The sequence below is a fragment of the Gorilla gorilla genome, chromosome 4, assembly GCF_029281585.2.
Source record: "Gorilla gorilla gorilla isolate KB3781 chromosome 4, NHGRI_mGorGor1-v2.1_pri, whole genome shotgun sequence".
NCBI classification, from domain to species: Eukaryota; Metazoa; Chordata; class Mammalia; order Primates; family Hominidae; genus Gorilla; species Gorilla gorilla.
This window is the reverse complement of record NC_073228.2, coordinates 48,905,832-49,030,447: the sequence shown is the minus strand read 5'-3', so window position 1 is coordinate 49,030,447 and position 124,616 is coordinate 48,905,832. Positions and strand designations below refer to the sequence as shown.

Here is a 124,616-nt window from a genome sequence, read left to right as displayed (position 1 = left end):
CAGCAAGCTTCCTTTTTTGCCCGGGAAAAACTGAGGTGCAGGTAGTATAAGCCATTTATCACGGAACGCACAGGAGCAGAGCTCGAGTCCAAGCATCGTGGCTCCACCCGTCATGCTTGATGCATCTTTAGGCTCCGCTCTAGGTATGTGTATCCTTTACGGGATCAGCCACCGGCAGTTGCCTTGCGACCACGATGACAAATCTCTGCCGGCTCTTTTGGGTCTCATCCCTGTATCTATACGTTGCATCCCAACATAAAGATCGGAATGTTCCTTTCGCTGACCCAGTCTCTCACCCTTTCCAAACTCCAGAAATCTTGTCTGTCCTCGGAAGAACTCCCCCTGCTTCTTTCTCTAAAGGCTGTCTTCAGGCCGGGCACAGTGGGAGGATCGCTTGAGCCCAGAAGGCCGCAGTGAGGTGAGATCGCGCCATTGCCCTGCAGCCCCGGCGGCAGAGCCGGAGCCCCGTCTCGAAACAAACAAACAAAAACCAACCAACCAACCAACACAGACAAAGAAAGAAAGAGCCCAGGCAACCTAGTGAAAACCTGTTCGGGCTGGGGCGTATCTGTACCCCAGCTGTTCCAGAGGCTGAGGCCAGGAGGATGGGTGGACGCTGGGAGGTGGATGCTGCAGTGAGCAGTGATTGCACCACTGCACTCCAGCCTGGGTGACAGAGCCAGACCCCGTCCCAAATAAATAAACATAAAAATAAAGGAACCAGTTTGTAGAAAGCGGGAGAGGGTCCCATTGAACTTGAAGCCTTCGAGCAACAGCTGTGGCTGGACAGGTTGGACCAGCAGGCTGGAGCAGTCGCCATCTTGGCAGGGATCATTGACCCTGATCTATCGTCGGGAGGAGGGAGAGCTGATCTTACGCAGGGAGGGCAGGTGGACTATGTGTGGACTCTGGTGATCTGTTTGGGTGCCAGGTGTTACTCCCAGGGCCACCCGTAACTGTGAATGTGCAGGAACCCTGACTTGAGAAGGGCCTGGCCACGGGGGGCTTAGGCCCCTGGGGAATGAGAGTTTGGTTCCCGGTACCCAGGGAAACCACCAGCATCGGCAGAGGTGATAGCTGAGGAGGAGCGGGGATTTGGACGAGAGACACAGGATGAGTACCGGGGGCAGCCCCGTGATCAACAACTGCTGCAAGAGGGGCTGTTTGTTCGACTCACTAGTCTTCTGCGGCTCTATGCGGTACTAAAGAGCAGAAGACAGAAGATACAAAAACCACAAAAATTAGCCGGGCGTGGTGCTGCGCGTCAATAATCCCAGCTACTCGGGAGGCTGAGACAGGAGAATCGCTTGAACCCGGGAGGCGGAAGTTTCAGCGAGCCGAGATCACGCCATTGCAGTCCAACCTGAGCGTCCGAGCGAGACTCTATCTCAGAAAATAAAGACAGGATGAAAGAGCCCGGCGCGGTGGCTTACGCCTGTAATCGCAGCGCTTTGGGAGGCCGAGGCGGGCGGATCGCCTGAGGTCAGGAGCTCCAGACCAGCCTGGCCGACATGGCGAAACCCCCTAAAAATACAAAAATTAGCCGGGCGTGGTGGCCTACGCCTGTAATCCCAGCTACCCAGGAGGCCGAGGCAGGAGAATCGCTGGAACCCGGGAGGTAGAGGCTGCAGTGAGCCGACATCGCGCCACTGCACTCCAGCCTGGGCGACAGAGCAAGAGTTTGTCTCTCAAAAAAAAAAAAAAAGAAAAAAGAAAAAAAGCCTGGGTGAGCGGTGGCTCAAGCCTGTAATCGCAAGCAACACTTTGGGAGGCGGCAGCTGGGCAGATCACCGGAGGTCGGGAGTTGGAGACCAGCCTGACCAACATGGAGAAACCCCGTCTGTACTAAAAATACAAACTTAGCCGGGCGTGGTGGCACATGCCCGTAGTCCCAGCTGCTCGGGAGGCTGAGGCAGGGGAATCGCTTGAACCCGGGAGGCGGAGGTTGCAGAGAGCCTAGATCGCGCCATTGGACTCCAGGCTGGGTAACAAGAGCGGAACCTCCGTCTGAAAAAAAAAAAAAAAAGAAAAAAATTGGGAGAATTTTACTCCCACTGCCATCAAAATCTCATGTGTATAGCACAGCTCCATTAGAACTGACCACATTTCCAGGGCTCCCTAGATACCTGTGGCTAGCGGCTGCCATACTACACCGTGCTGGGCTGTAGAATGGGGATGACAAGACAGGGCGGCGGAGATTGGGTTGGCGTGAAGTGAGGGAAACACTCGGCCGCAGGACAAAAATAAAACAGCAAGGGGGCACCGAAAGACTCAGTAGTCCACATGAATATCTTGATTACCTTGTAGCTGAGATAATGTAGGGTCCACCCCTACCGGGTCTGTGGGTTTTCTCTTCGTGTGTGTGCGCGGAGACGAGAGATCGTAGAGATAAAGACAGAAGACAAAGAGATAGGAAGAAAGACAGCTGGGCCCGGGGGACCACTGCCACCAAAGCGTGGAGGCAGACAGGTAGTGGCCCCGAATGCCTGGAGGCGCTGCTATTTATTGTAGTCAAGGCAAGGGGGCAGGGTAAGGAGTGCCAGTCATCTCCAATGATCGATAGGTCACGCGAGTCACGTGTCCACTGGACAGGGGGCCTTTCCCTTTGTGGTAGCCGAGGTGGAGAGGGAGGACAGCAAACGTCAGCGTTTCTTCCATGCACTTATCAGAAAGATCGAAGACTGTGGTACTTCTACTAATTCTGCTACTGCTGTCTTCTAAGGACTTAAAAGGAGGAGCCAGGTGTACAGGCGGAACATGAAAGTGAACAAGGAGCGTGACCACTGAAGCACAGCATCACAGGGAGACGTTGAAGCCTCCGGATGACTGCGGGCCGGCCTGGCTAATGTCAGACCTCCCACAAGAGGTGGTGGAGCAGAGCGTTCTCTGTCTCCCCTGGAGAGAGGGAGATTCCCTTTCTCGGTCTGCTAAGTAACGGGTGCCTTCCCAGGCACTGGGGCCACCGCTAGACCAAGGCCTGCTAAGTAACCAGGGCCTTCCCAGGCACTGGCATTACCGCTAGGCCAAGGAGCCCTCCAGCGGCCCTTCTCTGGGCGTGAATGAGGGCTCACGCTCTTGTCTTCTGGTCACCTCTCACTGTGGCCCTTCAGCTCCTAACTCTGTGTGGCCTGGTTTCCCCCAAGGTAATCATAACAGAACAGAGATTATTATGGTAATAGAACAAAGAGTAATGCTACAAACTAATGATTAATAATAGTCAGATATAATCCTATCCGTTTCCTATCTCTAGTAAAACTTTTCTTATTCTAATTATTTTCTTTACTATACTGGAACAGCTTGTGCCTTCAGGCTCTTGCCTGGGCACCTGGGTGGCTTGCGGCCCACAAGATAAGATATATTGCGTTGAACTATAATTTATGTTGATTGCTGAATGATTTAGGGCGGGGGGGGGGTGGGCGCCCCCTGAAATTCTGCCCTGGAGCGGTGGCCTCACCCTAACCCTGGCCGTGGCTAATAATAAGGCCCACCTCTTAGGGCCGTGGAGTGAAATAAGTTTTCCAGGTAATGCGCAGTAAAGCCCTCAGCCCTCCGCTGACGTTGCGTTAGGAAGGAGGAAGGGAGAGGTAAATGCTGAGCCCGCAGGCGGCAGTCTGTGCCTCGGAGAGAAACTTTATCCCAACCTTGCTGGGGGCCTTGACGCCCACCTTGCCCCAAGAGCACCCCGGCAGTCACCCCTGCCCTCTGGGGTCCTGCCACCCCGAGCCCGACCTTCCCCCTTTTCCCCCGCGCCGGGCCAACAGCCTCCTAACTGCGTCGTGCTCATCACGGTCTGTCGTGCTCATCACCTTTGCGTCGTTTCTTCGCTCCACAAACGTTTACTGAGCGCCTTCCACACGCCAGGCGCCAGACTCGCGCGGGGAAACAGGGATAAGCACTGAGGAGGGGTCCCAGCCCTCAGCGATGGGATCTCAGAGCGGGAGATAAAGGGTTGCCCAGAAGGGTGGTGAGTGGAATAGCTGATATAAACAACGGGGGCGCGATGAAATACACAGGAGGGCTGCTAGTCACATACGGGGCGGGTGCCGAGGGCCCTTGACTAAGGGAGGCTTCCTGGACGGGTGACACCCAAGCGGAGTCCTGACGACCTGCGTCAGAGGTAGCCAGGCGAGGAGGAGGGGAAAGGAATCCACGTCCCGAGCAGAGAGGCAGCTTTCCCTACACAGCACAGGACACGGTCCGCGCACAGAAGCCGCAGGAGACGCAGGCACAGGGGCTGGGGAGAATCCTTGCTGGGCCCTCGCCGCCTCCCTCTGCCGGGTGTCTGGTGCCAGCCTCCTGCCTGGCAGAGGAACTCCAGCCCCTGCTCCCGGAAGCCCCTCCAGGCCTTCGGCTTCCCTGACTGGGCATGGGCCCCTCGTCCCCTCGGGTACGGGGCCGGTCTCCCCGCCCGCGGGCGGCGAAGTAAAGGCCCAGCGCAGCCCGCGCTCCTGCCCTGGGGCCTCGTCTTTCTCCAGGAAAACGTGGACCGCTCTCCGCCGACAGGTCTCTTCCACAGACCCCCGTCGCCTTCGCCCCCAGTCCCTTCCGGTTCTGTCTTTCCGCTGGCTCCGTACGAACAAGGAAGTCGCCCCCAGCGGAGCCCCGGCTCCCCCAGGCAGAGGCGGCCCCGGGGGCGGAGTCAACGGCGGAGGCCACGCCCTCTGTGAAAGGGCGGGGCATGCAAATTCGAAATGAAAGCCCGGGAACGCCGGAAGAAGCACGGGTGTAAGATTTCCCTTTTCAAAGGCGGAGAATGAGAAATCAGCCCGAGAGTGTAAGGGCGTCAATAGCGCTGTGGACGAGACAGAGGGAATGGGGCAAGGAGCGAGGCTGGGGCTCTCACCGCGACTTGAATGTGGATGAGAGTGGGACGGTGACGGCGGGCGCGAAGGCGACCGCATCGCTTCTCGGCCTTTTGGCTAAGATCAAGTGTAGTATCTGTTCTTATCAGTTTAATATCTGATACGTCCTCTATCCGAGGACAATATATTAAATGGATTTTTGGAGCAGGGAGATGGAATAGGAGCTTGCTCCGTCCACTCCACGCATCGACCTGGTATTGCAGTACCTCCAGGAACGGTGCACCCCCTCCGGGGATACAACGCGTCTCCTAAAAGTAGAGGGAGGTAAGAGACGGTAGCACCTGCGGGGCGGCTTGCACGCCGAGTGCCTGTGACGCGCCGGCTCGACTTAACTGTTTCCCTGAAGTACCGCGAGGTTCCTGATCTGCGGGCGGTAGACGGTAGGCTTATGCGGCACGCTTCCGTTTCCACCGTGACTACTGCGCTTCGGGAAGGCCACGACCTACTCCTTTGGGGAGGTCCTTAGGATCTCGGCTTGGCAGTCGAGTGGGTGGCGACCTTTAAAAGGAATGGGATCCACCCGGAATTGAACTTCCTTCTCCTCTCTCTATCTCTCTATCTGTCTGTCTCTGTCTGTCTGTCTATCTCTCTCTCTCTCTCTCTCTCTGTCTCTCTGTCTCTCTCTCTCCCGCCCCGCCTCTCCCCGGCTCTTTTGGTTTCCCCCACCCCCTCCCAAGTTCTGGGGTACATGTGCAGGACGTGCAGGTTTGGAACATAGGTACACGTGTGCCACGGTGCTTTGCTGCACCTAGCCACCAGTCGTCTAGGTTTGAAGCCCCGCGTGCGTTGGCTATTTGGCCTAATGCTCTCTCTCCCCTTGCCCCCCACGCCCCGTCAGGGCCCGGCGTGTGCTGTTCCCCTCCCTGTGTCCCATGTGTTCTCACTGTTCAACTCCCACTTAGGAGCGAGAACATGCGGTGTTTGGTTTTCGCTTTCTGTGTGAGTTTGCTGAGAATGAGGCCTTCCAGCTTCATCCACGTTCCCGCAGAGGACATGAACTCATCCTTTTTTATGGCTGCCTAGTAATTCCATGGTGTATACGTGCCACACTTTCTTTATCCAGCCTATCATTCATGGGCATTCGAGTTGGTTCCAAGTCTTTGCTATTGTAAATAGTGCTGCAGTAAACATACGTGTCCACGTGTCTTCCTAGTAGGCACTTCTTCCTCTTCAGCCCGCTGAGTAGCTGGCACTTCAAGGCAGGTGCCAACGCACCGGCAGCAAGCTTCCTTTTTTGCCCGGGAAAAACTGAGGTGCAGGTAGTATAAGCCATTTATCACGGAACGCACAGGAGCAGAGCTCGAGTCCAAGCATCGTGGCTCCACCCGTCATGCTTGATGCATCTTTAGGCTCCGCTCTAGGTATGTGTATCCTTTACGGGATCAGCCACCGGCAGTTGCCTTGCGACCACGATGACAAATCTCTGCCGGCTCTTTTGGGTCTCATCCCTGTATCTATACGTTGCATCCCAACATAAAGATCGGAATGTTCCTTTCGCTGACCCAGTCTCTCACCCTTTCCAAACTCCAGAAATCTTGTCTGTCCTCGGAAGAACTCCCCCTGCTTCTTTCTCTAAAGGCTGTCTTCAGGCCGGGCACAGTGGGAGGATCGCTTGAGCCCAGAAGGCCGCAGTGAGGTGAGATCGCGCCATTGCCCTGCAGCCCCGGCGGCAGAGCCGGAGCCCCGTCTCGAAACAAACAAACAAAAACCAACCAACCAACCAACACAGACAAAGAAAGAAAGAGCCCAGGCAACCTAGTGAAAACCTGTTCGGGCTGGGGCGTATCTGTACCCCAGCTGTTCCAGAGGCTGAGGCCAGGAGGATGGGTGGACGCTGGGAGGTGGATGCTGCAGTGAGCAGTGATTGCACCACTGCACTCCAGCCTGGGTGACAGAGCCAGACCCCGTCCCAAATAAATAAACATAAAAATAAAGGAACCAGTTTGTAGAAAGCGGGAGAGGGTCCCATTGAACTTGAAGCCTTCGAGCAACAGCTGTGGCTGGACAGGTTGGACCAGCAGGCTGGAGCAGTCGCCATCTTGGCAGGGATCATTGACCCTGATCTATCGTCGGGAGGAGGGAGAGCTGATCTTACGCAGGGAGGGCAGGTGGACTATGTGTGGACTCTGGTGATCTGTTTGGGTGCCAGGTGTTACTCCCAGGGCCACCCGTAACTGTGAATGTGCAGGAACCCTGACTTGAGAAGGGCCTGGCCACGGGGGGCTTAGGCCCCTGGGGAATGAGAGTTTGGTTCCCGGTACCCAGGGAAACCACCAGCATCGGCAGAGGTGATAGCTGAGGAGGAGCGGGGATTTGGACGAGAGACACAGGATGAGTACCGGGGGCAGCCCCGTGATCAACAACTGCTGCAAGAGGGGCTGTTTGTTCGACTCACTAGTCTTCTGCGGCTCTATGCGGTACTAAAGAGCAGAAGACAGAAGATACAAAAACCACAAAAATTAGCCGGGCGTGGTGCTGCGCGTCAATAATCCCAGCTACTCGGGAGGCTGAGACAGGAGAATCGCTTGAACCCGGGAGGCGGAAGTTTCAGCGAGCCGAGATCACGCCATTGCAGTCCAACCTGAGCGTCCGAGCGAGACTCTATCTCAGAAAATAAAGACAGGATGAAAGAGCCCGGCGCGGTGGCTTACGCCTGTAATCGCAGCGCTTTGGGAGGCCGAGGCGGGCGGATCGCCTGAGGTCAGGAGCTCCAGACCAGCCTGGCCGACATGGCGAAACCCCCTAAAAATACAAAAATTAGCCGGGCGTGGTGGCCTACGCCTGTAATCCCAGCTACCCAGGAGGCCGAGGCAGGAGAATCGCTGGAACCCGGGAGGTAGAGGCTGCAGTGAGCCGACATCGCGCCACTGCACTCCAGCCTGGGCGACAGAGCAAGAGTTTGTCTCTCAAAAAAAAAAAAAAAGAAAAAAGAAAAAAAGCCTGGGTGAGCGGTGGCTCAAGCCTGTAATCGCAAGCAACACTTTGGGAGGCGGCAGCTGGGCAGATCACCGGAGGTCGGGAGTTGGAGACCAGCCTGACCAACATGGAGAAACCCCGTCTGTACTAAAAATACAAACTTAGCCGGGCGTGGTGGCACATGCCCGTAGTCCCAGCTGCTCGGGAGGCTGAGGCAGGGGAATCGCTTGAACCCGGGAGGCGGAGGTTGCAGAGAGCCTAGATCGCGCCATTGGACTCCAGGCTGGGTAACAAGAGCGGAACCTCCGTCTGAAAAAAAAAAAAAAAGAAAAAAATTGGGAGAATTTTACTCCCACTGCCATCAAAATCTCATGTGTATAGCACAGCTCCATTAGAACTGACCACATTTCCAGGGCTCCCTAGATACCTGTGGCTAGCGGCTGCCATACTACACCGTGCTGGGCTGTAGAATGGGGATGACAAGACAGGGCGGCGGAGATTGGGTTGGCGTGAAGTGAGGGAAACACTCGGCCGCAGGACAAAAATAAAACAGCAAGGGGGCACCGAAAGACTCAGTAGTCCACATGAATATCTTGATTACCTTGTAGCTGAGATAATGTAGGGTCCACCCCTACCGGGTCTGTGGGTTTTCTCTTCGTGTGTGTGCGCGGAGACGAGAGATCGTAGAGATAAAGACAGAAGACAAAGAGATAGGAAGAAAGACAGCTGGGCCCGGGGGACCACTGCCACCAAAGCGTGGAGGCAGACAGGTAGTGGCCCCGAATGCCTGGAGGCGCTGCTATTTATTGTAGTCAAGGCAAGGGGGCAGGGTAAGGAGTGCCAGTCATCTCCAATGATCGATAGGTCACGCGAGTCACGTGTCCACTGGACAGGGGGCCTTTCCCTTTGTGGTAGCCGAGGTGGAGAGGGAGGACAGCAAACGTCAGCGTTTCTTCCATGCACTTATCAGAAAGATCGAAGACTGTGGTACTTCTACTAATTCTGCTACTGCTGTCTTCTAAGGACTTAAAAGGAGGAGCCAGGTGTACAGGCGGAACATGAAAGTGAACAAGGAGCGTGACCACTGAAGCACAGCATCACAGGGAGACGTTGAAGCCTCCGGATGACTGCGGGCCGGCCTGGCTAATGTCAGACCTCCCACAAGAGGTGGTGGAGCAGAGCGTTCTCTGTCTCCCCTGGAGAGAGGGAGATTCCCTTTCTCGGTCTGCTAAGTAACGGGTGCCTTCCCAGGCACTGGGGCCACCGCTAGACCAAGGCCTGCTAAGTAACCAGGGCCTTCCCAGGCACTGGCATTACCGCTAGGCCAAGGAGCCCTCCAGCGGCCCTTCTCTGGGCGTGAATGAGGGCTCACGCTCTTGTCTTCTGGTCACCTCTCACTGTGGCCCTTCAGCTCCTAACTCTGTGTGGCCTGGTTTCCCCCAAGGTAATCATAACAGAACAGAGATTATTATGGTAATAGAACAAAGAGTAATGCTACAAACTAATGATTAATAATAGTCAGATATAATCCTATCCGTTTCCTATCTCTAGTAAAACTTTTCTTATTCTAATTATTTTCTTTACTATACTGGAACAGCTTGTGCCTTCAGGCTCTTGCCTGGGCACCTGGGTGGCTTGCGGCCCACAAGATAAGATATATTGCGTTGAACTATAATTTATGTTGATTGCTGAATGATTTAGGGCGGGGGGGGGGGTGGGCGCCCCCTGAAATTCTGCCCTGGAGCGGTGGCCTCACCCTAACCCTGGCCGTGGCTAATAATAAGGCCCACCTCTTAGGGCCGTGGAGTGAAATAAGTTTTCCAGGTAATGCGCAGTAAAGCCCTCAGCCCTCCGCTGACGTTGCGTTAGGAAGGAGGAAGGGAGAGGTAAATGCTGAGCCCGCAGGCGGCAGTCTGTGCCTCGGAGAGAAACTTTATCCCAACCTTGCTGGGGGCCTTGACGCCCACCTTGCCCCAAGAGCACCCCGGCAGTCACCCCTGCCCTCTGGGGTCCTGCCACCCCGAGCCCGACCTTCCCCCTTTTCCCCCGCGCCGGGCCAACAGCCTCCTAACTGCGTCGTGCTCATCACGGTCTGTCGTGCTCATCACCTTTGCGTCGTTTCTTCGCTCCACAAACGTTTACTGAGCGCCTTCCACACGCCAGGCGCCAGACTCGCGCGGGGAAACAGGGATAAGCACTGAGGAGGGGTCCCAGCCCTCAGCGATGGGATCTCAGAGCGGGAGATAAAGGGTTGCCCAGAAGGGTGGTGAGTGGAATAGCTGATATAAACAACGGGGGCGCGATGAAATACACAGGAGGGCTGCTAGTCACATACGGGGCGGGTGCCGAGGGCCCTTGACTAAGGGAGGCTTCCTGGACGGGTGACACCCAAGCGGAGTCCTGACGACCTGCGTCAGAGGTAGCCAGGCGAGGAGGAGGGGAAAGGAATCCACGTCCCGAGCAGAGAGGCAGCTTTCCCTACACAGCACAGGACACGGTCCGCGCACAGAAGCCGCAGGAGACGCAGGCACAGGGGCTGGGGAGAATCCTTGCTGGGCCCTCGCCGCCTCCCTCTGCCGGGTGTCTGGTGCCAGCCTCCTGCCTGGCAGAGGAACTCCAGCCCCTGCTCCCGGAAGCCCCTCCAGGCCTTCGGCTTCCCTGACTGGGCATGGGCCCCTCGTCCCCTCGGGTACGGGGCCGGTCTCCCCGCCCGCGGGCGGCGAAGTAAAGGCCCAGCGCAGCCCGCGCTCCTGCCCTGGGGCCTCGTCTTTCTCCAGGAAAACGTGGACCGCTCTCCGCCGACAGGTCTCTTCCACAGACCCCCGTCGCCTTCGCCCCCAGTCCCTTCCGGTTCTGTCTTTCCGCTGGCTCCGTACGAACAAGGAAGTCGCCCCCAGCGGAGCCCCGGCTCCCCCAGGCAGAGGCGGCCCCGGGGGCGGAGTCAACGGCGGAGGCCACGCCCTCTGTGAAAGGGCGGGGCATGCAAATTCGAAATGAAAGCCCGGGAACGCCGGAAGAAGCACGGGTGTAAGATTTCCCTTTTCAAAGGCGGAGAATGAGAAATCAGCCCGAGAGTGTAAGGGCGTCAATAGCGCTGTGGACGAGACAGAGGGAATGGGGCAAGGAGCGAGGCTGGGGCTCTCACCGCGACTTGAATGTGGATGAGAGTGGGACGGTGACGGCGGGCGCGAAGGCGACCGCATCGCTTCTCGGCCTTTTGGCTAAGATCAAGTGTAGTATCTGTTCTTATCAGTTTAATATCTGATACGTCCTCTATCCGAGGACAATATATTAAATGGATTTTTGGAGCAGGGAGATGGAATAGGAGCTTGCTCCGTCCACTCCACGCATCGACCTGGTATTGCAGTACCTCCAGGAACGGTGCACCCCCTCCGGGGATACAACGCGTCTCCTAAAAGTAGAGGGAGGTAAGAGACGGTAGCACCTGCGGGGCGGCTTGCACGCCGAGTGCCTGTGACGCGCCGGCTCGACTTAACTGTTTCCCTGAAGTACCGCGAGGTTCCTGATCTGCGGGCGGTAGACGGTAGGCTTATGCGGCACGCTTCCGTTTCCACCGTGACTACTGCGCTTCGGGAAGGCCACGACCTACTCCTTTGGGGAGGTCCTTAGGATCTCGGCTTGGCAGTCGAGTGGGTGGCGACCTTTAAAAGGAATGGGATCCACCCGGAATTGAACTTCCTTCTCCTCTCTCTATCTCTCTATCTGTCTGTCTGTCTGTCTGTCTCTGTCTGTCTGTCTGTCTATCTCTCTCTCTCTCTCTCTCTCTCTGTCTCTCTGTCTCTCTGTCTCTCTGTCTCTCTCTCTCTCTCTCTCCCGCCCCCTCCCAAGTTCTGGGGTACATGTGCAGGACGTGCAGGTTTGGAACATAGGTACACGTGTGCCACGGTGCTTTGCTGCACCTAGCCACCAGTCGTCTAGGTTTGAAGCCCCGCGTGCGTTGGCTATTTGGCCTAATGCTCTCTCTCCCCTTGCCCCCCACGCCCCGTCAGGGCCCGGCGTGTGATGTTCCCCTCCCTGTGTCCCATGTGTTCTCACTGTTCAACTCCCACTTAGGAGCGAGAACATGCGGTGTTTGGTTTTCGCTTTCTGTGTGAGTTTGCTGAGAATGAGGCCTTCCAGCTTCATCCACGTTCCCGCAGAGGACATGAACTCATCCTTTTTTATGGCTGCCTAGTAATTCCATGGTGTATACGTGCCACACTTTCTTTATCCAGCCTATCATTCATGGGCATTCGAGTTGGTTCCAAGTCTTTGCTATTGTAAATAGTGCTGCAGTAAACATACGTGTCCACGTGTCTTCCTAGTAGGCACTTCTTCCTCTTCAGCCCGCTGAGTAGCTGGCACTTCAAGGCAGGTGCCAACGCACCGGCAGCAAGCTTCCTTTTTTGCCCGGGAAAAACTGAGGTGCAGGTAGTATAAGCCATTTATCACGGAACGCACAGGAGCAGAGCTCGAGTCCAAGCATCGTGGCTCCACCCGTCATGCTTGATGCATCTTTAGGCTCCGCTCTAGGTATGTGTATCCTTTACGGGATCAGCCACCGGCAGTTGCCTTGCGACCACGATGACAAATCTCTGCCGGCTCTTTTGGGTCTCATCCCTGTATCTATACGTTGCATCCCAACATAAAGATCGGAATGTTCCTTTCGCTGACCCAGTCTCTCACCCTTTCCAAACTCCAGAAATCTTGTCTGTCCTCGGAAGAACTCCCCCTGCTTCTTTCTCTAAAGGCTGTCTTCAGGCCGGGCACAGTGGGAGGATCGCTTGAGCCCAGAAGGCCGCAGTGAGGTGAGATCGCGCCATTGCCCTGCAGCCCCGGCGGCAGAGCCGGAGCCCCGTCTCGAAACAAACAAACAAAAACCAACCAACCAACCAACACAGACAAAGAAAGAAAGAGCCCAGGCAACCTAGTGAAAACCTGTTCGGGCTGGGGCGTATCTGTACCCCAGCTGTTCCAGAGGCTGAGGCCAGGAGGATGGGTGGACGCTGGGAGGTGGATGCTGCAGTGAGCAGTGATTGCACCACTGCACTCCAGCCTGGGTGACAGAGCCAGACCCCGTCCCAAATAAATAAACATAAAAATAAAGGAACCAGTTTGTAGAAAGCGGGAGAGGGTCCCATTGAACTTGAAGCCTTCGAGCAACAGCTGTGGCTGGACAGGTTGGACCAGCAGGCTGGAGCAGTCGCCATCTTGGCAGGGATCATTGACCCTGATCTATCGTCGGGAGGAGGGAGAGCTGATCTTACGCAGGGAGGGCAGGTGGACTATGTGTGGACTCTGGTGATCTGTTTGGGTGCCAGGTGTTACTCCCAGGGCCACCCGTAACTGTGAATGTGCAGGAACCCTGACTTGAGAAGGGCCTGGCCACGGGGGGCTTAGGCCCCTGGGGAATGAGAGTTTGGTTCCCGGTACCCAGGGAAACCACCAGCATCGGCAGAGGTGATAGCTGAGGAGGAGCGGGGATTTGGACGAGAGACACAGGATGAGTACCGGGGGCAGCCCCGTGATCAACAACTGCTGCAAGAGGGGCTGTTTGTTCGACTCACTAGTCTTCTGCGGCTCTATGCGGTACTAAAGAGCAGAAGACAGAAGATACAAAAACCACAAAAATTAGCCGGGCGTGGTGCTGCGCGTCAATAATCCCAGCTACTCGGGAGGCTGAGACAGGAGAATCGCTTGAACCCGGGAGGCGGAAGTTTCAGCGAGCCGAGATCACGCCATTGCAGTCCAACCTGAGCGTCCGAGCGAGACTCTATCTCAGAAAATAAAGACAGGATGAAAGAGCCCGGCGCGGTGGCTTACGCCTGTAATCGCAGCGCTTTGGGAGGCCGAGGCGGGCGGATCGCCTGAGGTCAGGAGCTCCAGACCAGCCTGGCCGACATGGCGAAACCCCCTAAAAATACAAAAATTAGCCGGGCGTGGTGGCCTACGCCTGTAATCCCAGCTACCCAGGAGGCCGAGGCAGGAGAATCGCTGGAACCCGGGAGGTAGAGGCTGCAGTGAGCCGACATCGCGCCACTGCACTCCAGCCTGGGCGACAGAGCAAGAGTTTGTCTCTCAAAAAAAAAAAAAAAAAAAAGAAAAAAAGCCTGGGTGAGCGGTGGCTCAAGCCTGTAATCGCAAGCAACACTTTGGGAGGCGGCAGCTGGGCAGATCACCGGAGGTCGGGAGTTGGAGACCAGCCTGACCAACATGGAGAAACCCCGTCTGTACTAAAAATACAAACTTAGCCGGGCGTGGTGGCACATGCCCGTAGTCCCAGCTGCTCGGGAGGCTGAGGCAGGGGAATCGCTTGAACCCGGGAGGCGGAGGTTGCAGAGAGCCTAGATCGCGCCATTGGACTCCAGGCTGGGTAACAAGAGCGGAACCTCCGTCTGAAAAAAAAAAAAAAAAGAAAAAAATTGGGAGAATTTTACTCCCACTGCCATCAAAATCTCATGTGTATAGCACAGCTCCATTAGAACTGACCACATTTCCAGGGCTCCCTAGATACCTGTGGCTAGCGGCTGCCATACTACACCGTGCTGGGCTGTAGAATGGGGATGACAAGACAGGGCGGCGGAGATTGGGTTGGCGTGAAGTGAGGGAAACACTCGGCCGCAGGACAAAAATAAAACAGCAAGGGGGCACCGAAAGACTCAGTAGTCCACATGAATATCTTGATTACCTTGTAGCTGAGATAATGTAGGGTCCACCCCTACCGGGTCTGTGGGTTTTCTCTTCGTGTGTGTGCGCGGAGACGAGAGATCGTAGAGATAAAGACAGAAGACAAAGAGATAGGAAGAAAGACAGCTGGGCCCGGGGGACCACTGCCACCAAAGCGTGGAGGCAGACAGGTAGTGGCCCCGAATGCCTGGAGGCGCTGCTATTTATTGTAGTCAAGGCAAGGGGGCAGGGTAAGGAGTGCCAGTCATCTCCAATGATCGATAGGTCACGCGAGTCACGTGTCCACTGGACAGGGGGCCTTTCCCTTTGTGGTAGCCGAGGTGGAGAGGGAGGACAGCAAACGTCAGCGTTTCTTCCATGCACTTATCAGAAAGATCGAAGACTGTGGTACTTCTACTAATTCTGCTACTGCTGTCTTCTAAGGACTTAAAAGGGGGAGCCAGGGGTACAGGCGGAACATGAAAGTGAACAAGGAGCATGACCACTGAAGCACAGCATCACAGGGAGACGTTGAAGCCTCCGGATGACTGCGGGCCGGCCTGGCTAATGTCAGACCTCCCACAAGAGGTGGTGGAGCAGAGCGTTCTCTGTCTCCCCTGGAGAGAGGGAGATTCCCTTTCTCGGTCTGCTAAGTAACGGGTGCCTTCCCAGGCACTGGGGCCACCGCTAGACCAAGGCCTGCTAAGTAACCAGGGCCTTCCCAGGCACTGGCATTACCGCTAGGCCAAGGAGCCCTCCAGCGGCCCTTCTCTGGGCGTGAATGAGGGCTCACGCTCTTGTCTTCTGGTCACCTCTCACTGTGGCCCTTCAGCTCCTAACTCTGTGTGGCCTGGTTTCCCCCAAGGTAATCATAATAGAACAGAGATTATTATGGTAATAGAACAAAGAGTAATGCTACAAACTAATGATTAATAATAGTCAGATATAATCCTATCCGTTTCCTATCTCTAGTAAAACTTTTCTTATTCTAATTATTTTCTTTACTATACTGGAACAGCTTGTGCCTTCAGGCTCTTGCCTGGGCACCTGGGTGGCTTGCGGCCCACAAGATAAGATATATTGCGTTGAACTATAATTTATGTTGATTGCTGAATGATTTAGGGCGGGGGGGGGTGGGCGCCCCCTGAAATTCTGCCCTGGAGCGGTGGCCTCACCCTAACCCTGGCCGTGGCTAATAATAAGGCCCACCTCTTAGGGCCGTGGAGTGAAATAAGTTTTCCAGGTAATGCGCAGTAAAGCCCTCAGCCCTCCGCTGACGTTGCGTTAGGAAGGAGGAAGGGAGAGGTAAATGCTGAGCCCGCAGGCGGCAGTCTGTGCCTCGGAGAGAAACTTTATCCCAACCTTGCTGGGGGCCTTGACGCCCACCTTGCCCCAAGAGCACCCCGGCAGTCACCCCTGCCCTCTGGGGTCCTGCCACCCCGAGCCCGACCTTCCCCCTTTTCCCCCGCGCCGGGCCAACAGCCTCCTAACTGCGTCGTGCTCATCACGGTCTGTCGTGCTCATCACCTTTGCGTCGTTTCTTCGCTCCACAAACGTTTACTGAGCGCCTTCCACACGCCAGGCGCCAGACTCGCGCGGGGAAACAGGGATAAGCACTGAGGAGGGGTCCCAGCCCTCAGCGATGGGATCTCAGAGCGGGAGATAAAGGGTTGCCCAGAAGGGTGGTGAGTGGAATAGCTGATATAAACAACGGGGGCGCGATGAAATACACAGGAGGGCTGCTAGTCACATACGGGGCGGGTGCCGAGGGCCCTTGACTAAGGGAGGCTTCCTGGACGGGTGACACCCAAGCGGAGTCCTGACGACCTGCGTCAGAGGTAGCCAGGCGAGGAGGAGGGGAAAGGAATCCACGTCCCGAGCAGAGAGGCAGCTTTCCCTACACAGCACAGGACACGGTCCGCGCACAGAAGCCGCAGGAGACGCAGGCACAGGGGCTGGGGAGAATCCTTGCTGGGCCCTCGCCGCCTCCCTCTGCCGGGTGTCTGGTGCCAGCCTCCTGCCTGGCAGAGGAACTCCAGCCCCTGCTCCCGGAAGCCCCTCCAGGCCTTCGGCTTCCCTGACTGGGCATGGGCCCCTCGTCCCCTCGGGTACGGGGCCGGTCTCCCCGCCCGCGGGCGGCGAAGTAAAGGCCCAGCGCAGCCCGCGCTCCTGCCCTGGGGCCTCGTCTTTCTCCAGGAAAACGTGGACCGCTCTCCGCCGACAGGTCTCTTCCACAGACCCCCGTCGCCTTCGCCCCCAGTCCCTTCCGGTTCTGTCTTTCCGCTGGCTCCGTACGAACAAGGAAGTCGCCCCCAGCGGAGCCCCGGCTCCCCCAGGCAGAGGCGGCCCCGGGGGCGGAGTCAACGGCGGAGGCCACGCCCTCTGTGAAAGGGCGGGGCATGCAAATTCGAAATGAAAGCCCGGGAACGCCGGAAGAAGCACGGGTGTAAGATTTCCCTTTTCAAAGGCGGAGAATGAGAAATCAGCCCGAGAGTGTAAGGGCGTCAATAGCGCTGTGGACGAGACAGAGGGAATGGGGCAAGGAGCGAGGCTGGGGCTCTCACCGCGACTTGAATGTGGATGAGAGTGGGACGGTGACGGCGGGCGCGAAGGCGACCGCATCGCTTCTCGGCCTTTTGGCTAAGATCAAGTGTAGTATCTGTTCTTATCAGTTTAATATCTGATACGTCCTCTATCCGAGGACAATATATTAAATGGATTTTTGGAGCAGGGAGATGGAATAGGAGCTTGCTCCGTCCACTCCACGCATCGACCTGGTATTGCAGTACCTCCAGGAACGGTGCACCCCCTCCGGGGATACAACGCGTCTCCTAAAAGTAGAGGGAGGTAAGAGACGGTAGCACCTGCGGGGCGGCTTGCACGCCGAGTGCCTGTGACGCGCCGGCTCGACTTAACTGTTTCCCTGAAGTACCGCGAGGTTCCTGATCTGCGGGCGGTAGACGGTAGGCTTATGCGGCACGCTTCCGTTTCCACCGTGACTACTGCGCTTCGGGAAGGCCACGACCTACTCCTTTGGGGAGGTCCTTAGGATCTCGGCTTGGCAGTCGAGTGGGTGGCGACCTTTAAAAGGAATGGGATCCACCCGGAATTGAACTTCCTTCTCCTCTCTCTATCTCTCTATCTGTCTGTCTGTCTGTCTGTCTCTGTCTGTCTGTCTGTCTGTCTATCTCTCTCTCTCTCTCTCTCTCTCTCTGTCTCTCTGTCTCTCTGTCTCTCTCTCTCTCTCTCTCCCGCCCCCTCCCAAGTTCTGGGGTACATGTGCAGGACGTGCAGGTTTGGAACATAGGTACACGTGTGCCACGGTGCTTTGCTGCACCTAGCCACCAGTCGTCTAGGTTTGAAGCCCCGCGTGCGTTGGCTATTTGGCCTAATGCTCTCTCTCCCCTTGCCCCCCACGCCCCGTCAGGGCCCGGCGTGTGATGTTCCCCTCCCTGTGTCCCATGTGTTCTCACTGTTCAACTCCCACTTAGGAGCGAGAACATGCGGTGTTTGGTTTTCGCTTTCTGTGTGAGTTTGCTGAGAATGAGGCCTTCCAGCTTCATCCACGTTCCCGCAGAGGACATGAACTCATCCTTTTTTATGGCTGCCTAGTAATTCCATGGTGTATACGTGCCACACTTTCTTTATCCAGCCTATCATTCATGGGCATTCGAGTTGGTTCCAAGTCTTTGCTATTGTAAATAGTGCTGCAGTAAACATACGTGTCCACGTGTCTTCCTAGTAGGCACTTCTTCCTCTTCAGCCCGCTGAGTAGCTGGCACTTCAAGGCAGGTGCCAACGCACCGGCAGCAAGCTTCCTTTTTTGCCCGGGAAAAACTGAGGTGCAGGTAGTATAAGCCATTTATCACGGAACGCACAGGAGCAGAGCTCGAGTCCAAGCATCGTGGCTCCACCCGTCATGCTTGATGCATCTTTAGGCTCCGCTCTAGGTATGTGTATCCTTTACGGGATCAGCCACCGGCAGTTGCCTTGCGACCACGATGACAAATCTCTGCCGGCTCTTTTGGGTCTCATCCCTGTATCTATACGTTGCATCCCAACATAAAGATCGGAATGTTCCTTTCGCTGACCCAGTCTCTCACCCTTTCCAAACTCCAGAAATCTTGTCTGTCCTCGGAAGAACTCCCCCTGCTTCTTTCTCTAAAGGCTGTCTTCAGGCCGGGCACAGTGGGAGGATCGCTTGAGCCCAGAAGGCCGCAGTGAGGTGAGATCGCGCCATTGCCCTGCAGCCCCGGCGGCAGAGCCGGAGCCCCGTCTCGAAACAAACAAACAAAAACCAACCAACCAACCAACACAGACAAAGAAAGAAAGAGCCCAGGCAACCTAGTGAAAACCTGTTCGGGCTGGGGCGTATCTGTACCCCAGCTGTTCCAGAGGCTGAGGCCAGGAGGATGGGTGGACGCTGGGAGGTGGATGCTGCAGTGAGCAGTGATTGCACCACTGCACTCCAGCCTGGGTGACAGAGCCAGACCCCGTCCCAAATAAATAAACATAAAAATAAAGGAACCAGTTTGTAGAAAGCGGGAGAGGGTCCCATTGAACTTGAAGCCTTCGAGCAACAGCTGTGGCTGGACAGGTTGGACCAGCAGGCTGGAGCAGTCGCCATCTTGGCAGGGATCATTGACCCTGATCTATCGTCGGGAGGAGGGAGAGCTGATCTTACGCAGGGAGGGCAGGTGGACTATGTGTGGACTCTGGTGATCTGTTTGGGTGCCAGGTGTTACTCCCAGGGCCACCCGTAACTGTGAATGTGCAGGAACCCTGACTTGAGAAGGGCCTGGCCACGGGGGGCTTAGGCCCCTGGGGAATGAGAGTTTGGTTCCCGGTACCCAGGGAAACCACCAGCATCGGCAGAGGTGATAGCTGAGGAGGAGCGGGGATTTGGACGAGAGACACAGGATGAGTACCGGGGGCAGCCCCGTGATCAACAACTGCTGCAAGAGGGGCTGTTTGTTCGACTCACTAGTCTTCTGCGGCTCTATGCGGTACTAAAGAGCAGAAGACAGAAGATACAAAAACCACAAAAATTAGCCGGGCGTGGTGCTGCGCGTCAATAATCCCAGCTACTCGGGAGGCTGAGACAGGAGAATCGCTTGAACCCGGGAGGCGGAAGTTTCAGCGAGCCGAGATCACGCCATTGCAGTCCAACCTGAGCGTCCGAGCGAGACTCTATCTCAGAAAATAAAGACAGGATGAAAGAGCCCGGCGCGGTGGCTTACGCCTGTAATCGCAGCGCTTTGGGAGGCCGAGGCGGGCGGATCGCCTGAGGTCAGGAGCTCCAGACCAGCCTGGCCGACATGACGAAACCCCCTAAAAATACAAAAATTAGCCGGGCGTGGTGGCCTACGCCTGTAATCCCAGCTACCCAGGAGGCCGAGGCAGGAGAATCGCTGGAACCCGGGAGGTAGAGGCTGCAGTGAGCCGACATCGCGCCACTGCACTCCAGCCTGGGCGACAGAGCAAGAGTTTGTCTCTCAAAAAAAAAAAAAAAGAAAAAAGAAAAAAAGCCTGGGTGAGCGGTGGCTCAAGCCTGTAATCGCAAGCAACACTTTGGGAGGCGGCAGCTGGGCAGATCACCGGAGGTCGGGAGTTGGAGACCAGCCTGACCAACATGGAGAAACCCCGTCTGTACTAAAAATACAAACTTAGCCGGGCGTGGTGGCACATGCCCGTAGTCCCAGCTGCTCGGGAGGCTGAGGCAGGGGAATCGCTTGAACCCGGGAGGCGGAGGTTGCAGAGAGCCTAGATCGCGCCATTGGACTCCAGGCTGGGTAACAAGAGCGGAACCTCCGTCTGAAAAAAAAAAAAAAAAGAAAAAAATTGGGAGAATTTTACTCCCACTGCCATCAAAATCTCATGTGTATAGCACAGCTCCATTAGAACTGACCACATTTCCAGGGCTCCCTAGATACCTGTGGCTAGCGGCTGCCATACTACACCGTGCTGGGCTGTAGAATGGGGATGACAAGACAGGGCGGCGGAGATTGGGTTGGCGTGAAGTGAGGGAAACACTCGGCCGCAGGACAAAAATAAAACAGCAAGGGGGCACCGAAAGACTCAGTAGTCCACATGAATATCTTGATTACCTTGTAGCTGAGATAATGTAGGGTCCACCCCTACCGGGTCTGTGGGTTTTCTCTTCGTGTGTGTGCGCGGAGACGAGAGATCGTAGAGATAAAGACAGAAGACAAAGAGATAGGAAGAAAGACAGCTGGGCCCGGGGGACCACTGCCACCAAAGCGTGGAGGCAGACAGGTAGTGGCCCCGAATGCCTGGAGGCGCTGCTATTTATTGTAGTCAAGGCAAGGGGGCAGGGTAAGGAGTGCCAGTCATCTCCAATGATCGATAGGTCACGCGAGTCACGTGTCCACTGGACAGGGGGCCTTTCCCTTTGTGGTAGCCGAGGTGGAGAGGGAGGACAGCAAACGTCAGCGTTTCTTCCATGCACTTATCAGAAAGATCGAAGACTGTGGTACTTCTACTAATTCTGCTACTGCTGTCTTCTAAGGACTTAAAAGGGGGAGCCAGGGGTACAGGCGGAACATGAAAGTGAACAAGGAGCGTGACCACTGAAGCACAGCATCACAGGGAGACGTTGAAGCCTCCGGATGACTGCGGGCCGGCCTGGCTAATGTCAGACCTCCCACAAGAGGTGGTGGAGCAGAGCGTTCTCTGTCTCCCCTGGAGAGAGGGAGATTCCCTTTCTCGGTCTGCTAAGTAACGGGTGCCTTCCCAGGCACTGGGGCCACCGCTAGACCAAGGCCTGCTAAGTAACCAGGGCCTTCCCAGGCACTGGCATTACCGCTAGGCCAAGGAGCCCTCCAGCGGCCCTTCTCTGGGCGTGAATGAGGGCTCACGCTCTTGTCTTCTGGTCACCTCTCACTGTGGCCCTTCAGCTCCTAACTCTGTGTGGCCTGGTTTCCCCCAAGGTAATCATAATAGAACAGAGATTATTATGGTAATAGAACAAAGAGTAATGCTACAAACTAATGATTAATAATAGTCAGATATAATCCTATCCGTTTCCTATCTCTAGTAAAACTTTTCTTATTCTAATTATTTTCTTTACTATACTGGAACAGCTTGTGCCTTCAGGCTCTTGCCTGGGCACCTGGGTGGCTTGCGGCCCACAAGATAAGATATATTGCGTTGAACTATAATTTATGTTGATTGCTGAATGATTTAGGGCGGGGGGGGGGGTGGGCGCCCCCTGAAATTCTGCCCTGGAGCGGTGGCCTCACCCTAACCCTGGCCGTGGCTAATAATAAGGCCCACCTCTTAGGGCCGTGGAGTGAAATAAGTTTTCCAGGTAATGCGCAGTAAAGCCCTCAGCCCTCCGCTGACGTTGCGTTAGGAAGGAGGAAGGGAGAGGTAAATGCTGAGCCCGCAGGCGGCAGTCTGTGCCTCGGAGAGAAACTTTATCCCAACCTTGCTGGGGGCCTTGACGCCCACCTTGCCCCAAGAGCACCCCGGCAGTCACCCCTGCCCTCTGGGGTCCTGCCACCCCGAGCCCGACCTTCCCCCTTTTCCCCCGCGCCGGGCCAACAGCCTCCTAACTGCGTCGTGCTCATCACGGTCTGTCGTGCTCATCACCTTTGCGTCGTTTCTTCGCTCCACAAACGTTTACTGAGCGCCTTCCACACGCCAGGCGCCAGACTCGCGCGGGGAAACAGGGATAAGCACTGAGGAGGGGTCCCAGCCCTCAGCGATGGGATCTCAGAGCGGGAGATAAAGGGTTGCCCAGAAGGGTGGTGAGTGGAATAGCTGATATAAACAACGGGGGCGCGATGAAATACACAGGAGGGCTGCTAGTCACATACGGGGCGGGTGCCGAGGGCCCTTGACTAAGGGAGGCTTCCTGGACGGGTGACACCCAAGCGGAGTCCTGACGACCTGCGTCAGAGGTAGCCAGGCGAGGAGGAGGGGAAAGGAATCCACGTCCCGAGCAGAGAGGCAGCTTTCCCTACACAGCACAGGACACGGTCCGCGCACAGAAGCCGCAGGAGACGCAGGCACAGGGGCTGGGGAGAATCCTTGCTGGGCCCTCGCCGCCTCCCTCTGCCGGGTGTCTGGTGCCAGCCTCCTGCCTGGCAGAGGAACTCCAGCCCCTGCTCCCGGAAGCCCCTCCAGGCCTTCGGCTTCCCTGACTGGGCATGGGCCCCTCGTCCCCTCGGGTACGGGGCCGGTCTCCCCGCCCGCGGGCGGCGAAGTAAAGGCCCAGCGCAGCCCGCGCTCCTGCCCTGGGGCCTCGTCTTTCTCCAGGAAAACGTGGACCGCTCTCCGCCGACAGGTCTCTTCCACAGACCCCCGTCGCCTTCGCCCCCAGTCCCTTCCGGTTCTGTCTTTCCGCTGGCTCCGTACGAATAAGGAAGTCGCCCCCAGCGGAGCCCCGGCTCCCCCAGGCAGAGGCGGCCCCGGGGGCGGAGTCAACGGCGGAGGCCACGCCCTCTGTGAAAGGGCGGGGCATGCAAATTCGAAATGAAAGCCCGGGAACGCCGGAAGAAGCACGGGTGTAAGATTTCCCTTTTCAAAGGCGGAGAATGAGAAATCAGCCCGAGAGTGTAAGGGCGTCAATAGCGCTGTGGACGAGACAGAGGGAATGGGGCAAGGAGCGAGGCTGGGGCTCTCACCGCGACTTGAATGTGGATGAGAGTGGGACGGTGACGGCGGGCGCGAAGGCGACCGCATCGCTTCTCGGCCTTTTGGCTAAGATCAAGTGTAGTATCTGTTCTTATCAGTTTAATATCTGATACGTCCTCTATCCGAGGACAATATATTAAATGGATTTTTGGAGCAGGGAGATGGAATAGGAGCTTGCTCCGTCCACTCCACGCATCGACCTGGTATTGCAGTACCTCCAGGAACGGTGCACCCCCTCCGGGGATACAACGCGTCTCCTAAAAGTAGAGGGAGGTAAGAGACGGTAGCACCTGCGGGGCGGCTTGCACGCCGAGTGCCTGTGACGCGCCGGCTCGACTTAACTGTTTCCCTGAAGTACCGCGAGGTTCCTGATCTGCGGGCGGTAGACGGTAGGCTTATGCGGCACGCTTCCGTTTCCACCGTGACTACTGCGCTTCGGGAAGGCCACGACCTACTCCTTTGGGGAGGTCCTTAGGATCTCGGCTTGGCAGTCGAGTGGGTGGCGACCTTTAAAAGGAATGGGATCCACCCGGAATTGAACTTCCTTCTCCTCTCTCTATCTCTCTATCTGTCTGTCTGTCTGTCTCTGTCTGTCTGTCTGTCTGTCTATCTCTCTCTCTCTCTCTCTCTCTCTGTCTCTCTGTCTCTCTGTCTCTCTCTCTCTCTCTCTCCCGCCCCCTCCCAAGTTCTGGGGTACATGTGCAGGACGTGCAGGTTTGGAACATAGGTACACGTGTGCCACGGTGCTTTGCTGCACCTAGCCACCAGTCGTCTAGGTTTGAAGCCCCGCGTGCGTTGGCTATTTGGCCTAATGCTCTCTCTCCCCTTGCCCCCCACGCCCCGTCAGGGCCCGGCGTGTGATGTTCCCCTCCCTGTGTCCCATGTGTTCTCACTGTTCAACTCCCACTTAGGAGCGAGAACATGCGGTGTTTGGTTTTCGCTTTCTGTGTGAGTTTGCTGAGAATGAGGCCTTCCAGCTTCATCCACGTTCCCGCAGAGGACATGAACTCATCCTTTTTTATGGCTGCCTAGTAATTCCATGGTGTATACGTGCCACACTTTCTTTATCCAGCCTATCATTCATGGGCATTCGAGTTGGTTCCAAGTCTTTGCTATTGTAAATAGTGCTGCAGTAAACATACGTGTCCACGTGTCTTCCTAGTAGGCACTTCTTCCTCTTCAGCCCGCTGAGTAGCTGGCACTTCAAGGCAGGTGCCAACGCACCGGCAGCAAGCTTCCTTTTTTGCCCGGGAAAAACTGAGGTGCAGGTAGTATAAGCCATTTATCACGGAACGCACAGGAGCAGAGCTCGAGTCCAAGCATCGTGGCTCCACCCGTCATGCTTGATGCATCTTTAGGCTCCGCTCTAGGTATGTGTATCCTTTACGGGATCAGCCACCGGCAGTTGCCTTGCGACCACGATGACAAATCTCTGCCGGCTCTTTTGGGTCTCATCCCTGTATCTATACGTTGCATCCCAACATAAAGATCGGAATGTTCCTTTCGCTGACCCAGTCTCTCACCCTTTCCAAACTCCAGAAATCTTGTCTGTCCTCGGAAGAACTCCCCCTGCTTCTTTCTCTAAAGGCTGTCTTCAGGCCGGGCACAGTGGGAGGATCGCTTGAGCCCAGAAGGCCGCAGTGAGGTGAGATCGCGCCATTGCCCTGCAGCCCCGGCGGCAGAGCCGGAGCCCCGTCTCGAAACAAACAAACAAAAACCAACCAACCAACCAACACAGACAAAGAAAGAAAGAGCCCAGGCAACCTAGTGAAAACCTGTTCGGGCTGGGGCGTATCTGTACCCCAGCTGTTCCAGAGGCTGAGGCCAGGAGGATGGGTGGACGCTGGGAGGTGGATGCTGCAGTGAGCAGTGATTGCACCACTGCACTCCAGCCTGGGTGACAGAGCCAGACCCCGTCCCAAATAAATAAACATAAAAATAAAGGAACCAGTTTGTAGAAAGCGGGAGAGGGTCCCATTGAACTTGAAGCCTTCGAGCAACAGCTGTGGCTGGACAGGTTGGACCAGCAGGCTGGAGCAGTCGCCATCTTGGCAGGGATCATTGACCCTGATCTATCGTCGGGAGGAGGGAGAGCTGATCTTACGCAGGGAGGGCAGGTGGACTATGTGTGGACTCTGGTGATCTGTTTGGGTGCCAGGTGTTACTCCCAGGGCCACCCGTAACTGTGAATGTGCAGGAACCCTGACTTGAGAAGGGCCTGGCCACGGGGGGCTTAGGCCCCTGGGGAATGAGAGTTTGGTTCCCGGTACCCAGGGAAACCACCAGCATCGGCAGAGGTGATAGCTGAGGAGGAGCGGGGATTTGGACGAGAGACACAGGATGAGTACCGGGGGCAGCCCCGTGATCAACAACTGCTGCAAGAGGGGCTGTTTGTTCGACTCACTAGTCTTCTGCGGCTCTATGCGGTACTAAAGAGCAGAAGACAGAAGATACAAAAACCACAAAAATTAGCCGGGCGTGGTGCTGCGCGTCAATAATCCCAGCTACTCGGGAGGCTGAGACAGGAGAATCGCTTGAACCCGGGAGGCGGAAGTTTCAGCGAGCCGAGATCACGCCATTGCAGTCCAACCTGAGCGTCCGAGCGAGACTCTATCTCAGAAAATAAAGACAGGATGAAAGAGCCCGGCGCGGTGGCTTACGCCTGTAATCGCAGCGCTTTGGGAGGCCGAGGCGGGCGGATCGCCTGAGGTCAGGAGCTCCAGACCAGCCTGGCCGACATGGCGAAACCCCCTAAAAATACAAAAATTAGCCGGGCGTGGTGGCCTACGCCTGTAATCCCAGCTACCCAGGAGGCCGAGGCAGGAGAATCGCTGGAACCCGGGAGGTAGAGGCTGCAGTGAGCCGACATCGCGCCACTGCACTCCAGCCTGGGCGACAGAGCAAGAGTTTGTCTCTCAAAACAAAAAAAAAAGAAAAAAGAAAAAAAGCCTGGGTGAGCGGTGGCTCAAGCCTGTAATCGCAAGCAACACTTTGGGAGGCGGCAGCTGGGCAGATCACCGGAGGTCGGGAGTTGGAGACCAGCCTGACCAACATGGAGAAACCCCGTCTGTACTAAAAATACAAACTTAGCCGGGCGTGGTGGCACATGCCCGTAGTCCCAGCTGCTCGGGAGGCTGAGGCAGGGGAATCGCTTGAACCCGGGAGGCGGAGGTTGCAGAGAGCCTAGATCGCGCCATTGGACTCCAGGCTGGGTAACAAGAGCGGAACCTCCGTCTGAAAAAAAAAAAAAAAAGAAAAAAATTGGGAGAATTTTACTCCCACTGCCATCAAAATCTCATGTGTATAGCACAGCTCCATTAGAACTGACCACATTTCCAGGGCTCCCTAGATACCTGTGGCTAGCGGCTGCCATACTACACCGTGCTGGGCTGTAGAATGGGGATGACAAGACAGGGCGGCGGAGATTGGGTTGGCGTGAAGTGAGGGAAACACTCGGCCGCAGGACAAAAATAAAACAGCAAGGGGGCACCGAAAGACTCAGTAGTCCACATGAATATCTTGATTACCTTGTAGCTGAGATAATGTAGGGTCCACCCCTACCGGGTCTGTGGGTTTTCTCTTCGTGTGTGTGCGTGGAGACGAGAGATCGTAGAGATAAAGACAGAAGACAAAGAGATAGGAAGAAAGACAGCTGGGCCCGGGGGACCACTGCCACCAAAGCGTGGAGGCAGACAGGTAGTGGCCCCGAATGCCTGGAGGCGCTGCTATTTATTGTAGTCAAGGCAAGGGGGCAGGGTAAGGAGTGCCAGTCATCTCCAATGATCGATAGGTCACGCGAGTCACGTGTCCACTGGACAGGGGGCCTTTCCCTTTGTGGTAGCCGAGGTGGAGAGGGAGGACAGCAAACGTCAGCGTTTCTTCCATGCACTTATCAGAAAGATCGAAGACTGTGGTACTTCTACTAATTCTGCTACTGCTGTCTTCTAAGGACTTAAAAGGGGGAGCCAGGGGTACAGGCGGAACATGAAAGTGAACAAGGAGCGTGACCACTGAAGCACAGCATCACAGGGAGACGTTGAAGCCTCCGGATGACTGCGGGCCGGCCTGGCTAATGTCAGACCTCCCACAAGAGGTGGTGGAGCAGAGCGTTCTCTGTCTCCCCTGGAGAGAGGGAGATTCCCTTTCTCGGTCTGCTAAGTAACGGGTGCCTTCCCAGGCACTGGGGCCACCGCTAGACCAAGGCCTGCTAAGTAACCAGGGCCTTCCCAGGCACTGGCATTACCGCTAGGCCAAGGAGCCCTCCAGCGGCCCTTCTCTGGGCGTGAATGAGGGCTCACGCTCTTGTCTTCTGGTCACCTCTCACTGTGGCCCTTCAGCTCCTAACTCTGTGTGGCCTGGTTTCCCCCGAGGTAATCATAATAGAACAGAGATTATTATGGTAATAGAACAAAGAGTAATGCTACAAACTAATGATTAATAATAGTCAGATATAATCCTATCCGTTTCCTATCTCTAGTAAAACTTTTCTTATTCTAATTATTTTCTTTACTATACTGGAACAGCTTGTGCCTTCAGGCTCTTGCCTGGGCACCTGGGTGGCTTGCGGCCCACAAGATAAGATATATTGCGTTGAACTATAATTTATGTTGATTGCTGAATGATTTAGGGCGGGGGGGGGGGTGGGCGCCCCCTGAAATTCTGCCCTGGAGCGGTGGCCTCACCCTAACCCTGGCCGTGGCTAATAATAAGGCCCACCTCTTAGGGCCGTGGAGTGAAATAAGTTTTCCAGGTAATGCGCAGTAAAGCCCTCAGCCCTCCGCTGACGTTGCGTTAGGAAGGAGGAAGGGAGAGGTAAATGCTGAGCCCGCAGGCGGCAGTCTGTGCCTCGGAGAGAAACTTTATCCCAACCTTGCTGGGGGCCTTGACGCCCACCTTGCCCCAAGAGCACCCCGGCAGTCACCCCTGCCCTCTGGGGTCCTGCCACCCCGAGCCCGACCTTCCCCCTTTTCCCCCGCGCCGGGCCAACAGCCTCCTAACTGCGTCGTGCTCATCACGGTCTGTCGTGCTCATCACCTTTGCGTCGTTTCTTCGCTCCACAAACGTTTACTGAGCGCCTTCCACACGCCAGGCGCCAGACTCGCGCGGGGAAACAGGGATAAGCACTGAGGAGGGGTCCCAGCCCTCAGCGATGGGATCTCAGAGCGGGAGATAAAGGGTTGCCCAGAAGGGTGGTGAGTGGAATAGCTGATATAAACAACGGGGGCGCGATGAAATACACAGGAGGGCTGCTAGTCACATACGGGGCGGGTGCCGAGGGCCCTTGACTAAGGGAGGCTTCCTGGACGGGTGACACCCAAGCGGAGTCCTGACGACCTGCGTCAGAGGTAGCCAGGCGAGGAGGAGGGGAAAGGAATCCACGTCCCGAGCAGAGAGGCAGCTTTCCCTACACAGCACAGGACACGGTCCGCGCACAGAAGCCGCAGGAGACGCAGGCACAGGGGCTGGGGAGAATCCTTGCTGGGCCCTCGCCGCCTCCCTCTGCCGGGTGTCTGGTGCCAGCCTCCTGCCTGGCAGAGGAACTCCAGCCCCTGCTCCCGGAAGCCCCTCCAGGCCTTCGGCTTCCCTGACTGGGCATGGGCCCCTCGTCCCCTCGGGTACGGGGCCGGTCTCCCCGCCCGCGGGCGGCGAAGTAAAGGCCCAGCGCAGCCCGCGCTCCTGCCCTGGGGCCTCGTCTTTCTCCAGGAAAACGTGGACCGCTCTCCGCCGACAGGTCTCTTCCACAGACCCCCGTCGCCTTCGCCCCCAGTCCCTTCCGGTTCTGTCTTTCCGCTGGCTCCGTACGAACAAGGAAGTCGCCCCCAGCGGAGCCCCGGCTCCCCCAGGCAGAGGCGGCCCCGGGGGCGGAGTCAACGGCGGAGGCCACGCCCTCTGTGAAAGGGCGGGGCATGCAAATTCGAAATGAAAGCCCGGGAACGCCGGAAGAAGCACGGGTGTAAGATTTCCCTTTTCAAAGGCGGAGAATGAGAAATCAGCCCGAGAGTGTAAGGGCGTCAATAGCGCTGTGGACGAGACAGAGGGAATGGGGCAAGGAGCGAGGCTGGGGCTCTCACCGCGACTTGAATGTGGATGAGAGTGGGACGGTGACGGCGGGCGCGAAGGCGACCGCATCGCTTCTCGGCCTTTTGGCTAAGATCAAGTGTAGTATCTGTTCTTATCAGTTTAATATCTGACACGTCCTCTATCCGAGGACAATATATTAAATGGATTTTTGGAGCAGGGAGATGGAATAGGAGCTTGCTCCGTCCACTCCACGCATCGACCTGGTATTGCAGTACCTCCAGGAACGGTGCACCCCCTCCGGGGATACAACGCGTCTCCTAAAAGTAGAGGGAGGTAAGAGACGGTAGCACCTGCGGGGCGGCTTGCACGCCGAGTGCCTGTGACGCGCCGGCTCGACTTAACTGTTTCCCTGAAGTACCGCGAGGTTCCTGATCTGCGGGCGGTAGACGGTAGGCTTATGCGGCACGCTTCCGTTTCCACCGTGACTACTGCGCTTCGGGAAGGCCACGACCTACTCCTTTGGGGAGGTCCTTAGGATCTCGGCTTGGCAGTCGAGTGGGTGGCGACCTTTAAAAGGAATGGGATCCACCCGGAATTGAACTTCCTTCTCCTCTCTCTATCTCTCTATCTGTCTGTCTGTCTGTCTGTCTCTGTCTGTCTGTCTGTCTATCTCTCTCTCTCTCTCTCTCTCTCTCTGTCTCTCTGTCTCTCTGTCTCTCTGTCTCTCTCTCTCTCTCTCTCCCGCCCCGCCTCTCCCCGGCTCTTTTGGTTTCCCCCACCCCCTCCCAAGTTCTGGGGTACATGTGCAGGACGTGCAGGTTTGGAACATAGGTACACGTGTGCCACGGTGCTTTGCTGCACCTAGCCACCAGTCGTCTAGGTTTGAAGCCCCGCGTGCGTTGGCTATTTGGCCTAATGCTCTCTCTCCCCTTGCCCCCCACGCCCCGTCAGGGCCCGGCGTGTGATGTTCCCCTCCCTGTGTCCCATGTGTTCTCACTGTTCAACTCCCACTTAGGAGCGAGAACATGCGGTGTTTGGTTTTCGCTTTCTGTGTGAGTTTGCTGAGAATGAGGCCTTCCAGCTTCATCCACGTTCCCGCAGAGGACATGAACTCATCCTTTTTTATGGCTGCCTAGTAATTCCATGGTGTATACGTGCCACACTTTCTTTATCCAGCCTATCATTCATGGGCATTCGAGTTGGTTCCAAGTCTTTGCTATTGTAAATAGTGCTGCAGTAAACATACGTGTCCACGTGTCTTCCTAGTAGGCACTTCTTCCTCTTCAGCCCGCTGAGTAGCTGGCACTTCAAGGCAGGTGCCAACGCACCGGCAGCAAGCTTCCTTTTTTGCCCGGGAAAAACTGAGGTGCAGGTAGTATAAGCCATTTATCACGGAACGCACAGGAGCAGAGCTCGAGTCCAAGCATCGTGGCTCCACCCGTCATGCTTGATGCATCTTTAGGCTCCGCTCTAGGTATGTGTATCCTTTACGGGATCAGCCACCGGCAGTTGCCTTGCGACCACGATGACAAATCTCTGCCGGCTCTTTTGGGTCTCATCCCTGTATCTATACGTTGCATCCCAACATAAAGATCGGAATGTTCCTTTCGCTGACCCAGTCTCTCACCCTTTCCAAACTCCAGAAATCTTGTCTGTCCTCGGAAGAACTCCCCCTGCTTCTTTCTCTAAAGGCTGTCTTCAGGCCGGGCACAGTGGGAGGATCGCTTGAGCCCAGAAGGCCGCAGTGAGGTGAGATCGCGCCATTGCCCTGCAGCCCCGGCGGCAGAGCCGGAGCCCCGTCTCGAAACAAACAAACAAAAACCAACCAACCAACCAACACAGACAAAGAAAGAAAGAGCCCAGGCAACCTAGTGAAAACCTGTTCGGGCTGGGGCGTATCTGTACCCCAGCTGTTCCAGAGGCTGAGGCCAGGAGGATGGGTGGACGCTGGGAGGTGGATGCTGCAGTGAGCAGTGATTGCACCACTGCACTCCAGCCTGGGTGACAGAGCCAGACCCCGTCCCAAATAAATAAACATAAAAATAAAGGAACCAGTTTGTAGAAAGCGGGAGAGGGTCCCATTGAACTTGAAGCCTTCGAGCAACAGCTGTGGCTGGACAGGTTGGACCAGCAGGCTGGAGCAGTCGCCATCTTGGCAGGGATCATTGACCCTGATCTATCGTCGGGAGGAGGGAGAGCTGATCTTACGCAGGGAGGGCAGGTGGACTATGTGTGGACTCTGGTGATCTGTTTGGGTGCCAGGTGTTACTCCCAGGGCCACCCGTAACTGTGAATGTGCAGGAACCCTGACTTGAGAAGGGCCTGGCCACGGGGGGCTTAGGCCCCTGGGGAATGAGAGTTTGGTTCCCGGTACCCAGGGAAACCACCAGCATCGGCAGAGGTGATAGCTGAGGAGGAGCGGGGATTTGGACGAGAGACACAGGATGAGTACCGGGGGCAGCCCCGTGATCAACAACTGCTGCAAGAGGGGCTGTTTGTTCGACTCACTAGTCTTCTGCGGCTCTATGCGGTACTAAAGAGCAGAAGACAGAAGATACAAAAACCACAAAAATTAGCCGGGCGTGGTGCTGCGCGTCAATAATCCCAGCTACTCGGGAGGCTGAGACAGGAGAATCGCTTGAACCCGGGAGGCGGAAGTTTCAGCGAGCCGAGATCACGCCATTGCAGTCCAACCTGAGCGTCCGAGCGAGACTCTATCTCAGAAAATAAAGACAGGATGAAAGAGCCCGGCGCGGTGGCTTACGCCTGTAATCGCAGCGCTTTGGGAGGCCGAGGCGGGCGGATCGCCTGAGGTCAGGAGCTCCAGACCAGCCTGGCCGACATGGCGAAACCCCCTAAAAATACAAAAATTAGCCGGGCGTGGTGGCCTACGCCTGTAATCCCAGCTACCCAGGAGGCCGAGGCAGGAGAATCGCTGGAACCCGGGAGGTAGAGGCTGCAGTGAGCCGACATCGCGCCACTGCACTCCAGCCTGGGCGACAGAGCAAGAGTTTGTCTCTCAAAAAAAAAAAAAAAAGAAAAAAGAAAAAAAGCCTGGGTGAGCGGTGGCTCAAGCCTGTAATCGCAAGCAACACTTTGGGAGGCGGCAGCTGGGCAGATCACCGGAGGTCGGGAGTTGGAGACCAGCCTGACCAACATGGAGAAACCCCGTCTGTACTAAAAATACAAACTTAGCCGGGCGTGGTGGCACATGCCCGTAGTCCCAGCTGCTCGGGAGGCTGAGGCAGGGGAATCGCTTGAACCCGGGAGGCGGAGGTTGCAGAGAGCCTAGATCGCGCCATTGGACTCCAGGCTGGGTAACAAGAGCGGAACCTCCGTCTGAAAAAAAAAAAAAAAGAAAAAAATTGGGAGAATTTTACTCCCACTGCCATCAAAATCTCATGTGTATAGCACAGCTCCATTAGAACTGACCACATTTCCAGGGCTCCCTAGATACCTGTGGCTAGCGGCTGCCATACTACACCGTGCTGGGCTGTAGAATGGGGATGACAAGACAGGGCGGCGGAGATTGGGTTGGCGTGAAGTGAGGGAAACACTCGGCCGCAGGACAAAAATAAAACAGCAAGGGGGCACCGAAAGACTCAGTAGTCCACATGAATATCTTGATTACCTTGTAGCTGAGATAATGTAGGGTCCACCCCTACCGGGTCTGTGGGTTTTCTCTTCGTGTGTGTGCGCGGAGACGAGAGATCGTAGAGATAAAGACAGAAGACAAAGAGATAGGAAGAAAGACAGCTGGGCCCGGGGGACCACTGCCACCAAAGCGTGGAGGCAGACAGGTAGTGGCCCCGAATGCCTGGAGGCGCTGCTATTTATTGTAGTCAAGGCAAGGGGGCAGGGTAAGGAGTGCCAGTCATCTCCAATGATCGATAGGTCACGCGAGTCACGTGTCCACTGGACAGGGGGCCTTTCCCTTTGTGGTAGCCGAGGTGGAGAGGGAGGACAGCAAACGTCAGCGTTTCTTCCATGCACTTATCAGAAAGATCGAAGACTGTGGTACTTCTACTAATTCTGCTACTGCTGTCTTCTAAGGACTTAAAAGGAGGAGCCAGGTGTACAGGCGGAACATGAAAGTGAACAAGGAGCGTGACCACTGAAGCACAGCATCACAGGGAGACGTTGAAGCCTCCGGATGACTGCGGGCCGGCCTGGCTAATGTCAGACCTCCCACAAGAGGTGGTGGAGCAGAGCGTTCTCTGTCTCCCCTGGAGAGAGGGAGATTCCCTTTCTCGGTCTGCTAAGTAACGGGTGCCTTCCCAGGCACTGGGGCCACCGCTAGACCAAGGCCTGCTAAGTAACCAGGGCCTTCCCAGGCACTGGCATTACCGCTAGGCCAAGGAGCCCTCCAGCGGCCCTTCTCTGGGCGTGAATGAGGGCTCACGCTCTTGTCTTCTGGTCACCTCTCACTGTGGCCCTTCAGCTCCTAACTCTGTGTGGCCTGGTTTCCCCCGAGGTAATCATAACAGAACAGAGATTATTATGGTAATAGAACAAAGAGTAATGCTACAAACTAATGATTAATAATAGTCAGATATAATCCTATCCGTTTCCTATCTCTAGTAAAACTTTTCTTATTCTAATTATTTTCTTTACTATACTGGAACAGCTTGTGCCTTCAGGCTCTTGCCTGGGCACCTGGGTGGCTTGCGGCCCACAAGATAAGATATATTGCGTTGAACTATAATTTATGTTGATTGCTGAATGATTTAGGGCGGGGGGGGGGGTGGGCGCCCCCTGAAATTCTGCCCTGGAGCGGTGGCCTCACCCTAACCCTGGCCGTGGCTAATAATAAGGCCCACCTCTTAGGGCCGTGGAGTGAAATAAGTTTTCCAGGTAATGCGCAGTAAAGCCCTCAGCCCTCCGCTGACGTTGCGTTAGGAAGGAGGAAGGGAGAGGTAAATGCTGAGCCCGCAGGCGGCAGTCTGTGCCTCGGAGAGAAACTTTATCCCAACCTTGCTGGGGGCCTTGACGCCCACCTTGCCCCAAGAGCACCCTGGCAGTCACCCCTGCCCTCTGGGGTCCTGCCACCCCGAGCCCGACCTTCCCCCTTTTCCCCCGCGCCGGGCCAACAGCCTCCTAACTGCGTCGTGCTCATCACGGTCTGTCGTGCTCATCACCTTTGCGTCGTTTCTTCGCTCCACAAACGTTTACTGAGCGCCTTCCACACGCCAGGCGCCAGACTCGCGCGGGGAAACAGGGATAAGCACTGAGGAGGGGTCCCAGCCCTCAGCGATGGGATCTCAGAGCGGGAGATAAAGGGTTGCCCAGAAGGGTGGTGAGTGGAATAGCTGATATAAACAACGGGGGCGCGATGAAATACACAGGAGGGCTGCTAGTCACATACGGGGCGGGTGCCGAGGGCCCTTGACTAAGGGAGGCTTCCTGGACGGGTGACACCCAAGCGGAGTCCTGACGACCTGCGTCAGAGGTAGCCAGGCGAGGAGGAGGGGAAAGGAATCCACGTCCCGAGCAGAGAGGCAGCTTTCCCTACACAGCACAGGACACGGTCCGCGCACAGAAGCCGCAGGAGACGCAGGCACAGGGGCTGGGGAGAATCCTTGCTGGGCCCTCGCCGCCTCCCTCTGCCGGGTGTCTGGTGCCAGCCTCCTGCCTGGCAGAGGAACTCCAGCCCCTGCTCCCGGAAGCCCCTCCAGGCCTTCGGCTTCCCTGACTGGGCATGGGCCCCTCGTCCCCTCGGGTACGGGGCCGGTCTCCCCGCCCGCGGGCGGCGAAGTAAAGGCCCAGCGCAGCCCGCGCTCCTGCCCTGGGGCCTCGTCTTTCTCCAGGAAAACGTGGACCGCTCTCCGCCGACAGGTCTCTTCCACAGACCCCCGTCGCCTTCGCCCCCAGTCCCTTCCGGTTCTGTCTTTCCGCTGGCTCCGTACGAACAAGGAAGTCGCCCCCAGCGGAGCCCCGGCTCCCCCAGGCAGAGGCGGCCCCGGGGGCGGAGTCAACGGCGGAGGCCACGCCCTCTGTGAAAGGGCGGGGCATGCAAATTCGAAATGAAAGCCCGGGAACGCCGGAAGAAGCACGGGTGTAAGATTTCCCTTTTCAAAGGCGGAGAATGAGAAATCAGCCCGAGAGTGTAAGGGCGTCAATAGCGCTGTGGACGAGACAGAGGGAATGGGGCAAGGAGCGAGGCTGGGGCTCTCACCGCGACTTGAATGTGGATGAGAGTGGGACGGTGACGGCGGGCGCGAAGGCGACCGCATCGCTTCTCGGCCTTTTGGCTAAGATCAAGTGTAGTATCTGTTCTTATCAGTTTAATATCTGATACGTCCTCTATCCGAGGACAATATATTAAATGGATTTTTGGAGCAGGGAGATGGAATAGGAGCTTGCTCCGTCCACTCCACGCATCGACCTGGTATTGCAGTACCTCCAGGAACGGTGCACCCCCTCCGGGGATACAACGCGTCTCCTAAAAGTAGAGGGAGGTAAGAGACGGTAGCACCTGCGGGGCGGCTTGCACGCCGAGTGCCTGTGACGCGCCGGCTCGACTTAACTGTTTCCCTGAAGTACCGCGAGGTTCCTGATCTGCGGGCGGTAGACGGTAGGCTTATGCGGCACGCTTCCGTTTCCACCGTGACTACTGCGCTTCGGGAAGGCCACGACCTACTCCTTTGGGGAGGTCCTTAGGATCTCGGCTTGGCAGTCGAGTGGGTGGCGACCTTTAAAAGGAATGGGATCCACCCGGAATTGAACTTCCTTCTCCTCTCTCTATCTCTCTATCTGTCTGTCTGTCTGTCTGTCTCTGTCTGTCTGTCTGTCTATCTCTCTCTCTCTCTCTCTCTCTCTCTGTCTCTCTGTCTCTCTGTCTCTCTCTCTCTCTCTCTCTCTCTCTCCCGCCCCGCCTCTCCCCGGCTCTTTTGGTTTCCCCCACCCCCTCCCAAGTTCTGGGGTACATGTGCAGGACGTGCAGGTTTGGAACATAGGTACACGTGTGCCACGGTGCTTTGCTGCACCTAGCCACCAGTCGTCTAGGTTTGAAGCCCCGCGTGCGTTGGCTATTTGGCCTAATGCTCTCTCTCCCCTTGCCCCCCACGCCCCGTCAGGGCCCGGCGTGTGATGTTCCCCTCCCTGTGTCCCATGTGTTCTCACTGTTCAACTCCCACTTAGGAGCGAGAACATGCGGTGTTTGGTTTTCGCTTTCTGTGTGAGTTTGCTGAGAATGAGGCCTTCCAGCTTCATCCACGTTCCCGCAGAGGACATGAACTCATCCTTTTTTATGGCTGCCTAGTAATTCCATGGTGTATACGTGCCACACTTTCTTTATCCAGCCTATCATTCATGGGCATTCGAGTTGGTTCCAAGTCTTTGCTATTGTAAATAGTGCTGCAGTAAACATACGTGTCCACGTGTCTTCCTAGTAGGCACTTCTTCCTCTTCAGCCCGCTGAGTAGCTGGCACTTCAAGGCAGGTGCCAACGCACCGGCAGCAAGCTTCCTTTTTTGCCCGGGAAAAACTGAGGTGCAGGTAGTATAAGCCATTTATCACGGAACGCACAGGAGCAGAGCTCGAGTCCAAGCATCGTGGCTCCACCCGTCATGCTTGATGCATCTTTAGGCTCCGCTCTAGGTATGTGTATCCTTTACGGGATCAGCCACCGGCAGTTGCCTTGCGACCACGATGACAAATCTCTGCCGGCTCTTTTGGGTCTCATCCCTGTATCTATACGTTGCATCCCAACATAAAGATCGGAATGTTCCTTTCGCTGACCCAGTCTCTCACCCTTTCCAAACTCCAGAAATCTTGTCTGTCCTCGGAAGAACTCCCCCTGCTTCTTTCTCTAAAGGCTGTCTTCAGGCCGGGCACAGTGGGAGGATCGCTTGAGCCCAGAAGGCCGCAGTGAGGTGAGATCGCGCCATTGCCCTGCAGCCCCGGCGGCAGAGCCGGAGCCCCGTCTCGAAACAAACAAACAAAAACCAACCAACCAACCAACACAGACAAAGAAAGAAAGAGCCCAGGCAACCTAGTGAAAACCTGTTCGGGCTGGGGCGTATCTGTACCCCAGCTGTTCCAGAGGCTGAGGCCAGGAGGATGGGTGGACGCTGGGAGGTGGATGCTGCAGTGAGCAGTGATTGCACCACTGCACTCCAGCCTGGGTGACAGAGCCAGACCCCGTCCCAAATAAATAAACATAAAAATAAAGGAACCAGTTTGTAGAAAGCGGGAGAGGGTCCCATTGAACTTGAAGCCTTCGAGCAACAGCTGTGGCTGGACAGGTTGGACCAGCAGGCTGGAGCAGTCGCCATCTTGGCAGGGATCATTGACCCTGATCTATCGTCGGGAGGAGGGAGAGCTGATCTTACGCAGGGAGGGCAGGTGGACTATGTGTGGACTCTGGTGATCTGTTTGGGTGCCAGGTGTTACTCCCAGGGCCACCCGTAACTGTGAATGTGCAGGAACCCTGACTTGAGAAGGGCCTGGCCACGGGGGGCTTAGGCCCCTGGGGAATGAGAGTTTGGTTCCCGGTACCCAGGGAAACCACCAGCATCGGCAGAGGTGATAGCTGAGGAGGAGCGGGGATTTGGACGAGAGACACAGGATGAGTACCGGGGGCAGCCCCGTGATCAACAACTGCTGCAAGAGGGGCTGTTTGTTCGACTCACTAGTCTTCTGCGGCTCTATGCGGTACTAAAGAGCAGAAGACAGAAGATACAAAAACCACAAAAATTAGCCGGGCGTGGTGCTGCGCGTCAATAATCCCAGCTACTCGGGAGGCTGAGACAGGAGAATCGCTTGAACCCGGGAGGCGGAAGTTTCAGCGAGCCGAGATCACGCCATTGCAGTCCAACCTGAGCGTCCGAGCGAGACTCTATCTCAGAAAATAAAGACAGGATGAAAGAGCCCGGCGCGGTGGCTTACGCCTGTAATCGCAGCGCTTTGGGAGGCCGAGGCGGGCGGATCGCCTGAGGTCAGGAGCTCCAGACCAGCCTGGCCGACATGGCGAAACCCCCTAAAAATACAAAAATTAGCCGGGCGTGGTGGCCTACGCCTGTAATCCCAGCTACCCAGGAGGCCGAGGCAGGAGAATCGCTGGAACCCGGGAGGTAGAGGCTGCAGTGAGCCGACATCGCGCCACTGCACTCCAGCCTGGGCGACAGAGCAAGAGTTTGTCTCTCAAAAAAAAAAAAAAAGAAAAAAGAAAAAAAGCCTGGGTGAGCGGTGGCTCAAGCCTGTAATCGCAAGCAACACTTTGGGAGGCGGCAGCTGGGCAGATCACCGGAGGTCGGGAGTTGGAGACCAGCCTGACCAACATGGAGAAACCCCGTCTGTACTAAAAATACAAACTTAGCCGGGCGTGGTGGCACATGCCCGTAGTCCCAGCTGCTCGGGAGGCTGAGGCAGGGGAATCGCTTGAACCCGGGAGGCGGAGGTTGCAGAGAGCCTAGATCGCGCCATTGGACTCCAGGCTGGGTAACAAGAGCGGAACCTCCGTCTGAAAAAAAAAAAAAAAAGAAAAAAATTGGGAGAATTTTACTCCCACTGCCATCAAAATCTCATGTGTATAGCACAGCTCCATTAGAACTGACCACATTTCCAGGGCTCCCTAGATACCTGTGGCTAGCGGCTGCCATACTACACCGTGCTGGGCTGTAGAATGGGGATGACAAGACAGGGCGGCGGAGATTGGGTTGGCGTGAAGTGAGGGAAACACTCGGCCGCAGGACAAAAATAAAACAGCAAGGGGGCACCGAAAGACTCAGTAGTCCACATGAATATCTTGATTACCTTGTAGCTGAGATAATGTAGGGTCCACCCCTACCGGGTCTGTGGGTTTTCTCTTCGTGTGTGTGCGCGGAGACGAGAGATCGTAGAGATAAAGACAGAAGACAAAGAGATAGGAAGAAAGACAGCTGGGCCCGGGGGACCACTGCCACCAAAGCGTGGAGGCAGACAGGTAGTGGCCCCGAATGCCTGGAGGCGCTGCTATTTATTGTAGTCAAGGCAAGGGGGCAGGGTAAGGAGTGCCAGTCATCTCCAATGATCGATAGGTCACGCGAGTCACGTGTCCACTGGACAGGGGGCCTTTCCCTTTGTGGTAGCCGAGGTGGAGAGGGAGGACAGCAAACGTCAGCGTTTCTTCCATGCACTTATCAGAAAGATCGAAGACTGTGGTACTTCTACTAATTCTGCTACTGCTGTCTTCTAAGGACTTAAAAGGAGGAGCCAGGTGTACAGGCGGAACATGAAAGTGAACAAGGAGCGTGACCACTGAAGCACAGCATCACAGGGAGACGTTGAAGCCTCCGGATGACTGCGGGCCGGCCTGGCTAATGTCAGACCTCCCACAAGAGGTGGTGGAGCAGAGCGTTCTCTGTCTCCCCTGGAGAGAGGGAGATTCCCTTTCTCGGTCTGCTAAGTAACGGGTGCCTTCCCAGGCACTGGGGCCACCGCTAGACCAAGGCCTGCTAAGTAACCAGGGCCTTCCCAGGCACTGGCATTACCGCTAGGCCAAGGAGCCCTCCAGCGGCCCTTCTCTGGGCGTGAATGAGGGCTCACGCTCTTGTCTTCTGGTCACCTCTCACTGTGGCCCTTCAGCTCCTAACTCTGTGTGGCCTGGTTTCCCCCGAGGTAATCATAACAGAACAGAGATTATTATGGTAATAGAACAAAGAGTAATGCTACAAACTAATGATTAATAATAGTCAGATATAATCCTATCCGTTTCCTATCTCTAGTAAAACTTTTCTTATTCTAATTATTTTCTTTACTATACTGGAACAGCTTGTGCCTTCAGGCTCTTGCCTGGGCACCTGGGTGGCTTGCGGCCCACAAGATAAGATATATTGCGTTGAACTATAATTTATGTTGATTGCTGAATGATTTAGGGCGGGGGGGGGGGGTGGGCGCCCCCTGAAATTCTGCCCTGGAGCGGTGGCCTCACCCTAACCCTGGCCGTGGCTAATAATAAGGCCCACCTCTTAGGGCCGTGGAGTGAAATAAGTTTTCCAGGTAATGCGCAGTAAAGCCCTCAGCCCTCCGCTGACGTTGCGTTAGGAAGGAGGAAGGGAGAGGTAAATGCTGAGCCCGCAGGCGGCAGTCTGTGCCTCGGAGAGAAACTTTATCCCAACCTTGCTGGGGGCCTTGACGCCCACCTTGCCCCAAGAGCACCCTGGCAGTCACCCCTGCCCTCTGGGGTCCTGCCACCCCGAGCCCGACCTTCCCCCTTTTCCCCCGCGCCGGGCCAACAGCCTCCTAACTGCGTCGTGCTCATCACGGTCTGTCGTGCTCATCACCTTTGCGTCGTTTCTTCGCTCCACAAACGTTTACTGAGCGCCTTCCACACGCCAGGCGCCAGACTCGCGCGGGGAAACAGGGATAAGCACTGAGGAGGGGTCCCAGCCCTCAGCGATGGGATCTCAGAGCGGGAGATAAAGGGTTGCCCAGAAGGGTGGTGAGTGGAATAGCTGATATAAACAACGGGGGCGCGATGAAATACACAGGAGGGCTGCTAGTCACATACGGGGCGGGTGCCGAGGGCCCTTGACTAAGGGAGGCTTCCTGGACGGGTGACACCCAAGCGGAGTCCTGACGACCTGCGTCAGAGGTAGCCAGGCGAGGAGGAGGGGAAAGGAATCCACGTCCCGAGCAGAGAGGCAGCTTTCCCTACACAGCACAGGACACGGTCCGCGCACAGAAGCCGCAGGAGACGCAGGCACAGGGGCTGGGGAGAATCCTTGCTGGGCCCTCGCCGCCTCCCTCTGCCGGGTGTCTGGTGCCAGCCTCCTGCCTGGCAGAGGAACTCCAGCCCCTGCTCCCGGAAGCCCCTCCAGGCCTTCGGCTTCCCTGACTGGGCATGGGCCCCTCGTCCCCTCGGGTACGGGGCCGGTCTCCCCGCCCGCGGGCGGCGAAGTAAAGGCCCAGCGCAGCCCGCGCTCCTGCCCTGGGGCCTCGTCTTTCTCCAGGAAAACGTGGACCGCTCTCCGCCGACAGGTCTCTTCCACAGACCCCCGTCGCCTTCGCCCCCAGTCCCTTCCGGTTCTGTCTTTCCGCTGGCTCCGTACGAACAAGGAAGTCGCCCCCAGCGGAGCCCCGGCTCCCCCAGGCAGAGGCGGCCCCGGGGGCGGAGTCAACGGCGGAGGCCACGCCCTCTGTGAAAGGGCGGGGCATGCAAATTCGAAATGAAAGCCCGGGAACGCCGGAAGAAGCACGGGTGTAAGATTTCCCTTTTCAAAGGCGGAGAATGAGAAATCAGCCCGAGAGTGTAAGGGCGTCAATAGCGCTGTGGACGAGACAGAGGGAATGGGGCAAGGAGCGAGGCTGGGGCTCTCACCGCGACTTGAATGTGGATGAGAGTGGGACGGTGACGGCGGGCGCGAAGGCGACCGCATCGCTTCTCGGCCTTTTGGCTAAGATCAAGTGTAGTATCTGTTCTTATCAGTTTAATATCTGATACGTCCTCTATCCGAGGACAATATATTAAATGGATTTTTGGAGCAGGGAGATGGAATAGGAGCTTGCTCCGTCCACTCCACGCATCGACCTGGTATTGCAGTACCTCCAGGAACGGTGCACCCCCTCCGGGGATACAACGCGTCTCCTAAAAGTAGAGGGAGGTAAGAGACGGTAGCACCTGCGGGGCGGCTTGCACGCCGAGTGCCTGTGACGCGCCGGCTCGACTTAACTGTTTCCCTGAAGTACCGCGAGGTTCCTGATCTGCGGGCGGTAGACGGTAGGCTTATGCGGCACGCTTCCGTTTCCACCGTGACTACTGCGCTTCGGGAAGGCCACGACCTACTCCTTTGGGGAGGTCCTTAGGATCTCGGCTTGGCAGTCGAGTGGGTGGCGACCTTTAAAAGGAATGGGATCCACCCGGAATTGAACTTCCTTCTCCTCTCTCTATCTCTCTATCTGTCTGTCTGTCTGTCTGTCTCTGTCTGTCTGTCTGTCTATCTCTCTCTCTCTCTCTCTCTCTCTCTGTCTCTCTGTCTCTCTGTCTCTCTCTCTCTCTCTCTCTCTCTCTCCCGCCCCGCCTCTCCCCGGCTCTTTTGGTTTCCCCCACCCCCTCCCAAGTTCTGGGGTACATGTGCAGGACGTGCAGGTTTGGAACATAGGTACACGTGTGCCACGGTGCTTTGCTGCACCTAGCCACCAGTCGTCTAGGTTTGAAGCCCCGCGTGCGTTGGCTATTTGGCCTAATGCTCTCTCTCCCCTTGCCCCCCACGCCCCGTCAGGGCCCGGCGTGTGATGTTCCCCTCCCTGTGTCCCATGTGTTCTCACTGTTCAACTCCCACTTAGGAGCGAGAACATGCGGTGTTTGGTTTTCGCTTTCTGTGTGAGTTTGCTGAGAATGAGGCCTTCCAGCTTCATCCACGTTCCCGCAGAGGACATGAACTCATCCTTTTTTATGGCTGCCTAGTAATTCCATGGTGTATACGTGCCACACTTTCTTTATCCAGCCTATCATTCATGGGCATTCGAGTTGGTTCCAAGTCTTTGCTATTGTAAATAGTGCTGCAGTAAACATACGTGTCCACGTGTCTTCCTAGTAGGCACTTCTTCCTCTTCAGCCCGCTGAGTAGCTGGCACTTCAAGGCAGGTGCCAACGCACCGGCAGCAAGCTTCCTTTTTTGCCCGGGAAAAACTGAGGTGCAGGTAGTATAAGCCATTTATCACGGAACGCACAGGAGCAGAGCTCGAGTCCAAGCATCGTGGCTCCACCCGTCATGCTTGATGCATCTTTAGGCTCCGCTCTAGGTATGTGTATCCTTTACGGGATCAGCCACCGGCAGTTGCCTTGCGACCACGATGACAAATCTCTGCCGGCTCTTTTGGGTCTCATCCCTGTATCTATACGTTGCATCCCAACATAAAGATCGGAATGTTCCTTTCGCTGACCCAGTCTCTCACCCTTTCCAAACTCCAGAAATCTTGTCTGTCCTCGGAAGAACTCCCCCTGCTTCTTTCTCTAAAGGCTGTCTTCAGGCCGGGCACAGTGGGAGGATCGCTTGAGCCCAGAAGGCCGCAGTGAGGTGAGATCGCGCCATTGCCCTGCAGCCCCGGCGGCAGAGCCGGAGCCCCGTCTCGAAACAAACAAACAAAAACCAACCAACCAACCAACACAGACAAAGAAAGAAAGAGCCCAGGCAACCTAGTGAAAACCTGTTCGGGCTGGGGCGTATCTGTACCCCAGCTGTTCCAGAGGCTGAGGCCAGGAGGATGGGTGGACGCTGGGAGGTGGATGCTGCAGTGAGCAGTGATTGCACCACTGCACTCCAGCCTGGGTGACAGAGCCAGACCCCGTCCCAAATAAATAAACATAAAAATAAAGGAACCAGTTTGTAGAAAGCGGGAGAGGGTCCCATTGAACTTGAAGCCTTCGAGCAACAGCTGTGGCTGGACAGGTTGGACCAGCAGGCTGGAGCAGTCGCCATCTTGGCAGGGATCATTGACCCTGATCTATCGTCGGGAGGAGGGAGAGCTGATCTTACGCAGGGAGGGCAGGTGGACTATGTGTGGACTCTGGTGATCTGTTTGGGTGCCAGGTGTTACTCCCAGGGCCACCCGTAACTGTGAATGTGCAGGAACCCTGACTTGAGAAGGGCCTGGCCACGGGGGGCTTAGGCCCCTGGGGAATGAGAGTTTGGTTCCCGGTACCCAGGGAAACCACCAGCATCGGCAGAGGTGATAGCTGAGGAGGAGCGGGGATTTGGACGAGAGACACAGGATGAGTACCGGGGGCAGCCCCGTGATCAACAACTGCTGCAAGAGGGGCTGTTTGTTCGACTCACTAGTCTTCTGCGGCTCTATGCGGTACTAAAGAGCAGAAGACAGAAGATACAAAAACCACAAAAATTAGCCGGGCGTGGTGCTGCGCGTCAATAATCCCAGCTACTCGGGAGGCTGAGACAGGAGAATCGCTTGAACCCGGGAGGCGGAAGTTTCAGCGAGCCGAGATCACGCCATTGCAGTCCAACCTGAGCGTCCGAGCGAGACTCTATCTCAGAAAATAAAGACAGGATGAAAGAGCCCGGCGCGGTGGCTTACGCCTGTAATCGCAGCGCTTTGGGAGGCCGAGGCGGGCGGATCGCCTGAGGTCAGGAGCTCCAGACCAGCCTGGCCGACATGGCGAAACCCCCTAAAAATACAAAAATTAGCCGGGCGTGGTGGCCTACGCCTGTAATCCCAGCTACCCAGGAGGCCGAGGCAGGAGAATCGCTGGAACCCGGGAGGTAGAGGCTGCAGTGAGCCGACATCGCGCCACTGCACTCCAGCCTGGGCGACAGAGCAAGAGTTTGTCTCTCAAAAAAAAAAAAAAAGAAAAAAGAAAAAAAGCCTGGGTGAGCGGTGGCTCAAGCCTGTAATCGCAAGCAACACTTTGGGAGGCGGCAGCTGGGCAGATCACCGGAGGTCGGGAGTTGGAGACCAGCCTGACCAACATGGAGAAACCCCGTCTGTACTAAAAATACAAACTTAGCCGGGCGTGGTGGCACATGCCCGTAGTCCCAGCTGCTCGGGAGGCTGAGGCAGGGGAATCGCTTGAACCCGGGAGGCGGAGGTTGCAGAGAGCCTAGATCGCGCCATTGGACTCCAGGCTGGGTAACAAGAGCGGAACCTCCGTCTGAAAAAAAAAAAAAAAAGAAAAAAATTGGGAGAATTTTACTCCCACTGCCATCAAAATCTCATGTGTATAGCACAGCTCCATTAGAACTGACCACATTTCCAGGGCTCCCTAGATACCTGTGGCTAGCGGCTGCCATACTACACCGTGCTGGGCTGTAGAATGGGGATGACAAGACAGGGCGGCGGAGATTGGGTTGGCGTGAAGTGAGGGAAACACTCGGCCGCAGGACAAAAATAAAACAGCAAGGGGGCACCGAAAGACTCAGTAGTCCACATGAATATCTTGATTACCTTGTAGCTGAGATAATGTAGGGTCCACCCCTACCGGGTCTGTGGGTTTTCTCTTCGTGTGTGTGCGCGGAGACGAGAGATCGTAGAGATAAAGACAGAAGACAAAGAGATAGGAAGAAAGACAGCTGGGCCCGGGGGACCACTGCCACCAAAGCGTGGAGGCAGACAGGTAGTGGCCCCGAATGCCTGGAGGCGCTGCTATTTATTGTAGTCAAGGCAAGGGGGCAGGGTAAGGAGTGCCAGTCATCTCCAATGATCGATAGGTCACGCGAGTCACGTGTCCACTGGACAGGGGGCCTTTCCCTTTGTGGTAGCCGAGGTGGAGAGGGAGGACAGCAAACGTCAGCGTTTCTTCCATGCACTTATCAGAAAGATCGAAGACTGTGGTACTTCTACTAATTCTGCTACTGCTGTCTTCTAAGGACTTAAAAGGAGGAGCCAGGTGTACAGGCGGAACATGAAAGTGAACAAGGAGCGTGACCACTGAAGCACAGCATCACAGGGAGACGTTGAAGCCTCCGGATGACTGCGGGCCGGCCTGGCTAATGTCAGACCTCCCACAAGAGGTGGTGGAGCAGAGCGTTCTCTGTCTCCCCTGGAGAGAGGGAGATTCCCTTTCTCGGTCTGCTAAGTAACGGGTGCCTTCCCAGGCACTGGGGCCACCGCTAGACCAAGGCCTGCTAAGTAACCAGGGCCTTCCCAGGCACTGGCATTACCGCTAGGCCAAGGAGCCCTCCAGCGGCCCTTCTCTGGGCGTGAATGAGGGCTCACGCTCTTGTCTTCTGGTCACCTCTCACTGTGGCCCTTCAGCTCCTAACTCTGTGTGGCCTGGTTTCCCCCAAGGTAATCATAATAGAACAGAGATTATTATGGTAATAGAACAAAGAGTAATGCTACAAACTAATGATTAATAATAGTCAGATATAATCCTATCCGTTTCCTATCTCTAGTAAAACTTTTCTTATTCTAATTATTTTCTTTACTATACTGGAACAGCTTGTGCCTTCAGGCTCTTGCCTGGGCACCTGGGTGGCTTGCGGCCCACAAGATAAGATATATTGCGTTGAACTATAATTTATGTTGATTGCTGAATGATTTAGGGCGGGGGGGGGGTGGGCGCCCCCTGAAATTCTGCCCTGGAGCGGTGGCCTCACCCTAACCCTGGCCGTGGCTAATAATAAGGCCCACCTCTTAGGGCCGTGGAGTGAAATAAGTTTTCCAGGTAATGCGTAGTAAAGCCCTCAGCCCTCCGCTGACGTTGCGTTAGGAAGGAGGAAGGGAGAGGTAAATGCTGAGCCCGCAGGCGGCAGTCTGTGCCTCGGAGAGAAACTTTATCCCAACCTTGCTGGGGGCCTTGACGCCCACCTTGCCCCAAGAGCACCCCGGCAGTCACCCCTGCCCTCTGGGGTCCTGCCACCCCGAGCCCGACCTTCCCCCTTTTCCCCCGCGCCGGGCCAACAGCCTCCTAACTGCGTCGTGCTCATCACGGTCTGTCGTGCTCATCACCTTTGCGTCGTTTCTTCGCTCCACAAACGTTTACTGAGCGCCTTCCACACGCCAGGCGCCAGACTCGCGCGGGGAAACAGGGATAAGCACTGAGGAGGGGTCCCAGCCCTCAGCGATGGGATCTCAGAGCGGGAGATAAAGGGTTGCCCAGAAGGGTGGTGAGTGGAATAGCTGATATAAACAACGGGGGCGCGATGAAATACACAGGAGGGCTGCTAGTCACATACGGGGCGGGTGCCGAGGGCCCTTGACTAAGGGAGGCTTCCTGGACGGGTGACACCCAAGCGGAGTCCTGACGACCTGCGTCAGAGGTAGCCAGGCGAGGAGGAGGGGAAAGGAATCCACGTCCCGAGCAGAGAGGCAGCTTTCCCTACACAGCACAGGACACGGTCCGCGCACAGAAGCCGCAGGAGACGCAGGCACAGGGGCTGGGGAGAATCCTTGCTGGGCCCTCGCCGCCTCCCTCTGCCGGGTGTCTGGTGCCAGCCTCCTGCCTGGCAGAGGAACTCCAGCCCCTGCTCCCGGAAGCCCCTCCAGGCCTTCGGCTTCCCTGACTGGGCATGGGCCCCTCGTCCCCTCGGGTACGGGGCCGGTCTCCCCGCCCGCGGGCGGCGAAGTAAAGGCCCAGCGCAGCCCGCGCTCCTGCCCTGGGGCCTCGTCTTTCTCCAGGAAAACGTGGACCGCTCTCCGCCGACAGGTCTCTTCCACAGACCCCCGTCGCCTTCGCCCCCAGTCCCTTCCGGTTCTGTCTTTCCGCTGGCTCCGTACGAACAAGGAAGTCGCCCCCAGCGGAGCCCCGGCTCCCCCAGGCAGAGGCGGCCCCGGGGGCGGAGTCAACGGCGGAGGCCACGCCCTCTGTGAAAGGGCGGGGCATGCAAATTCGAAATGAAAGCCCGGGAACGCCGGAAGAAGCACGGGTGTAAGATTTCCCTTTTCAAAGGCGGAGAATGAGAAATCAGCCCGAGAGTGTAAGGGCGTCAATAGCGCTGTGGACGAGACAGAGGGAATGGGGCAAGGAGCGAGGCTGGGGCTCTCACCGCGACTTGAATGTGGATGAGAGTGGGACGGTGACGGCGGGCGCGAAGGCGACCGCATCGCTTCTCGGCCTTTTGGCTAAGATCAAGTGTAGTATCTGTTCTTATCAGTTTAATATCTGACACGTCCTCTATCCGAGGACAATATATTAAATGGATTTTTGGAGCAGGGAGATGGAATAGGAGCTTGCTCCGTCCACTCCACGCATCGACCTGGTATTGCAGTACCTCCAGGAACGGTGCACCCCCTCCGGGGATACAACGCGTCTCCTAAAAGTAGAGGGAGGTAAGAGACGGTAGCACCTGCGGGGCGGCTTGCACGCCGAGTGCCTGTGACGCGCCGGCTCGACTTAACTGTTTCCCTGAAGTACCGCGAGGTTCCTGATCTGCGGGCGGTAGACGGTAGGCTTATGCGGCACGCTTCCGTTTCCACCGTGACTACTGCGCTTCGGGAAGGCCACGACCTACTCCTTTGGGGAGGTCCTTAGGATCTCGGCTTGGCAGTCGAGTGGGTGGCGACCTTTAAAAGGAATGGGATCCACCCGGAATTGAACTTCCTTCTCCTCTCTCTATCTCTCTATCTGTCTGTCTGTCTGTCTGTCTCTGTCTGTCTGTCTGTCTATCTCTCTCTCTCTCTCTCTCTCTCTCTGTCTCTCTGTCTCTCTGTCTCTCTCTCTCTCTCTCTCTCTCTCTCCCGCCCCGCCTCTCCCCGGCTCTTTTGGTTTCCCCCACCCCCTCCCAAGTTCTGGGGTACATGTGCAGGACGTGCAGGTTTGGAACATAGGTACACGTGTGCCACGGTGCTTTGCTGCACCTAGCCACCAGTCGTCTAGGTTTGAAGCCCCGCGTGCGTTGGCTATTTGGCCTAATGCTCTCTCTCCCCTTGCCCCCCACGCCCCGTCAGGGCCCGGCGTGTGATGTTCCCCTCCCTGTGTCCCATGTGTTCTCACTGTTCAACTCCCACTTAGGAGCGAGAACATGCGGTGTTTGGTTTTCGCTTTCTGTGTGAGTTTGCTGAGAATGAGGCCTTCCAGCTTCATCCACGTTCCCGCAGAGGACATGAACTCATCCTTTTTTATGGCTGCCTAGTAATTCCATGGTGTATACGTGCCACACTTTCTTTATCCAGCCTATCATTCATGGGCATTCGAGTTGGTTCCAAGTCTTTGCTATTGTAAATAGTGCTGCAGTAAACATACGTGTCCACGTGTCTTCCTAGTAGGCACTTCTTCCTCTTCAGCCCGCTGAGTAGCTGGCACTTCAAGGCAGGTGCCAACGCACCGGCAGCAAGCTTCCTTTTTTGCCCGGGAAAAACTGAGGTGCAGGTAGTATAAGCCATTTATCACGGAACGCACAGGAGCAGAGCTCGAGTCCAAGCATCGTGGCTCCACCCGTCATGCTTGATGCATCTTTAGGCTCCGCTCTAGGTATGTGTATCCTTTACGGGATCAGCCACCGGCAGTTGCCTTGCGACCACGATGACAAATCTCTGCCGGCTCTTTTGGGTCTCATCCCTGTATCTATACGTTGCATCCCAACATAAAGATCGGAATGTTCCTTTCGCTGACCCAGTCTCTCACCCTTTCCAAACTCCAGAAATCTTGTCTGTCCTCGGAAGAACTCCCCCTGCTTCTTTCTCTAAAGGCTGTCTTCAGGCCGGGCACAGTGGGAGGATCGCTTGAGCCCAGAAGGCCGCAGTGAGGTGAGATCGCGCCATTGCCCTGCAGCCCCGGCGGCAGAGCCGGAGCCCCGTCTCGAAACAAACAAACAAAAACCAACCAACCAACCAACACAGACAAAGAAAGAAAGAGCCCAGGCAACCTAGTGAAAACCTGTTCGGGCTGGGGCGTATCTGTACCCCAGCTGTTCCAGAGGCTGAGGCCAGGAGGATGGGTGGACGCTGGGAGGTGGATGCTGCAGTGAGCAGTGATTGCACCACTGCACTCCAGCCTGGGTGACAGAGCCAGACCCCGTCCCAAATAAATAAACATAAAAATAAAGGAACCAGTTTGTAGAAAGCGGGAGAGGGTCCCATTGAACTTGAAGCCTTCGAGCAACAGCTGTGGCTGGACAGGTTGGACCAGCAGGCTGGAGCAGTCGCCATCTTGGCAGGGATCATTGACCCTGATCTATCGTCGGGAGGAGGGAGAGCTGATCTTACGCAGGGAGGGCAGGTGGACTATGTGTGGACTCTGGTGATCTGTTTGGGTGCCAGGTGTTACTCCCAGGGCCACCCGTAACTGTGAATGTGCAGGAACCCTGACTTGAGAAGGGCCTGGCCACGGGGGGCTTAGGCCCCTGGGGAATGAGAGTTTGGTTCCCGGTACCCAGGGAAACCACCAGCATCGGCAGAGGTGATAGCTGAGGAGGAGCGGGGATTTGGACGAGAGACACAGGATGAGTACCGGGGGCAGCCCCGTGATCAACAACTGCTGCAAGAGGGGCTGTTTGTTCGACTCACTAGTCTTCTGCGGCTCTATGCGGTACTAAAGAGCAGAAGACAGAAGATACAAAAACCACAAAAATTAGCCGGGCGTGGTGCTGCGCGTCAATAATCCCAGCTACTCGGGAGGCTGAGACAGGAGAATCGCTTGAACCCGGGAGGCGGAAGTTTCAGCGAGCCGAGATCACGCCATTGCAGTCCAACCTGAGCGTCCGAGCGAGACTCTATCTCAGAAAATAAAGACAGGATGAAAGAGCCCGGCGCGGTGGCTTACGCCTGTAATCGCAGCGCTTTGGGAGGCCGAGGCGGGCGGATCGCCTGAGGTCAGGAGCTCCAGACCAGCCTGGCCGACATGGCGAAACCCCCTAAAAATACAAAAATTAGCCGGGCGTGGTGGCCTACGCCTGTAATCCCAGCTACCCAGGAGGCCGAGGCAGGAGAATCGCTGGAACCCGGGAGGTAGAGGCTGCAGTGAGCCGACATCGCGCCACTGCACTCCAGCCTGGGCGACAGAGCAAGAGTTTGTCTCTCAAAAAAAAAAAAAAAGAAAAAAGAAAAAAAGCCTGGGTGAGCGGTGGCTCAAGCCTGTAATCGCAAGCAACACTTTGGGAGGCGGCAGCTGGGCAGATCACCGGAGGTCGGGAGTTGGAGACCAGCCTGACCAACATGGAGAAACCCCGTCTGTACTAAAAATACAAACTTAGCCGGGCGTGGTGGCACATGCCCGTAGTCCCAGCTGCTCGGGAGGCTGAGGCAGGGGAATCGCTTGAACCCGGGAGGCGGAGGTTGCAGAGAGCCTAGATCGCGCCATTGGACTCCAGGCTGGGTAACAAGAGCGGAACCTCCGTCTGAAAAAAAAAAAAAAAAGAAAAAAATTGGGAGAATTTTACTCCCACTGCCATCAAAATCTCATGTGTATAGCACAGCTCCATTAGAACTGACCACATTTCCAGGGCTCCCTAGATACCTGTGGCTAGCGGCTGCCATACTACACCGTGCTGGGCTGTAGAATGGGGATGACAAGACAGGGCGGCGGAGATTGGGTTGGCGTGAAGTGAGGGAAACACTCGGCCGCAGGACAAAAATAAAACAGCAAGGGGGCACCGAAAGACTCAGTAGTCCACATGAATATCTTGATTACCTTGTAGCTGAGATAATGTAGGGTCCACCCCTACCGGGTCTGTGGGTTTTCTCTTCGTGTGTGTGCGCGGAGACGAGAGATCGTAGAGATAAAGACAGAAGACAAAGAGATAGGAAGAAAGACAGCTGGGCCCGGGGGACCACTGCCACCAAAGCGTGGAGGCAGACAGGTAGTGGCCCCGAATGCCTGGAGGCGCTGCTATTTATTGTAGTCAAGGCAAGGGGGCAGGGTAAGGAGTGCCAGTCATCTCCAATGATCGATAGGTCACGCGAGTCACGTGTCCACTGGACAGGGGGCCTTTCCCTTTGTGGTAGCCGAGGTGGAGAGGGAGGACAGCAAACGTCAGCGTTTCTTCCATGCACTTATCAGAAAGATCGAAGACTGTGGTACTTCTACTAATTCTGCTACTGCTGTCTTCTAAGGACTTAAAAGGAGGAGCCAGGTGTACAGGCGGAACATGAAAGTGAACAAGGAGCGTGACCACTGAAGCACAGCATCACAGGGAGACGTTGAAGCCTCCGGATGACTGCGGGCCGGCCTGGCTAATGTCAGACCTCCCACAAGAGGTGGTGGAGCAGAGCGTTCTCTGTCTCCCCTGGAGAGAGGGAGATTCCCTTTCTCGGTCTGCTAAGTAACGGGTGCCTTCCCAGGCACTGGGGCCACCGCTAGACCAAGGCCTGCTAAGTAACCAGGGCCTTCCCAGGCACTGGCATTACCGCTAGGCCAAGGAGCCCTCCAGCGGCCCTTCTCTGGGCGTGAATGAGGGCTCACGCTCTTGTCTTCTGGTCACCTCTCACTGTGGCCCTTCAGCTCCTAACTCTGTGTGGCCTGGTTTCCCCCAAGGTAATCATAATAGAACAGAGATTATTATGGTAATAGAACAAAGAGTAATGCTACAAACTAATGATTAATAATAGTCAGATATAATCCTATCCGTTTCCTATCTCTAGTAAAACTTTTCTTATTCTAATTATTTTCTTTACTATACTGGAACAGCTTGTGCCTTCAGGCTCTTGCCTGGGCACCTGGGTGGCTTGCGGCCCACAAGATAAGATATATTGCGTTGAACTATAATTTATGTTGATTGCTGAATGATTTAGGGCGGGGGGGGGGTGGGCGCCCCCTGAAATTCTGCCCTGGAGCGGTGGCCTCACCCTAACCCTGGCCGTGGCTAATAATAAGGCCCACCTCTTAGGGCCGTGGAGTGAAATAAGTTTTCCAGGTAATGCGTAGTAAAGCCCTCAGCCCTCCGCTGACGTTGCGTTAGGAAGGAGGAAGGGAGAGGTAAATGCTGAGCCCGCAGGCGGCAGTCTGTGCCTCGGAGAGAAACTTTATCCCAACCTTGCTGGGGGCCTTGACGCCCACCTTGCCCCAAGAGCACCCCGGCAGTCACCCCTGCCCTCTGGGGTCCTGCCACCCCGAGCCCGACCTTCCCCCTTTTCCCCCGCGCCGGGCCAACAGCCTCCTAACTGCGTCGTGCTCATCACGGTCTGTCGTGCTCATCACCTTTGCGTCGTTTCTTCGCTCCACAAACGTTTACTGAGCGCCTTCCACACGCCAGGCGCCAGACTCGCGCGGGGAAACAGGGATAAGCACTGAGGAGGGGTCCCAGCCCTCAGCGATGGGATCTCAGAGCGGGAGATAAAGGGTTGCCCAGAAGGGTGGTGAGTGGAATAGCTGATATAAACAACGGGGGCGCGATGAAATACACAGGAGGGCTGCTAGTCACATACGGGGCGGGTGCCGAGGGCCCTTGACTAAGGGAGGCTTCCTGGACGGGTGACACCCAAGCGGAGTCCTGACGACCTGCGTCAGAGGTAGCCAGGCGAGGAGGAGGGGAAAGGAATCCACGTCCCGAGCAGAGAGGCAGCTTTCCCTACACAGCACAGGACACGGTCCGCGCACAGAAGCCGCAGGAGACGCAGGCACAGGGGCTGGGGAGAATCCTTGCTGGGCCCTCGCCGCCTCCCTCTGCCGGGTGTCTGGTGCCAGCCTCCTGCCTGGCAGAGGAACTCCAGCCCCTGCTCCCGGAAGCCCCTCCAGGCCTTCGGCTTCCCTGACTGGGCATGGGCCCCTCGTCCCCTCGGGTACGGGGCCGGTCTCCCCGCCCGCGGGCGGCGAAGTAAAGGCCCAGCGCAGCCCGCGCTCCTGCCCTGGGGCCTCGTCTTTCTCCAGGAAAACGTGGACCGCTCTCCGCCGACAGGTCTCTTCCACAGACCCCCGTCGCCTTCGCCCCCAGTCCCTTCCGGTTCTGTCTTTCCGCTGGCTCCGTACGAACAAGGAAGTCGCCCCCAGCGGAGCCCCGGCTCCCCCAGGCAGAGGCGGCCCCGGGGGCGGAGTCAACGGCGGAGGCCACGCCCTCTGTGAAAGGGCGGGGCATGCAAATTCGAAATGAAAGCCCGGGAACGCCGGAAGAAGCACGGGTGTAAGATTTCCCTTTTCAAAGGCGGAGAATGAGAAATCAGCCCGAGAGTGTAAGGGCGTCAATAGCGCTGTGGACGAGACAGAGGGAATGGGGCAAGGAGCGAGGCTGGGGCTCTCACCGCGACTTGAATGTGGATGAGAGTGGGACGGTGACGGCGGGCGCGAAGGCGACCGCATCGCTTCTCGGCCTTTTGGCTAAGATCAAGTGTAGTATCTGTTCTTATCAGTTTAATATCTGACACGTCCTCTATCCGAGGACAATATATTAAATGGATTTTTGGAGCAGGGAGATGGAATAGGAGCTTGCTCCGTCCACTCCACGCATCGACCTGGTATTGCAGTACCTCCAGGAACGGTGCACCCCCTCCGGGGATACAACGCGTCTCCTAAAAGTAGAGGGAGGTAAGAGACGGTAGCACCTGCGGGGCGGCTTGCACGCCGAGTGCCTGTGACGCGCCGGCTCGACTTAACTGTTTCCCTGAAGTACCGCGAGGTTCCTGATCTGCGGGCGGTAGACGGTAGGCTTATGCGGCACGCTTCCGTTTCCACCGTGACTACTGCGCTTCGGGAAGGCCACGACCTACTCCTTTGGGGAGGTCCTTAGGATCTCGGCTTGGCAGTCGAGTGGGTGGCGACCTTTAAAAGGAATGGGATCCACCCGGAATTGAACTTCCTTCTCCTCTCTCTATCTCTCTATCTGTCTGTCTGTCTGTCTGTCTCTGTCTGTCTGTCTGTCTATCTCTCTCTCTCTCTCTCTCTCTCTCTGTCTCTCTGTCTCTCTGTCTCTCTCTCTCTCTCTCTCTCTCTCTCCCGCCCCGCCTCTCCCCGGCTCTTTTGGTTTCCCCCACCCCCTCCCAAGTTCTGGGGTACATGTGCAGGACGTGCAGGTTTGGAACATAGGTACACGTGTGCCACGGTGCTTTGCTGCACCTAGCCACCAGTCGTCTAGGTTTGAAGCCCCGCGTGCGTTGGCTATTTGGCCTAATGCTCTCTCTCCCCTTGCCCCCCACGCCCCGTCAGGGCCCGGCGTGTGATGTTCCCCTCCCTGTGTCCCATGTGTTCTCACTGTTCAACTCCCACTTAGGAGCGAGAACATGCGGTGTTTGGTTTTCGCTTTCTGTGTGAGTTTGCTGAGAATGAGGCCTTCCAGCTTCATCCACGTTCCCGCAGAGGACATGAACTCATCCTTTTTTATGGCTGCCTAGTAATTCCATGGTGTATACGTGCCACACTTTCTTTATCCAGCCTATCATTCATGGGCATTCGAGTTGGTTCCAAGTCTTTGCTATTGTAAATAGTGCTGCAGTAAACATACGTGTCCACGTGTCTTCCTAGTAGGCACTTCTTCCTCTTCAGCCCGCTGAGTAGCTGGCACTTCAAGGCAGGTGCCAACGCACCGGCAGCAAGCTTCCTTTTTTGCCCGGGAAAAACTGAGGTGCAGGTAGTATAAGCCATTTATCACGGAACGCACAGGAGCAGAGCTCGAGTCCAAGCATCGTGGCTCCACCCGTCATGCTTGATGCATCTTTAGGCTCCGCTCTAGGTATGTGTATCCTTTACGGGATCAGCCACCGGCAGTTGCCTTGCGACCACGATGACAAATCTCTGCCGGCTCTTTTGGGTCTCATCCCTGTATCTATACGTTGCATCCCAACATAAAGATCGGAATGTTCCTTTCGCTGACCCAGTCTCTCACCCTTTCCAAACTCCAGAAATCTTGTCTGTCCTCGGAAGAACTCCCCCTGCTTCTTTCTCTAAAGGCTGTCTTCAGGCCGGGCACAGTGGGAGGATCGCTTGAGCCCAGAAGGCCGCAGTGAGGTGAGATCGCGCCATTGCCCTGCAGCCCCGGCGGCAGAGCCGGAGCCCCGTCTCGAAACAAACAAACAAAAACCAACCAACCAACCAACACAGACAAAGAAAGAAAGAGCCCAGGCAACCTAGTGAAAACCTGTTCGGGCTGGGGCGTATCTGTACCCCAGCTGTTCCAGAGGCTGAGGCCAGGAGGATGGGTGGACGCTGGGAGGTGGATGCTGCAGTGAGCAGTGATTGCACCACTGCACTCCAGCCTGGGTGACAGAGCCAGACCCCGTCCCAAATAAATAAACATAAAAATAAAGGAACCAGTTTGTAGAAAGCGGGAGAGGGTCCCATTGAACTTGAAGCCTTCGAGCAACAGCTGTGGCTGGACAGGTTGGACCAGCAGGCTGGAGCAGTCGCCATCTTGGCAGGGATCATTGACCCTGATCTATCGTCGGGAGGAGGGAGAGCTGATCTTACGCAGGGAGGGCAGGTGGACTATGTGTGGACTCTGGTGATCTGTTTGGGTGCCAGGTGTTACTCCCAGGGCCACCCGTAACTGTGAATGTGCAGGAACCCTGACTTGAGAAGGGCCTGGCCACGGGGGGCTTAGGCCCCTGGGGAATGAGAGTTTGGTTCCCGGTACCCAGGGAAACCACCAGCATCGGCAGAGGTGATAGCTGAGGAGGAGCGGGGATTTGGACGAGAGACACAGGATGAGTACCGGGGGCAGCCCCGTGATCAACAACTGCTGCAAGAGGGGCTGTTTGTTCGACTCACTAGTCTTCTGCGGCTCTATGCGGTACTAAAGAGCAGAAGACAGAAGATACAAAAACCACAAAAATTAGCCGGGCGTGGTGCTGCGCGTCAATAATCCCAGCTACTCGGGAGGCTGAGACAGGAGAATCGCTTGAACCCGGGAGGCGGAAGTTTCAGCGAGCCGAGATCACGCCATTGCAGTCCAACCTGAGCGTCCGAGCGAGACTCTATCTCAGAAAATAAAGACAGGATGAAAGAGCCCGGCGCGGTGGCTTACGCCTGTAATCGCAGCGCTTTGGGAGGCCGAGGCGGGCGGATCGCCTGAGGTCAGGAGCTCCAGACCAGCCTGGCCGACATGGCGAAACCCCCTAAAAATACAAAAATTAGCCGGGCGTGGTGGCCTACGCCTGTAATCCCAGCTACCCAGGAGGCCGAGGCAGGAGAATCGCTGGAACCCGGGAGGTAGAGGCTGCAGTGAGCCGACATCGCGCCACTGCACTCCAGCCTGGGCGACAGAGCAAGAGTTTGTCTCTCAAAAAAAAAAAAAAAGAAAAAAGAAAAAAAGCCTGGGTGAGCGGTGGCTCAAGCCTGTAATCGCAAGCAACACTTTGGGAGGCGGCAGCTGGGCAGATCACCGGAGGTCGGGAGTTGGAGACCAGCCTGACCAACATGGAGAAACCCCGTCTGTACTAAAAATACAAACTTAGCCGGGCGTGGTGGCACATGCCCGTAGTCCCAGCTGCTCGGGAGGCTGAGGCAGGGGAATCGCTTGAACCCGGGAGGCGGAGGTTGCAGAGAGCCTAGATCGCGCCATTGGACTCCAGGCTGGGTAACAAGAGCGGAACCTCCGTCTGAAAAAAAAAAAAAAAAGAAAAAAATTGGGAGAATTTTACTCCCACTGCCATCAAAATCTCATGTGTATAGCACAGCTCCATTAGAACTGACCACATTTCCAGGGCTCCCTAGATACCTGTGGCTAGCGGCTGCCATACTACACCGTGCTGGGCTGTAGAATGGGGATGACAAGACAGGGCGGCGGAGATTGGGTTGGCGTGAAGTGAGGGAAACACTCGGCCGCAGGACAAAAATAAAACAGCAAGGGGGCACCGAAAGACTCAGTAGTCCACATGAATATCTTGATTACCTTGTAGCTGAGATAATGTAGGGTCCACCCCTACCGGGTCTGTGGGTTTTCTCTTCGTGTGTGTGCGCGGAGACGAGAGATCGTAGAGATAAAGACAGAAGACAAAGAGATAGGAAGAAAGACAGCTGGGCCCGGGGGACCACTGCCACCAAAGCGTGGAGGCAGACAGGTAGTGGCCCCGAATGCCTGGAGGCGCTGCTATTTATTGTAGTCAAGGCAAGGGGGCAGGGTAAGGAGTGCCAGTCATCTCCAATGATCGATAGGTCACGCGAGTCACGTGTCCACTGGACAGGGGGCCTTTCCCTTTGTGGTAGCCGAGGTGGAGAGGGAGGACAGCAAACGTCAGCGTTTCTTCCATGCACTTATCAGAAAGATCGAAGACTGTGGTACTTCTACTAATTCTGCTACTGCTGTCTTCTAAGGACTTAAAAGGAGGAGCCAGGTGTACAGGCGGAACATGAAAGTGAACAAGGAGCGTGACCACTGAAGCACAGCATCACAGGGAGACGTTGAAGCCTCCGGATGACTGCGGGCCGGCCTGGCTAATGTCAGACCTCCCACAAGAGGTGGTGGAGCAGAGCGTTCTCTGTCTCCCCTGGAGAGAGGGAGATTCCCTTTCTCGGTCTGCTAAGTAACGGGTGCCTTCCCAGGCACTGGGGCCACCGCTAGACCAAGGCCTGCTAAGTAACCAGGGCCTTCCCAGGCACTGGCATTACCGCTAGGCCAAGGAGCCCTCCAGCGGCCCTTCTCTGGGCGTGAATGAGGGCTCACGCTCTTGTCTTCTGGTCACCTCTCACTGTGGCCCTTCAGCTCCTAACTCTGTGTGGCCTGGTTTCCCCCGAGGTAATCATAACAGAACAGAGATTATTATGGTAATAGAACAAAGAGTAATGCTACAAACTAATGATTAATAATAGTCAGATATAATCCTATCCGTTTCCTATCTCTAGTAAAACTTTTCTTATTCTAATTATTTTCTTTACTATACTGGAACAGCTTGTGCCTTCAGGCTCTTGCCTGGGCACCTGGGTGGCTTGCGGCCCACAAGATAAGATATATTGCGTTGAACTATAATTTATGTTGATTGCTGAATGATTTAGGGCGGGGGGGGGGGGTGGGCGCCCCCTGAAATTCTGCCCTGGAGCGGTGGCCTCACCCTAACCCTGGCCGTGGCTAATAATAAGGCCCACCTCTTAGGGCCGTGGAGTGAAATAAGTTTTCCAGGTAATGCGCAGTAAAGCCCTCAGCCCTCCGCTGACGTTGCGTTAGGAAGGAGGAAGGGAGAGGTAAATGCTGAGCCCGCAGGCGGCAGTCTGTGCCTCGGAGAGAAACTTTATCCCAACCTTGCTGGGGGCCTTGACGCCCACCTTGCCCCAAGAGCACCCTGGCAGTCACCCCTGCCCTCTGGGGTCCTGCCACCCCGAGCCCGACCTTCCCCCTTTTCCCCCGCGCCGGGCCAACAGCCTCCTAACTGCGTCGTGCTCATCACGGTCTGTCGTGCTCATCACCTTTGCGTCGTTTCTTCGCTCCACAAACGTTTACTGAGCGCCTTCCACACGCCAGGCGCCAGACTCGCGCGGGGAAACAGGGATAAGCACTGAGGAGGGGTCCCAGCCCTCAGCGATGGGATCTCAGAGCGGGAGATAAAGGGTTGCCCAGAAGGGTGGTGAGTGGAATAGCTGATATAAACAACGGGGGCGCGATGAAATACACAGGAGGGCTGCTAGTCACATACGGGGCGGGTGCCGAGGGCCCTTGACTAAGGGAGGCTTCCTGGACGGGTGACACCCAAGCGGAGTCCTGACGACCTGCGTCAGAGGTAGCCAGGCGAGGAGGAGGGGAAAGGAATCCACGTCCCGAGCAGAGAGGCAGCTTTCCCTACACAGCACAGGACACGGTCCGCGCACAGAAGCCGCAGGAGACGCAGGCACAGGGGCTGGGGAGAATCCTTGCTGGGCCCTCGCCGCCTCCCTCTGCCGGGTGTCTGGTGCCAGCCTCCTGCCTGGCAGAGGAACTCCAGCCCCTGCTCCCGGAAGCCCCTCCAGGCCTTCGGCTTCCCTGACTGGGCATGGGCCCCTCGTCCCCTCGGGTACGGGGCCGGTCTCCCCGCCCGCGGGCGGCGAAGTAAAGGCCCAGCGCAGCCCGCGCTCCTGCCCTGGGGCCTCGTCTTTCTCCAGGAAAACGTGGACCGCTCTCCGCCGACAGGTCTCTTCCACAGACCCCCGTCGCCTTCGCCCCCAGTCCCTTCCGGTTCTGTCTTTCCGCTGGCTCCGTACGAACAAGGAAGTCGCCCCCAGCGGAGCCCCGGCTCCCCCAGGCAGAGGCGGCCCCGGGGGCGGAGTCAACGGCGGAGGCCACGCCCTCTGTGAAAGGGCGGGGCATGCAAATTCGAAATGAAAGCCCGGGAACGCCGGAAGAAGCACGGGTGTAAGATTTCCCTTTTCAAAGGCGGAGAATGAGAAATCAGCCCGAGAGTGTAAGGGCGTCAATAGCGCTGTGGACGAGACAGAGGGAATGGGGCAAGGAGCGAGGCTGGGGCTCTCACCGCGACTTGAATGTGGATGAGAGTGGGACGGTGACGGCGGGCGCGAAGGCGACCGCATCGCTTCTCGGCCTTTTGGCTAAGATCAAGTGTAGTATCTGTTCTTATCAGTTTAATATCTGATACGTCCTCTATCCGAGGACAATATATTAAATGGATTTTTGGAGCAGGGAGATGGAATAGGAGCTTGCTCCGTCCACTCCACGCATCGACCTGGTATTGCAGTACCTCCAGGAACGGTGCACCCCCTCCGGGGATACAACGCGTCTCCTAAAAGTAGAGGGAGGTAAGAGACGGTAGCACCTGCGGGGCGGCTTGCACGCCGAGTGCCTGTGACGCGCCGGCTCGACTTAACTGTTTCCCTGAAGTACCGCGAGGTTCCTGATCTGCGGGCGGTAGACGGTAGGCTTATGCGGCACGCTTCCGTTTCCACCGTGACTACTGCGCTTCGGGAAGGCCACGACCTACTCCTTTGGGGAGGTCCTTAGGATCTCGGCTTGGCAGTCGAGTGGGTGGCGACCTTTAAAAGGAATGGGATCCACCCGGAATTGAACTTCCTTCTCCTCTCTCTATCTCTCTATCTGTCTGTCTGTCTGTCTGTCTCTGTCTGTCTGTCTGTCTATCTCTCTCTCTCTCTCTCTCTCTCTCTGTCTCTCTGTCTCTCTGTCTCTCTCTCTCTCTCTCTCTCTCTCTCCCGCCCCGCCTCTCCCCGGCTCTTTTGGTTTCCCCCACCCCCTCCCAAGTTCTGGGGTACATGTGCAGGACGTGCAGGTTTGGAACATAGGTACACGTGTGCCACGGTGCTTTGCTGCACCTAGCCACCAGTCGTCTAGGTTTGAAGCCCCGCGTGCGTTGGCTATTTGGCCTAATGCTCTCTCTCCCCTTGCCCCCCACGCCCCGTCAGGGCCCGGCGTGTGATGTTCCCCTCCCTGTGTCCCATGTGTTCTCACTGTTCAACTCCCACTTAGGAGCGAGAACATGCGGTGTTTGGTTTTCGCTTTCTGTGTGAGTTTGCTGAGAATGAGGCCTTCCAGCTTCATCCACGTTCCCGCAGAGGACATGAACTCATCCTTTTTTATGGCTGCCTAGTAATTCCATGGTGTATACGTGCCACACTTTCTTTATCCAGCCTATCATTCATGGGCATTCGAGTTGGTTCCAAGTCTTTGCTATTGTAAATAGTGCTGCAGTAAACATACGTGTCCACGTGTCTTCCTAGTAGGCACTTCTTCCTCTTCAGCCCGCTGAGTAGCTGGCACTTCAAGGCAGGTGCCAACGCACCGGCAGCAAGCTTCCTTTTTTGCCCGGGAAAAACTGAGGTGCAGGTAGTATAAGCCATTTATCACGGAACGCACAGGAGCAGAGCTCGAGTCCAAGCATCGTGGCTCCACCCGTCATGCTTGATGCATCTTTAGGCTCCGCTCTAGGTATGTGTATCCTTTACGGGATCAGCCACCGGCAGTTGCCTTGCGACCACGATGACAAATCTCTGCCGGCTCTTTTGGGTCTCATCCCTGTATCTATACGTTGCATCCCAACATAAAGATCGGAATGTTCCTTTCGCTGACCCAGTCTCTCACCCTTTCCAAACTCCAGAAATCTTGTCTGTCCTCGGAAGAACTCCCCCTGCTTCTTTCTCTAAAGGCTGTCTTCAGGCCGGGCACAGTGGGAGGATCGCTTGAGCCCAGAAGGCCGCAGTGAGGTGAGATCGCGCCATTGCCCTGCAGCCCCGGCGGCAGAGCCGGAGCCCCGTCTCGAAACAAACAAACAAAAACCAACCAACCAACCAACACAGACAAAGAAAGAAAGAGCCCAGGCAACCTAGTGAAAACCTGTTCGGGCTGGGGCGTATCTGTACCCCAGCTGTTCCAGAGGCTGAGGCCAGGAGGATGGGTGGACGCTGGGAGGTGGATGCTGCAGTGAGCAGTGATTGCACCACTGCACTCCAGCCTGGGTGACAGAGCCAGACCCCGTCCCAAATAAATAAACATAAAAATAAAGGAACCAGTTTGTAGAAAGCGGGAGAGGGTCCCATTGAACTTGAAGCCTTCGAGCAACAGCTGTGGCTGGACAGGTTGGACCAGCAGGCTGGAGCAGTCGCCATCTTGGCAGGGATCATTGACCCTGATCTATCGTCGGGAGGAGGGAGAGCTGATCTTACGCAGGGAGGGCAGGTGGACTATGTGTGGACTCTGGTGATCTGTTTGGGTGCCAGGTGTTACTCCCAGGGCCACCCGTAACTGTGAATGTGCAGGAACCCTGACTTGAGAAGGGCCTGGCCACGGGGGGCTTAGGCCCCTGGGGAATGAGAGTTTGGTTCCCGGTACCCAGGGAAACCACCAGCATCGGCAGAGGTGATAGCTGAGGAGGAGCGGGGATTTGGACGAGAGACACAGGATGAGTACCGGGGGCAGCCCCGTGATCAACAACTGCTGCAAGAGGGGCTGTTTGTTCGACTCACTAGTCTTCTGCGGCTCTATGCGGTACTAAAGAGCAGAAGACAGAAGATACAAAAACCACAAAAATTAGCCGGGCGTGGTGCTGCGCGTCAATAATCCCAGCTACTCGGGAGGCTGAGACAGGAGAATCGCTTGAACCCGGGAGGCGGAAGTTTCAGCGAGCCGAGATCACGCCATTGCAGTCCAACCTGAGCGTCCGAGCGAGACTCTATCTCAGAAAATAAAGACAGGATGAAAGAGCCCGGCGCGGTGGCTTACGCCTGTAATCGCAGCGCTTTGGGAGGCCGAGGCGGGCGGATCGCCTGAGGTCAGGAGCTCCAGACCAGCCTGGCCGACATGGCGAAACCCCCTAAAAATACAAAAATTAGCCGGGCGTGGTGGCCTACGCCTGTAATCCCAGCTACCCAGGAGGCCGAGGCAGGAGAATCGCTGGAACCCGGGAGGTAGAGGCTGCAGTGAGCCGACATCGCGCCACTGCACTCCAGCCTGGGCGACAGAGCAAGAGTTTGTCTCTCAAAAAAAAAAAAAAAGAAAAAAGAAAAAAAGCCTGGGTGAGCGGTGGCTCAAGCCTGTAATCGCAAGCAACACTTTGGGAGGCGGCAGCTGGGCAGATCACCGGAGGTCGGGAGTTGGAGACCAGCCTGACCAACATGGAGAAACCCCGTCTGTACTAAAAATACAAACTTAGCCGGGCGTGGTGGCACATGCCCGTAGTCCCAGCTGCTCGGGAGGCTGAGGCAGGGGAATCGCTTGAACCCGGGAGGCGGAGGTTGCAGAGAGCCTAGATCGCGCCATTGGACTCCAGGCTGGGTAACAAGAGCGGAACCTCCGTCTGAAAAAAAAAAAAAAAAGAAAAAAATTGGGAGAATTTTACTCCCACTGCCATCAAAATCTCATGTGTATAGCACAGCTCCATTAGAACTGACCACATTTCCAGGGCTCCCTAGATACCTGTGGCTAGCGGCTGCCATACTACACCGTGCTGGGCTGTAGAATGGGGATGACAAGACAGGGCGGCGGAGATTGGGTTGGCGTGAAGTGAGGGAAACACTCGGCCGCAGGACAAAAATAAAACAGCAAGGGGGCACCGAAAGACTCAGTAGTCCACATGAATATCTTGATTACCTTGTAGCTGAGATAATGTAGGGTCCACCCCTACCGGGTCTGTGGGTTTTCTCTTCGTGTGTGTGCGCGGAGACGAGAGATCGTAGAGATAAAGACAGAAGACAAAGAGATAGGAAGAAAGACAGCTGGGCCCGGGGGACCACTGCCACCAAAGCGTGGAGGCAGACAGGTAGTGGCCCCGAATGCCTGGAGGCGCTGCTATTTATTGTAGTCAAGGCAAGGGGGCAGGGTAAGGAGTGCCAGTCATCTCCAATGATCGATAGGTCACGCGAGTCACGTGTCCACTGGACAGGGGGCCTTTCCCTTTGTGGTAGCCGAGGTGGAGAGGGAGGACAGCAAACGTCAGCGTTTCTTCCATGCACTTATCAGAAAGATCGAAGACTGTGGTACTTCTACTAATTCTGCTACTGCTGTCTTCTAAGGACTTAAAAGGGGGAGCCAGGTGTACAGGCGGAACATGAAAGTGAACAAGGAGCGTGACCACTGAAGCACAGCATCACAGGGAGACGTTGAAGCCTCCGGATGACTGCGGGCCGGCCTGGCTAATGTCAGACCTCCCACAAGAGGTGGTGGAGCAGAGCGTTCTCTGTCTCCCCTGGAGAGAGGGAGATTCCCTTTCTCGGTCTGCTAAGTAACGGGTGCCTTCCCAGGCACTGGGGCCACCGCTAGACCAAGGCCTGCTAAGTAACCAGGGCCTTCCCAGGCACTGGCATTACCGCTAGGCCAAGGAGCCCTCCAGCGGCCCTTCTCTGGGCGTGAATGAGGGCTCACGCTCTTGTCTTCTGGTCACCTCTCACTGTGGCCCTTCAGCTCCTAACTCTGTGTGGCCTGGTTTCCCCCGAGGTAATCATAATAGAACAGAGATTATTATGGTAATAGAACAAAGAGTAATGCTACAAACTAATGATTAATAATAGTCAGATATAATCCTATCCGTTTCCTATCTCTAGTAAAACTTTTCTTATTCTAATTATTTTCTTTACTATACTGGAACAGCTTGTGCCTTCAGGCTCTTGCCTGGGCACCTGGGTGGCTTGCGGCCCACAAGATAAGATATATTGCGTTGAACTATAATTTATGTTGATTGCTGAATGATTTAGGGCGGGGGGGGGGTGGGCGCCCCCTGAAATTCTGCCCTGGAGCGGTGGCCTCACCCTAACCCTGGCCGTGGCTAATAATAAGGCCCACCTCTTAGGGCCGTGGAGTGAAATAAGTTTTCCAGGTAATGCGCAGTAAAGCCCTCAGCCCTCCGCTGACGTTGCGTTAGGAAGGAGGAAGGGAGAGGTAAATGCTGAGCCCGCAGGCGGCAGTCTGTGCCTCGGAGAGAAACTTTATCCCAACCTTGCTGGGGGCCTTGACGCCCACCTTGCCCCAAGAGCACCCCGGCAGTCACCCCTGCCCTCTGGGGTCCTGCCACCCCGAGCCCGACCTTCCCCCTTTTCCCCCGCGCCGGGCCAACAGCCTCCTAACTGCGTCGTGCTCATCACGGTCTGTCGTGCTCATCACCTTTGCGTCGTTTCTTCGCTCCACAAACGTTTACTGAGCGCCTTCCACACGCCAGGCGCCAGACTCGCGCGGGGAAACAGGGATAAGCACTGAGGAGGGGTCCCAGCCCTCAGCGATGGGATCTCAGAGCGGGAGATAAAGGGTTGCCCAGAAGGGTGGTGAGTGGAATAGCTGATATAAACAACGGGGGCGCGATGAAATACACAGGAGGGCTGCTAGTCACATACGGGGCGGGTGCCGAGGGCCCTTGACTAAGGGAGGCTTCCTGGACGGGTGACACCCAAGCGGAGTCCTGACGACCTGCGTCAGAGGTAGCCAGGCGAGGAGGAGGGGAAAGGAATCCACGTCCCGAGCAGAGAGGCAGCTTTCCCTACACAGCACAGGACACGGTCCGCGCACAGAAGCCGCAGGAGACGCAGGCACAGGGGCTGGGGAGAATCCTTGCTGGGCCCTCGCCGCCTCCCTCTGCCGGGTGTCTGGTGCCAGCCTCCTGCCTGGCAGAGGAACTCCAGCCCCTGCTCCCGGAAGCCCCTCCAGGCCTTCGGCTTCCCTGACTGGGCATGGGCCCCTCGTCCCCTCGGGTACGGGGCCGGTCTCCCCGCCCGCGGGCGGCGAAGTAAAGGCCCAGCGCAGCCCGCGCTCCTGCCCTGGGGCCTCGTCTTTCTCCAGGAAAACGTGGACCGCTCTCCGCCGACAGGTCTCTTCCACAGACCCCCGTCGCCTTCGCCCCCAGTCCCTTCCGGTTCTGTCTTTCCGCTGGCTCCGTACGAACAAGGAAGTCGCCCCCAGCGGAGCCCCGGCTCCCCCAGGCAGAGGCGGCCCCGGGGGCGGAGTCAACGGCGGAGGCCACGCCCTCTGTGAAAGGGCGGGGCATGCAAATTCGAAATGAAAGCCCGGGAACGCCGGAAGAAGCACGGGTGTAAGATTTCCCTTTTCAAAGGCGGAGAATGAGAAATCAGCCCGAGAGTGTAAGGGCGTCAATAGCGCTGTGGACGAGACAGAGGGAATGGGGCAAGGAGCGAGGCTGGGGCTCTCACCGCGACTTGAATGTGGATGAGAGTGGGACGGTGACGGCGGGCGCGAAGGCGACCGCATCGCTTCTCGGCCTTTTGGCTAAGATCAAGTGTAGTATCTGTTCTTATCAGTTTAATATCTGATACGTCCTCTATCCGAGGACAATATATTAAATGGATTTTTGGAGCAGGGAGATGGAATAGGAGCTTGCTCCGTCCACTCCACGCATCGACCTGGTATTGCAGTACCTCCAGGAACGGTGCACCCCCTCCGGGGATACAACGCGTCTCCTAAAAGTAGAGGGAGGTAAGAGACGGTAGCACCTGCGGGGCGGCTTGCACGCCGAGTGCCTGTGACGCGCCGGCTCGACTTAACTGTTTCCCTGAAGTACCGCGAGGTTCCTGATCTGCGGGCGGTAGACGGTAGGCTTATGCGGCACGCTTCCGTTTCCACCGTGACTACTGCGCTTCGGGAAGGCCACGACCTACTCCTTTGGGGAGGTCCTTAGGATCTCGGCTTGGCAGTCGAGTGGGTGGCGACCTTTAAAAGGAATGGGATCCACCCGGAATTGAACTTCCTTCTCCTCTCTCTATCTCTCTATCTGTCTGTCTGTCTGTCTGTCTCTGTCTGTCTGTCTGTCTATCTCTCTCTCTCTCTCTCTCTCTCTCTGTCTCTCTGTCTCTCTGTCTCTCTCTCTCTCTCTCTCTCTCTCTCCCGCCCCGCCTCTCCCCGGCTCTTTTGGTTTCCCCCACCCCCTCCCAAGTTCTGGGGTACATGTGCAGGACGTGCAGGTTTGGAACATAGGTACACGTGTGCCACGGTGCTTTGCTGCACCTAGCCACCAGTCGTCTAGGTTTGAAGCCCCGCGTGCGTTGGCTATTTGGCCTAATGCTCTCTCTCCCCTTGCCCCCCACGCCCCGTCAGGGCCCGGCGTGTGATGTTCCCCTCCCTGTGTCCCATGTGTTCTCACTGTTCAACTCCCACTTAGGAGCGAGAACATGCGGTGTTTGGTTTTCGCTTTCTGTGTGAGTTTGCTGAGAATGAGGCCTTCCAGCTTCATCCACGTTCCCGCAGAGGACATGAACTCATCCTTTTTTATGGCTGCCTAGTAATTCCATGGTGTATACGTGCCACACTTTCTTTATCCAGCCTATCATTCATGGGCATTCGAGTTGGTTCCAAGTCTTTGCTATTGTAAATAGTGCTGCAGTAAACATACGTGTCCACGTGTCTTCCTAGTAGGCACTTCTTCCTCTTCAGCCCGCTGAGTAGCTGGCACTTCAAGGCAGGTGCCAACGCACCGGCAGCAAGCTTCCTTTTTTGCCCGGGAAAAACTGAGGTGCAGGTAGTATAAGCCATTTATCACGGAACGCACAGGAGCAGAGCTCGAGTCCAAGCATCGTGGCTCCACCCGTCATGCTTGATGCATCTTTAGGCTCCGCTCTAGGTATGTGTATCCTTTACGGGATCAGCCACCGGCAGTTGCCTTGCGACCACGATGACAAATCTCTGCCGGCTCTTTTGGGTCTCATCCCTGTATCTATACGTTGCATCCCAACATAAAGATCGGAATGTTCCTTTCGCTGACCCAGTCTCTCACCCTTTCCAAACTCCAGAAATCTTGTCTGTCCTCGGAAGAACTCCCCCTGCTTCTTTCTCTAAAGGCTGTCTTCAGGCCGGGCACAGTGGGAGGATCGCTTGAGCCCAGAAGGCCGCAGTGAGGTGAGATCGCGCCATTGCCCTGCAGCCCCGGCGGCAGAGCCGGAGCCCCGTCTCGAAACAAACAAACAAAAACCAACCAACCAACCAACACAGACAAAGAAAGAAAGAGCCCAGGCAACCTAGTGAAAACCTGTTCGGGCTGGGGCGTATCTGTACCCCAGCTGTTCCAGAGGCTGAGGCCAGGAGGATGGGTGGACGCTGGGAGGTGGATGCTGCAGTGAGCAGTGATTGCACCACTGCACTCCAGCCTGGGTGACAGAGCCAGACCCCGTCCCAAATAAATAAACATAAAAATAAAGGAACCAGTTTGTAGAAAGCGGGAGAGGGTCCCATTGAACTTGAAGCCTTCGAGCAACAGCTGTGGCTGGACAGGTTGGACCAGCAGGCTGGAGCAGTCGCCATCTTGGCAGGGATCATTGACCCTGATCTATCGTCGGGAGGAGGGAGAGCTGATCTTACGCAGGGAGGGCAGGTGGACTATGTGTGGACTCTGGTGATCTGTTTGGGTGCCAGGTGTTACTCCCAGGGCCACCCGTAACTGTGAATGTGCAGGAACCCTGACTTGAGAAGGGCCTGGCCACGGGGGGCTTAGGCCCCTGGGGAATGAGAGTTTGGTTCCCGGTACCCAGGGAAACCACCAGCATCGGCAGAGGTGATAGCTGAGGAGGAGCGGGGATTTGGACGAGAGACACAGGATGAGTACCGGGGGCAGCCCCGTGATCAACAACTGCTGCAAGAGGGGCTGTTTGTTCGACTCACTAGTCTTCTGCGGCTCTATGCGGTACTAAAGAGCAGAAGACAGAAGATACAAAAACCACAAAAATTAGCCGGGCGTGGTGCTGCGCGTCAATAATCCCAGCTACTCGGGAGGCTGAGACAGGAGAATCGCTTGAACCCGGGAGGCGGAAGTTTCAGCGAGCCGAGATCACGCCATTGCAGTCCAACCTGAGCGTCCGAGCGAGACTCTATCTCAGAAAATAAAGACAGGATGAAAGAGCCCGGCGCGGTGGCTTACGCCTGTAATCGCAGCGCTTTGGGAGGCCGAGGCGGGCGGATCGCCTGAGGTCAGGAGCTCCAGACCAGCCTGGCCGACATGGCGAAACCCCCTAAAAATACAAAAATTAGCCGGGCGTGGTGGCCTACGCCTGTAATCCCAGCTACCCAGGAGGCCGAGGCAGGAGAATCGCTGGAACCCGGGAGGTAGAGGCTGCAGTGAGCCGACATCGCGCCACTGCACTCCAGCCTGGGCGACAGAGCAAGAGTTTGTCTCTCAAAAAAAAAAAAAAAGAAAAAAGAAAAAAAGCCTGGGTGAGCGGTGGCTCAAGCCTGTAATCGCAAGCAACACTTTGGGAGGCGGCAGCTGGGCAGATCACCGGAGGTCGGGAGTTGGAGACCAGCCTGACCAACATGGAGAAACCCCGTCTGTACTAAAAATACAAACTTAGCCGGGCGTGGTGGCACATGCCCGTAGTCCCAGCTGCTCGGGAGGCTGAGGCAGGGGAATCGCTTGAACCCGGGAGGCGGAGGTTGCAGAGAGCCTAGATCGCGCCATTGGACTCCAGGCTGGGTAACAAGAGCGGAACCTCCGTCTGAAAAAAAAAAAAAAAAGAAAAAAATTGGGAGAATTTTACTCCCACTGCCATCAAAATCTCATGTGTATAGCACAGCTCCATTAGAACTGACCACATTTCCAGGGCTCCCTAGATACCTGTGGCTAGCGGCTGCCATACTACACCGTGCTGGGCTGTAGAATGGGGATGACAAGACAGGGCGGCGGAGATTGGGTTGGCGTGAAGTGAGGGAAACACTCGGCCGCAGGACAAAAATAAAACAGCAAGGGGGCACCGAAAGACTCAGTAGTCCACATGAATATCTTGATTACCTTGTAGCTGAGATAATGTAGGGTCCACCCCTACCGGGTCTGTGGGTTTTCTCTTCGTGTGTGTGCGCGGAGACGAGAGATCGTAGAGATAAAGACAGAAGACAAAGAGATAGGAAGAAAGACAGCTGGGCCCGGGGGACCACTGCCACCAAAGCGTGGAGGCAGACAGGTAGTGGCCCCGAATGCCTGGAGGCGCTGCTATTTATTGTAGTCAAGGCAAGGGGGCAGGGTAAGGAGTGCCAGTCATCTCCAATGATCGATAGGTCACGCGAGTCACGTGTCCACTGGACAGGGGGCCTTTCCCTTTGTGGTAGCCGAGGTGGAGAGGGAGGACAGCAAACGTCAGCGTTTCTTCCATGCACTTATCAGAAAGATCGAAGACTGTGGTACTTCTACTAATTCTGCTACTGCTGTCTTCTAAGGACTTAAAAGGAGGAGCCAGGTGTACAGGCGGAACATGAAAGTGAACAAGGAGCGTGACCACTGAAGCACAGCATCACAGGGAGACGTTGAAGCCTCCGGATGACTGCGGGCCGGCCTGGCTAATGTCAGACCTCCCACAAGAGGTGGTGGAGCAGAGCGTTCTCTGTCTCCCCTGGAGAGAGGGAGATTCCCTTTCTCGGTCTGCTAAGTAACGGGTGCCTTCCCAGGCACTGGGGCCACCGCTAGACCAAGGCCTGCTAAGTAACCAGGGCCTTCCCAGGCACTGGCATTACCGCTAGGCCAAGGAGCCCTCCAGCGGCCCTTCTCTGGGCGTGAATGAGGGCTCACGCTCTTGTCTTCTGGTCACCTCTCACTGTGGCCCTTCAGCTCCTAACTCTGTGTGGCCTGGTTTCCCCCAAGGTAATCATAATAGAACAGAGATTATTATGGTAATAGAACAAAGAGTAATGCTACAAACTAATGATTAATAATAGTCAGATATAATCCTATCCGTTTCCTATCTCTAGTAAAACTTTTCTTATTCTAATTATTTTCTTTACTATACTGGAACAGCTTGTGCCTTCAGGCTCTTGCCTGGGCACCTGGGTGGCTTGCGGCCCACAAGATAAGATATATTGCGTTGAACTATAATTTATGTTGATTGCTGAATGATTTAGGGCGGGGGGGGGGTGGGCGCCCCCTGAAATTCTGCCCTGGAGCGGTGGCCTCACCCTAACCCTGGCCGTGGCTAATAATAAGGCCCACCTCTTAGGGCCGTGGAGTGAAATAAGTTTTCCAGGTAATGCGTAGTAAAGCCCTCAGCCCTCCGCTGACGTTGCGTTAGGAAGGAGGAAGGGAGAGGTAAATGCTGAGCCCGCAGGCGGCAGTCTGTGCCTCGGAGAGAAACTTTATCCCAACCTTGCTGGGGGCCTTGACGCCCACCTTGCCCCAAGAGCACCCCGGCAGTCACCCCTGCCCTCTGGGGTCCTGCCACCCCGAGCCCGACCTTCCCCCTTTTCCCCCGCGCCGGGCCAACAGCCTCCTAACTGCGTCGTGCTCATCACGGTCTGTCGTGCTCATCACCTTTGCGTCGTTTCTTCGCTCCACAAACGTTTACTGAGCGCCTTCCACACGCCAGGCGCCAGACTCGCGCGGGGAAACAGGGATAAGCACTGAGGAGGGGTCCCAGCCCTCAGCGATGGGATCTCAGAGCGGGAGATAAAGGGTTGCCCAGAAGGGTGGTGAGTGGAATAGCTGATATAAACAACGGGGGCGCGATGAAATACACAGGAGGGCTGCTAGTCACATACGGGGCGGGTGCCGAGGGCCCTTGACTAAGGGAGGCTTCCTGGACGGGTGACACCCAAGCGGAGTCCTGACGACCTGCGTCAGAGGTAGCCAGGCGAGGAGGAGGGGAAAGGAATCCACGTCCCGAGCAGAGAGGCAGCTTTCCCTACACAGCACAGGACACGGTCCGCGCACAGAAGCCGCAGGAGACGCAGGCACAGGGGCTGGGGAGAATCCTTGCTGGGCCCTCGCCGCCTCCCTCTGCCGGGTGTCTGGTGCCAGCCTCCTGCCTGGCAGAGGAACTCCAGCCCCTGCTCCCGGAAGCCCCTCCAGGCCTTCGGCTTCCCTGACTGGGCATGGGCCCCTCGTCCCCTCGGGTACGGGGCCGGTCTCCCCGCCCGCGGGCGGCGAAGTAAAGGCCCAGCGCAGCCCGCGCTCCTGCCCTGGGGCCTCGTCTTTCTCCAGGAAAACGTGGACCGCTCTCCGCCGACAGGTCTCTTCCACAGACCCCCGTCGCCTTCGCCCCCAGTCCCTTCCGGTTCTGTCTTTCCGCTGGCTCCGTACGAACAAGGAAGTCGCCCCCAGCGGAGCCCCGGCTCCCCCAGGCAGAGGCGGCCCCGGGGGCGGAGTCAACGGCGGAGGCCACGCCCTCTGTGAAAGGGCGGGGCATGCAAATTCGAAATGAAAGCCCGGGAACGCCGGAAGAAGCACGGGTGTAAGATTTCCCTTTTCAAAGGCGGAGAATGAGAAATCAGCCCGAGAGTGTAAGGGCGTCAATAGCGCTGTGGACGAGACAGAGGGAATGGGGCAAGGAGCGAGGCTGGGGCTCTCACCGCGACTTGAATGTGGATGAGAGTGGGACGGTGACGGCGGGCGCGAAGGCGACCGCATCGCTTCTCGGCCTTTTGGCTAAGATCAAGTGTAGTATCTGTTCTTATCAGTTTAATATCTGACACGTCCTCTATCCGAGGACAATATATTAAATGGATTTTTGGAGCAGGGAGATGGAATAGGAGCTTGCTCCGTCCACTCCACGCATCGACCTGGTATTGCAGTACCTCCAGGAACGGTGCACCCCCTCCGGGGATACAACGCGTCTCCTAAAAGTAGAGGGAGGTAAGAGACGGTAGCACCTGCGGGGCGGCTTGCACGCCGAGTGCCTGTGACGCGCCGGCTCGACTTAACTGTTTCCCTGAAGTACCGCGAGGTTCCTGATCTGCGGGCGGTAGACGGTAGGCTTATGCGGCACGCTTCCGTTTCCACCGTGACTACTGCGCTTCGGGAAGGCCACGACCTACTCCTTTGGGGAGGTCCTTAGGATCTCGGCTTGGCAGTCGAGTGGGTGGCGACCTTTAAAAGGAATGGGATCCACCCGGAATTGAACTTCCTTCTCCTCTCTCTATCTCTCTATCTGTCTGTCTGTCTGTCTGTCTCTGTCTGTCTGTCTGTCTATCTCTCTCTCTCTCTCTCTCTCTCTCTGTCTCTCTGTCTCTCTGTCTCTCTCTCTCTCTCTCTCTCTCTCTCCCGCCCCGCCTCTCCCCGGCTCTTTTGGTTTCCCCCACCCCCTCCCAAGTTCTGGGGTACATGTGCAGGACGTGCAGGTTTGGAACATAGGTACACGTGTGCCACGGTGCTTTGCTGCACCTAGCCACCAGTCGTCTAGGTTTGAAGCCCCGCGTGCGTTGGCTATTTGGCCTAATGCTCTCTCTCCCCTTGCCCCCCACGCCCCGTCAGGGCCCGGCGTGTGATGTTCCCCTCCCTGTGTCCCATGTGTTCTCACTGTTCAACTCCCACTTAGGAGCGAGAACATGCGGTGTTTGGTTTTCGCTTTCTGTGTGAGTTTGCTGAGAATGAGGCCTTCCAGCTTCATCCACGTTCCCGCAGAGGACATGAACTCATCCTTTTTTATGGCTGCCTAGTAATTCCATGGTGTATACGTGCCACACTTTCTTTATCCAGCCTATCATTCATGGGCATTCGAGTTGGTTCCAAGTCTTTGCTATTGTAAATAGTGCTGCAGTAAACATACGTGTCCACGTGTCTTCCTAGTAGGCACTTCTTCCTCTTCAGCCCGCTGAGTAGCTGGCACTTCAAGGCAGGTGCCAACGCACCGGCAGCAAGCTTCCTTTTTTGCCCGGGAAAAACTGAGGTGCAGGTAGTATAAGCCATTTATCACGGAACGCACAGGAGCAGAGCTCGAGTCCAAGCATCGTGGCTCCACCCGTCATGCTTGATGCATCTTTAGGCTCCGCTCTAGGTATGTGTATCCTTTACGGGATCAGCCACCGGCAGTTGCCTTGCGACCACGATGACAAATCTCTGCCGGCTCTTTTGGGTCTCATCCCTGTATCTATACGTTGCATCCCAACATAAAGATCGGAATGTTCCTTTCGCTGACCCAGTCTCTCACCCTTTCCAAACTCCAGAAATCTTGTCTGTCCTCGGAAGAACTCCCCCTGCTTCTTTCTCTAAAGGCTGTCTTCAGGCCGGGCACAGTGGGAGGATCGCTTGAGCCCAGAAGGCCGCAGTGAGGTGAGATCGCGCCATTGCCCTGCAGCCCCGGCGGCAGAGCCGGAGCCCCGTCTCGAAACAAACAAACAAAAACCAACCAACCAACCAACACAGACAAAGAAAGAAAGAGCCCAGGCAACCTAGTGAAAACCTGTTCGGGCTGGGGCGTATCTGTACCCCAGCTGTTCCAGAGGCTGAGGCCAGGAGGATGGGTGGACGCTGGGAGGTGGATGCTGCAGTGAGCAGTGATTGCACCACTGCACTCCAGCCTGGGTGACAGAGCCAGACCCCGTCCCAAATAAATAAACATAAAAATAAAGGAACCAGTTTGTAGAAAGCGGGAGAGGGTCCCATTGAACTTGAAGCCTTCGAGCAACAGCTGTGGCTGGACAGGTTGGACCAGCAGGCTGGAGCAGTCGCCATCTTGGCAGGGATCATTGACCCTGATCTATCGTCGGGAGGAGGGAGAGCTGATCTTACGCAGGGAGGGCAGGTGGACTATGTGTGGACTCTGGTGATCTGTTTGGGTGCCAGGTGTTACTCCCAGGGCCACCCGTAACTGTGAATGTGCAGGAACCCTGACTTGAGAAGGGCCTGGCCACGGGGGGCTTAGGCCCCTGGGGAATGAGAGTTTGGTTCCCGGTACCCAGGGAAACCACCAGCATCGGCAGAGGTGATAGCTGAGGAGGAGCGGGGATTTGGACGAGAGACACAGGATGAGTACCGGGGGCAGCCCCGTGATCAACAACTGCTGCAAGAGGGGCTGTTTGTTCGACTCACTAGTCTTCTGCGGCTCTATGCGGTACTAAAGAGCAGAAGACAGAAGATACAAAAACCACAAAAATTAGCCGGGCGTGGTGCTGCGCGTCAATAATCCCAGCTACTCGGGAGGCTGAGACAGGAGAATCGCTTGAACCCGGGAGGCGGAAGTTTCAGCGAGCCGAGATCACGCCATTGCAGTCCAACCTGAGCGTCCGAGCGAGACTCTATCTCAGAAAATAAAGACAGGATGAAAGAGCCCGGCGCGGTGGCTTACGCCTGTAATCGCAGCGCTTTGGGAGGCCGAGGCGGGCGGATCGCCTGAGGTCAGGAGCTCCAGACCAGCCTGGCCGACATGGCGAAACCCCCTAAAAATACAAAAATTAGCCGGGCGTGGTGGCCTACGCCTGTAATCCCAGCTACCCAGGAGGCCGAGGCAGGAGAATCGCTGGAACCCGGGAGGTAGAGGCTGCAGTGAGCCGACATCGCGCCACTGCACTCCAGCCTGGGCGACAGAGCAAGAGTTTGTCTCTCAAAAAAAAAAAAAAAGAAAAAAGAAAAAAAGCCTGGGTGAGCGGTGGCTCAAGCCTGTAATCGCAAGCAACACTTTGGGAGGCGGCAGCTGGGCAGATCACCGGAGGTCGGGAGTTGGAGACCAGCCTGACCAACATGGAGAAACCCCGTCTGTACTAAAAATACAAACTTAGCCGGGCGTGGTGGCACATGCCCGTAGTCCCAGCTGCTCGGGAGGCTGAGGCAGGGGAATCGCTTGAACCCGGGAGGCGGAGGTTGCAGAGAGCCTAGATCGCGCCATTGGACTCCAGGCTGGGTAACAAGAGCGGAACCTCCGTCTGAAAAAAAAAAAAAAAAGAAAAAAATTGGGAGAATTTTACTCCCACTGCCATCAAAATCTCATGTGTATAGCACAGCTCCATTAGAACTGACCACATTTCCAGGGCTCCCTAGATACCTGTGGCTAGCGGCTGCCATACTACACCGTGCTGGGCTGTAGAATGGGGATGACAAGACAGGGCGGCGGAGATTGGGTTGGCGTGAAGTGAGGGAAACACTCGGCCGCAGGACAAAAATAAAACAGCAAGGGGGCACCGAAAGACTCAGTAGTCCACATGAATATCTTGATTACCTTGTAGCTGAGATAATGTAGGGTCCACCCCTACCGGGTCTGTGGGTTTTCTCTTCGTGTGTGTGCGCGGAGACGAGAGATCGTAGAGATAAAGACAGAAGACAAAGAGATAGGAAGAAAGACAGCTGGGCCCGGGGGACCACTGCCACCAAAGCGTGGAGGCAGACAGGTAGTGGCCCCGAATGCCTGGAGGCGCTGCTATTTATTGTAGTCAAGGCAAGGGGGCAGGGTAAGGAGTGCCAGTCATCTCCAATGATCGATAGGTCACGCGAGTCACGTGTCCACTGGACAGGGGGCCTTTCCCTTTGTGGTAGCCGAGGTGGAGAGGGAGGACAGCAAACGTCAGCGTTTCTTCCATGCACTTATCAGAAAGATCGAAGACTGTGGTACTTCTACTAATTCTGCTACTGCTGTCTTCTAAGGACTTAAAAGGAGGAGCCAGGTGTACAGGCGGAACATGAAAGTGAACAAGGAGCGTGACCACTGAAGCACAGCATCACAGGGAGACGTTGAAGCCTCCGGATGACTGCGGGCCGGCCTGGCTAATGTCAGACCTCCCACAAGAGGTGGTGGAGCAGAGCGTTCTCTGTCTCCCCTGGAGAGAGGGAGATTCCCTTTCTCGGTCTGCTAAGTAACGGGTGCCTTCCCAGGCACTGGGGCCACCGCTAGACCAAGGCCTGCTAAGTAACCAGGGCCTTCCCAGGCACTGGCATTACCGCTAGGCCAAGGAGCCCTCCAGCGGCCCTTCTCTGGGCGTGAATGAGGGCTCACGCTCTTGTCTTCTGGTCACCTCTCACTGTGGCCCTTCAGCTCCTAACTCTGTGTGGCCTGGTTTCCCCCAAGGTAATCATAATAGAACAGAGATTATTATGGTAATAGAACAAAGAGTAATGCTACAAACTAATGATTAATAATAGTCAGATATAATCCTATCCGTTTCCTATCTCTAGTAAAACTTTTCTTATTCTAATTATTTTCTTTACTATACTGGAACAGCTTGTGCCTTCAGGCTCTTGCCTGGGCACCTGGGTGGCTTGCGGCCCACAAGATAAGATATATTGCGTTGAACTATAATTTATGTTGATTGCTGAATGATTTAGGGCGGGGGGGGGTGGGCGCCCCCTGAAATTCTGCCCTGGAGCGGTGGCCTCACCCTAACCCTGGCCGTGGCTAATAATAAGGCCCACCTCTTAGGGCCGTGGAGTGAAATAAGTTTTCCAGGTAATGCGTAGTAAAGCCCTCAGCCCTCCGCTGACGTTGCGTTAGGAAGGAGGAAGGGAGAGGTAAATGCTGAGCCCGCAGGCGGCAGTCTGTGCCTCGGAGAGAAACTTTATCCCAACCTTGCTGGGGGCCTTGACGCCCACCTTGCCCCAAGAGCACCCCGGCAGTCACCCCTGCCCTCTGGGGTCCTGCCACCCCGAGCCCGACCTTCCCCCTTTTCCCCCGCGCCGGGCCAACAGCCTCCTAACTGCGTCGTGCTCATCACGGTCTGTCGTGCTCATCACCTTTGCGTCGTTTCTTCGCTCCACAAACGTTTACTGAGCGCCTTCCACACGCCAGGCGCCAGACTCGCGCGGGGAAACAGGGATAAGCACTGAGGAGGGGTCCCAGCCCTCAGCGATGGGATCTCAGAGCGGGAGATAAAGGGTTGCCCAGAAGGGTGGTGAGTGGAATAGCTGATATAAACAACGGGGGCGCGATGAAATACACAGGAGGGCTGCTAGTCACATACGGGGCGGGTGCCGAGGGCCCTTGACTAAGGGAGGCTTCCTGGACGGGTGACACCCAAGCGGAGTCCTGACGACCTGCGTCAGAGGTAGCCAGGCGAGGAGGAGGGGAAAGGAATCCACGTCCCGAGCAGAGAGGCAGCTTTCCCTACACAGCACAGGACACGGTCCGCGCACAGAAGCCGCAGGAGACGCAGGCACAGGGGCTGGGGAGAATCCTTGCTGGGCCCTCGCCGCCTCCCTCTGCCGGGTGTCTGGTGCCAGCCTCCTGCCTGGCAGAGGAACTCCAGCCCCTGCTCCCGGAAGCCCCTCCAGGCCTTCGGCTTCCCTGACTGGGCATGGGCCCCTCGTCCCCTCGGGTACGGGGCCGGTCTCCCCGCCCGCGGGCGGCGAAGTAAAGGCCCAGCGCAGCCCGCGCTCCTGCCCTGGGGCCTCGTCTTTCTCCAGGAAAACGTGGACCGCTCTCCGCCGACAGGTCTCTTCCACAGACCCCCGTCGCCTTCGCCCCCAGTCCCTTCCGGTTCTGTCTTTCCGCTGGCTCCGTACGAACAAGGAAGTCGCCCCCAGCGGAGCCCCGGCTCCCCCAGGCAGAGGCGGCCCCGGGGGCGGAGTCAACGGCGGAGGCCACGCCCTCTGTGAAAGGGCGGGGCATGCAAATTCGAAATGAAAGCCCGGGAACGCCGGAAGAAGCACGGGTGTAAGATTTCCCTTTTCAAAGGCGGAGAATGAGAAATCAGCCCGAGAGTGTAAGGGCGTCAATAGCGCTGTGGACGAGACAGAGGGAATGGGGCAAGGAGCGAGGCTGGGGCTCTCACCGCGACTTGAATGTGGATGAGAGTGGGACGGTGACGGCGGGCGCGAAGGCGACCGCATCGCTTCTCGGCCTTTTGGCTAAGATCAAGTGTAGTATCTGTTCTTATCAGTTTAATATCTGACACGTCCTCTATCCGAGGACAATATATTAAATGGATTTTTGGAGCAGGGAGATGGAATAGGAGCTTGCTCCGTCCACTCCACGCATCGACCTGGTATTGCAGTACCTCCAGGAACGGTGCACCCCCTCCGGGGATACAACGCGTCTCCTAAAAGTAGAGGGAGGTAAGAGACGGTAGCACCTGCGGGGCGGCTTGCACGCCGAGTGCCTGTGACGCGCCGGCTCGACTTAACTGTTTCCCTGAAGTACCGCGAGGTTCCTGATCTGCGGGCGGTAGACGGTAGGCTTATGCGGCACGCTTCCGTTTCCACCGTGACTACTGCGCTTCGGGAAGGCCACGACCTACTCCTTTGGGGAGGTCCTTAGGATCTCGGCTTGGCAGTCGAGTGGGTGGCGACCTTTAAAAGGAATGGGATCCACCCGGAATTGAACTTCCTTCTCCTCTCTCTATCTCTCTATCTGTCTGTCTGTCTGTCTGTCTCTGTCTGTCTGTCTGTCTATCTCTCTCTCTCTCTCTCTCTCTCTCTGTCTCTCTGTCTCTCTGTCTCTCTCTCTCTCTCTCTCTCTCTCTCCCGCCCCGCCTCTCCCCGGCTCTTTTGGTTTCCCCCACCCCCTCCCAAGTTCTGGGGTACATGTGCAGGACGTGCAGGTTTGGAACATAGGTACACGTGTGCCACGGTGCTTTGCTGCACCTAGCCACCAGTCGTCTAGGTTTGAAGCCCCGCGTGCGTTGGCTATTTGGCCTAATGCTCTCTCTCCCCTTGCCCCCCACGCCCCGTCAGGGCCCGGCGTGTGATGTTCCCCTCCCTGTGTCCCATGTGTTCTCACTGTTCAACTCCCACTTAGGAGCGAGAACATGCGGTGTTTGGTTTTCGCTTTCTGTGTGAGTTTGCTGAGAATGAGGCCTTCCAGCTTCATCCACGTTCCCGCAGAGGACATGAACTCATCCTTTTTTATGGCTGCCTAGTAATTCCATGGTGTATACGTGCCACACTTTCTTTATCCAGCCTATCATTCATGGGCATTCGAGTTGGTTCCAAGTCTTTGCTATTGTAAATAGTGCTGCAGTAAACATACGTGTCCACGTGTCTTCCTAGTAGGCACTTCTTCCTCTTCAGCCCGCTGAGTAGCTGGCACTTCAAGGCAGGTGCCAACGCACCGGCAGCAAGCTTCCTTTTTTGCCCGGGAAAAACTGAGGTGCAGGTAGTATAAGCCATTTATCACGGAACGCACAGGAGCAGAGCTCGAGTCCAAGCATCGTGGCTCCACCCGTCATGCTTGATGCATCTTTAGGCTCCGCTCTAGGTATGTGTATCCTTTACGGGATCAGCCACCGGCAGTTGCCTTGCGACCACGATGACAAATCTCTGCCGGCTCTTTTGGGTCTCATCCCTGTATCTATACGTTGCATCCCAACATAAAGATCGGAATGTTCCTTTCGCTGACCCAGTCTCTCACCCTTTCCAAACTCCAGAAATCTTGTCTGTCCTCGGAAGAACTCCCCCTGCTTCTTTCTCTAAAGGCTGTCTTCAGGCCGGGCACAGTGGGAGGATCGCTTGAGCCCAGAAGGCCGCAGTGAGGTGAGATCGCGCCATTGCCCTGCAGCCCCGGCGGCAGAGCCGGAGCCCCGTCTCGAAACAAACAAACAAAAACCAACCAACCAACCAACACAGACAAAGAAAGAAAGAGCCCAGGCAACCTAGTGAAAACCTGTTCGGGCTGGGGCGTATCTGTACCCCAGCTGTTCCAGAGGCTGAGGCCAGGAGGATGGGTGGACGCTGGGAGGTGGATGCTGCAGTGAGCAGTGATTGCACCACTGCACTCCAGCCTGGGTGACAGAGCCAGACCCCGTCCCAAATAAATAAACATAAAAATAAAGGAACCAGTTTGTAGAAAGCGGGAGAGGGTCCCATTGAACTTGAAGCCTTCGAGCAACAGCTGTGGCTGGACAGGTTGGACCAGCAGGCTGGAGCAGTCGCCATCTTGGCAGGGATCATTGACCCTGATCTATCGTCGGGAGGAGGGAGAGCTGATCTTACGCAGGGAGGGCAGGTGGACTATGTGTGGACTCTGGTGATCTGTTTGGGTGCCAGGTGTTACTCCCAGGGCCACCCGTAACTGTGAATGTGCAGGAACCCTGACTTGAGAAGGGCCTGGCCACGGGGGGCTTAGGCCCCTGGGGAATGAGAGTTTGGTTCCCGGTACCCAGGGAAACCACCAGCATCGGCAGAGGTGATAGCTGAGGAGGAGCGGGGATTTGGACGAGAGACACAGGATGAGTACCGGGGGCAGCCCCGTGATCAACAACTGCTGCAAGAGGGGCTGTTTGTTCGACTCACTAGTCTTCTGCGGCTCTATGCGGTACTAAAGAGCAGAAGACAGAAGATACAAAAACCACAAAAATTAGCCGGGCGTGGTGCTGCGCGTCAATAATCCCAGCTACTCGGGAGGCTGAGACAGGAGAATCGCTTGAACCCGGGAGGCGGAAGTTTCAGCGAGCCGAGATCACGCCATTGCAGTCCAACCTGAGCGTCCGAGCGAGACTCTATCTCAGAAAATAAAGACAGGATGAAAGAGCCCGGCGCGGTGGCTTACGCCTGTAATCGCAGCGCTTTGGGAGGCCGAGGCGGGCGGATCGCCTGAGGTCAGGAGCTCCAGACCAGCCTGGCCGACATGGCGAAACCCCCTAAAAATACAAAAATTAGCCGGGCGTGGTGGCCTACGCCTGTAATCCCAGCTACCCAGGAGGCCGAGGCAGGAGAATCGCTGGAACCCGGGAGGTAGAGGCTGCAGTGAGCCGACATCGCGCCACTGCACTCCAGCCTGGGCGACAGAGCAAGAGTTTGTCTCTCAAAAAAAAAAAAAAAGAAAAAAGAAAAAAAGCCTGGGTGAGCGGTGGCTCAAGCCTGTAATCGCAAGCAACACTTTGGGAGGCGGCAGCTGGGCAGATCACCGGAGGTCGGGAGTTGGAGACCAGCCTGACCAACATGGAGAAACCCCGTCTGTACTAAAAATACAAACTTAGCCGGGCGTGGTGGCACATGCCCGTAGTCCCAGCTGCTCGGGAGGCTGAGGCAGGGGAATCGCTTGAACCCGGGAGGCGGAGGTTGCAGAGAGCCTAGATCGCGCCATTGGACTCCAGGCTGGGTAACAAGAGCGGAACCTCCGTCTGAAAAAAAAAAAAAAAAGAAAAAAATTGGGAGAATTTTACTCCCACTGCCATCAAAATCTCATGTGTATAGCACAGCTCCATTAGAACTGACCACATTTCCAGGGCTCCCTAGATACCTGTGGCTAGCGGCTGCCATACTACACCGTGCTGGGCTGTAGAATGGGGATGACAAGACAGGGCGGCGGAGATTGGGTTGGCGTGAAGTGAGGGAAACACTCGGCCGCAGGACAAAAATAAAACAGCAAGGGGGCACCGAAAGACTCAGTAGTCCACATGAATATCTTGATTACCTTGTAGCTGAGATAATGTAGGGTCCACCCCTACCGGGTCTGTGGGTTTTCTCTTCGTGTGTGTGCGCGGAGACGAGAGATCGTAGAGATAAAGACAGAAGACAAAGAGATAGGAAGAAAGACAGCTGGGCCCGGGGGACCACTGCCACCAAAGCGTGGAGGCAGACAGGTAGTGGCCCCGAATGCCTGGAGGCGCTGCTATTTATTGTAGTCAAGGCAAGGGGGCAGGGTAAGGAGTGCCAGTCATCTCCAATGATCGATAGGTCACGCGAGTCACGTGTCCACTGGACAGGGGGCCTTTCCCTTTGTGGTAGCCGAGGTGGAGAGGGAGGACAGCAAACGTCAGCGTTTCTTCCATGCACTTATCAGAAAGATCGAAGACTGTGGTACTTCTACTAATTCTGCTACTGCTGTCTTCTAAGGACTTAAAAGGAGGAGCCAGGTGTACAGGCGGAACATGAAAGTGAACAAGGAGCGTGACCACTGAAGCACAGCATCACAGGGAGACGTTGAAGCCTCCGGATGACTGCGGGCCGGCCTGGCTAATGTCAGACCTCCCACAAGAGGTGGTGGAGCAGAGCGTTCTCTGTCTCCCCTGGAGAGAGGGAGATTCCCTTTCTCGGTCTGCTAAGTAACGGGTGCCTTCCCAGGCACTGGGGCCACCGCTAGACCAAGGCCTGCTAAGTAACCAGGGCCTTCCCAGGCACTGGCATTACCGCTAGGCCAAGGAGCCCTCCAGCGGCCCTTCTCTGGGCGTGAATGAGGGCTCACGCTCTTGTCTTCTGGTCACCTCTCACTGTGGCCCTTCAGCTCCTAACTCTGTGTGGCCTGGTTTCCCCCAAGGTAATCATAATAGAACAGAGATTATTATGGTAATAGAACAAAGAGTAATGCTACAAACTAATGATTAATAATAGTCAGATATAATCCTATCCGTTTCCTATCTCTAGTAAAACTTTTCTTATTCTAATTATTTTCTTTACTATACTGGAACAGCTTGTGCCTTCAGGCTCTTGCCTGGGCACCTGGGTGGCTTGCGGCCCACAAGATAAGATATATTGCGTTGAACTATAATTTATGTTGATTGCTGAATGATTTAGGGCGGGGGGGGGGTGGGCGCCCCCTGAAATTCTGCCCTGGAGCGGTGGCCTCACCCTAACCCTGGCCGTGGCTAATAATAAGGCCCACCTCTTAGGGCCGTGGAGTGAAATAAGTTTTCCAGGTAATGCGTAGTAAAGCCCTCAGCCCTCCGCTGACGTTGCGTTAGGAAGGAGGAAGGGAGAGGTAAATGCTGAGCCCGCAGGCGGCAGTCTGTGCCTCGGAGAGAAACTTTATCCCAACCTTGCTGGGGGCCTTGACGCCCACCTTGCCCCAAGAGCACCCCGGCAGTCACCCCTGCCCTCTGGGGTCCTGCCACCCCGAGCCCGACCTTCCCCCTTTTCCCCCGCGCCGGGCCAACAGCCTCCTAACTGCGTCGTGCTCATCACGGTCTGTCGTGCTCATCACCTTTGCGTCGTTTCTTCGCTCCACAAACGTTTACTGAGCGCCTTCCACACGCCAGGCGCCAGACTCGCGCGGGGAAACAGGGATAAGCACTGAGGAGGGGTCCCAGCCCTCAGCGATGGGATCTCAGAGCGGGAGATAAAGGGTTGCCCAGAAGGGTGGTGAGTGGAATAGCTGATATAAACAACGGGGGCGCGATGAAATACACAGGAGGGCTGCTAGTCACATACGGGGCGGGTGCCGAGGGCCCTTGACTAAGGGAGGCTTCCTGGACGGGTGACACCCAAGCGGAGTCCTGACGACCTGCGTCAGAGGTAGCCAGGCGAGGAGGAGGGGAAAGGAATCCACGTCCCGAGCAGAGAGGCAGCTTTCCCTACACAGCACAGGACACGGTCCGCGCACAGAAGCCGCAGGAGACGCAGGCACAGGGGCTGGGGAGAATCCTTGCTGGGCCCTCGCCGCCTCCCTCTGCCGGGTGTCTGGTGCCAGCCTCCTGCCTGGCAGAGGAACTCCAGCCCCTGCTCCCGGAAGCCCCTCCAGGCCTTCGGCTTCCCTGACTGGGCATGGGCCCCTCGTCCCCTCGGGTACGGGGCCGGTCTCCCCGCCCGCGGGCGGCGAAGTAAAGGCCCAGCGCAGCCCGCGCTCCTGCCCTGGGGCCTCGTCTTTCTCCAGGAAAACGTGGACCGCTCTCCGCCGACAGGTCTCTTCCACAGACCCCCGTCGCCTTCGCCCCCAGTCCCTTCCGGTTCTGTCTTTCCGCTGGCTCCGTACGAACAAGGAAGTCGCCCCCAGCGGAGCCCCGGCTCCCCCAGGCAGAGGCGGCCCCGGGGGCGGAGTCAACGGCGGAGGCCACGCCCTCTGTGAAAGGGCGGGGCATGCAAATTCGAAATGAAAGCCCGGGAACGCCGGAAGAAGCACGGGTGTAAGATTTCCCTTTTCAAAGGCGGAGAATGAGAAATCAGCCCGAGAGTGTAAGGGCGTCAATAGCGCTGTGGACGAGACAGAGGGAATGGGGCAAGGAGCGAGGCTGGGGCTCTCACCGCGACTTGAATGTGGATGAGAGTGGGACGGTGACGGCGGGCGCGAAGGCGACCGCATCGCTTCTCGGCCTTTTGGCTAAGATCAAGTGTAGTATCTGTTCTTATCAGTTTAATATCTGACACGTCCTCTATCCGAGGACAATATATTAAATGGATTTTTGGAGCAGGGAGATGGAATAGGAGCTTGCTCCGTCCACTCCACGCATCGACCTGGTATTGCAGTACCTCCAGGAACGGTGCACCCCCTCCGGGGATACAACGCGTCTCCTAAAAGTAGAGGGAGGTAAGAGACGGTAGCACCTGCGGGGCGGCTTGCACGCCGAGTGCCTGTGACGCGCCGGCTCGACTTAACTGTTTCCCTGAAGTACCGCGAGGTTCCTGATCTGCGGGCGGTAGACGGTAGGCTTATGCGGCACGCTTCCGTTTCCACCGTGACTACTGCGCTTCGGGAAGGCCACGACCTACTCCTTTGGGGAGGTCCTTAGGATCTCGGCTTGGCAGTCGAGTGGGTGGCGACCTTTAAAAGGAATGGGATCCACCCGGAATTGAACTTCCTTCTCCTCTCTCTATCTCTCTATCTGTCTGTCTGTCTGTCTGTCTCTGTCTGTCTGTCTGTCTATCTCTCTCTCTCTCTCTCTCTCTCTCTGTCTCTCTGTCTCTCTGTCTCTCTCTCTCTCTCTCTCTCTCTCTCCCGCCCCGCCTCTCCCCGGCTCTTTTGGTTTCCCCCACCCCCTCCCAAGTTCTGGGGTACATGTGCAGGACGTGCAGGTTTGGAACATAGGTACACGTGTGCCACGGTGCTTTGCTGCACCTAGCCACCAGTCGTCTAGGTTTGAAGCCCCGCGTGCGTTGGCTATTTGGCCTAATGCTCTCTCTCCCCTTGCCCCCCACGCCCCGTCAGGGCCCGGCGTGTGATGTTCCCCTCCCTGTGTCCCATGTGTTCTCACTGTTCAACTCCCACTTAGGAGCGAGAACATGCGGTGTTTGGTTTTCGCTTTCTGTGTGAGTTTGCTGAGAATGAGGCCTTCCAGCTTCATCCACGTTCCCGCAGAGGACATGAACTCATCCTTTTTTATGGCTGCCTAGTAATTCCATGGTGTATACGTGCCACACTTTCTTTATCCAGCCTATCATTCATGGGCATTCGAGTTGGTTCCAAGTCTTTGCTATTGTAAATAGTGCTGCAGTAAACATACGTGTCCACGTGTCTTCCTAGTAGGCACTTCTTCCTCTTCAGCCCGCTGAGTAGCTGGCACTTCAAGGCAGGTGCCAACGCACCGGCAGCAAGCTTCCTTTTTTGCCCGGGAAAAACTGAGGTGCAGGTAGTATAAGCCATTTATCACGGAACGCACAGGAGCAGAGCTCGAGTCCAAGCATCGTGGCTCCACCCGTCATGCTTGATGCATCTTTAGGCTCCGCTCTAGGTATGTGTATCCTTTACGGGATCAGCCACCGGCAGTTGCCTTGCGACCACGATGACAAATCTCTGCCGGCTCTTTTGGGTCTCATCCCTGTATCTATACGTTGCATCCCAACATAAAGATCGGAATGTTCCTTTCGCTGACCCAGTCTCTCACCCTTTCCAAACTCCAGAAATCTTGTCTGTCCTCGGAAGAACTCCCCCTGCTTCTTTCTCTAAAGGCTGTCTTCAGGCCGGGCACAGTGGGAGGATCGCTTGAGCCCAGAAGGCCGCAGTGAGGTGAGATCGCGCCATTGCCCTGCAGCCCCGGCGGCAGAGCCGGAGCCCCGTCTCGAAACAAACAAACAAAAACCAACCAACCAACCAACACAGACAAAGAAAGAAAGAGCCCAGGCAACCTAGTGAAAACCTGTTCGGGCTGGGGCGTATCTGTACCCCAGCTGTTCCAGAGGCTGAGGCCAGGAGGATGGGTGGACGCTGGGAGGTGGATGCTGCAGTGAGCAGTGATTGCACCACTGCACTCCAGCCTGGGTGACAGAGCCAGACCCCGTCCCAAATAAATAAACATAAAAATAAAGGAACCAGTTTGTAGAAAGCGGGAGAGGGTCCCATTGAACTTGAAGCCTTCGAGCAACAGCTGTGGCTGGACAGGTTGGACCAGCAGGCTGGAGCAGTCGCCATCTTGGCAGGGATCATTGACCCTGATCTATCGTCGGGAGGAGGGAGAGCTGATCTTACGCAGGGAGGGCAGGTGGACTATGTGTGGACTCTGGTGATCTGTTTGGGTGCCAGGTGTTACTCCCAGGGCCACCCGTAACTGTGAATGTGCAGGAACCCTGACTTGAGAAGGGCCTGGCCACGGGGGGCTTAGGCCCCTGGGGAATGAGAGTTTGGTTCCCGGTACCCAGGGAAACCACCAGCATCGGCAGAGGTGATAGCTGAGGAGGAGCGGGGATTTGGACGAGAGACACAGGATGAGTACCGGGGGCAGCCCCGTGATCAACAACTGCTGCAAGAGGGGCTGTTTGTTCGACTCACTAGTCTTCTGCGGCTCTATGCGGTACTAAAGAGCAGAAGACAGAAGATACAAAAACCACAAAAATTAGCCGGGCGTGGTGCTGCGCGTCAATAATCCCAGCTACTCGGGAGGCTGAGACAGGAGAATCGCTTGAACCCGGGAGGCGGAAGTTTCAGCGAGCCGAGATCACGCCATTGCAGTCCAACCTGAGCGTCCGAGCGAGACTCTATCTCAGAAAATAAAGACAGGATGAAAGAGCCCGGCGCGGTGGCTTACGCCTGTAATCGCAGCGCTTTGGGAGGCCGAGGCGGGCGGATCGCCTGAGGTCAGGAGCTCCAGACCAGCCTGGCCGACATGACGAAACCCCCTAAAAATACAAAAATTAGCCGGGCGTGGTGGCCTACGCCTGTAATCCCAGCTACCCAGGAGGCCGAGGCAGGAGAATCGCTGGAACCCGGGAGGTAGAGGCTGCAGTGAGCCGACATCGCGCCACTGCACTCCAGCCTGGGCGACAGAGCAAGAGTTTGTCTCTCAAAAAAAAAAAAAAAGAAAAAAGAAAAAAAGCCTGGGTGAGCGGTGGCTCAAGCCTGTAATCGCAAGCAACACTTTGGGAGGCGGCAGCTGGGCAGATCACCGGAGGTCGGGAGTTGGAGACCAGCCTGACCAACATGGAGAAACCCCGTCTGTACTAAAAATACAAACTTAGCCGGGCGTGGTGGCACATGCCCGTAGTCCCAGCTGCTCGGGAGGCTGAGGCAGGGGAATCGCTTGAACCCGGGAGGCGGAGGTTGCAGAGAGCCTAGATCGCGCCATTGGACTCCAGGCTGGGTAACAAGAGCGGAACCTCCGTCTGAAAAAAAAAAAAAAAAGAAAAAAATTGGGAGAATTTTACTCCCACTGCCATCAAAATCTCATGTGTATAGCACAGCTCCATTAGAACTGACCACATTTCCAGGGCTCCCTAGATACCTGTGGCTAGCGGCTGCCATACTACACCGTGCTGGGCTGTAGAATGGGGATGACAAGACAGGGCGGCGGAGATTGGGTTGGCGTGAAGTGAGGGAAACACTCGGCCGCAGGACAAAAATAAAACAGCAAGGGGGCACCGAAAGACTCAGTAGTCCACATGAATATCTTGATTACCTTGTAGCTGAGATAATGTAGGGTCCACCCCTACCGGGTCTGTGGGTTTTCTCTTCGTGTGTGTGCGCGGAGACGAGAGATCGTAGAGATAAAGACAGAAGACAAAGAGATAGGAAGAAAGACAGCTGGGCCCGGGGGACCACTGCCACCAAAGCGTGGAGGCAGACAGGTAGTGGCCCCGAATGCCTGGAGGCGCTGCTATTTATTGTAGTCAAGGCAAGGGGGCAGGGTAAGGAGTGCCAGTCATCTCCAATGATCGATAGGTCACGCGAGTCACGTGTCCACTGGACAGGGGGCCTTTCCCTTTGTGGTAGCCGAGGTGGAGAGGGAGGACAGCAAACGTCAGCGTTTCTTCCATGCACTTATCAGAAAGATCGAAGACTGTGGTACTTCTACTAATTCTGCTACTGCTGTCTTCTAAGGACTTAAAAGGGGGAGCCAGGTGTACAGGCGGAACATGAAAGTGAACAAGGAGCGTGACCACTGAAGCACAGCATCACAGGGAGACGTTGAAGCCTCCGGATGACTGCGGGCCGGCCTGGCTAATGTCAGACCTCCCACAAGAGGTGGTGGAGCAGAGCGTTCTCTGTCTCCCCTGGAGAGAGGGAGATTCCCTTTCTCGGTCTGCTAAGTAACGGGTGCCTTCCCGGGCAGTGGCATTACTAGTAGACCAAGTTGTTCTAAATAACCGGTGCCTTCTGAGGAAGAAGCGCTACCTCAAGACCATGGAGCCGTGAAGCAGCCGTTATCCATGCATGACAGAGGGCTCATACTCTTGTCTTCTGGTCACCTCTCACAGTGTCCCCTCTACTTCTGACTCTGTATGGCCTGTTTTTTCCTCAGTTATAGTAACAAAGATTAATACTAAAAACTAATAATTGATAATATCCATATGTAATCATCTCTGTATCCTATGTCTGATATAACTTTCTTTTATCCTATTTTCTTTATTATATTGGAACATCTTCTGCCTTCAGTCTCTTGCCTTGGCATATGGATCGCTTTCTGTAGGGTGCAGCCCTACAGGGCTTGTGGGTTTTTCTGTTTGTGTGCGGTGACAATAGATCAAAGAATTAAAAACACAAGACAAAGAGAGAGAAGAAAAGACAGCTGTGCCCACGGGAACACTACCACGAAAACTCGGAGACCGGTAGTGGCCCTGAAGGCCTAGCTACGCTGTTATTTATTGTATACAAGGAAGGGGGCAGGGTAAGGGGTGCGAGTCATCTCCAATGATAGGTAAAGGTACGCGAGTCATGCGTCCACTGGACAGGGGGCCCTTCCCTGTTTGGTTGCCGAGGCAGAGACAGAGAGGGGAAAGCTTACGTCATTATTTCTTCTTTGCATTTCTTGGAAAGATCGAAGACTCTAATACTTTCACTAATTGTGGTACTGCTATCCAGAAGGTGGGGCCATGTGCATAGAGTAGAAAATGAAAGTGGACCAGGACCACTGAAGCACAGGGAGATGTTTAGGCCTCCGGATGTCTGCAGGCATGGTTGCAGGCGGGTCTGACTAATGTCAGGCCTTCCACAAGAGGTGGTGGAGCAGAGTCTTCTCTAACTCCCGCAGGGAAAGGCAGAGTCCCTTTCCTGGTCTGCTAAGTAACGGGTGCCTTCCCAGGCACTGGCATTACTGCTTGGCCAAGGAGCCCTCAACCGGCCCTTATGTGGGCATGACAGAGGGCTCACCTCTTGCTTTCTAGGTCACTTCTCACAATGTCCCTTCAGTACATGATCCTACACCCATCAATTATTCCTAGGTTATATTAGTAATGCAACAAAGAGTAATATTAAAAGCTAATGATTAATAATGTTTATACATTATTAATTGATAATTGTCCATGATCATCTCTATATCTAATTTGTATTGTAAGTATTCTTTATTCTAACTATTTTCTTTATTATACTGCTACAGTTTGTGCCTTCAGTCTCTTGTCTTGGCACCTGGGTAATCCTTCGTCCACAGCTGCCCAAATCTCCCCTCTTTTTATTGACTAGGATCATCATTGCCATCATTGCTTGTTGTTGACTTTGGGCTTTTCATCGGACTCCCTGAAGACACCTGCATACTAAAAGCAGACAACATAAACACACCAATATCAGTAATGCTAATGACAATAGTGATCCTCTAAGGGGTTTGATCCGTTTAAAAAGATTAAGATTGGATAATACTTTGGTGATTTCCTCAAAAATATGAGAGCCAGGAACGGTAGTTAAGTGAGCCTGTGAGGCCTCAAAAATTTGCTCTTTCAGTTTTGAAATATCTTAAGTTAGATTATCATCATCCCAGGCTTTGAATGTCTCATGACTTTTTCACAGCTATGCTGATCTTTTTTATAAGCATAAGGCATTATGCAATAATCAGAATTATTCCAATCACATTGTAATTGCATACGGTGTTGCAAATTCATAACTCTATCTCCCAGCCATATCACACTCTGGTGGAGATCATTAATTTGATTAGCCAAATTTGATCAACTTGAGCCTGAGAATTCCAGAGTCTGGTGGAGTTTTTTTTTTTTTTTTTTTTTACCACACTTCCACATATTGAGTGGTCTGAACAGAGTTGTGGATAGCAACTCCAGCTGTCATTGCTGTGGCAGTGACAGCAATTAATCCTGCAATGACTACAATAAGAGTAAAGATGAATCTCTTCGTTCTCTTAAGGATTCCTTTAAGGATTTCATTGACTATATGAATAGAGGGAGAAGACTCCCAAGGGCGGTGTAAAGAAATGGTATCCATACCCCCTCCCTAGCCCTTACCAGGAGAATACTTGTTATGGGATGAAATGTAACATGAATACACGTAAACAATTTGCAATCATCAAATTCTACGGTTTGGCTGTTGGGGGTGATAATTATATTTCTGACTAATAGCATATAAGGGGATTTTACACAGCTCCTGCTAGGTATCACCTGTTCAGACATCAAGGTGACTTTGTATACATCTGTCTTGGTATTAGTGGGAGTGATCTGATAGGTTACATTCCATATCCTAATTCCGGTCAATGGCAGCAGCCAATTTCCACAATTCAGGATGTTCTGGGGTAACAATAGGATGAATCACTTTTGGTCTAGGAGGAATGATCACTTTGTCCATCCATTTGAATGGGTAAGGAGACACCCATTCCCTCAGCCTGTAGGACTGCCATCCCTCCTCTACATAATCTGTCAAATAGTTGAACTCAGAATATTTGGCATTTAGGCTGGAAAAATTTAGCCAATAATATCCTCTTGGAGCCCAGTCAATAACTACACCTGTAATCAGGCGCTGTAACACTACTGCCTTTGGAACATTACAATCATTCCATACAATAGTTTCAACTGTAAAAGTTTCCCTGGTAGATTCACTTGAACAGTCTAGCAGTCCTTTTGTTGTATTATGTTTGGTAGTGATGGGAACTCTCCATTCCTCATGAGGATTAAGTTTAACAGTCATCTGAAAAGAATTACTACTGAACTCACTATGTACTTCATAAGAATCATTATTAGAGGACGGTACAGTCCATATCCAATTTTGATTAGAGAAAGGTAAGCAGCCAGGTGACATTCCTATGCACAATGGTGGGTATTTATATCCAATTGACAAATTAAACTGCATACCTTCTTCCTCTGTTTGAGCGGGAAACATGTCATCGTTAGGGACTGGTATAAATGCACTACTATTAGTATACAGGCAGCATTTGCAAAGTGGTTGAATGACCTCATCATTTAGTATAGTTTGATTTGTAATTGCAGGCCATTGTCCCATTCCCAATAACTGGTCAGCTGTAATATTAACAGAAGGATTAGAGCCTTGATTAAGCTGAACTCGATCCTGGACAGCATCAACACACCAAGTCCTGAATTGTAAATATTGGGATTCAGATAATACTGATTTTGCTAGAATTTCCCAGTCATAAGGCACCAAACGTTTATCCTCTGCTAGAGCTTTTAATGTGGAATGGACAAAAGGGGAGTTGGTGCCGTATTGTTTCACTGATTCTTTGAAATCTTTGAGGAATTTAAAAGAAAAACTTTCCCGTGTAGCAGGGAGTAATTGGACCTGGCCTGGATGAAAAGGATCTGGTTGGACTACTGCCTGGACTGCAGGTATACCTGGAGCTGGCTGCACTACAGCAGCAAGCATTTATGGTATAGGTTGAGGAGCCTGATTATTTGCCTGAGGAGCCTGATTTTCAGGCTGCGGACCTTGGGGAGCCATGGGATCAGCCACCTGCTGAGCAGGATCAGCGGGCTGTGGCTGATCCTGTGCCACAGGAACAGGAGCAGCAGGTATATGGGGTTGTAGAATAACAGGAAGTTGCTAGGCCTCGGGATGCCCATACTCCCTGGCTTGAGAAATGGCTCTCATAAGAGGAATGTCATTTTCTGGAATGTATGTAACCTGTTGCTTATGAGCAGCAATGGTGGTGGCAACAGCAGTGGTAACCGGACCAGAAGCCAAAAAGAGATTAGAGTTTTGGATAGAGGAAGAATCAAGAACCTGTAAGCCAGGATGAGGTGCGATTACCTGCTGGGCAGGTGTTTCAGGGTTGAGAACTCAAGGCTGCTGCGGTAACTACAGGACAGGCTTCGAGGGAGCCTGATGCACCAAAGGAGAAGCAGAAGTGAGAGATGGATAACCAGGCTGTGGAGGGATAGGGTTGAGGGCCTCATTGCCAGGCCAAACAGGCAGAAGGTTGAGAGCCCTACAGCAGGGCTGAACAGAGACACAGTTGAGAGCCTGTAGGGGCCAGCCCTACAGGGTCTGTGGGTTTTTCTCCCCGTGTGCGGAGACAAGAGATCATAGAAATAAAGACAAAAGACAAAGAGATAAAAGAAAAGACAGCTGGGGCTGGGGGACCACTACCACCAAGACGTGGAGACCAGTAGTGGCCCCAAATGCCAGGCTGCACTGTTATTTATTGGATACAAGACAAGGGGGCAGGGTAAGGAGTGTTAGCCATCTCCAATGATAGGTAAGGTCACGTGGGTCATGCGTCCACTGGAAAGGGAGCCCTTCCCTGTTTGGCAGCCGAGGCGGAGAGAGAGGAGAGACAGCTTACACCATTATTTCTGCATTTCAGAGACTTTTAATACTTTCAGTAATTCTGCTATTGCTATCTAGAAGGCAGAGCCAGGTGTACAGGATGGAACATGAAAGCAGACCAGGAGCATGACTACTGAAGCACAGCATCACAGGGAGACGGTCAGGCCTCTGGATAACTGCAGGCAGGCCTGACTTATGTCAGGCCCTCCACAAGAGATGGTGGAGTAGAGTCTTCTCTAAACTCCCCCAGGGAAAGGGAGACTCCCTTTCCTGGTCTGCCCAGTAGCAGCTGTTTTTCCTTGGCACTGACGCTACCACTAGACCATGGTCCGCTTGGTACGGGTGTCTTCCCAGACGCTGGCATTACCGCTAGACCAAGGAGCCCTCTGGTGGCCCTGCCTGGGCATAACAAAAGGCTCACACTCTTGTCTTCTGGTCACTTCTCACCATGTCCCCTCAGCTCCTATCTCTGCATGGCCTGGCTTTTTCTAGGTTATGATTGTAGAGTGAGGATTATTATAATATTTGAATAAAGAGTAATTACTACAAACTAATGATTAATGATATTTATATATAATCATATCTATGAGCTATATCTAGTATAACTCTTGTTATTTTATATATTTTATTACACTGGAACAGCTTGTGCTCTCGGTCTCTTGCCTCGGCACCTGGGTGGCTTGCCACCCACATCTCCCCGCTTTTTATTAACTAGGATCACCATTGCCATCATTGCTTGTCGTTGACTTTGGACTTGTCTTCAGATTCCTTGGCGGCATCTGCAGACTAAAAGTAGACAACATAAGCATACCAATATTAATAATGCCAGTGACAACAATGATCCTCTGAGGGGTTTGATCCATTTAAAGGGATTAAGATCAGATAATTCTTTAGTTATTCCTTCAAAAATGTCTGAGCCCAGAACAGTGGAAAATGAGCCTGTGAAGCCTCAAAAATTTGTTCTTTAAGTTTTGAAATATCCAAGGTTAAGTTATCATCCCAGGTTTTTAAATGTCTTGAGACCGTTTCCCAGCTATGCTGATCTTTATTATAAGCATAAGGTGTTATACAGTAATCAGAAGTATTCCAATCACATTGTAATTGCATATGGTGTTCCAAATTCATAACTGTATCTCCCAGCCATATTACACTTTGGTGGAGATAATTAATTTGATTAGCTAATTTTTGATCAATTTGAGTCTGAGAATTCCAAAGTCTGGAGGAGTTTTTTTGCCATGCTTCAACATATTGAGTGGTTTGAACAGAACTGTGGATCACAACTCCAGCGGTTGCCACTGTTACAGAAACCGCAATTAGACCTGCAATGACTACAATAAGAGTAAAAATAAATCACTTTGTTCTTTTCAGGATACCTTTAAGAACTTCATTGACTATGTGTATAGAGAGGGAAGACTCCCATGGATGATGTAAAGAAACTGGTATCCATACCCCCTCCCTAGCCCTTACGAATAGAATACTTGTTGTGGGATTAAAAGTAGCATCAATGCATATGAACAGCTTACAATTATCACATTCTATATTTTGTGTATTGGGAATGATAATTATATTTCCAACCAACAGCATGTAAGGGGGTTTGACACAGCTCCTGATACGTATCACCTGTTCAGACATCAAGGTGATGTTGAATGGGTGTTTTGGTATTAGTGGGAGAGAGTCGATAGGTAGCACTCCATATCCTTATTCCTGTCATAGCTGCAGCTAATTTCCATAATTCAGGATGTTCTGGGGTAACAATGGGATGAATCATTTTTGGTCTAGAAGGAACAATGCCTGCGTTCATCCATTTGAATGGGTAAGGAGACACCCATCCTCTCAACCTGTAGGACTGCCATCCGTCCTCTAATATTGTAACAAATAATTGAACTCTGAGCATGTCGTATTCTGGCCGGAGCAATCCCGCCAATAATGGCATTACAATTATTCCATAAAATTGAATTCACCAGAAAAGGTCCCTTTGTAGATTCCTTTGGGCAGTCTGGCAGTCCTTTTGTTTTATTGCTGTTAGTAGTGACCAGAACCCACCATTCCTCTTGTGGATTAAGTTTAACAGTTAGAAGTTGAAAAGAATTGCTACTGAACACATTATGTACTTGATAAGAATCATTTGTAAAGGACGGTACTGTCCACATCCAATTCTGGTAAGAATAAACTAAACAGCCAGGTGACATCCCAGTGCATAGTGGTGGATATTTATAGCCAATTGACAGATTGAAGTGCATACTTTCTTGTTCTGGTTGAGCTGGAAACCTATCATCATTAGGGACCGGCATGAATGCACTATTATTAGTGTAAACTTCTACTGAGGAGTCCATCCAGGAGAAAGACTGAATTAAAGGGGGAAAAGAACATATGCCCAGTAGGTATAATTTTGAGTTGCCCCAACTGGTGGTATACTCACCACTGCACTGACTACCATAAAGGCAGCCAGAATTATATTACCTGTCGTTTTGGGGATTCATTTTTCTCTTAATGATTTTTCTGTTGATGGGATACGACCTTTATTTGACCCCATGTTGGTGGAGTTAAATGAGTCGTGTTGTAGGTCACATGGCAAGATTTTGTCTCAATGTCGAGGTCATGAAGTTTATGTGTCAGGCGGTGATACTTGCTCTTCGGTTTCAGAGGGGTCTTTGCCTTTTGTTTCTGGGAGTGTTTCTTCTTTGGAGTTATGGTGCAATTTCAGTTGTCGGGAGGGAACCCACACAGGTTGTTGTCCTTTTCCTGGGGAAACAAAAGCAGAACCCCTACCCCATGATACGACAGTGCCTAATTCCCATTTGTTAGTTTTTGCATCGTTCCACCATACGTGCATTCCTTTTTGTGGATCAAATTTATTTCCAGTGAAATGTTGTTCTGCTGCTGTAAAAAGTTGATTTCTTAGTAGGTTTAAGAAATTTCAGTATAAAAGCAGCCAGATTTAACTAACTGAGCATAAGGGGAAGCAGCATCCCTCTGTTTTAGTGTCCTGTTTCTGAAGTTGCTCTTTGAATGTTTTATTGGCTCGTTCCACCAAGGTCTGTCCTTGAGAGTTATAGGGGATGCCAGTTGTGTGAGTAATTGCCCATGTCTGAGTGAACTTTTTAAAAGCAGCACTAGTGTAGCTGGGGCTGTTGTCAGTTTTTAGTTTCTTGGGACAGCCCATAACCGAGAAACATGAAAGTATGTGTCATTTAACATGAGCCATACTTTCCCCTGTTTGACAAGTGGCCCAGACAAAATGAGAAAAAGCATCAATAGTTACATGTATAAAAGAGAGCTTGCCAAAAGCAGCATAATGAGTCATGTCCATTTGCCAGAGAGCATTCTGTGAAAGTCCTCTAGGGTTAACTTCTGAAGAAAGTGGATGTAAAATTAACACTTGACAAGTAGGACAGTGACGTACAATAGTTTTAGCTTGTTTCCATGTGAGGGGGAACTTTTTTCAGAGTCCCACAGCATTGACATGAGTTAAAGTATGAAAATTTTCTGCATATGTAAAAATGGGAGCAACTAATGTATCAGCTCTGGCATTTGCTGCCAAGAGAGGTCTGGGGAGGGTTGTGTGACCCCGAATATGAGTAATGTAGGAAGGAGAAGACCTTGATCTGAGTATGGACTGAAACCTTTGGAAAAGAAAAAGTAGGTTATCATCAGGCAAAAATTTGATTCAGGCAGTTTCAATGTTGTGAGCAAAATGTACTACATACGCTGAATCAGAAACAATGTTAACTGCTTCAGGGAAATATTCAAGAACAGCCATGATACCAAGCAGCTCAGCTCACTGTGCTGAAATAGCTCCTGTGTTAAGAACATGTTCTCTTGGACCCATATATGCTGCTCGGCCATTACAGGAAGCATCAGTAAAAACAGTGGCAGCTTCAGCTAATGGGGTGTTTCTAGTAATGTTAGGCAAAATCCAAGGAGTTTAAGGAACTGAAATAATTTTACATTAGGATAGTGATTATCAATTATACCCGGGAAACCTGCCAAATGTACTTGCCAAGAGATGCAGGTTGCAAAAGCCTGTTGGACTTGTAAGCGGGTGAGGGGAACAATGATTTTTTTGGGCTCTGTACCCAAAAGATGAAGGAGATGAGAACGAGCCTGACCAATTAAGATAGAAATTTGATCTAAGTAAACAGTAAGTGTCTGTAAAGAGCTGTGTGGAAGAAAACACCATTCAATTAAATTATGTCCCTGAATAATGAGTCCTGTTGGTGAATGTTCAGTAGGAAAAATTAGTATTTCAAAAAGTAAATGTGGATTCACTCTGGTAACCTGAGACTGTTCAATGCATTTTTCTATAAGTTGTAATTCAGAATCCACCTCAGGAGTCAGAGACCTTTTGCTGTGTAAATCAGGATTGCCCCGTAACATTGCAAAAAGATTAGACATAGCATATGTAGGAATGCCTAAGGAGGGACGAATCCAATTAATCTTGCCAAGTAATTTTTGGAAATCATTTAGAGTTTTTAAAGAATCTCATCTGAATTGAACTTTTTTGGGCTTAATAACCTTGTCCTCTAGCTGCATTCCTAAATAGTGATATGGGGAAGAAGTCTGAATTTTTTCTGGGGTGATAACCAAAGCAGCTGCTGCAACTGCTTGTTGTACTGCAGAGAAACAAGATATTAATACAGAGCGTGAAGGTGCTGCACAAAGAATATCATCAATGTAATGAATGACATAACATTGGGGAAATTGATCTCTTACTGGCTTTAGTATGGTCCCCACATAATATTGACAAATAGTAGAGTTATTAAGCATACCTTGAGGTAGGACTTTCCAATGGTAACGTGCTGCAGGAGGGATGTTGTTAAGGGTTGGAACTGTGAAAGCAAATTTTTCAAAGTCCTAAGGGGCCAGAGGAATGTAAAAGAAGCAATCTTTAAGGTCAATGATGATAAGTGGCCAATACTTGGGAATCATAGTGGGGGAGGGCAAACTGGGCTGTAATGTCCCCATAGGTTGAAGGACAGCATTTGCTGCCCTAAGATCAGTAAACATTCTCCACTTGCCAGACTTCTTTTGGATAACAAAGGCAGGTGAATTCCAGGGAGAAAAAGAGGGTTTGACCCAATTTTAACTGTTCAAGAACCAAAATATGAAGTGCCTCCAGCTTATTTATTGGGAGCAGCTACTGATCTACCCAAACCAGTTTCTGAGTTTTCCAAGTCAAAGGGATGGGATCTGGAGACTTGATAGTGACCACTTCTAAAAAGAATAACCAAGTCCTGTAGAATCTGGTTTATGGGTAGGTATAATAGGCTCGGTGATGCCTTGTGCTGATTTTCCTAAGCCCATATCTTGAACAAATCCCATTTTTGTCATAATGTCTTTACTTTGCTGGCTGTAATTGCCTTGTGGAAAAGAAATCTATGTCCCCCATTGATATAAAAGATCTTTTCCCCACAGGTTAACAGGAATGGGTGTAATGACGGGGCAAATAATTCCCATTTGTCCTTCAGGGCCCATGCAATGTAAAATTGTGGAACTTGCATATACTTCTGAAGCGTGACCAACACCAACTAATGCTGTGGACATATGCTCCTTTAGCCAGTGTTGGGGCCATTGATGTAAAGCAATAATAGAAACATCAGCACCCGTATCAATCATTCCCTCAAACTTCCTCCCTTGAATATGCACAGAGCACACAGGATGAGTGTCAGAAATTTTGCTGGCCCAATAAGCTGCTTTGCCTTGATAATCTGTGCTACCAAAACCTCTGTTTCTCATACAAGAACTGGATCCTAAAGGAATGTAAGGGAGTATCAGAAGTTGAGCAATGCGGTCCCCAGCTGCCACATTCCAAGGGACTGCAGAGCTAATGACAATATGAATTTCACCTGAATAGTCAGAATCAATTACACCAGTATGTATTTGAGCACCTTTTAAATTTAGACTTGAACGACCAAGTAGCAAACTGACACTGCCAGTCAGCAAGGGACCAAAAACACCTCTAGGAACAGCAATAGGCAGCTATCCAAGCAACAGAGAAATATCTCTGGTACAACAGAGAAATATCTCTGGTACAACAGAGATCTACTGCTGCTGAGCCTGTGGTGGCAGGAGACAAACACTGTACTGAGATTCCTGCTGGGGCTGAGCCATTAGATCCTGTGGCACAAATTGCTGAAGTGGGAATTGGGGTGGAGGTTGAATGGATTGGACTGGGAAGGCACCCATCTGGCTGGATGCCAGGGGCTGGGAGTTGAGGAACATGCCATTGTTTAGAGGGGCCTGGGGCTGGCTCCTCGTTCCATTTCCCTGGTTGTTAAGAGACTGTAAAGGATTACCATCAATATCAAATCTCGAATGGCATTGAGCAGCTCAGTGATTTGTCTTTTGGCATCATGGGCATAAAGTAGAAGGTGGGACTTTCTGTTGTTGAAAAATTTTTTGTTGCTGTTGGCGGTGGGGTTGAAAAGAACGGCAACATGTACACTGGGGACAATTTCTTTTAGCATGTCCTGTCTGGCCGCATATAAAGCATTGGCCAGTGAATTGTCCAGGCATTCGAATAGAGGCCATGGCTTGTGCCATGATCATTGCTGTGTGCAGAGTTCCTCCCACACCTTCACAGGCTTTAATGTAGGAGGTGAGTATATCACACACACACACACCCGCCCCCCCCCCCCCGTGGAATTTTACCTTTAACAGGGCGAATAGCCACCTGATAATCTGGATTTGCTTGTTCATAAGCCATGAGTTCTACAACAAGTCAATGGCCGTGGCTCAGGGATAGCTTTTTCTGCTGCGTCTTGGAGATGGGCAATAAAGTCTGGGTAGGGTTCATGTTGTCCCTGTCTGACTGCCGCAAAGGATGGGCATACTTTGCCATCATCTTGAATCTTTTCCCAAGCATCTAAGTAACATTTCCACAGTTGTTCAATAACCTCATCATTTAGTATAGTTTGGTTTCGAATTGCAGCCCACTGACCCATTCCCAGTAACTGGTCAGCTGTAACGTTAACAGGAGGACTGGAGCCCTGATTAAGATGAATGCGTTCCTGGACAGCATCAACCCACCAAGTCCTGAATTGTAAATATTGGGATTTAGATAAGACTGACTTTGCTAAAATCTCCCAGTCATAGGGCACCAAACGTTTATTTATCTTCTGCTAGGGCTTTTAATGTGGAACAGACAAAAGGAGAGTTGATGCTGTATTGTTTTACTGATTCCTTGAAATCTTTGAGGAATTTAGAAGAAAAACTTTCCCAAGGAGCAGGGCATAGCTGAACCTGACCTAGAAGTATGGGGTCAGGTTGAACTACCACCTGAACTGCTGAAATACCAGGTACTGGCTGTGCCCCAGCGAAAGGCAGTTGTGGAGCCTGATTATTTCCCTGAGCAGCCTGATTGTCCGGCTGAGGGGCTTGATTATCAGGCTGTTGATCTTGATGAGCTGCAGGATCAGCTGCCTGCTGAGCACGATGAATGGGCTGTGGGTGATTTTGTGACCCTGGGGTGGCAGGTACTGGAGGGTGTAAAATTAAAAGAAATTACCAGGCACCAGGATCCCCATATTCCCTTGCCTGAACTATAGCCCTCAAAAGCGGAGTGTCATTTCCAGGGATGTATGTAACTTGTTGCTTATGAGTGGCAACGGTAGTATTGGCAACAGCAGTAGCGACCAGACGAGGAGCAGAAAAACGGTTGGAATTTTGAAAGAAGGAAGAGTTGAGAACCCGAAGGCCAGGATGAGACCAGATTACTTGCTGAGCAGGTCTTTCAAGGGCCTGAAATCCAGGCTGCCACGGCAACTGTGGACCAGGCTTCAAGAGAGCCTGAGTCTTCAAGGGAGCCTGATTTGTAGAAAAGGAACCAGGCTTCAAGGGATCCTGTGACTCCAAGGGAGTCCGATTAGCAGAAAAGGAACCAGGCATAAGAAAACTAGGCTGTGGAGGGATAGGGCTGAGGGCCTCATTACCGTGCCGAGAATTGAAAGCCTCCTCATCAGGCTGTATAGATATCAGAGCCTCTGTACTCTGGGCTATCGGGCTGCATGGAAACATAATTTAGAGCCCTGCTTTCAGGCCACCTGATCTCATCTGCTATCTGCATGGCTGCAGCATTGAGAGGGTGATGAAAGGCAGGAGGGTCTGGCTGCAATGGCTGCTGATACATTTCAGCTGCGTTTTGCTAGTTGGGGGAAATAAGTTCATTCAGGTCAGTTAAAAGTTCATCATAAAGTAATAACTGGGGTGCAGTAGGCTCTGGCGTACGTGGTGGCACCAAAGGAATGTCAGAGTGCAAGTCTGTCTGTAAAATTATGGTCTCAATCTGTGCAGTATCCTCAGGGGAAAGAGAACTGAGAACTTCCTCAACCTCATCAGAGGAGAGGAAAGAGGGATCAGTCTCTGTATTGTCCTCCTGAGTCTGTAAGGAGTCTAGGACAGAGCAAACCAAAGCCCAGATTGACCAAATGGTGGGTGGAATAAAATGTCCCCCTTTATGGGCAATTTTGAATTGTCTGCCAATCTCATCCCAATCCTTAAGTTGTAAAGTTCCCTCAGTCAGAAACCAAGGGCAAAGAAGATCTACAACCTCAAACAGTTCAATTAACTTATCAGTAGAAACTTTAACCCTTCCTTCTTTAAGGAGAGTTTTTATAAAATTTAAATAAGCTGAGTACTTAGTACTGGCCTGTCCCATGGTGTCCCCAGGATACTCTGAGTGCTCAAGCTTACCACCAAGCTTGTCGACCACAATCCTCAGGAATCTTTTGTCAAAATCATCCACTAAGTCCCATGCTCAAAGCGCAACTTCACACAGCGAGGGAGAGCCCTACATTGGGCGCCAGATGTAGGGGACAGCCCTACAGGGTCTGTGGGTTTTTCTCCCCATGTGCGGAGACGAGAGATCATAGAAATAAAGACACAAGACAAAGAGATAAAAGACAGCTGGGCCCAGGGGACCACTACCACCAAGACACAAAGACTGGTAGTGGCTCCGAATGCCAGGCTGTGCTGTTATTTATTGGATACAAGACAAGGGGGAAGGGTAAGGAGTGTGAGCCATCTCCAGTGATAGGTAAGATCACGTGGGTCACATGTCCACTGGAAAGGGGGCCCTTCCCTGTTTGGCAGCCCAGGCGGAGAGAGGAGAGACAGCTTACGCCATTATTTCTGCATTTCAGAGACTTTTAATACTTTAAGTAATTCTGCTACTGCTATCTAGAAGGCAGAGCCAGGTGTACAGGATGGAACATTAAAGTGGACCAGGAGTGTGACCACTGAAGCACAGCATCACAGGGAGATGGTTAGGCCTCCAGATAACTGCAGATGGGCCTGACTGATGTCAGGTCCTCCACAAGAGGTGGTGGAGTAGAGTCTTCTCTAAACTCCCCCAGGGAAAAGGAGACTCCCTTTCCCGGTCTGCTCAGTAGTGGGTGCTTTTCCTTGGCACTGATGCTACTACTAGACCATGGTCCACTTGGTAACAGGTGTCTTCCCAGATGCTGGTGTTACTGCTAGACCAAGGAGCCCTCTGGTGGCCCTGTCCAGACATAACAGAAGGCTCACACTCTTGTCTACTGGTCACTTCTCACCATGTCCCCTCAGCTCCTATCTGTATGTCCTGGTTTTTTCTAGGTTATGATTGTAGCGCAAGGATTATTATAATATTGGGATAAAGAGTAATTACTACAAACTAATGATTAATGATATGTACATATAATCATATCTATGATTTATATCTAGTATAACTCTTGTTATTATATATATCTTATTACACTGGAATAGCTCGTGCTCTCAGTCTCTTGCCTTGGCTCTTGGGTGGCTTGCTGCCCACAAAAGCCTCATTACCAGGCCAAACAGGCAGAAGGTTGAGAGCCCCACAGCAGGGCTGAACAGAGACAGAGTTGAGGGCCTCATTGCTGGGCTGAACAGGTGGAAGGTTGAGAGCCCTACAGCAGGGCTGAGGAAAGACAGGAGGGTCTGGCCATGATAGCTGTTGATGATATATTTCGGTTGGAGTTTGCTGGTTTGGGGAAAGATCATTTTAAAGGTCATCAAAAAGTGATAATGGAGGCATGGTAGGCTCTGGTGTAGGTGGTGGGGCCAAAGGAATGTCACAATGGAGGTCCGTCTGCAGAATCACGGCCTCAATCTGTGCAGTATCCTCAGGGGAAAGAGAACTGAGGACTTCCTCAACCTCCTTGGAGGAGAGGAAAGAGGGACCAGCCTCCATGTTGTCCTCCTGAGGATGCAAGGAGTCTAGGACAGAGTGAACCAAAGCCCAGATTAAGCAAATGTGGGCAGAATAATATGTTCCCCTTTATGAACAATTTTAAATTGTCAGCCAATTTCGTCCCAAAGTTTGAGTTCTAAATTTCCCTCAGTAGGAAACCAATGGTAAAGGAGATCTACAACCTCAAACAGTTCAATTAACTTATCAGTAGAGACTTTTACACCTCTTTCTTTAAGGAGAGTTTTTATAAAGTTCAAATAAGCCAAGCACTTGGTACTGGCCTGTCCCATGGTGTCCCCGGGATTCTCTGAGTGTCCAAGCTTACCACCAAGCTTATTGACTGCAATCCTCAGGAATCTGTCATTGGTAGTCCTCCGCTGAGTTCCACGCTCAAGGCGCACTTTCACACAGTGAGAAAGAAATCCTCATTGGGCGCCAGATGTAAGGTCCAGCCCTAAAGGGCCTGTGGGTTTTCTCTTCATGTGTGGAGACAAGAGATCATAGGAAAATAAGACACAAGACAAAGAGAGTAAGAAAGACAGCTGGGCCCAGGGGGCCACTACCACCAATGTGTGGAATCCGGTAGTGGCCCAGAATGCCTGGATGCATTGTTATTTATTGTATACAAGGCAAGGGGGCAGGGTAAGGAGAGTGAGTCATCCCAAGTGATTGATAAGGTCAAGCAAGTCACTTGTCCACGTGACAGGCGGCCTTTCCCTTTGTGGTAGCCAAAGCAGAGAGGGAGGACAGCACACGTCAGCGTTTTTTCTATGCACTTATCAGAAAGATCAAAGACGTTAGTACTTTTACTAATTCTGCTACTGCTATCTTCTAAGAACTTAAAAGGAGGAGCCAGGTGTACAGGTGGAATGTGAAAGTGAACAAGGAGCATGACCACTGAAGCACAGCATCACAGGGAGACGTTTAAGCCTCCAGATGACTACGGGCAGGCCTGGCTACTGTCCGACCTCCCACAAGAGCTGGTGGAGCAGAGTGTTCTCTAACTCCCCCAAGGAAAGGGAAACTCCCTTTCCTGGTCTGCTAAGTAATGCTTGCTGCCTTCCCAGGCACTGGCACTACTGCTAGACCAAGGTCTGCTAAATAACGGGTGCCTTCCCAGGCACTGGCACTACCACTAAACCAAGGAGCCCTCAAGCAGCCCTTATTTGGGTGTGACAGAGGGCTCATACTCTTGTCTTCTGGTCACCTCTCACAGTGTCCCTTCAGCTCCTGACTCTGTATGGCCTGGTTTTTCCTCAGTTAAAATAACAAAGATTAATACTAAAAACTAATAATTGATAATATCCATATATAATCTCTATATCCTATGTCTAATATAACTTTCTTTTATCCTAACTATTTTCTTTATTATATTGGAACAGCTTATGCCTTCAGTCTCTTTCCTCGGCACCTGGGTGGCTTTCTGCCCACACTGACTGAGCCAAGTGAATGGAAAGTAAGTCACACTCTGGTGATATACACGTGGTAAACGTGAATGCAGTGATCTTCATACCATATCTACTGAGCCACGTGAATCAAAAAATAGACTCAGCAGAGTGATGTTCATGAGGTAACTGGAAGTCAATCATCTTCATACCACATCTAACTGAGTCAAGTGAATCGAAAATTAGTCAGACTCTGGAGAGCAAAGTACATGTCATAAATTTAAATGACAGGCTCTTTATACCCCTCTGACTGAGCCAGGTGAATTGAAATTTAGTTAGACTCTGGATAGTGACGTACACGTGACGAATATGAATGCAGTGATATTCATACCGCATCTGACTAAGCCAAGTGAATTGAAAAGTGGTAAGACTCCTAATAGTGACATACACGCCATAACATTGAAGGCAGCAATCTTCATACTGCACGTGAGTGAGCCAAGTGAATCAAAAAGAAGTCAGACTCTAGATAGTAATGTACACACAGAAAACTTGAATGCAGCAATCGTGTTACAGGAAAGGGGCCCCAATCCAGACCCCAAGAGAGGGTTCTTGAATCTCACACTAGAAAGAATTCAGGATGAGCCCGCAGTGCAAAGTAAATGCAAGTTTTTTAAGAAGGCAAAGTGGTGAAAAAACAGCTACTCCATAGACAGAATAGGACATTCCCAAAAGTAAGAGGAGGAACACATCTATCCTAGGTACAATGTTTGTATATTTGGGGAGATGTGCTCTGCTACAAGGGTTTGTGATAAAAGATTAATGTTCTCAATTACTATATTTTGCAAGAACCGATATTATCATCTTTGAAGCAAAATTAGGAATGCCTTTGTTCTCCAGATATCAAGATATCTGGACATTGCCACGTTTGGGTCTGTTTAGTAAACATTATTAATTTGTTCCCTTAGCCATAAACATCTAGAGGCTAGGAATGCCTGACTTTCTCAGAATCCAGCCCAGAAAGTCCCAGCCTCATTTTCCTAGCCCTCCCTCAAAATGGAGTCGCTTTGGTTCAAACGCCTCGGACATATCTCCCCACTCCCTTTACAAGAGGACCCTTAATCCTAAGGGTTGCAGCAAGATGAAGATCTGTCTTGTGTAACTTCTTCAGGCTGAATTGGGGCAATGATATTGCTGCCTAACTATTACAGTCTCTTGCATTTCGGATAGAGAAAAGCTCAGAGAGCGTTGGTATGGTAAAGGTCATTCATAACTCTGAGTTCTGATGAAAGGTGATATCTGGAAGATTAGTAAGTGTCCAATTTAAAAAAGCATTGAGTGAGCTTGTCTTGCATTCCTACACAAAGAGCTCAACCACAATATGTTCCACAGCAGCAAAGCAAAGTAAGTAAAATTATTCCAAGTAAACTAAACAGGAAGTCTTTCCAAGAACTAGGCAGTTGTTGAAACCAAGCCGATATAGGGTCGATTGACAGCACGCCAATGGCAGAGATATGAGTGTCTAAAGCTTTCATAGCCTGGGAAATAGTATGTGAATAGTCAAAAACATACACACAAAATTCGATTTTGATCAAAGCACATGTTTCCCCTTGGGCTGCTGTTAAAATGTCCACATACCCAGCAGTTTATCTCATTATGTAGAGAGGCTAAAGTCTCTGCCCACTCAATAAATAAGTTAATCTCTGCATGATTCCAACTTCTACCCAAAAGTAGAATCCCAATCCATATCTTTAGGTTACCCATCTCTTTCATTTCTTCTGAACAGGAGTCGGAGGTCACTGCTTGGCTCACAGGAATAAACGGGATCAGTCTGTGTTCCACCAGATTGTGGGACTTCATAAGAGACAGGTTTCATTCAAGATAAGTGGACCCAGCTGTTTATTCCCAGAAGTTTAACTATAGCTGGCATACTGAGGAGAACTTGATAGGGTCCCTTCCATTTTGGGGAAAGTTGATCTTCTGGGAATAGTTCCAAATTTCTAACAGGACTCAATCTCCTGGCTGGGTTGTAACAAGAGTCTCTTTCTTAGTGGGGGAAGGGAGTCTTTGGTTTCCATATTTAAGGAGTGCATTTTGCATTTGTTCTAAGTTGATCACATAATTCTGTAGCTTGAAAGTACCTATGTCTATTAGGAGGTCTGTAGTTAAGAAACGCCTTCCATACATAATTTCAAAACTGGTGAGCCGTAGATTTCCCTTAGGAGCCACTCAAACACGTAATAAGGCTATAGGTAATAAAGACAGCCAGGTTTCTGATATCTCCTGGCATAGTTTAGCAAGAGTCCTTTTTAGAGCTTGATTAGCTCTTTCTACTTTCCCTGAAGACTGTGGCCTCCATGCCGAGTGAAGGCGATACTGAATTCCTAGGGCTGAAGATACATTTTGGGTAACTGTCACTGTGAAACATGGCCAATGATTGCTCTGTAAACTCTTAGGCAGACCAAATCTAAGACTTATTTCCTTTAACAGGAGTTTAGAAACTTCAATTGCCTTTTCAGACCAGGTAGGAAAAGCCTGAACCAACAAGTAAAGGTGTTAATGACTAATAATAAATATTTCAACCCTTTACATAGGGGCATCTGAGTATAGTCTATTTGTCAGTCTTCAACAAGGTACATTCCCCTATGCTAAACAGGACTTATTAGGGGAGGAGGTAAAGATTGGTTATTTGGGTTATTCTGGGCACATAGGTCACAGGCCCGAGTTACCTGCTTACCGTTTTAAGTAAGTCTTTTCCTACAAAAAGCCTGGGCATTAATTAAAACAGGGAATCTCTTTCCAGATGAGTAGAGAGAGTCATGCAAATACTTAGCTATTTTCCACTGATTAGCACCTGGTAGTAACAGCTTGTTGTCATTGATAAGCCAGCCAGAAGGATCTGGAATTAAACCCTGACCTTTAGCCCATTCTTGTTCCTCTTCAGTATACCCAGGTTCTGTCATTACCATGGCTGAGGGCACTAACATGCCGACAGGTCCAACTAGCTCCTTTAATGCTGCTGTCTTAGCAGCTGCATCTGCAAAGGAGTTTCCCTTAGCCGCACTAGAGTCTCCTTTTTGATGTCCTCTGCAATGGATTAGAGCTACTTCCTTGGGCAGCAAAACAGCACCCAATAGATTCCGAATTTCTAAGTGATGTTTTATAGGGGGACCCTTAGCAGTTGGAAGGCCCTGTTCCTTCCAGATAGCAGAATGAGCATGAAGTGCCAGAAAGGCATACTTAGAATCAGTATAAATGTTAATTATTAAGTCCTTTCCCAATTGCAGGGCTCTATTAGGAGCTATTAATTCAGGCCAGGCACGGTGGCTCCTGCCTGTAATCCCAGCACTTTGGGTGGCTGAGGTGGGCGGATCACCTGAGGTTGGGAGTTCAAGACCAGCCTGACCAACATGGAGACACCCCATCTCCAATAAAAAAATGCAAAATTAGCCGGGTGTGGTGGTGCATGCCTGTAATCCCAGCTACTCAGAAGGCTGAGGCAGGAGAATTGCTTGAACCTGGGAGGTGGAGGTTGCGGTGAGCCGAGATTGTGCCATTGCACTCCAGCCTGGGCAACAAGAGCAAAACTCCATCTCAAAAAATAAATAAATAAATAAATAAATAAATAAATAAATAAATAAAGCTGTTAATTCTCCCTTTTGAGCTGATGTAGAAGCTGGTAAGGCCTGAGATTCAATTACCTCGTGTTTACTGACAACAGCACACCCAGCTTTTCTGTTTCCCTGGTGCACAAAGCTGTGGGGAAAAGAAAGATCAGATTGTTACTGTGTCTGTGTAGAAAGAGGTAGACATAGGAGACTCCATTTTGTTCTGTACTAAGACAAATTCTTCTGCCTTGAGATGCTGTTAATCTATAACCTTACCCCCAACCCCGTGCTCTCTGAGACATGTGCTGTGTCAACTCAGGGTTAAATGGATTAAGGGCGGTGCAAGATGTGCTTTGTTAAACAGATGCTTGAAGGCAGCATGCTCCTTAAGAGTCATCACCACTCCCTAATCTCCAGTACCCAGGGACACAAACACTGCAGAAGGCCACAGGGACCTCTGCCTAGGAAAGCCAGGTATTGTCCAAGGTTTCTCCCCATGTGATAGTCTGAAATATGGCCTCGTGGGAAGGGAAAGACCTGACTGTCCCCCAGCCCGACACCCGTAAAGGGTCTGTGCTGAGGAGGATTAGTATAAGACGAAGGCATGCCTCTTTGCAGTTGAGACAAGAGGAAGGCATCTGTCTCCTGCCCGTCCCTGGGCAATGGAATGTCTCGGTATAAAACCCGATTGTATGTTCCATCTACTGAGATAGGGGAAAACCGCCTTAGGGCTGGAGGTGGGACATGCGGGCAACAATACTGCTCTGTAAGGCATTGAGATGTTTATGTGTATGCATATCTAAAGCACAGCACTTAATTCTTTACCTTGTCTATGATGCAGAGACCTTTGTTCACGTGTTTATCTGCTGACCTTCTCTCCACTACTATCCTATGACCCTGCCACATCCCCCTCTCTGAGAAACACCCAAAAATGATCAATAAATACTAAGGGAACTCAGAGGCTGGCGGCATCCTCCATATGCTGAACGCTGGTTCCCTGGGTCCCCTTATTTCTTTCTCTATACTTTGTCTCTGTGTCTTTTTCTTTTCCAAGTCTCTCGTTCCACCTAATGAGAAACACCCACAGGTGTGGAGGGGCAACCCACCCCTTCACAAAGCTATTTCCATCTGTAAACCATTCTACTTTGGGATTATCTAGAGGCTCATCTTTTAAATGTGGACAGCTGGAGTAAACTTGCTCCATAACTTGTATCCAAGAATGATCTGGGGTGCCTGTGGGTTCAGGCAAGTAGGTAGCTGGATTAAAATCTGGCATACTTTAAGTGTTATATCAGCAGCATCTAGCAACAAAGCCTGGTATTTATTCACAGGAAAGGAGAAGAAGCAATTTCTGTCTGCCTTGTCATTTCCAAAACATACTACTGTTTGCAGCTGAGTTAATAAATCCCTTCCCAACAAGGGTGGGGCATTCAGGAGAAAACCAAAGTCCCTGAAGAGCAGCTTAAAGGATAGGTAAAATGGCATCTATGGGCCTGTCTATCCCCTTGACCATACAGCTTTGGGATGACAGAGGCCCATTATAATGGGTCAAAACAGAGTAAGCATTCTAGAAGGAAGTTAATATTATTACCTGTCATGTCAAGGGTTATCTGAGGCTTCTCAGAAGATATGGCTAGTTGTCCGACCGGAGGTGTGGTGGAAGGTCTCCGGCCCCATCACTCTTGGGCTTGCCTGGTTATTTTGGCATCTGATTTGGGTGCAGATAGCTGCTGTAAGGTACATGGATGTGCTTTGGTCAAGGAATAGCCCGAGGCAGATATCCAGGCCTGCATGACTCAGTGAGACTGCTGCACAGGCACTCACCTCCACTTGTTATATAACCTGTTTGTGTAAGCTCATACTTGGCTCTACACCACTACTGTCTGTAAAAGGAATAACTGCCCTGCTGACACTGTGCACGGGGACTCAACATGGCTCAGCATGGCTCTTGTGCAGGCACTGGTGCCCAGAAAGAGAGTGAAGCTACTGACCCCTGTAAGGGAGAATGACTGTCTGGCAGGTGGATAGAGGGGAGCCAGGACATGGCTCAGCTTGTGCCCAGAGAGAAAGGTTAAGCTACTGATCTTAGAGCTGGCCTTGCAGACCAGTTGTGCAGCTGTGAGTGGGAGCTAGCTGCTGAGAGGATCCAGAGTCAGAGCAGACAGCCAAGATAAAGGCAAACAGTATAAAAGAGCTAGTGTGAGAGAACTGCTGATGAGAGAGCTGCTGAATAAAACTACATTTCACCTGTCTACAGCCCCCCGAATGTTCTTTCAGCTATTCATCTATCCATCCACTCCTCTCAGACCTCAGCATGGGCTGCACCCTAACCCTGGGCATGACATTTGTCATAGTCACGGCCCTGGACCTAACAGCTCCCTTTGGAGGAAGACTGGGCAATCCCTTTTCCAATGACCAGTTTCCTTACAGTGTGCACACTGATTCATGCCCAAAACACACTGACTTGGACACCCAGCTTTGGGCTTCCCACATTTCAGCTTCCCTTGTTCACTCCAAGAGCCAGGAAAGAAACTCTATGTAGGAGGTGAGCTTAAGGCTGCAGCCAAGAGCTGCACCTTGTGGGAGGTCCTTCTTGCTCCTCTTTCTGCTTCCTGTGCTTTGTCCCCGTTATTAAAAACTAAAAATGCCATATCCAAAAGCTGTTTCATAGGAGTCTAGGGACACATAGTCACATAGTGGGTTTTTTTTTTTTTTTAGACACAGTCTCGCTCTGTCACCCAGGCTGGAGTGCAATAGCATGATCTGGGCAGACTGCAACTTCCACCTCATGGGTTCAAGCAATTCTCCTGCCTCAGCCTCCCAAGTAGGTGAGATTACAGGCACTTGTCACCATCCCCAGCTAATTTTTGTATTTTTAGTAGAGAAGGGGTTTCACCATGCTGGCCAGGCTGGTCTTGAACTCCTGACCTCAAGTGATCCACCCCCCTCAGCCTCCCAAAGTGCTGGGATTACAGGCTTGAGCCACCACGCCTGGCTCCCATAGCTGCTTTTTGTAGTTTCCTGGGGATATCAGGGGCAAACTGGGTCATAAAATGTCCTCCCAAAAGGGTTTGTCTTTCCTTTGAGGCAGGATCAGTGATATTATACTTCCCGATTGCTTCAACTAAATGCCCTTGAAACAAACCTGGATTCTCATCTTTATCCTGAGAATCTTCCTTAACCTGTTCATAGATAACAGGCTTTTTCATACATTTCTTCATCCCTTCCAATGAACAAGTGACCATATGATCTCTCCTCCCCAAGTCCTCACTGCCCCTTTAATAATTCCACTCTGCATCTTGATCTGGAACTGCTATACTTCCTGCCTGATACATAGTATGGTACGGGTTGCAAGCCAATACCTCATCTGCATGGGTCCTAGCTGTCCCCAAAATGCATTGTTTCTCCTCCACTGTACAACACAGAGACAACAAAACATGCAGATCCTCCCAAGTTAAACTATAGGTCAGAGTTGATTTCTCAAACTCATCTATAAATTTTCCTGGATCTTCAGAGAAATGACCAACCTTCTCTATACATAGGGTCAAATCAGACGGAGAAAAGGGAACATGTACTCTCACAGTGCCCTCTTCCCGATTTGCCACCTAAGTGGACAAAGATTTCCCTTCGGAGGTTGATAGGAGGCTGCACTATGAGTTGTACTCGGTGGGCTAAGTTCTTTATGGGAATGGTGGGTACAGAGTGGGACTAGCTGGGTAAGGAGAAGGGATGAAGCGTTCTCAAGAACTTTCAGGTGGACTACAGGGAGAAAGAACTGACACATACGAACCTTCAGAGCTGACAGAAAGGGGTTCCGCTCCACCCAAAAATGCCTGCTGAACCACACAGCAGGGCTTGCATTAAAGGATCACCTAGTATGTCTAGATCTTTTTCTTCTTTTCCTCTCATCAAACATGATTCACATTATCCAAATAACATAAGTGAGCTGAGCCATGAATCTTAGATAAACCACAACATGGACTTTGAAACAAATGTCGAATAAGGCAAAATAAATGAAGAGGACTTAGATGGGAACAACCAGAGTAACCAATAACAGCAGTGAGGATTGGAAAAGCAAAGCAAACACGGTTTGCCCGAATCCAAGAAAAGAAAGAAGTTTTTCGATTTTCTTTTGAGACAGTCTTGCTCTGCTGAGAAGGCTGCTGGAGTGCAGTGGTGCAATCTCGGCTAACTGCAAACTCTGACTCCTAGATTAAAGCGATTCTCCTGACTCAGCATCCCAAGAAGCTGGGATTACAGATGTCCGCCACCACACCCGGGTAATGTTTGTATTTTTAGTAGAGACGGGGTTTCACCACGTTGGCCAGGATGGTCTCGAACTCCTGATTTCAGGTGATCTGCCTCCCTCGGCCTCCCAAAGTGCTGGGATTACAAGAGTGAGCCACCGCACTTAGCTACAAAGGAGTTTTTTTAGTGTGCAAAACCAAACAAAACAGCAAGGAGAAAAGTCCCCTGATTTCCATCCTAGTGCTTCTCAATCACACTCAGCATAGCAGCAACAAAACACAACCACATCTATCGAATCTTATTGCTCACAGCTGTTAAATATCAAATCTCAATCAGCAATTTTAGAGACGGATCCTCCAATGCTTTTGGTTCCCAGTGTTTCACAAGCAAACGGACAGAAATCGGGAGGGACACAGGAGAAGAATCAGTTAAAATCCCTAAGACCAGTTAAATGAAGTCTCCTGAAAATGACACTGAAACGGAGACAGCAACCAAGACAAGGAGGACGAGGCAGATTAACACAAAGAGCATAGCCTGCGGTGTCAAACCTGTTTTTTAGCCGAGAGGGACTTTACTGAGAGGGGCCTCTAACCCTCCTCGATCCGGCCTCTAACCTGAGGTCGGTCAAGCGTCCTTGCCTTTTGTTAAGAGGGGCCTCTAACCCACTCTCTTTTAGGAAAGACTCTAACTCCATTAAATTGGGCCTCTAACCCAATCCCATTCTTTACCCGGGCACTCCACCACTTACCCAAAGTCGTCCAATCAGTGCTGCAGTCTACTTCCTTTGGGTTGGGGGAGTTTCTTCAGTATCGTCCCTTCCGTCGTTCGCCAGAAATATGTTATAGGACCCCAACACTTCCCCAAAGCACTATAGTCCCATCTGTGGCGGCCAGAAATACGTCACAGGAAAAGGGCCCCGATCCAGTCCCAAAGAGAGGGTTCTTGGGTCTCGCGCAAGAAATAACTCAGGGCGAGTCCGCGGTGCAAAATAAAAGCAAGTTTATTAAGAAAGTAAAGTGGTGAAAGAACAGCTACTCCATAGACAGAGAAGGGCGTTCCCGAAACTAAGAGAAGGAACGTATCCACCCTAGGTACAATGCTTGTATACATGGGGAGAGGTGCTCTGCTACAAGGGTTTGTGATAAAGAATTAACTTTAATTATTACATTTTGCAAGAATCCCTATTACTACCTTTAAAGCAAAATTAGGAACGCCTTTGTTCTCCAGATATCCAGCTATCTGGACACTCGGGTCTCTTCAGTAAACATTAATTTGTTCCCTTAACCGTAAGCATCTGAAAGCTAGGAATATCCTTCTGAGAATGCAGGCCCGTAAGTCCCGGCCTCATTTTTCTAGCCCTCACTCAAAATGGGGTCGCTTCAGGTTCCAACGCCTCTGACAGTCATACTACATATGACTCAGCCACGTCAATGGAAAAAGTAGACTGGATAGTGACGTACCCGCAGAAAACGAATGCAACAATCTGTCATACAGATCTGACGGCAGTCAGATTCTGCAGTGAAGTAGAGGCGGTAAACTTGAATGCAAGGATCTTCATACCGCATCCTACAAAGCCACGTAAATCCAAAAGCAGTCCGACTCTGGATAGTGAAACACATGCGGTAAACTTGAATGGAAAGATGTTTATACTGCCTCGGATAGAGACACGTAAATGAAAAAGCAGTCCCACTTGGGATAGTGAAGTATGGGCGCTCAACTTAAATAGGACCGTCCGCATATCGTATGTGAGTGAACCAAGTAATAGGAAAGGGCAGTCAGATTACGGAGACCGATGGCGACTGAAGTGAGTGCAGTAACCTTTAACTCAATGACCGTCACGCCTCAACCAAATGAAACCGAAAGCAACTAAGCTCTCCAAAGCACGCCCGACCAGCTCAAAAACTACGGCGCTGATGGACCCCAGAGATCCGACGTAAAGGTGCAAACGTAAAGCGCACGCGGGCAATTTAAAAGCAGCGGCGCAGATAGGCCCCGACGAACCGAGGTGAACGCGTAGAACGTGTAGAACGTAGGCGCGTTGAGGTTAAATACGCGAGTGAAAACCGGATTTAAACGTGTAAACGCAACACACAACCTACGAGGTCAGTAACAACGGTCCCAACTGGTACAAACGGACCAATATAAACAAGTTCAGTATCTCCCGTTAGCGACGGTAAGAGATAATAAGCGCCCTACGCGAATAAAACACCCGTTTTCGAAAAACTACATCTCCAAACTCTTCCAGCAATCAAGGACCAAAAAATACAACAATGTCACAACACCATCAACATCAGTGCTGAAATCAGCACGTTAACGATCAGGCCACTATACTCCTTCTCCCACACATCCTAACCTCAGGGTGACAGATAGCACCCTCAATAACTCTCTCTCCTATGTTGAGATTGTGTGTCTTTATCCAAATTTGAACACCTGCCTAAGTAATATTGTTACTATTTCGGAGGATATTCACTTTCCTTTTTTGCTCCCATAACTCACGAGAGACGCAGCCATTTTAAATTTGCATGCCCCGCCCCAGACGCGCCGTGCCCTGCCTGCCAACCACTGAACAGAAAAGCGCCTGTAAACCACTGGAATCTTGGGAAAGCTCCTTCGGCTTCATTGCCCTTCAGGAGGAAAAACCCACAACGGAAAAGACACAAAGAGCTCTAGGAGGCTCTTCTTTCCGCCTCCTCCCCCTCCGCCTCCCTTCCCCTCCCCCTCCCTTCCCCTCCCCCTCCCTTCCCCTCCGCCTCCCTTCCCCTCCGCCTCCCTTCCCCTCCGCCTCCCCTCCCCCTCCCTTCCCCTCCGCCTCCCCTCCCCCTCCCTTCCCCTCCGCCTCCCTTCCCCTCCGCCTCCCTTCCCCTCCGCCTCCCCTCCCCCTCCCTTCCCCTCCCCCTCCGCCTCCCCTCCCCCTCCCTTCCCCTCCCCCTCCGCCTCCCCTCCCCCTCCCTTCCCCCTCCCCCTCCCTTCCCCCTCCCCCTCCCCCTCCCTTCCCCCTCCCCCTCCCTTCCCCCTCCCCCTCCCCATCTCGTCCTGACCTAGCTGGCATCCACCATTACTTTAAACTTTTTTTCACACATACGTTGAAAGAATTGTTTGGTGAACACCCGTATGCCCATCACCTAAAGTCATCTTGCTGTACTTGCTTTATTACATGTTTTACAGACGTCTAATTACATTTTTTTTCTTTTTTTTGAGATGGAGTCTCGCTCTGCCGCCCAGGCTGGAGTGCGGTGGCGCGATCTCGGCTCACTGCAAGCTCCGCCTCCCGGGTTCACGCCATTCTCCTGCCTCAGCCTCCCGAGGAGCTGGGACTACAGGCGCCCCCACCACGCCCAGCTAATTTTTTGTATTTTTTAGTAGAGACGGGGTTTCACCGTGTTAGTCAGGATGGTCTCGATCTCCTGACCTCATGATCCCCCGCCTGGGCCTCCCAAAGTGCTGGGATTACAGGCGTGAGCCACCGCGCCCGGCAATTACATATTTTGTATAGCTGCACACATGGAGACAGGTACTCAGGTCTCGTCCCTCTAGCCATTTCTCAACTGTCTGGTCCGGCAAGGGCAAGTTTTCGAGGAGGCCAGGGTGCAGCCCTCAGGGGAGCACATGCTCTGACTGGTTGCAGGGCTGGGCGGAGCCTTCGGAAAGGGGCCCCTGTAAGAGTTAAAGAAAGAGGAAATAAACATGAGAAGAGTTTCGCTCTTGTTGCCCAGGCTGGAGTGCAATGGAGGGATCTCGGCTCACCACAACCTCCGCTTGCCGGGTTCAAGTGGTTCTCCTGCCTCAGCCTCCCAAGTAGCTGGGATTACAGGAGCGCGCCACCATGCCCGGCTAATTTTTGTATTATTGTATTTTATTTATTTTTTTTTTAGAAGAGACACGGTTTCACCATGTTGGCCAGGCTGGTCTCCAAATCCTGACCTCAGGTGATCCACCCGCCTCGGCCTCCCAAAGTGCTGGGATTACATGAGGTACCGCACCCAGCCCCATATTACTATCTTCAAATAAACTTGAAAGCAACGATCTTCATACCGCATCCACAAAGCCACGTAAATCCAAAAGCAGTCCGACTCTGGATAGTGAAACACATGCGGTAAACTTGAATGGAAAGATGTTTATAGTGCCTCGGATGGAGACACGTAAATGAAAAAACAGTCCCGCTTGGGATAGTAAAGTAGGGGCGCTAAACTTAAATATAACGATCCGAATATCGCATCTGGGTGTGGCAAGTAATAGCAGAGACCAGTCAGAATACGGATACTGATGTGAGTGCAGTAACATTTAATCCAATGACCGTCACACCGCATGTGACTAAACCAAGTGAAACCTAAAGCAGCCACACTCTCCAAAGTACGCGCTGCTGACTTATACACAAGTGTGCTAACAGGCCCCGAAGATCCGATGCAAACGCGTGGAGGTAACGAAAGAAGCTCCCATTCCACCTTGTCAGCAGACAGCGTTTAGAGATCTCCTTTGCTGATGTAATGCGAAATAACAGTAACTGATAGTGCAAGTTCAGCACTTAACCTCAGCCTAAACGACCAAGGCGCTGCCGGCATTAGCGTTCGTCCACGGCCTTCCTCCTCTTAGAGCCAAGTGTATTAATAGGTCCCGACAATCTGAGTGGAGATGACAAGAGGCTCCCATTCTATGAGTGGAGATAACAAGCTGATGACGAAACCCGGGTGCTCCCCCCATTGGCACCCAGCAGGCAGCACCGGCCCGCTCCCGGAGCCCTCCACCTGCCCTTTCCCAAACCCGCATCAAAACACCAACCCAGTCTCCTCCCTCTCAAGCCATTTTCCGACCTGCCTGGGAGCCACTCTGATCTCCCAGAACACCTCATTTTGTGAATTATAAACCTTTTCACGCCTTCTCGGTCCCTGTGTGATGTCACCAGTCTCAATTTCCAAAATAAATTTGGGGTCAGTGGTGGGGGTGCGGTCCATCTAGTTCTGCAGAGTGGGAACAGCACAGAAGCTACCGGACTTGCTGTGCACATAGTCCAATTTGGGTGCAAAAGCCTCCCCACTGGACTGGGTGGCCTCTTGTCAGTGAGAAAACCAAGGGATTTGCTGGTCCCTCATTTACACACTGGTTACTGAGTGCCTCCCGTTGAGTTGAACACTTTCACGTCCGGGGAAAATTCGTTGTTCCAGACCAAGTTGACTACTGTCTTCACTGGACATTCTAAGAGGTGCTTTTGGTCCCAGGGAAATACCCCGGAAGCTGTGAAGTACAACAGCCTTAGGCCCTGTCCCAAATATTCTAATTTAATGGCTGTACGGTGGGGCTAGGACCTCAGGATGATTCACTCCACCGAGCTATCCGGTCGTCCTGAAGTATAGCCAAGGTTGAGAAGCACCGATAGACACGGAAGAATTTTCACTCCCCTTCAGGAAAGACCTTTGTAGGTATGACCTCCTTTGGCTGTCATTGTTCAGAATGGTGGGGGGTCTGGCAAGAGTGAGTCTTAGGGCTGAGACTAAACCCTATTTATAGGATTTAAGTCCTCTAGATGGGAGGTGGGACAACTGGGACTGCTCACTTGTTCACATGTACATCGGCCTGGTGTATTTCCACCAGAAACTGTTCCTCATTATACTGTCTGCCTGGGCCGATCCCTCCTGTCATAAGTTGACACAAGTAAATTGCAAAGTCCTAATCACCTAATTTTGGTGGAGTCTTTAGGTTTTTCCAAATATATCACCTTCAAACAAGGATAATTTGACTTCTTCCTGTCCTTTTTTTTCTTCTTCTTTTTCTTTTTTTTTTTTTTTTTAAGACAAAGTCTCACTCTGTCACCCAGTCTGGAGTGCAATGGCATGATCTCGGCTTACTGTACCCTCTGTCTTCCGGGTTTAAGTGATTCTTAGGTCTCAGCCTACTGAGTAGCCGGGACTACAGGTGTGTGCCACCATGCCCAGCTAATGTTTTTATTTTTGTAAAGGCAAAATTTCACCATGTGGCCTAGGTTGGTCTTGAACCACTGGACTCAAGCAATCCTCCTGCCTCTGCCTCCCAAAGTGCCAGGATTACAGGTGTGAGCCACTGCGTCCAGCAAGAATAATTTCAATCTCTGGTAAATGCACCTGATAGAACTGTGAATTTCCAACTTCTTTGTCTTTTCTTTTCTCTTTTCCTTTCCCTCTCTCTCTCTCTCTCTCTCTTTCTCTCTTTCTTTCTTTCGTTTCTCTCTTGTTGCCCAGGCTGGAGTGCAGTGGGGATCTTGGCTCCCCATAGCCGGTGCCTCCCGGATTCAAACAATTCTCCTGCCTCAGGCTCCCGGAGTAGCTGGGATTACAGGCACGGGCCACCATGCTTGGCTAATTTTGTAGTTTTTGTAGAGACGGGGTTTCTCCATGTTGGTCAGGCTGGTCTCGAACTCCCAACCTCAGGTGATCTGCCTGTCTCGGCCTCCCAAAGTGCTGGGATTACAGGCGTGAGCCACCACACCTGGCCGTTTTCTCCAGTTTCTTTAAATTTCCTCAAAACGGCTATTTTGAATTATCTGTCTGAAATGTCACATCTCAGTTCCTCTGGAATTGAACAAACATAGTTTAGTGAGACCATGTTTTCTTGGATGGTCTTGATGTTTGTGGATGTTTGTTTTGTCTGCGTATGGAAGAATTAGGCATTTATTGTATTTTTCACAGTCTGGGCTTGTTTCTGTGTGTCTTTATTGGGAAGGCTTTCTGGGTATTCCAGGATATGTGTGCCCCAAGTCCAATCATGCTGTGATTCTTACAGACTTGTAGAGGTACTACCCTGGTGGTTATTGGGGGAAATTCAGCCAGATGTCAGGCGAAATTCACCCCTGATATTTCACGTAGTTCTTTTCTATTTTCCCTAAGTGTCGGCCAGTCTGAGAAATAAAGGGACAGAGTACAAAAGAGAGAAATTTTAAAGCTGGGTGTCTGGGGGAGACATCACATGTCGGCAGGTTCCGTGATGCCCCCTGAGCCGTAAAACCAGCAAGTTTTTATTAATGATTTTCAAAAGGGGAGGGAGTGTACGAACAGGGTGTGGGTCACAGAGATCATGTGCTTCACAAGGTAATAGAATATCACAAGGCAAATGGAGGCAGGGCAAGATCACAGGACCACAGGACCAGGGCGAAATTAAAATTGCTAAGGAAGTTTCAGGCACGCATTGTCATTGATAACATCTTATCAGGAGACAGGGTTTGAGAGCAGACAACTGGTCTGACCAAAATTTATTTGGCGGGAATTTCCTCGTCCTAATAAGCCTGGGAGTGCTATGGGAGACTGGGGCTTATTTCATCCCTACAGCTTCGACCATAAAAGACGGCTGCCCCCCGAAGCAGCCATTTTAGAGGCCTACCCTCAGGGACACATTCTCTTTCTCAGGGATGTTCCTTGCTGAGAAAAAGAATTCAGCAATATTTTCCCATTTGCTTTTGAAAGAAGAGAAATATGGATCTGTTCTGCCCGGCTCACTGGCGGTCAGAGTTTAAGGTTATCTCTCTTGTTCCCTGAACATTGCTGTTATCCTGTTCTTTTTTCAAGGCACCCAGATTTCATGTTGTTCAAATACACATGCTCTACAAACAATTTGTGCAATTAACACAATCATCACAGGGTCCTGAGGTGACATACATCCTCCTCAGTTTACAAAGATGACGGGATTAAGAGATTAAAGTAAAGACAGGCATAGGAAATCACAAGGGTATTGACTAGGGAAGTGATAAGTGTCCATGAAATCTTCACAATTTATGTTCAGAGATTGCAGTAAAGACAGGCGTAAGAAATTATAAAAGTATTAATTTGGGGAACTAATAAATGTCCATAGGCCGGGTGCGGTGGCTCACACTTGTAATCCCAGCACTTTGGGAGGCTGAGGCGGGTGGATCACAAGGTCAGGAGATCGAGACCATCATGGCTAACACAGTTAAACCCCGTCTCTACTAAAAAATACAAAAAATTAACCGGGTGTGGTGGCGGGCACCTGTAGTCCCAGCTACTTGGGAGGCTGAGGCAGAAGAATGGCGTGAACTCGGGAGGTGGAGCTTGCAGTGAGCCGAGATCTCGCCACTGCACTCCAGCCTGGGCGACAGAGCAAGACTCCGTCTCAAAAAAAAAAATAAATAAATAAATAAATAAATAAAATAAGTAAATAAAAAAATGTCCATGAAATCTTCACAATTTATATTCTTCTGCCATGGCTTCAGCCGGTCCCTCCGTTCGGGGTCCCCAGCTTCCCGCAACAGTGGTCTTGGATGAGATCCAAAAGAATTCTCTGGATTACCAGGCAGAGACTCTTGTTCTTTTCCCTTACTTTCTCCTAAATAAATGGAGTCTCTCTCTGTGCTGAGATGCCTAAGCAACCCTGTGCTGGTTCAGACCCAAACCCAGCACAGCACCAGGTCTCACTCAAAGGCCTGCTATATCCACTACCTGCTACCACCTATGCCCCCTCAAAGCAGTAGAGCTCTAGGATCAGGTGGCCAAGCCAGCCAGGATTATGTCCCTCCCTTTAGGGCAGTGAGCTCCCTCAAGCCCTGGGTGGGTGCTGGGATGCTGTCTAGGAGCCAAGGTTTGGAGTCAAGACCTTAGAAATGTAACTGATGTTTTATTCTACTGCAGTTAAGCTCCTATGGAAACCACAAGAAAAAAGTTCTCCCCACTCTTGGCTAACTGCAAGATGCCTCCGATGAGGCCTCCTACCCAAACAACCTTTCTTATTCGCAGGGACCAGGCTTCAGCTCCCTGACGGGATGAATTAAAAAGTCAAATAAAGGTCGGGCGCGGTGGCTCAGGCCTCTAACCCTAGCATTTTGGGAGGCCAAGGCGGGCGGATCACTTGAGTTCAGGAGACAAACCTGGCCAACATGGTGAAATTCCCTCTCTCCTAAAAATACAAAAATTAGCTGGCCATGGTAGCGACCGCCTGTAGTCCCAGCTACTCGGGAGGCTGGGGCGGGAGGATCGCTTGAATCCGAGAGGCGGAGGTTGCAGTGAGCCGAGATGAGGCCACTTCACTCCAGCCTAGGCAACAGAGTGAGACTCGGTATCAAAAAAAAAGAAAAAAGAAAAAGTATGAGCAGTTGGGAAGCAATAATATGAAAAATGAGAGCAAAAGTAACTGCAACATTGGGGAAGACTAAATAACGTCGCTTCTGGCGTTGGCTTATGGATGACCACCCTGCTTTCTTCACGTTTTAACTGTCTGGAGTCCCGAAATTAGCAATGCACCTCCTTGGCATATCAGGATGCCAAAAAGCACCCTTGTCCCCAGTTTCAGTACTCAGCGGCTTACTTTCCCAGTACGCACTCGCTTATTCTCAATCCGGTTTAAAGCAAAGAAGCAATACCACCCACCAATATTTTCCTTATACAATACTAAAACACACAACACCATATAACAAAACCAAGGTGAACATAAATAAACCTGTTCTTTATAACAGGTGTTTTAGACCCCCAAAGGGGCGCGCCGTTCCTGGAAGCACCGCAATGCCAAATCGACACGTGAAACGAAAAATGCAAGTTACTACTCCATTTCCCTCTTCCCAAAAAAACACACTTAACATGTTGTTTTCACATAGGCCATATACTAGATACCAAACTCGTAAGAACTAAGAACACATACTACACTTCATCTCTAGCCAAAAGGTCGAAAAACAATAACAACACGTCTTTTCTTTCGGCCACAGCACCCCTTCTCCCACTCATCCTAAGCTCACGGTAAGAAAAATGATCCTCAAGTAAAGAAGCACTCTCTTCCCTAAGTTCACACGGCGTTCCTTGTTACAATTTGTAACATTGCATAAGTAATGCTGTTACAAGTTTGGGGGGATATTCCCTTTCTCTTTTTGTTCCCATAGCTCCCGAGCGAAACAGCCATTTTAAATTTGCATACCCCGCCCCACAGGCGCCGAGCTCCGTCCTCCCCGCAGGCTGGCCCTATTACCACCATCTAACATCATCTTGCTGGACTTGCTTTATGTATTTATTTAAGACCGATTCTCGCACTGTTGCCGGGGCTGGAGTGGAGTGCCGCCATCTCGGCTCTTGCAACCTCCGCTTCCCGGGTTCACGCAATTCTCCTGCCTCAGCCTCCCGAGTAGCTGGGATTACAGGCGTACACCAGCACATCAGGCTAAATTTTTGTATTTTTAGTAGAGACGGGGTTTCACTATGTTGGCCAGACTGGTCTGGAACTCCTGACCTCGTGATCCGCCCGCCTTGGCCTCCCAAAGTGCTGGGATTACAGGCGTGAGCCACCGTGCCCGGTCTGGACTTACTTTATTATATGTTATAGACATGTAATTACATATTTTGTATAGTTGACTACACAGAAACAGGCACTTAGGTCTCCGTTCCTCTAGCCATTTCTCAACCGTCTCGACCGGCGAGTTTTCGTTGAGGCGAGGGAGCGCTCGCTCCCACAGGTTCGAGGGCGGGGCGGAGCCTTGGGAAACGGGCCCTGGTAATCTCTGCTCAGTGAGTGGCGCTGCGAAGCTGCTTCTGCCCGGGAAGGAGGAGAGGGGCCTGGAACCGCCGAGGGAACCACCAGTTCCGACGCCCTGGGGTGGGCCCGGAGGACCGAGTGGCTGGGGCGGCACGGGGCGGGGGGCTGGGCGGGAGGAGCGGGGGTCCGGGAGGTGACCCAGGAGGGCGTCGGATCGGGCTGGGCCTCGTGGGCTCCCTGCCCCCGGAGGGGGCGCGCAGAGGGAGGGCGGTAGCACAGTGAGCGCGACCACTACTTCCCTGTGAACGCGAGAGCTCACACAAGCCACAGGGGGCCAGAGCCGAGAAACCGGAAGACCGGCGAGGAGACCATAGCACACTCCCAGGAAAGAGAGCGCGAGGGCTTGGGCCAGGATGGGGGCAGTGCGGGGGCTGAGGAGTGGCCAGATTCTGGGTGTACTTTGAAAGCAGAGCTGATGGCCTTTGCGGACAGTTGGGATGAGGGGTGAGAGAAAGGAGTGGAGGGTGACTCCAAGGGTTTGGCCAGAGCGACTGCCATATTCAGCCTGGGCGACAAAAGCGAAACTACGTCTCAAAAAAAAAAAAAAAAAAGTCTGCCAGGCGCAGTGGCTCACGCCTGTAATTTCAGCACTTTGGGAAGCCGAGGCGAGCGGATCATTTGAGGTCAGGAGTTCAAGACCAGCCTGACCAATGTGGTGAAACCCTATCGCTACTAAAAATACAAAAATTACTCTGGTGTGGTGGCAGGGGCCTGTAATCCCAGCTACTTGGGAGGCTAAGGCAGGAGAATCTCTTGAACCCGGGAGGCAGAGGTTGCAGTGAGCTAAGATAGCACCACTCTGCACTCCAGCCTGGGGAACAGAGTGAGACTCTGTCTCAAAAAAAAAAAAAAGGTCGACAACACATAAGGCTGAAGGAGACATAAAGAGACCTGACAACCAAAAGTGACAAGTGATCCTGGGCCAGAAAAACCTAAAGGACTTTATTGGCACAATTGGTGAAATCTGAACTCGGACTGTAGATCCAGTATGGAATTAATGTGAAACTTCCAGAAGGCCTTTGTTCTTAGGAAACACACAGAAGTATTTGTGGACTGGGGGGTGAAGGGACATCCTGTGTGCAAATTACTTACCAATGGTTCAGGAAAAAAATGTATATAGGTGTCTTCTTATGAGTGTGTGTTGTGTAAGAGAGAGTGAGACAGAGAAAGAGTGAGAGAGAAAATTATAAAGTAAATGTGGCCATCAAGGGGAGAGAGAGGGAGTGAAGGAGGGAGGGAGAGACAACAGAGAGAGAAAAGAAAGAGCACGAACTTGGGAGTTAAGAAGTGTGCCACTGAACCCCAGACTTCTCGCTTTACCAACTGTGTACCTTGCGGGGATGGGGAAGAGGGTAGAGAAGTTCTCCATGTAAGTCTTTTAACTTTTCTGCAAGTCCGAAGTTATTCAAAGATTAAAATAATTGAGGCTGGGCACAGCAGCTCATGCCCATCATCCCAGTACTTTGAGAGGCTGAGGCGGGCAGATCACCTGAGGTCAGGAGCTCAAGACCACCCTGGCCAACGTGGTGAAACCCCATCTCTACTAAAAATACAAAAATTAGCCAGGTGTGGTGGTGCATGGCTGTAATCCCAGCTACTAAGGAGGCTGAGGCAGGAGAGTCGCTTGAACCTGGGAGGCAGAGGTGGCAGTGAGCCGAGATGGTATCACTGCACTCTAGCTTGGACAACAGAGGGAGACTCTGTCTCAAAAAAATAAATAGGCCGGGCGTGGTGGCTCACACCTCTAATCCCAGCACTTTGAGAGATGGAGGTGGGCAGATC

The 124,616-nt window shown here is 53.2% G+C and overlaps 2 long non-coding RNA genes, 14 other non-coding genes and 1 pseudogene across 16 annotated transcripts in view; 16 read left to right on the top strand and 1 right to left on the bottom strand.

Annotated features, from left to right (window-relative positions):
* Positions 1-4,899: 4,899 nt before the first annotated feature.
* Positions 4,900-5,090, top strand: LOC129533998 (U2 spliceosomal RNA). Its single transcript, XR_008680411.2, has one exon. It is a non-coding gene; the product is annotated as a U2 spliceosomal RNA (small nuclear RNA).
* A 5,889-nt stretch (positions 5,091-10,979) lies between these two features.
* LOC129534033 (U2 spliceosomal RNA) lies at positions 10,980-11,170 on the top strand. The gene has a single exon (XR_008680448.1). It is a non-coding gene; the product is annotated as a U2 spliceosomal RNA (small nuclear RNA).
* A 5,894-nt stretch (positions 11,171-17,064) lies between these two features.
* LOC134758641 (U2 spliceosomal RNA) lies at positions 17,065-17,255 on the top strand. Its single transcript, XR_010134048.1, has one exon. It is a non-coding gene; the product is annotated as a U2 spliceosomal RNA (small nuclear RNA).
* A 5,896-nt stretch (positions 17,256-23,151) lies between these two features.
* LOC134758640 (U2 spliceosomal RNA) lies at positions 23,152-23,342 on the top strand. Its single transcript, XR_010134047.1, has one exon. It is a non-coding gene; the product is annotated as a U2 spliceosomal RNA (small nuclear RNA).
* A 5,890-nt stretch (positions 23,343-29,232) lies between these two features.
* LOC134758636 (U2 spliceosomal RNA) lies at positions 29,233-29,423 on the top strand. Its single transcript, XR_010134044.1, has one exon. It is a non-coding gene; the product is annotated as a U2 spliceosomal RNA (small nuclear RNA).
* A 4,497-nt stretch (positions 29,424-33,920) lies between these two features.
* On the top strand, positions 33,921-114,551 carry LOC134756403 (uncharacterized). The gene is made up of 3 exons (XR_010133806.1): positions 33,921-84,579; positions 104,488-104,675; positions 106,274-114,551. It is a non-coding gene; the product is annotated as an uncharacterized lncRNA (long non-coding RNA).
* On the top strand, positions 35,358-35,548 carry LOC129534022 (U2 spliceosomal RNA). The gene has a single exon (XR_008680437.2). It is a non-coding gene; the product is annotated as a U2 spliceosomal RNA (small nuclear RNA).
* LOC129534002 (U2 spliceosomal RNA) lies at positions 41,484-41,674 on the top strand. The gene has a single exon (XR_008680415.2). It is a non-coding gene; the product is annotated as a U2 spliceosomal RNA (small nuclear RNA).
* On the top strand, positions 47,608-47,798 carry LOC134758635 (U2 spliceosomal RNA). The gene has a single exon (XR_010134043.1). It is a non-coding gene; the product is annotated as a U2 spliceosomal RNA (small nuclear RNA).
* LOC129534021 (U2 spliceosomal RNA) lies at positions 53,732-53,922 on the top strand. Its single transcript, XR_008680436.2, has one exon. It is a non-coding gene; the product is annotated as a U2 spliceosomal RNA (small nuclear RNA).
* Positions 59,858-60,048, top strand: LOC129534027 (U2 spliceosomal RNA). Its single transcript, XR_008680442.1, has one exon. It is a non-coding gene; the product is annotated as a U2 spliceosomal RNA (small nuclear RNA).
* On the top strand, positions 65,982-66,172 carry LOC134758639 (U2 spliceosomal RNA). Its single transcript, XR_010134046.1, has one exon. It is a non-coding gene; the product is annotated as a U2 spliceosomal RNA (small nuclear RNA).
* Positions 72,106-72,296, top strand: LOC129534026 (U2 spliceosomal RNA). Its single transcript, XR_008680441.2, has one exon. It is a non-coding gene; the product is annotated as a U2 spliceosomal RNA (small nuclear RNA).
* Positions 78,229-78,419, top strand: LOC129534025 (U2 spliceosomal RNA). Its single transcript, XR_008680440.2, has one exon. It is a non-coding gene; the product is annotated as a U2 spliceosomal RNA (small nuclear RNA).
* Positions 84,353-84,543, top strand: LOC129534024 (U2 spliceosomal RNA). The gene has a single exon (XR_008680439.2). It is a non-coding gene; the product is annotated as a U2 spliceosomal RNA (small nuclear RNA).
* A 7,235-nt stretch (positions 114,552-121,786) lies between the features above and the next one.
* On the bottom strand, positions 121,787-121,988 carry LOC129534003 (uncharacterized; annotated as a pseudogene).
* Positions 121,989-122,326: 338 nt separating this feature from the next.
* Positions 122,327-124,616, top strand: part of LOC109026803 (uncharacterized) — a 5,469-nt gene continuing 3,179 nt past the window's right edge. The window contains exon 1 of the long non-coding RNA XR_010133805.1: positions 122,327-122,894. This is a non-coding gene — a long non-coding RNA (uncharacterized lncRNA). The remainder of the gene's footprint in view (positions 122,895-124,616) is intronic.